General features: G+C 39.5%; 1 protein-coding gene across 1 annotated transcript; it reads left to right on the plus strand.

The window, feature by feature from the left end:
* The first annotated feature begins 41,017 nt into the window (after positions 1–41,017).
* LOC126172899 (another transcription unit protein) lies at positions 41,018–115,014 on the plus strand. Its single transcript, XM_049920915.1, has 10 exons — positions 41,018–41,153; positions 41,320–42,516; positions 52,991–53,102; positions 79,838–80,007; positions 90,049–90,251; positions 104,888–105,090; positions 105,217–105,379; positions 105,665–105,880; positions 108,128–108,326; positions 114,254–115,014. Exons 1-10 carry the CDS (start codon positions 41,108–41,110, stop codon positions 114,481–114,483), a joined length of 2,739 nt encoding a protein of 912 aa, XP_049776872.1. The 5' UTR covers positions 41,018–41,107; the 3' UTR covers positions 114,484–115,014.
* Positions 115,015–121,896: the final 6,882 nt, after the last annotated feature.

A 121,896-nucleotide genomic window follows, 5' to 3' on the forward strand; every position in this document is an offset into this window, starting at 1 on the left:
CGATGGACTTGGCAATTCCACACGTCCAGATTTGCTACAGAGTGGCTCCGGGAATACTCTTCTGTGTTAAAACACTTCCGCTGGCCACCAAATTCCCCAGACATGAACATTATTGAGCATATCTTTGATGCCTTGCCACGTGCTGTTCAGAAGTGATCTCGAAACTCTAGTACTCTTACGGATTTATGGACAGCCCTGCAGGATTCATGGTGTCAATTCCCTCAAGTACTACTCCAGACATCAGTTGAGTCCATGCTACGTCATGTTGCGACACTTCTGTGTGCTCGTGGGGTCCTACACAATATTAGGCACGTGTAACAGTTTCTTTGGCTCTTCAGTGTAGCTTACTTTGGGGTTTAATCAGATTTCACGAAGAATAAAGTTTTTTTCACGACACTGTTCGCATGCGCAAGAGAGGACCAACCAACGGTCAGTATAGTCAGCAGTTGAGTAAAATATCTAAAGATTAGATTAGATTAGAATAGTACTTGTTCCATAGATCATGAATACGACACTTCGTAATGATGTGGAATGTGTCAGGTTAATAAAAGGTGTCTATACAACATATTACATTAGACAAAATATTACATGACACTTAATATTTTTAATTTTTTTTGGGGGGGGTTGGGAAATTACCCACTAACTATATCCAAAAATTCATCTAATGAGTAGAAGGAGTTGCCATTAAGAAATTCTTTTAATTTCCTTTTAAATGCTATATGGCTATCTGTCAGACTTTTAATGGTATTAGGTAAGTGACCAAAGACTTTTGTGGCAACATAATTTACCCTCTTCTGAGCCATAGTTAGATTTAACCTTGAGTAGTGAAGATCAACCTTTCTCCTAGTGCTGTAGTCATGTACACAGCTATTACTTTTGAATTCATTCGGATTGTTAATATCAAATTTCATAAGTGAATATATATATATATATATATATATATATATATATATATATATATATATATATCACTCTTTTACTCAATGATGAGTTACCCTAGAATATGATGCCATATGAAAGCAGAGAATGAAAATAGGCATGGTAAGCTAATTAACTCAGATGTATATTGCCAATATTTGCTATGACCCTAATAGCATAAGTAGCTGAACTCAAACGTTTCAGCAGATCCTCAGTGTGTTTTTTCAGTTCAACTCCTCATCAATGCATACACCTAGAAATTTTGAATACTCTACCTTAGCTACCGATTTCTGATCGAAGTCTATATTTATTAATGGGGTCATTCCATTTACTGTGTTTAACTGTATACACTGTGTTTTGTTAAAGTTTAATGAGAGCCCATTTGTAGACAACCACTTAATGATTTTCTCAAAAACATCGTTAACAATTTCACAACTTAATTCTTGTCTGTCAGGTGTGATAGCTATACTTGTATCATTGGCAAAAAGTACCAGCTTCGCATCTTCCTAAATATAGAAGTCATTAATATACATTAAGATCAGCAGAGGATCCAAGACTGAACCTTGTGGCACCTCATTCTTGATTGTACCCCAGTTTGAGAAATCACCAGTTTTTTGCATATTATGTGAACTGTTTATTTCAACTTTCTGCACTCGTTCAGTTAGGTATGATTTAAACCATTTGAGCACTGTCCCATTCATACCACAGTACTTGAGATTATCTAGAAGTATTCCATGATTTACACAATCAAAAGCCTTTGATAGATCACAAAAAATCCAAACGGGTGACTTCTGGTTACACAGAGCATTTAATATTTCATTAGTGAAAGTATACATAGCATTTTCTGTTGAAAAACCCTTCTGGAAACCACACTGACATTTTGTTAAAACTTTATTTTTACAAAGGTGTGAAGCTACTCTACAATACATTAATTTCTCAAGAATTTTGGATAAGGCAGTCAGAAGAGAGATTGGGCAGTAGTTGTTGACATCAGACGTATCCCCTTTTTTATGCAGTGGTTTAACAATGGCATACTTCAGTCTGTCTGGGAAGATACCCTGCTTCAGATAGCTATTACATATGTGGCTAAGAATCCCACTTATTTCTTGGGAACAAGCTTTTATTATCCTGCTGGAAATGCCATCAATTCCATGTGAGCTTTTATTCTTGAGAGAGTTTATCATCTTCCTAATTTCAGAAGGAGAGGTGGGTGGATCCAATTTTCTCTACAACATTTAAAAAATGATTATTCAAAATGTTTTTGACTTCCAGCTTGTTGTTTATCAAGTTTCCATTTGCTTTGATGGTGATGCCGTCATCCTGTACTCTTGGTTGTCCTGTCTCCCTTGTAATAATATTCCAAATTGTTTTGATTTTGTTATCAGAGGTATTAATCTCAGACATGATGCACATGCTTCTGGACTTTTTAATAACCTTTCTTAATGTAGCACAGTAGTTTTTACAATATTTGGCTGTTTCTGGGTCATTACTCTTTCTTGTTGTTAGATACAGTTCCCTTTTGTGGTTACAAAATATTTTTATTCTTTTAGTAAGCTAAGGTTTTCTGCATGGTTTCTTATAATTAGATTTAACTACTTTCTTGGGGAAACAGTTTTCAAATTCTCTTACAAGTATATCATGAAATAAGTTATATTTTAAATTAGCATCAGGTTCCTTGTACACCTCATCAAAGTCTAACTTATGAAGATTTTCTCTGAAATTTCTAACTGTTGAGTCATTAATTGAACACACAACTTTGGAGGGTAGTTTCGAATTACTGAATTGAGCTACGTCACATACTGTAACTAGCTGAGCATCATGATCAGAAAGCCCATTCTCAACAGGACAAGAATTTATGTTTTTAAACCTATCTTGGTCTATAAAAGTGTTATCTATCAATGTGCTGCTGTCCTTTAAAATCCGAGTAGAGAAATTAATGACAGATGTCAAATTGAAAGAACCGAGCAAGACTTCCAGGTCAGTCTTCCTATTACACTCTTTCAGTAAATCAACATTGAAGTCCCCACAAAGCACATGTTACACAAAGAGAAAGTTTCTGAGCAAAGAATTATCATTATCTCAAATATAGATAAATTACAGAGACAGCCTACAATGTCTCTACCTGTCAATGTCAGAGAACACTCGCTACGAGTGCTGTTTGGCTGCTTATCTTCGGCCAAGGAGAAAGTGAAGCAGAGTCAGCGAGTGCTGAGTTTGGCAACTAGTCTGCCTGTGAACGTGGCAGCATACCCCAGATCATAATTTCCATCTTTGTCTTTAAAAAATCTCTTATCTTTGGTAAAGCAGAAGCATCAATGGCACTTCCTCGTTTAGATGTTTTGACATGGTGTTTCAAATCACAATTTCCTTCACATGTAACAGGAAATTCTCCAGTACATAGTGAGCAATAAACAAGTTCATTGTTACTGTCATTACACAAATTAAAAGGGTCGTGTTACTGTTCCAGCTTAACATTAAACATATAGTTTCCATTGCCCATTGCTTAACGATAGACAGAAAAACGAACAGAGATAAATTGATCAAAAACGTGTAAAAGAGTTACTTAACACATTAATGTAACATAAACCAATCGCTCCCATTGAGTTGGCAAGTGATTAACTGTAAGTGGAAAGTTGTGGCGAAACTGGTAGCCATACTTCCACATCGACATCAGCACTTCCTCCAAGGTTGGCTGACAGAGGCACAGCTATAAGAGACTGTTTAAAACTGCAATGTCGAATGTATTGGTCTAAAATTTTTTGAAAAAGTTCTCATGAGTCATAAAATTCTCAAAAACTGGACATTTTTGCAACCCTCAACGTTACCCAAGAGAGCACTAAAAAAGAAGAGAAAAAACAGGACTCTCTGGACTAATACCACATATCTGGTAATCCTACATAAACTGCTACTGGTAACACAAATATTGTTATTCCATAAGTCTTAAGAAACAGAGGCAACATATCAAACAGATTTAAACAAGTCCCTGTTAAACATACTACTCCTTTAAATGTAAATGTGGAAAACCATAAAGAGAAGACACTGAGGGCAAACGACATAAACTGGAGTATTTGGCAGAAACAATCACCTTGAAGGAAAATTATAAACTGCTACTCGAAAAACAATATGTCACTGCCAATGTCCATGGAGGATCTACAGATTACTATAAACACAGCATATGGAAGAAATCTGTATATGAATGGGGAACACAAGGTATCTACATGCACTGTAAACATTAATCCAGGCTGGTCACACGTTGGTGTAGTTGCCAAAAATGGTGGGTTCATGGGTATTTACTGCATTAGGAGATATGCGACAAAAATCTGTTTATAAACCTCCATTCCCAATTCAGGCTTAAAAAAAGTTGTGAATAAAAAGCAGCATTAAAATCCTGAATGCTCTGAGTTACTGGCAGTCATAGTGCATGCAGTTCCTTTCAGTAAATCTGTTACATCGTTTAAATATTCGATTAATAAAATTCTGTGCTGCAGTGGCATACAGCAATATACATTAGTTTGCCTATTACTTTGGACATGACAGACAAGACATGTAGACATTTTGGCTATGCTGCACAGTTTACGTTTCATTAGAGTACAGTCACAAATTCTATGGCAGAGTTAACAAAAAAATAATGTATAGTTATCTGTGCCCAACTGACATATCAGTTTTTTCTTAAAGTTACATGCCACAGTAGATGGTAGCTCAATTTCTTAAAAGAAAACAAGTCAGCAAGAGTCACTCGCTCACTCGATCTCTTTAAAAAATTTACCCATTACCTGCAGACTATATATCTAATATCACCTGTACTTCATGTGTAACTTACTTATTTTCATTTAAAGAATGTATACTTTATTATAAAATACATAAAATATGAAGAGGAATGAATATCTTTCTTATTATTGTCACTTATTTCAAAAATTATTTTTTTGTAAAAAAGATGAACGTTATAAGAAATTAAAAACGGCAAAACGTTTCCAATCCGACTCTCTCTACTCGTTTCCCAGTTTCAGGCCTCTGACCCAGTCTACACGATACTTCACAAAGACTAAGTGCACAGTTAACTGCGCTGCTTCATTTTTTCAGGTCATCATTAAATACACAACTGAGGCTAGAAAACGCTTTGTCTAATGGCTAGCTCTCCCCAGACTGAACACACTTATGACTTCGTCAGGTCTATGACCATAGTGCTTCAGTCGATGTACATGTGTAGAGTTTGACAGAAAGGAATGGTCGGCAGGTTGCATATATATTTGGTATTTGATCTATTTACTTCACCTGTAAGATAAATTATTTTCTACACAGTTTCACATTTATTTGAAGAGATGAATTGTAAAATACACATAAATGTCAATGACAACAAAAATTATTATCACAAAAGAATAATTTACGTTTGAAGTGATATATGTTCCCATATTAAAGTCAAATGAACTTACATCAGAGCCATCTGTTATTTGGTAAAGAAATGACACATGCAAGGGAGGTATGTTTGTAATCATATGAGAGAGATGGAGAAAACAGAAAACTGTGGTTCGGTAAGGAGCAGACTAATCCAGCCGCGAGCATTGAGTTTTATCTAAGTCAGTCAGCCATGAGCTTTCATGCAGACAGGAGTTACACAACAGCTCTTGCTTGCAGGTGGTTTAAGACATCGATTTTTGTTTATTTTTCCAGCGATTTTAAAAATTCCAAATGTTTTCATAATCTATTAAAAATTCTCAGTTAAAATTCTGTGCTGTGCATTGTATGTCAAATTCTTTTTACCATACGTTTTCATGTGCACAAGTGTGTCATTCGAAACTTTATCATCAAAAGTTGCACAAAGTTTCATGGTTTTCGTCTGACTTGTAACAATATTTTTCTCCAAGTCATGCTAATCACATAGGTAGGACAGCTCGTTATGAAGTTATATGGAGTCATGTCAGTGTCTGCTTTGAGTAATGTAACTGTTTTAAAATCTAGAAACGTATTATAAACTTTTGGAAAATTATTTGGAGGACTAATTTTCCTCATTTCCTCCAGAAAATTTCGTTTCTCCCATTTTTAGGTATATATTATGTAACGTAACATGATGCAGTAATGAAGAGTGAAGTAACTGATTATTTTTACAATTTGTCTGAAATGTAACAAATTCGAATTGTGGCATATCAAATTCTGTAGAGTTTTTGAAATTTGTAGGATCTAACTCAAAAATCTTACTACAACTTAGTCCTGCAATTACTACAGTTTGAAATTCATAAAAAGATGTTGAAACTTCCGAATTATTCAATAAGTTTTGTCGTTGTTGAAGTTCATCATTTGAATTCAATTTAACAACTGTTACACGAATTTCCACAGATTCCACAACAATTTTAACTTCTTTTCAAAGAGCTTCTTTTATTTCAGCTCCAGCTTGGTTGAAAACAACGTACAATAGTGTATCCAGCACTTGATCTCCAAGTAAAAGTTACAGTCAAATTGCTTTCATACATAATTTCCTTGTAATATTTAAGAAATCCACCAAGTATTCCAAGTGCATTTTCTTTCTTACCCTTTATTTTTCCATTATTAAGAACATGATCTTCCATACTTATCTGGTCAGTAGCAAATGAAGTCAAATTCAATAGAACCGTTGAATAAACAAAAGGATGTTCAGTTCTAGATAAAAACAATGTAACTATCGATTAACTTTTTATTGGCTTTTCCATTGTATGTTAGATAATCTGTACCAGCTACTCCAGTAGTACTGAAGGTCATGTATAATTATGCATTGTTAGGATATAGCCATCCATCGCCAACATCTATTGTAATTTCTGTATCCTTATTGGGTACATTTAAATTATTTTTACTTTTCTCATTCACAGGTGATGAGTAAAGCTGATAACTCGATTTTTTATGATATCTTAAGGAAAAAATTTCATTAATCATAAGTAAAAAGCAGAGTTTTGCATCAGCAAAGAGCTGACTTTAATCTGCGACTAAGGATTAAGACATTCCTAAAACAGTTGTTTGAAAAGGCACCATTAAAATCAATCAAATTGTTATTTTCATTTCTTATAGTACTTTCAAAATCTTGAATAGGTTAAAAAATTTGAATATTTATGGGAAAATTTGGTAAGAATTATTGGTTCAATAAATTCAACATTAGGCTCGAATGAATAAATAATGTTAGTTTCTTGATGAAAATGATCACTATATTTCACAAACATTTAATCAGTTTGATTAAAATTTATATTAATTAACACAAATGGAATAATTTTAGGAAATTGTTACCAGTGGTCTTTTTATTGGTTTCAACAGATTGTCCACTAAATCCAAGTATAGTTGTTATACTATACTTTATATCCATGTACAATTTTACATCGCTGTTCTTCATTTAATGTTTATAATAGGCTTTTTCAAATGTATAATTTTTTCTAAGTTTTTTAAACAATAGTGACTGACTGAAATTTCGATTGTTTCTCCATCACAATACAGTATATTATTTTTTGATGTAATATTTGAGGTAACAAAGTGTACAAAAACCAACAAGTGCCACATTATTACAACTTTCTCATTTAGGTTCAGCTAACTATTTTGACAACAGATGATGTATCACTCAATTGAAATAGATGATTCATTTATTAATATTTTTTCAATTTAATGAAATGTAATTGTTTACCAAAAATGAGAATTCCTGAGAAGAAGTCAAAATATAAACAAGGTACACTTTTACCAAATTCTATTCAATGTGCAACCATAGGACCAAGTGGTTGTTGAAAAACGAAGTTAATGATTGATAATTATATTCTAACACCAGGATAGTTAAATTGGGATAAAATTAATCATTTGTACATTTAGTCTAAAAGTTTAGATCATCCAAAAGATCAATAATTTATAAAAAGATGTGAGAAAATTGAAAATAAGCATAAACACAATACGCTACACTTATTGAAAATAAGCATAAAAACGAAGTGCTACACTTATTGAAAATAATGACGAAATTATTGCATTAGATCAATGTCAAAATAATTCTTGAAAATCACGATATAGTTAAAAAAACATTTTATTGGAGGTAGACAAAAAGAAATAAATTGTTTTTACTTAGTTCAAACTAATTCCAAAATAGCAAAACAATTAAGGGGAGCCAGAGGTGGTCAAATCCAAAAAATTATGATTTTTTTTTGCTACCGAAAATTAATTGGAACATTCCTCTTTAATTTAAACTTTGAATTATTGTTCTACTCGCCCTAGAAGTGGAGTTATTACCATTTTTCCCTACGCCTGCAGAGGAAATGGGCGGCCGCTGAATGCATCTAACACCCTCTCGTGACTTCCTGGCGAACTGCTTGGGATTTTCTCGGCCTGTTACGCATACAGAGCCTTATGTTACGCATACAGGGAGTGTGCAAGGGTTGGCTACCTTGTTTTCTGTGACAAATGAAGCGCTAAGAGCGCGGAACATCGTCTCTTTGCTGTTTACGGTTTCGAATTAGATCATTGTTGCGCCTGTTGTTGGTAGTATTATACTTCTTGTGTAAAGTGTTGTTCTGGTCACGATGCCACGTTTTAGTAACCATGTATATAAGAAGAGGAAGAACGTAGGGAAAAGAAAATTAACACTAATACCAAGTTGCGATACTACAATTACTGAAACAATGCGTTCTTCTGCAAAGCAACACATGGCTGGCCATAGCCCTGTGACATATTCTAGCAAGAAGCTGACTGGTGGAAGTGACAGATTTCGTGAATGTGTTATTGACAGTGATGATATTAACGAAGTACTGTATATTAAATTATTATCTTCTGTGCTGAAAGAAAGTGTTCTGTGCAAAATGTGTTCAAGTGTAGGAGTGGGACTAGAGATAACAAAGCACTTCGGTTTAGCTTGTGAGATGAAGATAATCTGTGCATGTTGAAAGTATGAAGTGACTTTCTACAATTCACATGCCAGTCTCTTTGGTGAAAAAGCACGATCTAGAGTGTTTGATGTGAATGTTCGACTTGGAAAAGGGTCTGCTGCTGGTAAACTGTTTTGTGGTATTATGAACTTGCCATCAACTCCAAGCAAATTTGGGTACTACTGTGAACTGGTAGGATCCTCTGTTGAAGAAGTGGCTTTGAAAACCATGAAGGAAGCAGTGGAGGAATCTGTAGAAATGAACGGTGGTTCTAGGGATTTGGTAGTGGCATTAGATGGTTCCTAGCAAAAGAGGTGTCATAAATCCCTGATTGGGGTTGTAACTGCTACTTGTGGTGACAGTGCAAAAGTGATAGATGTTGCAATATTATCAAAACATTGTAGGTGCAAAAATAAAATCAAAGGAGAGCACAGTGGAACCTGTGAGGCAAATTTTAGTGGCTCAAGTGGAGCAATGGAAGTGGTTGGAGTGAAACAAATTTTTGAACATTCAGTTCCCAGATACAAAGTTAGGTACAAATACTACCTTGGGGATGGTGACTCCAAAGGTTTCAAGACTACAGAGGAACTGAAACCATATGGAAATGAATTTGTAGTTGAAAAGTTGGAATGCATTGGGAATTTGCAAAAGCATATGGGTGCACGGCTTCGAAGGCTGCAGACAAGTACAGACGAATTTTCACTGAAGAGTATAACATAGGAGTAGAGTCACCAAAGAATGATACGTGTAAGACTTGTGACATGCTCAAAGAGCAAATTGAGAGCACTGATGCCCTCCAACTGAAAGTAAGTCTGGAGCATCAGTTGGAATTACACCAACGTCGGGCAGAAGCAGGGCAAGCTAACATTGCCATCCAGACCAAACGAGCAGAAGCAGACAGTAATCTACATGTTGTGCCTTTTGACTTGCAGCAGACTCTCCCAGTTCCTAAGTTAAGTTGTGGTCCAGCTTTTTACAAAAGGAAGATTTGGTTGTATAATCTCAATGTTCATAATTGTGTCAAGAAGAAAGGGCACTGCTTTTTGTGGAATGAGACTACTGCTGCCCGTGGATCAAAGGAAATTTTTAGCTCCTAAATTACATACCTCCTGTCCACCATGGATTTTTCCTGTCACTAAAGCCAACAGTTTTGGATGAAATAGACATTAGTAATGAGAATGATGAATGATTTTGCAGTTTCAGTAAAGTGTTGAATACTTACTGTAAAATTTAATATGTAATGTTCTATCACTATGTGTTGTTAATAGTGTATGGTAATGTAATGAATTTTGTATATTTCATTTGTTTTAGTCAGTTCTGGGTTTCATTTATGTCTGTATAGTAGAAGATAGATGTTAGAATCACTACAGAATAAAAGTACTGTTCAAAAAAAATTATTCATATTTGCATATCAATTGAAACTTTCGATTCGCTGTATCTCGAAACAGTGATTCTGGCGGTTACCATTTTGTTACCCCGAGCAGCTCAATTCTTTAAAATTTTCAACAGATAAATTCATCCAAGCATTGTGAATTAAATTATTTTTGTTACAGGTTGATAATTCATCTTCAAGAAAGGGATAGTCATCCAGTATAGTAGCATAATATTTTACTACTTCAAATTTTATTCCTTTTTTCTTAAAAAGTCTTGTAATTTGTTTTTATAGTTATCATTATTATAAGGGGCGAAACCTTCATAAATGAAGTAATCAGTGTCCTTGTTGGTCATTACACTTTCCTCTTCCAATAAAGGAATCAAAACATCTTAAAACCAACTTTCTAGATTTAACTGATACTCCTTTTTCTGAATAAATTGAAAAATATTCATCATCGATTCACATTTATTTGCAATAGTTTCCATTTAAAGAAAATAACTTTATTATTCTTTTATTTTTAAATACTGTAAAATCTTCACATGAATAAATATATTCCCCTGAAAAATCATTTAAAAACACAGAATATGATTTGTTTATAATTTTCGATGGTATTACTCCACACACCTAATTTCGATATTAAATTAATAAAACATAAAATTTCATTTGTAATCAGTTCATCTTTCTCTTCAAACAAAGGAAACGAAATGTCTTTAAACCAAGAACCTAGATTACATTAATAATTGTTCTTCTGAATATATTTAAAAATATTCAATATAGATGATTCTGAATTAGATGTGCTAGCAATAGCTGCCATTTATTGAAACCAATTTCTGTTAGATATTTTATTTTATTTCATTTTTCATGTGTATTTCACTGATAAAAGATGTGATTGGTTGTATATTACAAGCTGTAGGTGATCATGTGTTTTTAGTCTATATTATCATACACTCAACTTCAATCTGGCTTTTTACAGATCATCATTTTTTACAATTCTAATAAGAATTATTTGTAATAAATGGGGCAGCTAAATAGTCTAAAAGTATTGGAATTCAAAATCAGAGCAAAACAATGTGGACTTCCAGGTTATTAGAAACTAAGAAAACAACAACTTGTTGATCTTATTAATAACCATAACACAGCTCTACAAAATAAATTTTTTTTTTTTCGTTGCCAGGGAAGTTTGAACGAAAATGGGATATTGTTATGATACTCATTCCGAGTATATTTGTACTTTTTCCAAATTGGCTCTGGTTTTTGAGATATAGGTTATTTGTGGAAATGAGAGTTTCATGTGGATAATATCGACTGCAGGGTCCATATATGGTGTAATGTATTTGCTACATGTTTTTTAATTAGTGATATTGTACTATCTTTATTAAACAATTGTGCTCAGGGAGTGCATCTGTGTGGTTGAGGATTACATCATGCAAACATCACACTGTCACCATGTGTTCAGTCCTGTTGTGCGGTGCGTGTGTTGAAGATATTGAGGGTTGTGCAGATTTGAATTCGGCGGTACTCAACATTCATTTGTTGGCCGAGGTAATCCCCGCAACAGCCGATAGGTAGCGTTCAGTGTAAACAAGAAAAATGGCGATGATCGAAAGTCACACACATGTGCAGTGCAGCTTCAAGGAGATAGAACCTTTTCATCGTGACGTAGCAAATAAGAGGTGAGTATTCATTTCACACAAAACAATTAATGATGTTTGTTGGATGTGATTGACATGCAAATACAAGAAAGTTCTGCATAATATGTAGTATTTGTGCAATTTTGTTTTAGGAAAACATGAGTTCTTCACGCCGTCTTTGCGTGAACCATCCAGATGAGTTCTGCTACATTTGTGGTGAATACGTTCTTCAAAATAACAGGAAGAATATCACTCCTTTTGTGAAGGAAGCGTATCTGGCATATTTCGGAATTAAACTTGGAGATCAAGACAAGGCGTGGGCACCCCTTAAAGTTTGTAAATGCTGTGTGGAGTGCTTACGGCAGTGGACAAAACGAAAAAGGAAAAGCTTAAACTTCGGAGTGCCTATGGTATGGCGAGAGCAGAAGAACCATACAGATGATTGCTATTTTTGCATTGTTAATGTGAAAGGTTTTAATAGGTTCAAAAAACGAAAGTGGGAATATCCCGATTTGGAGTCAGCAAGAAGACCGGTGGTGCACAGCAACGATGTTCCTGTACCAACCTTCACAACATTACCCACGCTAACATCATCAGATGACGAGGTGCACGGCGAGGAATGTACAAGTAGTGGTTCGGAATACGAAGGACTTGAGACACAACCCTAGCAGTTCGACCAGAAGGAGCTCAGTGACTTGATACGAGAACTCAATCTTTCAAAGCAAGCATCAGAACTCTTAGCATCCAGGCTTAAGGAAAAGAACTGTCTTCATCCAAGTGTTAAAATAACAGCTTACCGGACGAGAGAAGAAAACCTTCTTCCATACTTCAACCAAGAAGAGGTTATAGTGTATTGCAGCAATATACCTGGACTTTTACTTGAATTGGGGCTGCCGGAATATAGACCAGAGGACTGGCGTCTCTTCATAGACAGTTCCACTAGAAGTTTAAAATGTGTTCTCCTACACAATGGCAATCGTTACGCATCTATTCCAATTGCCCACTCAACAAAACTTTGTGAAGCATATGCTAACATCAAGATGGTTCTGCAGAAAATTCAGTATATGCAGCACCAGTGGTTGATTTGTGTTGATTTGAAAATGGTGAACTTCTTGCTTGGACAACAAAGTGGATACACAAAGCACCCATGTTTTATCTGCATGTGGGATAGTAGGGCAAAGCACGAACATTGGAAGCAGAAAACATGGCCTCCAAGGGAACATATGGCTGTTGGTGAAGCAAACATCTTTAATGAACCTCTGGTTAGTAGGGACAAGATTGTTCTTCCACCATTACATATTAAGTTAGGACTAATGAAGCAATTCACCAAAGCTTTAGACAGAAATGGTAATTGCTTCACATACATCTGCAATACGTTCCCTGGACTCAGTAGTGAAAAACTTAAGGCAGGCATATTTGATGGTCCTCAAATTCGCAGGCTCATCAACGATACCAATTTTACAAGTGTCATGACTGTCACTGAAGCATCGGCCTGGAACAGTTTTGTCGCTGTTGTAAAATGTTTTTTGGGCAATCATAAAGCTCCCAATTACGAGGAACTGGTCAAAAACATGCTCACTAACTTTCAAAACTTAGGAGCTAACATGAGCATAAAATTGCACTTCCTTCACAGCCACTTGGATCGATTTCCTCGTAATCTAGGTGATTTCAGTGAGGAACAAGGAGAGCGGTTCCATCAAGATATGAAAGGAATAGAGGAAAGATATAAAGGAAGATGGGACAGGCATATGATGGCAGATTATTGCTGGAATCTGCAACGTGACTGTTCTGAAGAGACCTATAAAAGGAAAGCGTGCAGGAAGTGGTTCGTCATGGACGGAAAATGATATACTTATAGAGAAACTTTTCAATTATGTTTTATACGTGGACAAATGCGTATCAGGTTTTCATAGAAGCTATTTATAAAGATTATTTTCTTTTTTCATTGTAGTTTGTAGCGCTCGAGTTCAGTATTAGCAATTTTTTCTAATTTTTTGAATAAATCATGCATTACCTCAAAAACTAGAGCCAAACTGCATAAATGGTTGCTATATTCGTCCTCAGCACCACTAACCCATCCTAAAGCCACTCAAATATCATTGGCAAGAAAATGAGTGTTGACCAGTGTAATATTATGGAAGAAATGAACAATAACGTAAATCAAGAAGTGAATAATAATATTAACAATGAGGTAATTGAACTAAAAACTAAAGAACAACAGCTTATTCAAATGATTCATCTTTTGTATAATACTTTAGGTTTAAGTCAGTTGTATGATTTATATATTTAACAAGTGGAACATAAGGATAAATAGTTATTGATTATATTGAAAAGAAAAATCAGTTTAGTATATCTGAATGGAAACATTCCATATCAAGATATTACAATATAGCTGAATAATTTATGAGTGAATTTCATGATAAATTAGATAGGGAAAACGTACTAAGAATTGGTGAAATATCTGAAGATTCTGTAAGAGAATTACAAGATAAATTAGAGTGGAATAATATGTAAGGACATCAAAAATTATCCAAAGATTATTTGAGAGAATTTTACAGTAAAGTAAACTGGGATGGTATATCAAATTTTCAAGAATTATCTGGAGATTTATGAAAGAACTTCAAGATAAATTCTCTTGGAAAAATGTATCGAGTTGTGATAGATTATCCAAACATTATATAAAAGAATTGAGAGATAAGTTAAATGGGAAAGATATATCAGTCAGAAAAAAATTATCTGAAGCTTTTATGAGAGAATGTCAAGATAAATTTGTTTGAGAAGAAATAGCACGTGAACAAATAATGTCTACAGAATCTGTGAGAGAATTTCAAAAGAAATTAATCTGGAATTATATATCAGTCTCCCTGAATTAATGAGATAATTTCATTTTAAATTAGATTGGGATGGTATACCAAGTGATCACATAATATCAGAATATTTTATTCTAGAATTTAAACATAAAGTTAATTGGGAATATATTTTAAAATATCAAAAATTATTTAATCATTCAAAAAAATATTTAAACCTCATCAAATACTGACACAATCCAAACGTTGCAAATGTTCAATATGTAATGGAAGTCATCAATTTGTGAAAACAAACTGTAAACATATTTTTCATTAAAAAAAGGTGTTGACTAATGGTTAGTAGATCATTCTTCTTGTCCAATGCGTAGAAAAGTTGTTAAAAGAACATAATGTCATTTTTATGAAGAGAAATTAAATCATTAATTAATTGCTCTTCAGTGTAATCATTTAAAATATTGAAATAGTTATGCCAACAAATAGTTCTTGAAGTTTTTTTCATTCATTGGTATAAATTTACTGACTTTGGATTATAATTTGAAGTCTTAATGTTACATCACAATTAGGGTGTCTTTGAGTCTGTGTAACTGTTTTCATACATTTCTTCATTGTGTTCTGTTGACATAATAATTATATTCACGGTTATGGCTGTGGTTTATTGGTAGATTCCTGAAGTGATTCAGTCCTTCAACAAAGGAAATAGCTTACAGTACTTTAGTTTGTCCAATCTTAGAGTACTGTTCAATGTATGGGACCCTTACCAGTTGGGTCTGATTCAGGAGATTGAGAAGCTCCAAAGAAGAGCGGCAAGATTCGTGACTGGTACATTTAGCCATCGCGAGAGCGTGACAAATCTCATAGAAAGTTTGAAGTGGGACACATTTGCAGTTAGACAGGGAGCTAAGTGGAAAGGACCACTCACTAAATTCTTAAATCAGATCTTCGCCGAGGATGTAGAGCATATATTATTACCACCAACTTTCAAATCGCGCAATGATCACCATTCAACGATAAGGGAAATTAGAGCTCGACTGAGGTGTTCAGACAGTCGTTTTGCCCCCGCACAATCCGCGAGTGGAACAGAGGAAGGGGGGGGGGGAATATGACTTTGGCGCGAATTGTGCCCTCCACCACACATCCCTTGGTGGTTAGAGGAGTATATATGTAGATGTAAATGTAGAGTATTTGAAAAGTAAGATGCAAGGCATCATGTACATATCTAAACACTCTAGCACAGGGATCAAACTAATGGTCCATCATTTAGTGGTCTCCAGACTGATAATACCATGTTCTTTAGCCAAGAAATTCATAGAAGTTTCCCGTTATCGCATGTCTGGACACTTTATAAAATCTGTAAGCTGGTTACCAATAACTTTGCTCACCCCTAGGCTTTGATTTGACACTGCATTTCTTGTATAGGTTTCACTGTACAATTGGAGGTCACCCACATTAAACTGTGAACCCCAATTGACTTAATGTGTCCTATAATCCTAGGTGTCATGTGTGTTACACATAAGAAAGAAAAGAAAGCTGGAAATGTAGGACCTCAAAGTCGTATAGCGGGTCACTACACTTTCAACTACCTATCCAGATACTTTTCAGACCTACCCACATCCCACACGCATAGATCATCATAAATGGGAGACTTTTTAGGATTTTGCCTGAGCAACAAATAAGAAAGCCTAAAATAGTCTCAAACTGTATTAATTCTAGTGTGTATATATACACAAAAAGAAAACAACTCATAATTATTTCTATTTGGTCAAGTTTTAATAACATCCACTCTAATTCTATCTTACAATTTTAATCTACATTAGACTCTTCTACATCTTTCTGCAGCCAGTGAACTGACAGGTAGAAAAAAATACATTCTCGAATTGCAAATACATATCTAACTTTTTCCTGTAAAAAGCTCTTTTTTCCTTCCAACATTTCTTCTAGTCGAGAGCATTTGGGCGATTTAATTTTACCTCTTATTTCTTGCATAACACTGTTGTCATAATACTCCACATCTGCTAGGGGGTACGCTCCAAGCTCTTCTGCACATTCATGTGGAATTTTTGTATAGAACTTTACGTCTACAACTTCTCAAACGAGTGGCCATTTGATATCGCTATTCCGTTGTTTTTAAGCTCTGCAAACGGTTGTTCTCCTGCTATGTTCACAACATCCAGTCCAGCGCATTTAGATAAAATGGAAACAAACTATGTAAGCAGAGCCAGGTGGCAATGGATCTTTATAAACATATTTTCCATGTGTCCTTTAATGTAGTAAACATGTTCCAGTTCATCATTTTCGGCCAGGACCCTAATATATGGCCACTTATCAGTGCTATTAACAGTAACTGTAAATATATTTTATTCCTCAGTCATAGCTAGATTTCGTCACACACTGTGTTTAAAGCAACATCTAAGCCTTGCCAGCACATCTGCAATAGCTTTCTTCTTTTTTGATTCTTTATATTCTTCCGTTTTGGCAATTTCCTTTGCAGTTTTAGTTTTGGGCTACAATGTGTTCCACTTCCAGCTTTGATGTCGTACACACACCACAGTAACTGTACTTAAAGGTGTTTTTTTATGGGGAATGATTTAAGTCTGGTGTTACATTCACTCATGTCCTTAAGATTTGTGGGATAACATTATTTGTGCATACCAGGCCCAATTCAGTGATATCTATGTCTGACGGTATCCTGGAGTACAATGTTTTGAAAGGAATATGTTCCCCCGCTTTAATGTAGCACTTCTATGTAATACAGGTGTGTAATTAATGTATATGTCAACTCACAAGCCCAGGTATGAACAAAATTATCAGTAACCATTTTATAGCTTTTATAACGCGTGCAGACAAGCTACTTTTATGTCCATCTTGTCTAAAGAACTGGAGTCATTTTTAAGAATCACCTCGTAGTTTACAGGTAGATAACTAAAACTGTATGCAGAGAGAACAAAATTTATAAGCTTTTCTCTATTTTACCCCAGTAGACAAACTGCAGAGCATTGCTGTACACCACATAGCAACTGCACTGCAAGTTATCCGTTAATTGACACTACATGGACGAGACTGACACATAATACAGTGGAGCACTGTTTGTTACAGTTCAAAACACGTAATTAAACAGTCTTGCACAGAGTCAAACACACGATCCATTCTGTACTTGTATATTGTAGCCTCCAGCCTGATAATACCTTGTTCTTTAGCCAAAAATAACTTTTTTCATACCTTGGTTTGTGATTTGACATATAAATTTATAATTCATCTTCAGTCTATAATAGGAGAGCATTCCAGGTAGTCAGTAAGTCCCAACTGTTCAGTCCCAACTGTCTTATCATTGTCCACAATCACATTGTTGTTTCTCTGGCAGTCTACTTCCTCACAGAAGTCATGGTCTGATATTAGGTAGCCGCACATTTCCATTTTATCCGAAATTCCGCCAAAATCTTGCATTATGTACAAATCCAAAACGTAATAGTCGTCCACATAACGCTGCTGCAATACTTCAGATACCTCTTTCATTAGAACATCCAATTTAATGTCAGATAATTCCACTTTATATGGTATAGTCACATGATATTTATATTTTCCCAAAATGGTTTCCAGCGCTTCCTGTCCCACTTTTTTCCCATATTTCTTTTGCTATCACGGTGTCGTTACCCTGTAGGAGAAATTGTAGCTTCGTCTTTATACTGTGTGTCATAATGACAAACTTGGAGAATTGACTACGTAAATAATCGTTAAATGACACACACATCTCCTTCTTTAACGTTAAATACCGTCTCTTATCTAACTGCTGCTGACCGTCCACTTGATCCCAGGTTTTAACAACCACAATGTTATCGCAAAACTGTTCTGTAATGGGTGTAAGTACACCTAAATTCTTGCTGCTAAAAAGCATGCAATTTTAGTGTAATTTGTACTAGCAATATCAGTAACAAGATATGTCCAAGTTCTCTAGTAATAACAAAAAAGCGAAGTGTTTGTTGTTTGGTCTCATCATCCTCCTTAATATCTGAGGGATGTTTAGCACATTGGAAGAAGACATGTTGACACTTTTCCACTACCATAGAAGAGCACTCAGTTGTGACTGTCAAGTGTCCTTTTATACTCTAAAGATCAAAGGTGATGGTACTTCTGATCAAGTGATCTTCTGCTGATTCCTTCTAAATTTTTTTGTACTTGCAGTCTAATTGTAAACTCCTAGCTCACCTGCACTATCATGTGTGGGTATGTGTCAATTTCTTGCAGGGCTTTCAGATGTCGGGCATCAGGAATGAGGCATCAGACGTTGAACATCAGGTTTTGGGGGTCAACCATTGGACATCAGGTGTCAGCTTTCAGGCATCAGGCGTCAGCTGTCAGGCATTCGGTATGGGGCGTCAGGTGCCAGGCCTCAGGTGTTTAGCATCAAACAATCAGCACACCCATTCGAATCTATGTTCTGTTAGTGGTAGATAGTAAGATAACAAATCATCCCAGCATGCTGGTACAACACATTATTCCAAATCATGCAGCAACATGGGCATAAGTGAACAGAGAAGCAACTTATCCAATGTCACTCACAGGAAGGCAAGACCACCTAGGGAATTTGATGAACATGTTATCACCATAGTAGAAGATACGTTGCAATTTGGAAGGCTCAAGATACAGACACAGGCATCTACCTGTAGCCATAATATCGATGCAGTCTGTTGTTTTCTCGACAAGTGCTTTGACACTCCTCTCAATGAGCCAGAGGCGTCGCCTGAGGCAGCAGAGGTGGTGAGGTGGTGGCAGCCGCAGTTTCTGACCAAACACAGAAAGATGCAGCTTTCAGATACTACCCCATATCATATGTGGGAGGATCCATACAGAACATTACCCAAGAATTTTTCTGTGTAGATGGATCCACCCTACCATTATCCGAGCCTTTGTGCAAGTGGATCCAACCTGAACAATATCCTCAGATGTAGCACATACTGGACAAACCCAACTGCATAGGTACTGTGGTATAAACATATATTACATGTAGATGCCTGCATCTGTATCTTGAGCCTTACAGGCTGCAATGAATTTGCTACTATATGATCATGTGATTATTAACTTAAGATTATCTCACAAAGCATTGGTTAATTTGAGGAAACTATATACACTAATATCTTAATGGACAGCTACTCTCTATGTCATACTCTACTATGTACTTCATGGCAGTTGGTGCCTGCATCTATACATCAAACCCTACATATGGGAACGCATTTACCACTATGTTGATCGTTTGATGATTAACATGAAATTCCCTAGATGGTTCTGCCTATCTGTGAATGTTAACAGATGCCTTGCTTCTCTGCCCACTTGGTGTGTATGTTGCTTCACCATTAGCTGTAAGGTACTGTATGAGCACATCAGATCAGGATGAGGTGTTGCCTAACTATCTGCCATTAAGAAAACAGAGATTTGAACAGATGTGCTGATTGCCAAAAGCCTAATGCTTGCTGCCTGACACCTGATGCCCCACATCCAATGCCTGATGGTCAGCACCTGACACCTTGCACCTGATGAATGATACCTGACATCTGTACGAAGTGTTTACAATTAGACTGCAACTACAAGCAAATTTAGATGGAATGAGCAGAAAATCACATGAGCAGAGATACCGCCAACTTTGATCTTTAGAGTTTAAGTGGCTGCTTGACAGTCATAAACGAGCACTCTTCTGTGGTAGTGGAAAGTATCAGTATGTCTTGCTCGAATGTGCTAAACATTGCTCAGCTATTAGGGAGGAAGACAGGACCAACCAACGAACGCTTTTGTTTGTGGTTGTTACTGGAGAACCTGGACAGTTTTGTTACGTGTATAGCAGTTTAAATTACACCAAACATGGCAAGCTTCTTAGCAGGAAGAATTTCAATGTGCTTACAACCATTACAGAACCTTTCGCGATAGCATTATGCTTGTTAAAATCTGTGATCAAGCGGGAGCAATTAGATAAGAGCCAGCTGTAGTGTTAAAGAAGGAGATTTGCGGATCATTTAACGATTATCTACATAGTAACTTTTCCAAGTTCGTCACTGTGAGGCGCAGTGCAAAGACGAAGCTACATTTTCTCACACACAGGAACAATAGTCTTACAGCAAAAGGAATACAGGAAAAAATCGGAAAGGAAGCACTGGAAACCGGAAATACAAACATCCTGCGGCTATACCATATAAAGTAGAGTTAGCTGACGTTAAATGGGACGTTCTAATGAAAGAGCTACCTGGAATGTTGTAGCAGTTAGTGTGGACGACTATTATCTTTTGTATTTGGACAAAATGCCGGATTTTGCCCTTTTTTTTATAAAATGGAAATGTGTGGCTACTTCATACGTCGTATACATGCAGACCAAGGAGAGAATGAAAATTTGTACCAAGATCGGGATTAGAATCTGGGTTTCCTGCTCATTAGACAAATATGTACCACCTTGGCACAGCGGGTTCGCCCAATTGCATGACTACCCTAGCACACCTCCCTCCTCAATCCAAATTCCCATTCATGCTTCAGTCCGCTTGATATTCCCCCTAAACTCGAACACCATTGCAGAGGCTCTCCAACTGTACTGGAATAGCATCTCAGCATTGAATGGAAGGGGGGGTCTGTTCACAACTCAGGTATAGGTGCATTGATCAAATGAAACTATACGTTTCCAGCGACCTTTTTAAATCTCAAATATCTGTGATGTATATATGCAGACTGAAGCAAACCGGGGCTCCTCCTCATACACAGATGTGCTAACCACTAAAACACCTTACCACAGTGGCTTTGTACAACTGCATGGAGTAGCATAGCATGCCTCCCTCCTCAATTAAAATTCCCATCACGCCTCAGTCCCCTTGAATTACCCCTAAACTGGAACAGCATTGTTGTATTGGAATAGTGTCACAGCACTGAATGAAACGGGAGATCCTGCATGAAACCCAGTCATAGATGTTCTAACAAAATGAAATTATATGTTTCCACACACCTTTTCAAGTGTCATAGACATTTGAGACTTGGAAATGTCTGGAACCATACTGTTACATCTGATTAAAGCACCATGTCTGGGTTCACACAGGTCCTCCCATTTTACTAGATTCCGAGTTACTATTCCAATACAGTTGCAATGCTGCAATGCTGTTCGACTTTGGGGGGAGGGGTGCCAATTAGGCTGAGGCATAAATGAGAATTTGGATTGAGGAAGGAAATGTGCTAGGTTAATCTGTACATTTGTGCAAAACCACTGTGCCAGGATGGTGTAGTGGTTAGTACATCTGCCAAGTGAGCAGTAGACTCAGCTTCGAAAGCAAGCCTTGGTACCAATTTTAATTAGTTGATTCAGTCTGTATGCACATATCATGGATGTTTGAGACTTGAAAAGGTCTCCGGAACCAAATAATTTGATTTTATTAATGTGCCTAATATCAAACAACGATTTCTGCATGGAAGAAGACTGCCAGGGAAATAGCAATGCGACTGTGATAATGATGAGACAGTGGGTGGCCTTAAATTGTAGAGCAAAAATATATAATAAATTTATTTCTATACATTCAATCACAAGACCAGGTGTAAATGTTGTTATTGGCAACAACCTCACATATTTTGTAAAGAAAACGATATTATCTGGCTGGAATCTACAATATACAACTGCAGAATGGATTGCGTGTTTGACCCTGTGCAAATCTGTTTAAGTGTTTTAAACTCTAAAAAACAGTACGTGTGTTGTAGCTGCTCTGTCAATATATGTGAAGCTTTTTGTGAATGGAAACTCTTGCATATTTTCCCCTTACTTTAGTCAGAAATTTACAACGATTTCTTACTAGACAAACAACAAATACCTGATCCTTCAACCAACTTCAAGACAGATCTCTATGTTATTATACATACAAGTACCTTACAAGTTCGGTTAAATGTTTTATACCAATCTTTTCATTGTATGAGACTGTAGCAGTTTTTGTATTTTGTGCTATATTCTTAAAGTCATATACAGTATCCACCAGCCTGAAAGTAGCCTCAAGCAAGTAGCTTTGGATCTGGAACGCTTATCTCTCACGTTAGACACACTATTTCTGAGGACAATGGCTAAATAAATGTGACATGTAATACACCAAAATATCCATGGTCCTCTTGGGGCTGTTGCCAACGTAACTAGACGGGAATGCTGTTGTGGGAATAACTAACTGGGGAACAAATTGTCATATGCCAAGTTAACCTGTGTTGTTCAGTTACATGTATCTGGATGTATCCAGAGACTGTATAGCTGGCCCAAAGTCTATGTTATATATCTGATTCAGTTTTGTACCTTGCCACCTGTTTTAGCTGGTGGACACAATAAGAATCATTGTTAGAGCTGAAAAAATGTTTGCATGCGTCTGCGTCTGCGTCTTGAGAATTATGCTGTGAAAGGCTACTTATAATATATAAGCTTGTGTGGTGACTGCTATAAATGTATTACATTTAAATAACATGTAAACATAACACTAAATGATGTGGCACATACTCCCATATGGGGCTATGCTTAGATATAAAAGGATGCTGACATCACATATCATACTTCTACTATGGCAGAGATCGATCATACATCAAAAAGAGTAAGAGGTTACTGAACAAGAGCCTTGTCCTCTTACAGTATGTGACCAAAGTGGGTGCAGAGCACTTACTCATGAGAATTTTCCTAGTAGGTAGTATGTCAGGGTGATGGAATATTAATGGTAACAGATAATTCCTGGAAATATGAGAGCTATAAAATTAGATTGTGTTTAAGACTGTCTGCATACAGTGGTTAGGCAGTGGTTCCCTGTGGCAACCTGCTTGCTGGCTCAAACAACGGCTTTTCTGTTCCCACCATGCTAAGTGAGAGTTTAATGTTTGTTTATCCAGGCATCCAGCAGTAGCCCTGGACCACGCACCACGTGGCGTAATGCTGATGCCTGCACTACTAAAATCGTTCCATACTCCATCTTCGACTTAACTAGACACAGCTATGTGGCCAAGGCGTTGTGCCGCAGTTCTGACAACAACGGTGGCATCTGGCACTAACTGGCAAAGCCCTCTGTGCAGGGCAGTTTCAGTGCAATTTGGATGGGAATACACTGTGTGGTCCATGTTTTTAAGCTGTTCATCTCAGTTTACTCTTAAGGGGACACATCCCTGAACAGGCTGTATTTTTAGCATTATCTTCACCTTCATAGTGCAACAGATCTATAAATGAGAGATAGCTCAAAATTCTTTCACACAATTAGGGTCGCTAGTAAAGCATTTCTCAAAAAATTCATTGAGATATTTATTACATTTTGGTACTGACAACAATGTTTATAACATTATAAAAAACGGAACATTACTTTATTGCAGTACAATTTTCTTTGGAATCACTGACTGCACAGCTTGGAAAAACAGTCAGAGTACAGACAACATTCACATAAGTGTTTTATGCCTCCATTTTCCTTCCCTGCTGCTGATCTGTGAAAAAGACAAGTAATTTAATTTACTAAAACTAAAATATTTAAAAATGTAGCTACAAAATCACCAGCATCATCATCATGCTATAAATTTTGAAGGAAATAGCAGGCAAGAGAGGTAGAGGAGGTCATTCTAAATCCCTGTACCAATTTTTGTGAGTTTAACTTCAGTCATTTAGGAGAAAAGTGTACCTGAATGATGAAAATTCAAGTTTGCGGTAAATCACAAAAGAAGATTTTACGGATTTATTAACTTACCACTATGCTCATTTAGAAAATTCCAACTGCAGACTCCAGTTGTCCTCCTGTTTCCTTATCCTCCATACTCTTCCTCTTCATTCTTTTCTTTATCCTTCACTCCTTGGTAGCAGCTTCTGCAGCTGTCTTTGCAATGGTTACCTGCCACTTATCAATAGCAGCTAGGTCTGGATCTATATTCCTTCCCGTCTGGATGTTCAATTGATCCTTGAATTTGCACCATCATTGAACGTTATTATTACATCCATTACACCAACCTTCAGCACTGTCAGTCCAAAACCACCGTTTTGGGTATTCTCTCCCATATACAGTTGTTGAAGCTTTCATTTGCGTTCTGGGAGAGACCATGCATACATTTCCTAGGTAGATTTTAATTTGCCAAATCCCTATATACAGGCCTAATTGCCTCAATTACAGCAAGTGGTAAGGAATGCTTGCGGGTATATCGTATGCCTGTAGCATTGCTCAACCAGTACTTGCACCACAAATCTTCCCCTTTTGGACACAAACCATGCTGTGGGGTTTTGTCTGTTGACACTCTGTGAAACCATGTTGCCCAAACAGCTCGTCTCATGTTCTCCAAATATCTGACATTTCTCCTTGTTGCTAGTCCATGATATTGAGTCAAAGAACCAAATTCACTTTTTGTAAGACGACCGGGACCACCTATTTGTTTTCTGTCTGACAGTTTTTTTCCACTGAAGTCTTTACATAATTTTCTTTGCTGAGCTCCCATTCTTTTTTTGTACATGCCCAACACATTCAAGCTTTTGTATCAGTGTGTCCCCATATGGTCTGTCACTAACAACAGTAGTGTGTCCTTTATGGTCTCTATCCCCAAGCCTACATACCTCAGACCACAACTGACTTCTGATCTTCTAAAAATGTTTAGAACTCCTTTCTTTTCCATGTTTCCCCTTGGGTCATCAAAGTTCTTTACACATACATGGGTACCAATAAATTTACTTGAACAACCCTGGCAGTGCTTTGTTAGAGATTCATAATCTAGTATCTTACCAGTTTCAATAAATGTGGCAGTTAGAAGTAAGACCTCTCTTCTGCCAAGCTCTATCAAATGCTGCTACAATGTCTGTATTATCAGACAAGGCTACTGCTTCTTCTGCTGCTCTTTTCATTGAATGTTCAGTTATACCATGTAAAGCATTATGTATTAATTTATTGTGTCTATCAAACCTCAGTGGAGGTGGAGGCAAATCCATCACTGCACAAAAAGTCTGGGCAGCTCTCCTTCCCTTTCCAATACATCACATTGCATAAGCAAGCTGAATATTTACATTGTAATGTCGACTATCAGTTACTGGCGATGTCATGGTATCACTGTGCGTCTTACATGAGTTACGGCAATCGCTAACCGACTTGAAAGACCCTTCCTTGTTGAAACGGTCTCAGAAACGTAAAAACTATCTTCGCAATTGCTGTACTTACATTTTACAGCACAGTGGTTAGACACTGGACTCGCATTCGGGAGGACGACGGTTCAATCCCGCGTCCGGCCATCCTGATTTAGGTTTTCCGTGATTTCCCGAAATCACTCCAGGCAAATGCCGGGATGGTTCCTCTGAAAGGGCACGGCCGACTTCCTTCCCCATCCTTCCCTAATTCAATGAGACCGATGACCACGCTGTCTGGTCTCCTTCCCCAAACAACCAACCAACCAACCATTTCACAGCATTCTTAAAAAGTCTTGACAGCATATTTAGGTACACAGTAACATTTCCGTCGTTATTGCTGCTCACAATACTACTAGGATTGTTCTTATTACATTCAGAAACCGAAAATTTACGTCTATAAGCATTGCCTGTAGACACAGTTTTTGAGAGCGACTTTTGAAGCAACTGATGTGTAATCTTCCGTTGTGTTCGGAACTTGTTGCGCCAAACTTTCGTTTAAGGCTAAATTTCTTTACTCTTAGCATTTGTAGTACAGGAAACACACACACAGAAACAAAAGAACACACAGTAACTACAAAACCACATTGTATGACATTCTGAAATCATATATTCTCAGATCTTTGTTTACATTCGAACCATAGCCTTCTAGACTTTGGTTCCATGAGTCAGTGCCTTCTAGAATACAACTGTGTTAACGATCTGTAAGTAATGATGGAAAAAATGGGAGAACAAAATAATGCATCACGTATTCTGATGCACTTCCAACTGACAGAGGGGCATGGCATCATTATGTTCAACCTCAATTTTAGAACGAATGGAAAATGTTCATTCCATAAACTATACATTTTTGAAATCAGTATGAAATGCTCTTTTCTATAGACCAAGAATTTTTGTTTTCAAATTTTTGGTTATGCTCATGAGCAAGTCCCTTTAACATCCAACAGTCTACAAACTTTCTACAATCCACCACATGAACCATTGTATCTACTCTATCTCCATGTCCAAATGATACTCTGACCAATAACTGAATACAATAAAACAACAGACAAAAATAATGAATTTGAAAAGTATTGACAAACTTCCCAGTAAAAAACTGAAGAAGCACATCCCTTTTGTACCCAGGAACAGTGTGTATAAGCAGAAAAGGAAATTGTGCAGTTTAGCTTTATAGATAGAATTTCGAAAAGGATAAGCAACCTTTAAAACAGAAAGGGTTTCTCCATATGTTTCTAAGTCCCACTGACATTAGGTAAATGTTCCTTCAGTTCAAGAGAAAAACAATCAGCCATCGAGAAAAGTGGGGTTAACAAAATCGTCTGCCAAGAGCGTTGGTCTGGCTACACTTGACAGACTGGGAGATCAATCTGTACTAGGCTTGGAGAATACGCTGAACAGACTGAGAGATCAATCTGTACAAGGCTCAGATAATACCATAGAAGCTAGAGAGCAAAGAAGTCAGATTCATGCTCTGGCAGACATTAGTTAAATGAAAATGACAAATACTTAATAGATTGAAAAGTGCCATCCTGTTAGAGAAAATTACATACGGAGAAATCGTCCAACTAAGCGATGTAAAAGATGTACACAATTTAAAAAATTACTTGCATACCTAATTGCATCAAGATAGCAAATTGTAATAGTGATGCAAATGTTTACCATTCTTTCACCTTTTCCGAGTGTCATTACATCATGATTAAAAATGAGGTTTATATTTCCATTCCCATCACTTTTGTTCCATAATCGGTGGATTTTCAGGCCAATGTGTTGTGGATGGCTCCTACAATTGTTCAGTGACTTTTGACCACAAAACTGCAACAAAATTCTTACATCATGTAATGTAAAAATTATTATAATTCGACTTCATTTCTGAAAAAGACGTTTTTTTTCTAACGCGAAAATTATTAAGACTGAGCCAACATGAAGCGCAAATCGTTTGGCATTGAACAATGCTATTGCAATCCTGTTGAAGTCAGCCTCCTGCAAAAATATTAATTTACACTTTTGTCTCATTAATAACACGGAAATAAGGTATCTCAAATATTTCTACTAAATAAAGAGCAGTTACATACTTTAAGCCTATAACTATTCCATTAGCAGGCTACAGCTCAGAAACTTACATTATTCAAGCATCCAAAGTAACTATAGACAAGAGAGAGAGAGAGAGAGAGTAAGCCTCTATGAGCCAAGAACAGGATTATAGCATTTTCTTGTTAAAAAATAAGTGAAAAATCGTGTATGCCGCATCTTAGGATACAAACAATCTCTGATCTGTGAAACGTTTTGAGTAGTTTATGGGTAATTTCCAAGAATTATTGCCTATCGAAGTCGCGGGGTCCAAAGATACATATTGATCGTGCGATCGTAAATCGATCATGTGACTCTTTGGTGGGCGTTATGAGGATGTTTACGGTGATCGCTACAGCAACGACAAAAGAAGAGTGTTACAAAAATACTTTTAATTGCAAAGGAGACGACTTACCTTACTCGTCGTCGGTGTTGTCATCATATGGAAGTCCATTACGGTGGTCTGGATGGATAATTTGGCAGAGTCGAACCATGTATTCTTCCTGGCACACGCTCGTTTTCCGCACAGTGTCCGCAATGAAATTGTAAACGGTATTTCAGCATCGAAGCTGTTCTTACGAAGTTTTACACACTTCGCACCACCACAGTCTACATAGTCCCTTCTTTCCTCGTTCGGTGGTACTCCATATTTGCGACAAAAAGTCGAACAATTTTCTACGCTGGATAGACATGGAATTAGATCTTTCCATGTGAGAGAATCCGATAAAGAAACGTCAAGAACACCAGACATCCCACTCACTAACGATTCCCTAGCAACCCACAAATAATTCACAGAGGTATGTAATTTAGAGCAGCTAAGAGAACGACAGAAAACAGATAAAAATGATGACCACAAATAATTGATCACAACTCCCGCCACCAAAGTCGCATGATTTACGATCGCACATTCGATATGTATCGTTTGGATACCGCAACTTCGATAGTCAATCATTCTTGGAAATTACCCTGTATGTATGAGAAGTTCATACCTGTTACTTTTATTTTCTTGAAGTAAAAGATAATATTACAAGATGTCGAAGTCCTATGCATAGAGAGAAACGATGCAAGACTTACTCAGTTAGAAATATTTGAAAATAAAGAGATTTGTGTTTCTCCACATGTACTATTGAATGAGCATGCGCAATTCAGTCACCACCCTTTTAAAACAATGTTACAGCATCTTTATAGAAGAAACTTGTTGTCTACATTCATAAATAGGTAATGACACAAAGTTCCATTACTGTGCATGTAGCTGTAATCCAATGTAGGTTTACTCACAGTTATTGTAAATGCTGTCTAATAAATGCAGATAAACACATAGATAACTGTGTCAAAACTTTCCACCGAGATAACTTTCATAGTATAAGCCAAGAATCTATGGAGTAGATAAGAAGTTGATGTGTTTTCTTTGTTTGGTTTCAAACTTTGGGATCAATTGTGTTACATGAACTAGAATATGTTCTTATAAGCTGAAACTTAGGTTGTGCAGTGATACTTGTATGGCATTGATGGCTGGGAGTCCACACCTAAGGAAGCTTGGTGCCAAGTGACAAGTCTTTTCAGTTAACGCCTCAGTGGGCAACTTCATTGTCAATGATAATGAAACGATGATGAGGACAGCACAAAACCAAATTCCTGAGTGGAGGAAATCTCCTTCCCAATCAGGAATCGCACCAACCCTGCTGTGTTGCCGTCAGACATGAAGACCACGCAGCTAAGGAGGCGGTTAACTCATACAGTAATAATAAAGTTTGTGAAACAAGGCTAAAAAGTGTTTCCATTAGTTAATATATTTTATTATTATTTAGAATATAGCCTTCAAAAGCTTTATATTGCTACAGAAATCAAAATACCAGTCCTTACTGTAAAGGTATTTTGATTTCAGTATAATGATAATAAATTTTTGCTTTGATTCCTGGAGGTAAATGTTACAGTGAAGTGGAAACAGAAAATTTATTTGTGCCTTCCAAGATTTAAATTTAGTTTTGGGCTGGAATGAATTCCAAATCTGACATGATAGCGTTCCTATTGGCATAATAATTGCATGATGACTAGTTTTGCACTAAATCATGTACAATAACAGTTGTTTCATATTTACAGTACCAGTGACCTCTGAGAATACTGACTAAGAACTAAATCAAAGTGGAACTGTTGAGATAGGAGCTGTAGTGTAAATTGCAGCGGTCATTTCTTATAAAAACTTTGAAATTGTGCTTTTAGGAATAAAGCAAGTGTACAAAGTTGCCAGTTAGAGTGTATCCACTTGCTAGTTTTGCTTGTAGCACAACTTGGGTTGGTATTGCAGCTGCCATATCTGCATCTGACTTTTGCTGGAGGAAGGAATACATCTCCAACAAAATTCAAAATTGTTTTTATACATATTAAAATGTTTTCAAATCACCATTTTGTTCCCTGACAAAAAGCTCCTCTATTAGCGTGTTTGACAGTAACAAATGACTCCTATAAGGGCTCTACTCTCGTATACAGTGTCTTTTGATTGGAGGTGATCTGTTTTCTCTTCATTCATCTTTCTGTAAGCTCTTGAAATACAATAAGCACAACTATATTAACCCCTTCCCCCAGTTGATGCCATCTTGAAAACATTGCCAGACACATATGTGGAAACACTTTAGTGGCCTTGGATGAAGATGGTGAGGGAAGGGATGCATGTACAAATTTTCTTTGCCTCCAAAAACATGGCTACTTTAAAGAGGTGTTTTTAATTAAATTTATTGCCTTTTAGCAGCAAACAGTACAGCTATTACAGCTGCTTAGGTTAGTGAGTACAAACGAATTTTAAAAAGACATATATATATATATATATATATATATATATATATATATATATATATATATATATATATATATATATATATGTATATATATATGTATATGTGTGTGTGTGTGTGTGTGTGTGTGTGTGTGTGTGTATGTGTGTGTGTGTGTGTGTGTGTGTGTGTGTGTGTGTGTGTGTGTGTGTGTGTGTGTGTGTGTGCATAATTTCAGATTCAGTTTATTATATTTCAGAATTTTATGTCTGCTTCTTGTAGGTAACACACTATTAAACTGTTAAGGATACAGGATACTTTTCTGGCTCAGTATTATGTAAAAATCAACACCTATTTCTTTCAGACTCTGTTAATAATGTACATGTTGTACAGATTTTTTGTTGATATCAGGTAATGCAGATCATTTTCTAAACAAATTAGAAGTACTTTGAATATTTTTAAACCTGCTTAGAGTTATTAAAAAATCAAAGAAATTGATGCGATTTTTTTCCAAAATGTTTCCTCAAATTGGGGTGCCATTTAATCCAATGTTATATGTTTGAAGGAGACCAGATTTTTACCAGATATTTATGACATGATGGCTGAGATACCAGACCTATTTAATTCCACCTATTACATATATTACAAGGATAAAAAATATAACATCTTACATTTTAATTTTATGATTTTTTCCTAATAAAATTGTTATTTTTTTCCAGAATTTAGTTGATTCTGCAATAAAGCTTAGGTCTTCTACATATGTAAGGACTACTGCAAGCTACAGAAATAAATTAGAGCAATGCTTTATAAACTTTAGGAAATATTTGTACCTGAATTCTGAAAAATACAACTTGTGGGAAATTCTGAATGAAGATATGAGTCCAATTAAAATGTGCCTCAGAACATTCCTGAAGCATAGTCTTCATCCTGCAGCATTTCTTCATCTTCAAGCTTCCTCTTGGCATTCCTTTTAGCACTTTTTGCTTCTTTGGTAACTTGAAGAGCGAATCTTTTAGCTTCATGCACCTGCTGTCTGCCACATGCAAGTAATTTATCTTCCATATTAAAGTCACATTTTATGCCAAATTTTCTCAGGACTTCCAAACTTCCCATCACTCCATCATTGAAACATATCACTGCATCTAGTGCATCAACATTTACTGTATTTAGTCCTACAAAAATATTCTTGGATAATCTTTCCCATATGCAATGGTTGAAGCTATCATTTGTATTATGAAGACATTTACTAAGCAAAACAGGGTGTTCCAGGTCTCTAAAAACTGGTTTTATTTTATTCATAACAGGCTCAGGAAGAGAATGCTTATGATGGTATATTTGACCACTTTCTTTTGATTTTTGGTAACCACACCATAAATATGCTCCTTTAGGACAAAGTCCATGAACTGAGCGGTCATCTGTGGACAACTTATGAAAGCATTTTCTCATTGCTGTAATATCGTTCAGACGTGCAGTTCGTCTAATGACCAGTCCATAATAACTCCGAAGAAGGTCTCTTTTAGTTTCTGTCAATCTGCCTCAGCCAGACAGAGATTTTCCATCAGATAGCAACTTTCCTTTATTTCTCTTCGTAGCTTCCTCAATCTAGCACCCATCTTCTTTTGCACATGTTCAAAGCACTCCAGTTTTGTTACCAAAATATCACCAGAAACATTTAACTCATTAACTTTACTGAAAGCTTTAGAGTCCCCATCACCTAGGTACTTTGTGTATCTAACATTATAAACGGGCACTGATCTCTGAAATATTTTTAGAGCTCTATCACACTCCATACCTACACTGTAACCAACATAATTCTTAGAACACTGATATTCAGGATGTCCTTCAGGGCTATCATGGCAGGTGTGGCAGTACTTAGTTAAGCACACAACATCAACAACTTTTCCATTCTCCAGAGAAGTAGCACTTACAACACCATTCAAGGAATAATGTCCTCGATGTTGTCATGTCCCATCAAGTGCAACAGGAATGTCCCTGGTTCCACTAATATTTACAGTTTCTTCTAAAGCACATTTCATAGATGCTTAGACACAACCATCAAGGCACCTAAAAGTATTTTATGTACTTGCTAAATCTACTGGGAGGAGGAGGAAGGTCCATCAAACCACAAAACGATTGAGCAGCCTTTTTTTCCTTTTCCCATTGCACACATTGCATACACTAACTTCAAATTCACATCATATGAATTATGCACAATGTTCGAAGTCATTTTCGAGGTAGATTTACTGCAGGATCTACATAGAACAATTAATTTTGACACTAAACCCTCCCTGATACTTTGTTGTTGAGTTACTTCCAGACAGCCTACACCATCACATTGTTTACATTTCGCCACTTCTTTTATCAAAGAAGGTAAGATGCCTTCATCAACAACAACAAATCCACTACAAACCTCATCATTGTTAACACAAAAATTTGAATCGCCTGGAGGTCTGTCATATAGGAGTTTCCTCCCTGAAGAACTGTTACATGGGTCACTTTCAACACTTGCTTTGTTTGTTAACTGATTACCACAGAATTTCCTTTTATTGATTTTCTTGATGCGTGGCATAGTTCGTATTTATTGCACACTAAAGGATATGTGCTTCCACAAATATATGTTGCACTTGGGCAACAAACATTCAGTAGCACGTGAACAAACTGCTTCAGTGAAACGAAAGTAAATACTAGCAAAGCTAATCATTTACAGACACTAGAAACCTGTGCTGTTACCAACATATACAATGTATCATACGTATAATCACTGTAAACATGAAGTTTACTGTTCTTTTCGAAATAATTCTGGTTTCTGTAACAGAAATAAAGGGGGTGTGGCGGTGCACATGACAGTAACTCTAAAATTTTGTATATATAGGTCACTTTTCATTTGAAACCCTATAATGTATATATCAATGTAATCAGGAAAGACTATAGAATTTAATAAAGTCATAAAAAATTTCTATTTTTCCACCATTTATAGGTACCCTGTATCCTTAATTCTGAGGTTGTCTTGTTGGAATGGAGACATTCATTTCTACAAGGGTTTCCCACGCCTTATTTTGATGTGGAATGTATTTGGAAGATCCAAATACCATATGATCAAGATGTTTGTTGTCTTCTGAATGTTTGCTACATGTGGGAGAGTCTGTCTTTCCAATCCATTAGGTCTGCAGGAAAACTTGTGTGTAACAACCTTATTTTGATAATACTGATGTTACATATCTCCTTAGGAGATTTTTATGGCTGTACCACAGTTTTGTTGGTACAGTACAATGATCTGAAATTAACAAAAAGCCCTTTTCCTGTTGTGAAATTTACCGCTGTGGTTCCTATTGCTCATAAGCATCTTTTTTTATATGCATAGAAAGCCGTAATATAGAAGCTGTTAAGCAGTGTGTATCCTTCTTTATTTATTTTTTATTTCTTTATTTGTTTAGTAACCCTTTGATTGATATTTAGAAGGAGATATTGGAAACATCACTACACGTTTACAATCACAGCTACAGCGTAAATTGCGATTTTAGAGCATATATTATTATTTTACAGTAGACTTATACAGGTATGTAAAATAAATAATTATTGATTGTTGAATAGTCAGGATATATTTGCAATTCCATCTACAGGTTAAATTACAATTTGAGCACATATATTATAACTTTATGATAGATAGGTAAGCTTCATTTAGTAGAACTATCCCCTATCCTACTGCAGCAGTCTAATATTTATGTTAGACTGTGCTATCTATCATCATAGTCTAGCAAATACAGTCGTAACGCTCACTGGTGTGAAAATTGTTACTCACTGACAGTCAGAACGCTAGTGCCCCTAACAGTGAGAAAGCATCTGTAACATTAACGTTTGTTTTTAATTATTTTTCTACTTACTTAACAAAACAATTATTACTTTTTTCCGTTCCAGGCATTAGCAAATTATCGATAGACATAAATGATCGTGAAATAAATGTAAAAACAGAGGAGTCTCTCTGACTCAGTGCCATGAGCTACAATTTTTTTGTGAAGAAATACATTCGAATATGTTTGTATTTGCGTCACTGAAATCAGGAGAGTGTAAAAGCATATTTCATGAATGAGAAGCTTATATTTCTGTTGTTGGCTGTTCTTATAATAATAGACACTTTCCTTGGCACATAACAATTTTTTATGGAGTCTAATGACTTGCACATGCTTACACTTCATTCGACTTTGCATTTCATGCATATTTTTTGTAAATGTAACTACTTTTGCTTCAAAAGCGAATGTGTTAAAGATATTTGTCATTTGTGGTGTAGATGTAGCAACAGTAGTGGAATTGGTTTCTTTTGAGCTGGTAAAAAGTTTTATTGCATCTGATGTTTTATTATTTTGTCTATTGTTTTCCATTCATCTACATTAGTGGTGTCTTATTTTGTACATGAAATAATGTAAGTATTCAATTCCATAGGTACAAGTTTTCTGTGTTCCACATTCACTGATTAGGTTGAAAGTGTAGAGAGCAGAATTCACGTCCCTGAGTAAGCATTCAACATTTTTCTGCAGAGGTCATGTCTTCTGCTGTTTACTAGCCATTTATTTTATCTTAAAAGAAAACGAAATCCTTCAATAAACGTCTGTAGGTTACAATAGACTCGCAAATAAGCTGTTTTGTGGTGTACCATTTTATACCTCCCTGGATCCTTAGTACACTAAAGAAGACGGGTGTGGTGTCACTTTTTCCCAGCGGGGTCAGGGATTTTCTCTGCCTCGTGATGACTGGGTGTTGTGTGCTGTCCTTAAGTTAGTTAGGTTTAAGTAGTTCTATATTCTAGGAGACTGATGGCCACAGATGTTAAGTCCCATAGTGCTCAGAGCCATTTGAACCTTTTTTGTGGTGTCATTTTTAGTTATTGTCGATTTTTATGTCACTACATACACTCTCTATTCAAAAAAACTATGTTACAGGTCAATATAGACGATAAATTTCGCATTCCTCTGACATAGTATTCAGAAGTATGGCTTGCTGATCGCTTGAACCGCTGTTGCCGCAGATTCTAACAGAAATGACTGGGAGTGTCGTGCCAGTAGTGCCAGTGTCGTCGTAACTGCCGTCTGCTTCACGTCGGCTGTGCAGCAAGCTTCGTTAATTTAAGTATTAACTGTATTTTTCTTACTTGTCACTTCTTCTTCCGTGTGTTTTTGCTTTTAGGAAGCTTTAATTGTCGAGTGCTAGTAATAGTGTTCCACAGATTTTGTGTTTGTTTTGAATAGTCAGAGAGAGTCCCTTTAGTCAACCATAGTGCCAGTAGTGCTAGTGTTTATTTTCAATACAGTCCAGAGACAGGTAGTGCTATCTTCATTATTTTCTATAAGAAGTGTCTAGCAACCACAGTTTAGCCAACAATCAGCCGCCTTTAGTGAATTAGCTGTCTAGTTAAAAGTTGATTAACTCTCTACAGTAAATTGATTTTTTAGGATGGATAGGATGTGTGACTGCTGTGTACGGACACAGGAAGATCTGGCCACTGTTCGCGAACAGCTGAACGTGTTGATGGCCGCGGTCAGCCGTCTTCAGGCTGCTGCCTTGAAGTGTAGCGGCAGTGGGGAATCTGGTGCGTCACATGGTACACCCCAGGTGTTACATGCTTCACCCACTGTCCCTGCTGTCGAGACATCTTCGCGGGTACCGGGCGCGATTGGGCCACCCTCTCCCCAAGGGGAAGGCGGGTTCAGCAGCGTTCTCGGCGCACGAGGCGGAGGGTCAATGTGGAGGCTGGCCATGTGGCAACGCCCACTCTGCTTGTGAGTGGACATGTGGCCACTCCTTCAGCAAGGTCCGAGCAGGCACACGGGGGGGAAGGGGTTTATTAGTTATTGGGAGCTCCAACGTTAGGCGGGTGATGGAGCTCCTTAGGGAAATAGCGGAAAGGTTGGGGAAGAAGGCCATTGTTCACTCTGTCTGCTTGCCAGGGGGCCTCATCCGAGATGTGGAGGAGGCCCTGCTGGCGGCGATAGAGAGCACTGGGTGCACCCGACTGCAAATTTTTGCTCATGTCAGCACCAGTGACTCCTGCCGTCTGGGTTCAGAGGTCATCCTCAGTTCGTACAGGCGGTTGGCGGAATTGGTGAAGGCGGAAAGCCTCGCTCGCGGGGTGGAATCTGAGCTAACTATTTGTAGTATCGTTCCCAGAACCGATCGCGGTCCTCTGGTTTTGAGCCGAGTAGAAGGCTTAAACCAGAGGCTCAGACTATTCTGCGGAGATTTGGGGTGCAAATTTCTCGACCTCCACTATCGGGTGGAGAAATGTATGGTCCCCCTGAATAGGTCAGGCGTGCACTACACGCCGGAAGCGCCTACAAGGCTAGCGGAGTACGTGTGGAGGGCACATGTGGGTTTTTTAGGTTAGAGAATTCCCTTCCTAGGTCCGACAAGATGCCTCCTGAGACGCAGCAAGGTAGGAGTAGGCAAAATGCAACAGGGAATAACAATATTAATGTGCTAATAGTAAACTGCAGGAGCATATATAGAAAGGTCCCAGAACTGTTCTCATTAATAAACGGTCACAATGCCCATATAGTACTAGGGACAGAAAGTTGGCTGAAACCAGACGTAAACAGTAATGAAATCCTAAACCCAGATTGTAATGTATACCACAGAGACAGGCTGGACAGTGAAGGGGAAGGCGTGTTTATAGCGATAAGAAGTGCTATAGTATCGAAGTAAATTGATGGAGATCCAAAATATGAAATAATTTGGCTGAAGGTCACACTTAAAGCAGGTTCAGATGTCTCTATAGGCCCCCTGGCTCGACAGCTGTTGTGGCTGAGCACCTGAAGGGTAATTTGGAAAGTATTTCGAGTAGATTTCCCCACCATGTTAAAGTTCTGGGTGGAGATTTTAATTTGCCAGGTATAGACTGGGAGACTCAAACGTTCATAATGGGTGGCAGGGACAAAGAATCCAGTGAAATTTTTTTAAGTGTTTTATCTGAAAACTACCTTGAGCAGTTAAACAGAGAACTGACTCATGGCGATAACATATTAGACCTTCTGGTGACAAAAAGACCCGAACTATTTGAAACAGTTAACGCAGAACAGGGAATCAGCGATCATAAAGCGGTTACTGCATCAATGATTTCAGCCGTAAATAGAAATATTAAAAAAGGTAGGAAGATTTTTCTGTTTAGCAAAAGTGACAAAAAGCAGATTACATAGTACCTAACGGCTCAACACAAAAGTTTTGTCTCAAGTACAGATAATGTTGAGGATCAGTGGACAAAGTTCAAAACCATCGTACAATATGCGTTAGATGAGTATGTGCCAAGCAAAATCGTAAGAGATGGAAAAGAGCCACCGTGGTACAACAACCGAGTTAGAAAATTGCTGCGGAAGCAAAGGGAACTTCACAGCAAACATAAACATAGCCAAAGCCTTGCAGACAAACAAAAATTACGCAAAGCGAAATGTAGTGTGAGGAGGGCTATGCGAGAGGCATTCAGTGAATTCGAAAGTAAAGTTCTATGTACTGATGTGGCAGAAAATCCTAAGAAATTTTGGTCTTATGTCAAAGCAGTAGGTAGATCAAAACAAAATGTCCAGACACACTGTGGCCAAAATGGTACTGAAACAGAGAATGACAGACTAAAGGCCGAAATACTAAATGTCTTTTTCCAAAGCTGTTTCACAGAGGAAGACTGTAGTGTAGTTCCTTCTCTAGATTGTCGCACAGATGACAAAAGGTAGATATCGAAATAGACGACAGAGGGATAGAAAAATAACTAAAATCACTCAAAAGAGAAAAGTCCGCTGGACCTGATGGGATACCAGTTCGATTTTACACAAAAAGTACGCGAAGGAACTTGCCCCCCTTCTTGCAACGGCGTACCGTAGGTCTCTAGAAGAGCGTTGCATTCCAAAGGATTGGAAAAGGGCACAGATCATCCCCGTTTTCAAGAAGGGACGTCGCACAGATGTGCAGAACTATAGACCTATACCTCTAACGTCGATTAGTTGTAGAATTTTGGAACACGTATTGTGTTCGAGTATAATGACTTTTCTGGAGACTAGAAATCTACTCCGTAGGAATCAGCATGGGTTTCGAAAAAGACGGTCGTGTGAAACCCAGCTCGCGCTATTCGTCCACGAGACTCAGAGGGCCATAGACACGGGTTCCCAGATGCCATGTTTCTTGACTTCCGCAAGGCGTTCGATACAGTTCCTCACAGTCGTTTAATGAACAAAGTAAGAGCATATGGACTATCAGACCAATTGTGTGATTGGATTGAAGAGTTCCTAGATAACAGAATGCAGCATGTCATTCTCAATGGAGAGAAGTCCCCTGCTGTAAGAGTGATTTCAGGTGTGCCGCAGGGGAGTGTCATAGGACCATTGCTATTCACAATATACATAAATTACCTTGTGGATGACATCGGAAGTTGACTGAGGCTTTTTGCAGATGATGCTGTGGTGTATTGGGAGGTTGTAACAATGGAAAATTGTACTGAAATGCAGGAGGATCTGCAGCGAATTGACGCATGGTGCAGGGAATGGCAGTTGAATCTCAATGTAGACAAGTGTAATGTGCTGCGAATACATAGAAAGAAAGATCCCTTATCATTTAGCTACAAAATAGCCTCTTCAGCAACTTGAAGCAGTTAATTCCATAAATTATCTGGGAGTATGCATTAGGAGTGATTTAAAATGGAATGATCATATAAAGCTGATCATTGGTAAAGCAGATGCCAGACTGAGATTCATTGGAAGAATCCTAAGGAAATGCAATCCGAAAACAAAGGAAGTAGGTTACAGTACACTTGTTCGCCCACTGCTTGAATACTGCTCAGTAGTGTGGGATCCGTACCAGATAGGGTGGATAGAAGAGATAGAGAAGATCCAATGGAGAGCAGCGCACTTCGTTACAGGATCATTTAGTAATCGCGAAAGCGTTACGGAGATGATAGATAAACTCCAGTGGAAGACTCTGCAGGAAAGATGCTCAGTAGCTCGGTACCGGCTTTTGTTAAAGTTTCGAGAACATACCTTCAACGAAGAGTAAAGCAGTATATTGCTCCCTCCTACGTATATCTCGTGAAGAGACCATGCGGATAAAATCAGAGAGATTAGAGCCCACACAGAAGCATATCGACAATCCTTCTTTCCGCAAACAATACGAGACTGGAATAGAAGGGAGAACCGATAGAGATACTCAAGGTACCCTCCGCCACACACCGTCAGGTGGCTTGCGGAGTATGGATGTAGATGTAGATTATAACAGTCGCGACACTCACTGCTGTAAAATTTATTGCCGTTTGACAGATGGAGCGACACTAGCACTCCAAGCGGTGGGTAAGGTGAACGTCAGACGCGTCGTAAGCATAATGTATGTTTGCATCTATTTCCAACGTAATTTTCTTGCCTCCAAGGATTTGTGTATTATCAGAAGGCATATATGTTTCTAAACATGATTCTAAAATAAGCGCAAGATGGACAAAAACCATGAATTGAATGGCAAGCTACAACAGAGTCAAGGGCATCTTTTTTTAAATATTGGGATCCTACAGTCTTCAACATTCGTTTGTCCTTGTTCACTTGATCCTTCTGATACAGTTTCTGTCGCTGTCTGTAGGCACTTTCTTGTCCCGTAATAGTTTTGCTCGAAGTCTAGCGATCTGCACATTCTGACACTTCACACGCTTTTGTAAAACACGATTAGCTGCACTTAATCTAACCACTTCATCGTCAAAGCAGGCCTGTGTTGATGGTTCACACGAATCTGTCACTGATACATGGAGAGTTGAACTGGCTGCTTCTGTGTCATAGGACTGTTTCACAGCTTTAGATTGACTGTCGAATCTTTGTGGCAGTTTCCTCTTCATCGTCAGCCGAGGTGGCTTATTTGGAATGTCAAACAGTCTGGGTACCGCATTCCACACGAGTTTGTTATTGTCTGCGTTCATGAACTGGTTTTGTTCGAAACCTAGCGAACAAAACCTAATGTTATTATACAGGTAAACTGGGGCTTTTTTCATAAGGTCTTCTCGTCTGCTATTAATTAGCCATTTGCTGCTCCTAAAACGAAACATTCATCAGTTATATACATATAGTTTGCAAGTGAATCCTGACGATACGGTTTAGTAACATGATGGTATATACCTCTCAGGATCCTTAGGAAACCTAAAAAAGACAGCTGCGGTGTCTTCTTGTTGTTGTTGCTGCAATTTATTGCGCTACAAACGCTCCCAACGGTAAAAACCATTGTATAAATCAAAATATACCACCACTATTCGCTTTCACGATCGCGCCGAACTCACAGTTTAACTTACTGTACGCTTGGGGCGCTGCTTGCGTGGTGGGCAACGAAATCGAGGCGAAGTGAAGCGACTGTCATGTTAGACTGTGGTCGTGACTGTGTATGCGTCAGACAGTGGTACAACTTTTTATGCAGAAGAATTGCGCGCTATCGACTGAATGGAGAAGTAAGCTCTCTGTGTGCTCGAACTCTTTGACATGCATCGTTTGTGAGATGTAGAACTCGCTGTGTAGTAGAGTATATTATTTGATGATAGTCTTTGGTTTGTGTACGACGAGCATGTATCCTTAATCTGTGTGTGCGATGGCAACAGAAACTCCATATGATGACTCGAGTGACGCCGAATCAGGTGCGCAGTGTTGTTGAACACTTTTTGAATAATTTTTGTCATTCTTACTTTTACTATTCCAATTGGAGGCAAGAGTAGATAGTGTATAGATTTCTGTAGAAATATAGTTCAGTAAGAATTTATAAATTGAAGACGTTGCATTTACTTAATTTTCTGCTGTTGACAGCTCGAGATTCTGGTTCGGATTCCGAAAGTGATGGAGGATCGAACCGAAGCAGTAGCAGAAGTGGTAGTCCTGCTAGTCAGCACGGAACAGCACCGACACCCGGCAGAAGTTCAGGTGCAGAAGATAGAAGTGATAGTGAAAGCGAGAAGGGCACTGATGCTGCTTCACCATCCAGGACTGGTACTGCAGGACAGTATTCACCGCGATCTGTGGCTTCGGGAGGTGATGCTTCTCCCCGGTCTGATGAAGGTTCCCAGAGCCCACAATCGAATGCTAGCAGTCGAAGATCTGTAGGTTCTGTAAGCCAACACTCAACACATTCGCAGCGTACACAGCGCTCAGCAGTTAGTAATCAGTCTCCACGCCAGTCCCATGCCAGTAATCAATCTCCACATTCCAATGCTAGTCAGCATTCCCCCTATGCAAGTGACCACAGCCGTTCACAAAGTCCACAGTCTGCTGTGTCTCAAAGTCCACGTTCTCAGAGATCGCAGAGTGCTCATTCACAACGATCACAAAGCCCAGAGTCAAGAAGATCAGTGAGTCCACAGTCCAGAAAGTCACGAAGTCCTCAATCCCACCGTTCTCCAAGCCCTCAGTCCCACCGTTCTCCAAGCCCTCAGTCTCACCGCTCTCCAAGCCCTCAGTCTCACCGATCTCCAAGCCCACAGTCACAACGATCTCAGAGCCCACAATCTCAGCACTCACAAAGCCCTCAATCTCAGCGATCACAAAGTCCAGCTTCCCATAGATCTCACAGCCCTCAATCACAGGGATCACCTGCAGCAAGACGCTCACGAAGTCCACAGTCACAGAGATCCCATAGCCCACAGTCGCAAGGTTCTCGGACTCCTCGGTCACGTAGATCGCAAAGTGCTCAATCTAATCGTTCTGAAAGTCCACAGTCAAGACCGCAAAGTGCACAGTCACAACATACCCAAAGTTCAAGGAGTCGAAGTGGGTCACCTGCTGCATCTCCTCGTTCAAATGTAAGTGGCCATTCACGAAAGTCACAAGCAGAATCTGTTCAAAGTAACAGATCCAGATCTAGAAGCCGTCCAAAGAGTGTAGTGGAAAATGGTGAGAAAAGTGATGATGAGAAAAGCAATTCAGCATCCAACCATTCAGGTGCTGTAGACCACAATGACAAGGAGTCAGTGAGAAGCGGAGCTGTTGCCTCAGATGAAGAAAAGTCTGGTAATTTTTTGTACTACTTTATAGTTAGTGCATGCTGCATATATCATTCCTGTTTCCGTTCTTGTGTAAGAATTGTATGATGTTGCTGCTTCATTTATTGTTTTACTTAAAGTAGGCTTGTAGACTGTGATCCCATCCTTCAGTATTTACTGAAATATCAGAAATTGATGTATTTTATCATTTGTGTGCATCTGCTTGAAGTAGGTGCTGTTCTGGAGGTTTATCAGTTTTAGTCTTCATTTGTTGTGTTTAATTTAAAAATGCGGATTCAGTTAGCGTAGACCTGCATTGAAAACTTGTCAGGAGAATATTCTTCTGCTGTGATATTTTTTTTTTTTTTTTTTTTTTTTTTTTTTTATGTGATATGTAATTGCTTCTCTTTTGACTTTCTTAGAGCTTTCGGCATGTGCAGAAAACCTTTCAGTTGACAGGTTATTTTTATATATTCTGCATAGTAGTACATCCTGACATGAGTGTATAAACCTTGAAGCAATCCCATCTCAGAGAGTCAATATTATGACTCAGTGTTTCACATTATACTGATAATGACGAAGCGTATGATATTTTGAGTATCCTGTGATGACAGCCTAAGTGTTATTATAAACATTATTAAATGCAAAAGTTGTGGGTCTTTGCTACTGAAGGAGTTAACATCGTATCTGCAGCTTTAAATTATTTCCTTGGTTGTTAGATTTTCAAAACAAAGTTTTTTGCTGGTCATCAAATTTGCCCTCAGCTAGGGCCTACAATACCATTAACAAAAATTTTTGTTTTTGCCACTCACACTTCTATGTTCATATATTTGTTTTGTTCATGTAAGGATCATCTCACAATATAATATAATTGTATTCAAAGCACAAAGAAAACATCTGGTTCAGATGTACTTACACGTAGAATAAACATGGGTGCTTTTATGAGAATGGGACAGATGATCAGTTACAGCCTTGCTAAAGGAACCATCACGGCATTTATGTGAAATGATGTAGAAAAATCACTCAGAAATCATACATCAGAATGTGCAGACAAAGCAAACGCCATTCTTTCAAATATGAAGTCAGTGTCTTAACAACTGCACTGCTTCATTTACTTGGTCCCTATTTACAACATTCTTTTGATCACATCCAGTTAGTACAAGACAACTTACAGCATAAAAAATGCTTTTACACTCGTTCTTTGCATCTCTGTATGCTAACACTACACACGCTATGAACACCTGCTGGTGACCCCAGGACCTTTAAAATATTGCTGTGCCTCTTGCACTGTTTTCAGCCTGTTTGGAGAACTAACTGTAGAGCCATAAACATGTTACTATGCTCCATGCACATCTCCACATGCACCCTTCAATGTATCTGGAAAACTGAGCCAGCATCCTCCCACGAAGAATGAGATGTTTAGAGATCAGAAGAATGACATGGCATTAATATCATGCAGTATTAATCATGGCACATGATTTTGTTGTAAAAGCATTTCTGTGTGATCATTGTAATGTGACAGGGTGTTGTGGTTGTTCCTTCTTGTTATTAATCCCTAGCTCTATTAGTTTATTATAAAATTGTATGATCTGAAGTAGAAAATGCTGTTTTAGAGTTGTTGCTTGTTTTTTTGTGATAAATGTAAATCCAAACTTGCTCTTGTTTCACGACTAGGCCTAAGTGTAGGGCTGTTAGTGAAATACTTAATACAAATGTTTTCCTTGATGTACACAATAGATTGGTAGATGTAACCATTTGTTGCAGTGATGATAGCTAGTTAAATAATTCTGTACTGTGAGCCTGATTCCTTGTTTTAGTTAGTATTCTTAAGGATGTTTTCTGCAGTTTACGGGAGAGGTTTGTAGTACTGGTATGTCTGTTCATTTCATTTATGAAGAGAAATATGTATTGCGGTGACTATTGCAGATTTTACTATATAGCCTGTGCATCTACATAACCTTTAAATGGAGAAATTTGTTGGCTGTGAGAAGTTATGTAGAGCCGTAACTGTTTTGTTTGTTTAGTATGTTTAAAATGTTTCTTAACCAACATCATACACAAATAATCATGATGTTCCTGCTAGCTCAAAGCTGAAATAAAACAAAACATCTTGATTGTTATCTCTATCTTCATCTTCAAGAATCAGAAGACAGCAAGGTGCTTCTGATCAGATAGAATATAAAGCAAAGCTTACTTGTTTAGCAATCTTTCTGTTGTGCCTGTCTGCAACACATCTGCACTGTGTGGTGACTAGCAATCTACCATTTACATAATATCATTATTCCTACCTGGATTTTCCATTTTTGTTTGTCAGAAGAGGAGCTTCAGAACAGATTGCAGAACATTGCAGCTAATAGTGGGTCAAGAGGAATGTTAGATACGAGTCAACAGCTTTAGCCAGTGACGTAATGTTAATGAGTGATGCCATGTCACCTTTTGGTGCATATAATCATAGTTTTGTTGTTTGTTGGCAAAGCCAACGAATGTGGAAGCAAAAAGAAAAGAAACTGTTTGTGGTGGCACATTGATCTGGAGCTTAGCCCAAGGTATAGGTTAGGTTGGAAGGTGACAGTTTGATTATGAGTTGGTGAAGCCAACAAACATAGTATTCCATATTGTTTACAGCATTTGTCGCACTTCCTATGTCTCTGGTCAAAGCCAACTACTCTTATTGAACATTCCTCAATATTCCTGATTGTGGTACAAAATGATTTTTGAGACTGACTATGGTGATATTGAAATTCTATAGTGCTTAAGGCATTTCCTTTTGACGAATGGAGTGATATCTCAACAACAGAAAACAAAGGCACTGAGTGACAATTGACACCACAATAATCAAACTGTGGTATCAGTTGTTACTGAGAGCCTTTGTGTAATATGTGAGCATAATTGAAAAAGCCATTGAAATAAAAAATCACCAATAGCACCCCAAGTAGAGATGATGGCCTGCAACTTAGCATGACATGGCATCCAGCAATTGCGCAGTTGAAGCAGGCACATCAAATTCCAAGTCAACGTACACCAATGTTTGGCAATGCCACGAGCACCAGTGATGTCTTAGCCAGCAGCTAGTGTATATTAGGGTCATACCAGCAGCCCACTGGCAGTCATATCATTTGACAATGGCCAAGGAATGCTTGGCCAAAAGTTTGTGTCATTTTATTCCCTTGATGTAGCTGGAAACCTGAGAAATTTGTATTCAGTTTTAACTGATTTTACAAAAGGTGTATTGAAATGTCACAAATATAAATATTAGGGTATGCAACAGATCAATTTCCCACCACAACCTATATTTCACATTCATATTTGTAGGCTTTGCCAACTCTCACCCAAACTGATCTGTTCTGTTTGCAACAGTCAGAATATTGTTTTTTCTTTCAAAGTTATCTTCGGGAGTTAAGACTCCCTTTTGCAGGCCTTTGTAAGATTTTTTTATAACAAAGATGTCAAAAAACAGTGGTATGGAAATAGAGCACACATTTCCAGAACAAGAATTATTTAACGAAAGTCAATTAGTGTACTCACTTTATCTAGCTGAAAATAATTTGCATATGAAACAACATATTCATTTCACTCACTAGTACACATTTTTTTTCTAAACATTACCATGCACTGCAATTGGAATTGTACATTTGTGTTCATTGAAACATTGTACATAAGTTACAGATTTTCGGCACAAATTTTCAAATCATTCCAACATACACATTACATTTCAGGTGTAGAATTTTGACTGGTTTGCGTTTACACGATTTCATGTTATTGCATCTTATTTCATCCCCACCAATTCATTAATTTCATTTCAGTTCTTTTAATTCAAGTCACAAATGTCAAAAAGTATCAGTTTTCTGGGAAGGAGTTGCAACACATACAATTGTGAGATGTGCTGGTGTATTTTGCTACATACCTATCTTTTTCAGTATCATCATGAATTTGTAATTTGCTGTCTGGGAAGCATGATGATGGACATATCTATTGCCCAATGTGATGAATTTCCAGCAAGTCCTCATACTGTGTGTGTATATTGCAGTCTAGCAAGAAAATTTTGAGATTTATTTATTGATAACTGTTTATCTGGCTGTTATAAACGTGAGACTTTCATCCTGCAGTACACTATTTTCGAACCTAGGGCTGAGATCCAATCCAGCTAACACATACTGCTGTCTCAGAAAAATAAGATTAACAAAAAAAATGGGAGAGAAACATCTTGAGATGTAACACCATTATGTGCAGGTATAACACTTGTTCATAATTTCATATTGGAAACATGTAACAAGAGACTGACGATTCAGGAAGCCTATGTTTATTTCAAACCTAGTGATACAGTTTATTAAACATCGGGTAGTTGTCGTGCGCAAAGTCAGTTGACCATTGCCGAACTGATCGAAAAGTTGATGGTTTGCCTGCTGTCTGCTACAGCATCAGTGACACCTATGTGAACAATTTTTGTGCACCTCTCTTAGGGAAATAGCACCACAAGAGGGAAAAGAATCAAACGCATACACAGAATGTATCTCAGGAGCAAGCTTCCTACAATTGTGGGTCGCCACTCTAGGAGCAGTCAAAAGCATGGTTAGTAGACAGTTTCAGATTGTCACTTAATTCAGCAGTAAGAGTATGTGTTGGCTGGGGTCTGACATTATTTTCAGTTTTTGATGTAGATTATAGAAAGTGGGGAGGACATTTAGCTTCACTCACATGTCTCTACATGTCAGTCTGTCAATTTGCAACACCTTTTCTGAAGACTGATTAAAGTCTTCTTATTAACTGGAATGTAGCATCTAAACCTTAGGATTTCTGACTGTGAGTAGTTCAGATGCAGATTTCTCAGGCTGCTATATACCATAGGATGTTACTACAGGATGGGGACTAGTAATGTTGCCAGAGCACTCAACTGTCTGAATACTTGTGAAATACACGAGTCCCCCCCCCCCTCCCCCCAGTTGAAAAGCCACCTCAAAATATATTTATTATGTACTAAAACAGATATGAGATCAACTAAGGAGAGTGAGTTTTCTAGGCAAAGCATTTACACCAGAGATTCAGAACTTAACTTGCTTTATGAAATCAGTCTCCTTCATTTAAAATTAAAAAAAAAAACTAACCAGTGTTATGAACGCAAATTAGATAGTACATAAATTTTCGACAACACATGAAACACATGATCGAAAGACAAGCTGCCCATGAGATGTAGTATTTAGTAAGCAAAAATTAGGTCTAGCATCGTGTAAAATGAATCTGACTGCAAATTTATGTCAACAACATTAAACCACTTAGGTAACTTCAAATACATATGGGATGAATTGGAGTATTTTATTTAAATCTGACAAAGATAGACTACATTGGTCAAAGTTAAATACAACATCAGTCAAACTTATGATAAACAAGCACATACAGTAATAAAAGATTGTGTTAAAGGTAACATTCAGAGAATGCTACAGTTACAGAAATTATTAGTCTCTCTCTGCAAGAGTGTGTATGGGCATGTAGTCATAAATCCTCAGTAAGCACTGTGTGTGGAGCTTGCAACAAATTTCACAGTAAAATCTTGGCAAAAGATTCAAAACATTCAGAAAATCCTATGACGTTCTGCTCCTATGTAAAGTCAATGATCAGATTGAAATCTTCATCCAGTAGATCTGTTTAACATACCTGAGTAAAGCAGACAGTAAGCCAAAACATTAAATTCTCCATTCACACATTATGATCCTCCCACAATATCACTGTATGACCATCACACAAACTCTCAGATGGATAGAATTGAAAGAGTCACTCTCTGTATTGAAAAGAAATTGTAATCACTCAAACCAAGAGCGGATGACTATTGTCACTCAGCAGTTCCCCACCCATGCTCAGCAATTGTCCATCAGTAGGGTTGTAGGCCTGAAGCAGCATCCATGCTCAGCCATTGTCCATGAGTAGGGTTGTAGGCCTGAAGCAGTTGACTATCGCCATTCAGGGATTCCTGCTCCATGCACAACCATTTTCCATCAGTATGGCTGAAGGTGACAGGGGAAGGTATAGTTACAGGGAATGTCAGACCAGTACCCCCTTTCCACTTCTTTTGCAGTATCCTAGGGAATATTGTAAGCTCAAATGCTATGACATTCCTGCTTCTATCAATGGGTCAAAATGGGTTTGGTGAAAACAGTTTGTATGAAACACGGCTCCCTTTTTTCCACATTATCATATAAATATTACATGTAGACAAACAGATAAAAACCATCTACCTGGGCTTCCAAAAGATGTTCTGCACTGGACTACATTGGCAACTGACAAACGAATGTACAATGACACAGTGTGTCTTTGCAGATATACAATTTCATCAAAGATTTTTAATTGGTGGGACCTATATGTTAAAGTAGATGGCAAATGTCGGTTAGAATAGGATGATTGGGGTTGGTTTTGAGGAGCAGAAAGGGTGAAATGAAACAATAATTTGATAGTGCCTAGAGAAACAGCAATCAAACTTACTGCATAGGAAAATCTACTTTGGGGGTGAGACACTCTTGGTGCTACCAGCAATGTGGGTAGAAAGCAGCTGTCATGTAAAACTAATGAAAGTGACCATTCTTATTCTCAGATTTATAGTTTTTGGTGTTCTTTGGCTGTTTGGTGAAAGTTCTCAAGAAAGCTGAAAGGAAATGACTACCTCATGGCAGGAGCTATGGTACTCTTCAGTAGGGTCATAGTCTACCCATAACCCCAAAGTGGATTGGATTCATACATGTGTTAAGAATTTATTTTCACAGAGACATTTATGAGCAATAACTAAAGCAAATCATAAGAGTTAATCATTGTCATAGTGACCAAGTGTCTATACCATGACTACTATGAAGACAATAATTTGTTTTTTACTGCTGTCAGTTACATTATTGATTTCCTTTTCTTTAATTTAGTACACTTCAGTGGTTTTAACTAAAAGACATAATGTGACTGACAGCAGTACAGAGCAAATAATTTAAAATTCACATCTTATGGAGAAAAAAAATTACTTCCCTATTTTTGTTATCTAGTGACATCCATTATGCCTTAATAGCTACATTGTAGCCAAAACATCACAATTAGAACTTGTTGTAGGGGATGACCATTCTTGCATTTAAAAATAAACATGTCCATGATATAAATAATCATATACTTACCACGTTATCTGGTGGAATTTCTGAATATAAGTGCATCAGAACACACCAGGCAGTTCCATTTTTTTAGTAACAACAGAGTTTTGTAGTGAATGACTAACCAGAAGGAAATGCCAGAAGACAATACGGGTTGCCTAAAGTGTGATAAATCCATCCAGAGATTTTCCAGATCAATAAATGTGAACAGGCAAGGTCAGTCTCAGAATAATTGTATGATGCATAGGCAAAGGTTACATAGAGTATAAATGAGAGAATGACTGACAAGCAGCTGGCTGCTGTATTTGTCAGCAGTACTCCATCACTCACTCACTCACTCACTCACTCACTATATTGACGGGCCTGCCTTGGCCCAAGGTGTAGGAGTTTCTGCTTGGTCAGTCATGTACCGCCAGTCCTCGTCAGTGAAGATCGGGTGCTTGTTTCTTAGCTCCAGATCTCCATGCCTGACAAGTTCCCTCCCGTGCAGCTTCTGGTTCAAGGGTTCGCACCCCCAGTGGAATGGTTAAGGTTTATGAGGTAGGGGAGGGATGTTATCTACTGTGAAAAGGTGAGGATGATCATGATGGGGGTAGCTACCGTCGCGCAGGGAATCTGCATTCTTGGTGAGCACCTCCCTCACACAGTTCTTGTTGGGGAGGGGGAGGCACTCGAACTGCTCGTCTTCTTCTTCTCCCTCGGTCTCCATCGGCACTTACCGTGTCGTCTGAGTTTCCGCAGAGACAAGAGTGACGACTGCTTCTGAGGGGGCTGTCTCCTTGTTGTCGGTGGTTTTCCCCGACTGCATGACCACCTCCCTAGCAACCTGCGTTGCCGCATCGGCCAGGGAGGCAGTCGTTTGTGTTGCCGCGTCTACCCACGTACTGGTGGGGGTCGGTGCCACGTCCAGCGTCGTGCGGTACGTGAGGTACAAGGCGACTCTTAGTTGAGTAACCTCCTGACGCGTCTCTTCTAGTTGCGCTCTCAATGCCGCTCTCTTCTCCACCATGGCGGATTTGTGCGCGGTGATTGCGTCCTCGTTGGCTTCCCGCAGCACTTGGCAGAAGGCGTCCATGTCGTCTTGGTGGCGCAGCCCACTTCCCCTACGAAGGTAAGAGGCCGGGGTGTCCACCTTTTCTTCTTGTTGGGCCACTTCTTCGTGTGTGTGGTGGCTGCTTCCACGTCTTCAGATAGCTGCAGCTGCACGCGTTTGCGGCGTGCGAGCCACTGCAAATTACGCACACCGCTGCAGTACCCCTTGGTTTGGTGCAGTTGCGTGTGTTGTGCGATTTCCCACACTTAACACACGCAACCACGCCGTCACATTCCCTGGCTATGTGTCCAAGCTTTTGACAGTTATAGCGCTGTAATTGTGCCACAGGCTTCCACTTCTTCTTCTTGTTGCCGCAACCGTTGCTCCCGACTGCGTTTAACAGCAGCTCAACAGCAGCAGCAATCTTGCCTCTTCCACCATTCCTACTTCTCGGCATGGCGTTGGGCTAGTGGCGTTGGCGTGCGCGAGCGACGGTAATGAAGTGATCCGCAGTGAGTCGAGCAGTGGAGTGCGTGCGGACGTGTGCGTGAGTTCTCCATCAGTGGCCACGTCTAGTTCACTGCGCCCTCGCAGAACTCAGTGGCCACGTCTAGTTCACTGCACCCTCACAGAACTGTGCAGCCTCTCTACGGCTACAAAGCCAAAGGATCTTTGACTGAATGTCTTTATCTACTTGGGCTGGATGGGGAAACGAATCACTATTAGATACAAAAAGTATACACAGTCTGATGTACCTCCTTTTAGCTGTAAGAGTTTGCAGTTTCCAATGTAACTTATGTTCTCGATTACAATCAGTAAATTAGAGGAGCAGTCTGTTGAGTACCGTGGAGTGGATTTAATACTGTTTGTCCAACAGGCAACTGTATGTATCCTGCTCAAAATTGCATTTATTCGAGAATTTACTATTCTTACAGTGAAGGAGAAACTAAAAATATTGGATAGAATCAAGTTTTGTTAAATTGATATTACCATGATTTTATAAAATGTTTTACAGTATTATTCTCTAAAAGAAGGATGTAAGTAAACTGTGTTTATTCATTCATTCATCATGTTAAGTAGAAACCATCAAGAAGGAGATCTTTCACAGATGTGGAACAAGTCAAGGTGCACTTTAACTAAAGACGGGGGATCCTAGAAACTTAATCTTTATACTGTACTAACAAAAAATTATCTCTGTACTGTGTAATGCTGTTCTTGCGTATGCTATCTAAATTTATTTGAGGAAATTAGCAAGAATAGAACATTCATTGTCAGATGACAAGCTATAACAATCATTTCATTGAAACATTGATGACACATCAATGAATACAGTTCTTTGCCTGCATAGTCATATATAAATATATATTATACATTAAAAGAAGGTGTATGCATGCACACATGAGCACATTACAACATAAAGAACACTGTTGCTTTGAATAAAGTTGCTGTCTCTTCTGTTGTAGTATAGAGCTACTATTTATCTGCTATTATTAGCTTGGTGTTTACGTGATTACAGTGATATTTTTCAAAGGAATGATGCAACTACATCTGCAAATACCAAGTCTCATGTACATTAAATCACTACTTTTAAAGCTACTTTACAATAAATGCTACTATTTGTCTTGTAGCCAACAGAACTTTTAAATCCCTGGGTCTAGTCATTCAGCTAGTTTGTAGAAATAGTGGCTAATGTAGTATGTTTTTAATTTTCCTTGAAATTAGTAGGGATTCCCTATTTCTTGAACGTTTTATGTTAGGTGTGAGAGTGTTGAATATCTTTCCACCCAAGTAAATTACTACTTTCTGAACACTAGGCAAGGAGGGTAAGTCTACATGAAATTTATTTTTGTGTCTTATATTGTGGACTATGTAAATCATAATTCAGCTGAAGCTGTTTTTTTATCGTCAGCAACAAAAACCGGTAAGGAGAAAAGTGTTGAAAAATGATTGTAGGAATCCCAAGATCCATGAAAAGTATTTGCAAGAGATACAGTTATTTGTTTTTACACTACAAGCAGATTTCATTCATTTTCCTATTTGATGTAAGATAGACATACAAACAGGTAACTGAGCAACGCTGGGTAATCAACTAGTATTGGTATGAAGTATGCAGTGACATGCCCTATGATGTGGAGATGTATATGTACACTTTAAAAAAAAGTCCAGAAGTATGTGCTGGCAAGTAAAGTCATTTGTCACAGCTAGTTCTTAAAACATCAAATCTGAAATGTGTGCTGGGATGTGTGGATAGTGTAAAGGTACAATAGAGGTATATCAATTTAGTATCAGTATTTTCTAATAATAGGTACATTTTTACTAGAAAGAAAAGGAAATTACTTTTCTTTTATAATTTTCAGTTAAAGACAAAAGTGAAGATGAAGATGCTGCAAGGGCATCAAGAAAAGATGACAGCAGTGATGATGAAAGGAAATCACACAGTGAGAATGAAAGTACTATGGAAAAAGACAGGTAACAACCATCACTGTAATCATTAGCAGCAAAACTTTTAGGAGCCCACACGAAGGCCTTTCAGTTATAAGTAAATGTAGCTCAGAATGTTGTTATTTTCCCATGTGGTTAATATTTTGTATAAAATGTCCGTCTGGTATTTGCTTAAAATACCGAGTTATATTGTTATATTTCCAGTTATTTTTTGTATTGAATTTTTATTCCATGTCTTAGTAAAATAAATTTTGATTCATAGTGTGGTAACACTAACGTTTACGTAGCACTTCACTTAGCATAGACCGGGACTGTGTCCTAGGCATGCCCGATGTTAACTGACTGAGCACGGCCCATGCTGCCTGAGTTGTTGTTGTTGTTGTTGTTGTTGTTGTTACGCCGGCAGAGGCCATGTCTGAATTCTCGCGTGCCCTCTGGTGGGCGGGACTCTACTTGCGGCTACTACCGTCCATGACGCGCCGTGCCGATGTGCGCCTCCCGCGATCTTTCTGGTGGCTACTGCACTCCTCCTCCTTCGGGGGGTGAAGCCACTGCGATGCACTGCGTCAGAAGGTGGAGCGTCGGGCAGGAGCGATGACCTCCACATCCATTGGAAGGCCGGAGTCGAGGAGATCTGCCAACCTTCGAGCCGGAACCTTCGAATACGGTTGGAAGTGACCCGCACGAAGAGGCCCCCGTCGTCCCACCACCGGAACCCGGGACAAAACGGGCGACAAGCTGTCGAACTGTGGATCCTGTTCCACCTCGGGAGGGGCAAGACCCAGTGGCGGGGACGATGGGGAAGGGATGACCACAGGTGAACCAGCCTCCTGAGAAACCGGGCCTGCGAGGGGGTCCGGCTCTCGCTGGGGCATCTCGAACGATGGCAATGCTGGTGCTGGAGCTACTGGAGGCTGCCAAGGCTGAGAACCATCGCAGTGCGGCAGAGTCACAGCGGGGAGAGGCGGTAACATCCCCTGAGAAACCAACACGGGCACCGGCAATGGGGAAGCCGGTGTCCAAGAGGTCAGAGGGTGGGTGCCCGAACGTGGACGTAGCTGTTTTTGGTGACGACATACCACCTAGTCCCCGCCTGCAAGGTATAGAGCCAGCGGCCATTTCAGCGCAGGACCACTGCCGGTATCCAACGTGGATTGCGACCAAACCCACGGGCCCAGACCGACATACCCAGTGGAATGCCAGTTACTCCATTTTGCAAGGACCAGGCTGGAGGAGGTGCAGCAGAGTCCTAGGTTGGCGCCCATGGAGGAGCTCTGCAGGGCTGCGTTCTCCCATTGGTGTGGTCTGGTATGCCGTCAGGAAAAACGTCAATGCTTCCTCCGCAGGAAATTCGTGCACATACTTTTTCATCTGCGTATTAAATGTGCGCACCATGCGCTCAGCTTCCCCATTCGATTGTGGATGGAAGGGGGGGAGAGCAAACGTGCCGAATACCGAAGCGCCTACAAAAATCCTGGAAGGTCTGTGAAATAAACTGCGGTCCATTGTCCGAGACCAGGGTGATTGGCAGACCTTCCACAGAAAAGATTTTTGCTAGTGCCTGGATTGCAACTTCTGAAGTGGTTGAGGAGCAGCGAACCACATATGGGAATCGGGAATAAGCATCAATGACAATGAGCCAAAAGCCATTGAGAAACGGGCCCGCAGAATCGATGTGAACACGTTCCCATGCTTGGGTTGCCGGCGGCCATGAAGAGAACGCTGCCCTGGGAGATAGGACCTCCCTTTGTAAACTTGCAGGAACAACCACACGAGGAGCTGTATCATCGGTAGCCAGAAGGAGAACTCCTTCCAAGAACTAGAGGCGGTCTCGTAGAATAAAATAATTACGAAGAGGGTCCGAGGCCTGGCCTGGAGGGCGGGATGAGCACCCCTGCTGAATGAGGCGAACTACTTGCCGGAGAACCGGGTCAGCTGCCATTTACCTGGCGACTCGAGAACTAGTGATCGGGAAGCCATCAACCACTTGGCGGGACGCCACATCCAAATGAAAACACATAATCTCCTCTCGATCGAACGTAGGATCCGGGCCCACTGGAAGACGGGAAAGAGCGTCGGCGTTGGCAAGCTGTCTGGTAGGGCGAAAATGAACGTCATAATGGTACTTGGAGAGGAACAAGGCCTAGTGCTGTAGTCTGTGGGCCGCCCTATCCGGAATCTGAGAGGCGGGGTCAAATAACGATATTAACTGCTTATGGTCAGTGATTAACTGAAACTTCGTGCCATACAAGAAAGGGTGAAACTTGGTAACAGCGTAACAATGGCCAAAGCCTCTTTTTCCACCTGGGAGTAATGGGCCTGCGCGGGACTAAGAGTTTTGGACGCAAACGCCAGTGGTTGCTCGGAACCATCTGCATTGCGATGTGCCAGGACCACCCCCACCCCATACTGCGAAGCATCTGTAGCCAGGACCAACGGCTTATGGGGGTCAAAAGTAGCCAAGCAAGGCACTGACATCAGGAGGCCCTTCAACGAGGTGAACGCTCGCTTGCATGCAGGCGACCAATCAAAAGGAACACCCTTGTGCAGAAGGCAGTACAGGGGGCGGGCTATGGTGGAAGCCCTGGGAATGAACCGGTAGTAATCGGCTATCTTGCCAAAAAAAAGCTTGTAACTCTTTCAGCGAAGCGGGCCGAGGAAGGTCGACGGTACCCTGGACCAAACTTCCTAGTGGCTGGATGCCGTGCTGAGAGATGGTGTAGCCCACATACTCAATGGACGGTTGGAAGAAGTTTGACTTATGCAGGTTGCAACACAAGCCCACAGACCTGAATTTGAGAAATAGGGTGCGAAGGTTGTGCAAGTGTTCCTTCGTGCTGCGGCCTGTGACAATTATGTCATCCAGGTAATTAATACAATGAGGGATTGTCGACGTGATATGCTCAAGATAATGCTGGAATATCGCTGGGGCATTGGATATTCCGAAGGCCAACCACTGGTATTGGTAAAGGCCAAACGGGGTGTTGACGACTGCCAGCCGTTTGGAGTCCTCATCAAGTGGTATCTGATGATAAGCCTCCAAAAGATCGATTTTCGAAAAATATTGGCCTCCCGCCACGGCGGAGAACAATTCATCAGCACGAGGCAAAGGATAGGTGTCCACCACCAATTGGGAATTAATGGTGGCCTTGAAATCGCCACAAAGACATAATTTTCCCGAGGGCTTCCTTACAATAACGAGGGGCGAAGCCCACTCACTAGAAGAAATGGGAAGAACGACCCCCAGGGCTGTCAGCCGGTCTAGCTCTTCCTGTACCTGAGGGCGCAGAGCCAAGGGGATCTGCCTCGCGCGTAGAAAACACGGGCGAGCCAACGCCTTCAACGTTAAGTGAGCTTCAAAATCTGAAACACGCCCCAAGCCCTCCTCAAAGATATCTGGAAAGTCTGAGATCAAAGATTCCAATGATTGATAGGGAACGTCTTCGGAGACCAACTGTATGGTGTCAGTGATAGAAAAACCGAAAGTTTGAAAGGCATCCATGCCAAAAAGGTTAGCGGAGCTCGCATCACTGACAACAATAAAAGTAATAGGCCGAGTGACTGATTTGTAAGTCACGTCAGTAGTGAATTGACCCAGTAGGGGAATGAACTGTTTACCATAACCGCGTAGACGCCGGTAAACTGGCGTCAATGGGGGCGATCCAAGGTCGGAATAAGTTTGTGCATTCAACAACGAAACTGCCGCGCCCGTATCTTTTTGCAGTTATAACCAGCGCGACCAAACCAACACCTCGATAAAGAGTTTGCGTGCCAATGCGTCGGGAGCCTGGCCTGATGAAACTTCCTGAATGTCAACGTCCACGTCCTCTGTACCTGCTTCCTTCGATTCTTTTGAGGCTGAGCGGCAAACTTTAGCAATGTGACCTTTTTTATTACATTTGCGACAAACGACCCAACGCTGGGGGCACTGTGACCGGTCTTGATGTATATAGCACGACGCACAGGACAACAACTGGGGCCGGCGGCCGGAATTCTGTTTACGCGCCGTGCAGGAGCTGCCGTAATGGCCGGATTGTAACGCTCGCACGTCGTCCACCCCGGGCAAAGTGGACGCAGACGCGCCGCCCTTAACTGCAGCGATGTCGCACCACGCTTCCAGCTGTTGACCTGCGGCATGAGAGACTTCATACGATTGAGCAATGGACAGGACTTCCTCATGGGAAGGGTCTTCTAACTGCAGGGCCCGTTGCCGGACCTCCCTATCAGGGGCCGAACGAACAATGACGTCGCGTACCATAATGTGGGCATACGACTCTCGCGACTGCTCCGTGACAAAATGACACTTGCGACTAAGACCGTGCAGGGTAGCGGCCCATGCCCGGTAAGACTGGCAGGGCTGCTTCTTGCATTGATAGAACTCGACCCTAGCCGCCACAACATGCGTGCAGCAGCGATAATATGAAGACAGCAATCAACACAATGCGTCAAAAGACAAGGACGAGGGTTCCTGTAACGGCGCTAGCTGCCGCAAAACTTGATATAGCGAGGGAGATATCCAAGACAAAAAAAGAGCACGACATACCTCCGCATCGGCAACATGAAACACCTGGAAATGCTGCCGAAGGCGATGTTCATATGCATCCCAATCCTCCGCCGTCTCGTCATACGGGGGAAAGGGAGGAGGGAACGGCGCTGGAGCAGACTGCATGGAGAGCAACGCCGGAAGCACTTGTTTCATGGTGACCAGGAGCTCCGTCTGCTGCTCAACCAAAACCCGCACTAAATCTGCCATGCTGTGGAGAAGCTGCGAAACCGGAACAACGACGCAACATGCGAAAGAACGACCCTACTTGTCGCCAATTGTGTAGTAACACTGTTCACGTTTACGTAGCACTTCACTTAGCATAGACCGGGACTGTGTCCTAGGCATGCCCGATGTTAACTGACTGGGCACGGGCCATGCTGCCTGAGTTGTTGTTGTTGTTGTTGTTGTTGGTACGCCGGCAGAGGTCGCGTCCGAATTCTCGCGTGCCCTCTGGTGGTCGGGACTCTACTTGCGGCAACTACCGGCCGTGACGCACTGTGCCGATGTGCGCCTCCCGCGATCTTTCTGGTGGCTACTGCAGATAGTGATCAGAGAGATTCCGTATGTGGATATTACATAACTTATGTTGAAAATAAGTATGTGATTCCAATTTTAAAAAATACTTAAATGAACAGCTTAAATATTGGGACAGATGAAGTGGACCATTTTCAAGATTATCAGGGTTTAAACAAAAGAGGTGGAACAGTTGATGTGTTGTGTGTGTTCAAAGATCCGGCTTTAAATGATAACTCTAGGAATATGCTGCAACCACATACATATCACTCCCATAGGGATTGTGAGGATGAGGTTAGATTAATTACAGCATGACAGAGGCATTTAAACAGTTATTTTTTTCCTATGCTCCACACTTGAATGGAACTAGAAAAAGTCGTAATAACTAATACAGTGGCACATATCTGCTACTATGCTCTTCACAGTGGTTTGCGGAGCGTAGATGTCGATGAATTAACATTCCATAGTTTTATATACATGTCACATAGGTTTTCAAAAATATCTGCAGGGGATGTATTTGACGTTATTGCGAGGTCTCCAGCATGCAGATCTGAATGAGTTCAGATCATTAATTGGCTGAGGCAACATTATAGATTTGCAAGACATTTTTCAATTGTTTTGCATATCTGGTCAGTAGCTAATACACACTACTCTGCATATGTACAGGGTCTCTCATTTAGCATGATTCCAAAGTAACTTCTCATCCAGAAGCAAAATAAAAAGTTTATCGAACAAATGTTTAACTACGAGTGGGATATTAACCAGCAGAATTGCTTTTTTTTTTTTCTTTTTTTAAATAGCACCCTATTTTTTTTATTCGATAATGTTGTTTGTTAATACCTGTCTGGTAGCTACCGAACTTTTGCTGGCTATGTCTTTTATATTGCTTGTGGACAAAAATTACACTACTGGCCATTAAAATTGGCTACAACAAGAAGAAATGCAGATGATAAACGGGTATTCATTGGACAAATATATTATACTAGAACTGACATGTGATTACATTTTCATGCAATTTGGGTGCATAGATCCTGAGAAATCAGTACCCAGAACAACCACTTCTGGCCTTAATAACGGCCTTGATACGCCTGGGCAACGGCCTTGATACGCCTGGGCATTGAGTCAAACAGAGCTTGGATGGCATGTACAGGTAAGCTGCCCATGCAGCTTCAACACGATACCACAGTTCATCAAGAGTAGTGACTGGCGTATTGAGACATGCCTGTTGCTCAGCCACCACTGACCAGACGTTTTCAATTGTGAGATATCTGGAGAATGTGCTGGCCAGGGCAGCAGTCGAACATTTTCTGTATCCAGAAAGGCCCGTACAGAACCTGCAACATGCGGTCGTGCATTATCCTGCTGAAATGTAGGATTTCGCAGGGATCGAATGAAGGGTAGAGGCACGGGTCGAAACACATCTGAAATGTAACGTCCGATGTTCAAAGTGCCGTCAATGCGAACAAGAGGTGACCGAGACATGTAACCAATGGCACCCCATACCATCACGCCGGGTGATGCGCCAATATGTAGAGGACGAATACACGCTTCCAATGTGCATCCACCGCGATGTCGCCAAACACAGATGCGACCATCATGATACTGTAAATAGAACCTGGATTCATCCAAATAAATGACGTTTTGCTATTCATGCACCCAGGTTCGTCGTTGAGTACACCATCGCAGGCGCTCCTGTCTGTGATGCAGCGTCAAGGGTAACCGCAGCCACGGTCTCCAAGCTGATAGTCCATGCTGATGCAAACGTCGTTGAACCGTTCGTGCAGATGGTTGTTGTCGTACAAACGCCCCCATCTGTAGACGCAGGGATCGAGACGTGGCTGCACGATCCGTTACAGCCATGCAGTGCCTGTCATCTCAACTGCTAGTGATACAAGGCCATTGGGATCCAGCACGGCGTTCCGTATTACCCTCCTGAACCCACCGATTCCATATTCTGCTAACAGTCATTGGATCTCAACCAACACGAGCAGCAATGTCGCGATACGATAAACCGCAATTGCGATAGGCTACAATCCAACCTTTATCAAAGTCGGAAACGTGATGGTACGCATTTCTCCTCCTTACACAAGGCGTCACAACAATGTTTCATCAGGCAACACCGGCCAACTGCTGTTTGTGTATGAGAAATCGGTTGGAAACTTTCCTCATGTGAGCACATTGTAGGTGTCGCCACTGGCGACAACCTTGTGTGAATGCTCTGAAAAGCTAATCATTTGCATATCACAGCATCTTCTTCCTTTCGGTTAAATTTCACGTCTGTAGCACGTCATCTTCATGGTGTAGCAATTTTAATGGCCAGTAGTGTATTTGGCATGGTCAAGAGAAATGTTAAAACCTGTATATTTCACTAACCAACAGTGTTATTGGCTTAATTAAATCTTTTATTTGCTGTGAAGAAGCAACATCCAAAGAAACACTTCCCACAGATGAGAGTATTAAAATCCTAATGGTTAACTGTCGAAGCATTTGTGACAAATTGCCAGAATTTGAAGCTCTCCTGAAAAGTGGTGAAGCTCACATAATGCTAGGTACAGAAAGCTGGTAGAAACCTGAAATTGATAGCAGTGAGATTTTTGGGGAAAATTTAAGTACATATCAAAAGGATAGGCAAATGGGAAATGGAGTTGGTGTGTTTGTCACAGTAGACAAAAATCTCAGATCCACCACGACAGAAATTGAAGCTGTTTGTGAAATTGTTTGGACAAGACAAAGTATCAGGGATGGGCATAAAATGATAATTGGATCCTTCCATCACCCACCAGATTCATCTCCTGATGTAACAGGAAACCTTAGAGAAAACCTCAGTTCACTTGTATATAAGTTCCCCAATCATACTATAATCATCAGTGGGGACTTGAATCATCGAGAAAATTACAGTTTTGTTAGTGGTGGTTGTGATAAGACATCTTGTGAATCATTACTAAATGCCTTTTCTGAAAACTACCGAGAACAGATAATGCAGAACCCTCTCATTATGGAAATATATTGCATCTAATTGCAACAAATAAACCTGACGTCTTTGAGGATGTCCCCATCGAAAATGGTATGCAGTTGCATACTATGTTGCGGTTGTGGTAACATTGATTACCAAAGTACAAAAGATAACTAAAACAAGTAGAAAGATATATAAGTTCAGTAAACTAGATAAAGAATTGGTAGTGTCATATCTCACAGAGGAATTTCAAACTTTTAGCTTAGGGCAAGAGCATGTAGAGGAACTATGACTCAAAATTAAAAGATTAATTACCATGCACTAAATAGATACGTACCCAGTAGAACAGTTTGTTGTGGGAGAGACCCCTCCATGGTATACAGTCACTGTAAACAAATTTCTAAAGAAACAGAGAGTACTGCATAATAGGTATAAAACAAAGTATAGGGCTATAGATAGAGAGATGCTAAAGCAAACACATTTGACTGTCAAGAGAATTATAAGTGTAGCCTTCAGTGAATACGATAGAAGAGCATTGTTGAATTGTATTTCACAAAACCCACAGAAATTCTGTTCATACATAAAGGCTACTTATTTAGTAAATACAGTCATAGTCGCATTGAAGTTTTAGTTATTGCAGTATTTTCCACGCCAGTATGGACAGGCTTGCTCGATGCCAGCAATTCTTTCTGTCCTCAAGGAATGTAGATTTGATGTGATCTCTTTAGAAGAGCAAAACAGGTCATCTAGAAATAAAAATTAGCAACTTAAATGAGACTTCGTCTGTTTTTACTAAATAAGTTATATTAATAGATAGCTGTTTGCCCGGAACAGTGTTCCAAAATATTTTTTTGTGTGTTATGGCTGTTAGTGGCATCAACGTTAGTATCCAGTCCCAAATGAATGAGACAGGAAATGAAACTGAGGGTAGCAAAGCAAAAGCTGAAATGCTTAACTTCATTTCCAGAGATTTATTATTGTTGTTGTTGTTGTTATTATTATTATTATTATTATTATTATTATTATTATTATTATTACTTTTTTTAACAAAGAAAACCCAGGAGAACTGCCCCAATTTAATCCTCGTACCACTGAAAATATGAGCAAGGTAATTATTAGTGTCAGTGGTATTTAGAAACAGCTGAAATCATTTAATCTGTCATAGATCCCTCTAACAAAAAACTGTGCTCAGTTCTTGGAAAAAAGCACAGGTCACACCTGTCCACAGGAACGGTAGGAGAAATGATCCACAAAATTACCATCTAGTATCCTAGACATTGATTTGTTGTAAAATCTTAAAACACCTTCTGAGCTGAATCATCATCAGGCAAGACCCAACTTGCACTTTTCTCGCATGGAGTAGTGAAAGTTTTGAATCAAGGCAGGTGGGTAGATGCAGTATTTCTTGATTTCCGTAAAGCATTTGACTCAGTACCACACCTACAGTTACTTTAAAAAATATGAACATATGGGATATGAAGTGAAATTTGTGACTGGATTGAGGACATTTTGGCAGGGAGGATGCAACATGTTATCTCAGATGGAGAGTTATCATCAGTTGTAAAAGTAACTTTGGGTGTGCAGCAGGGAAATGTATTGGTACACTTGCTGTTCATGATGCATATTAATGATCTTGCAGACAGTATTAATAGTAACCTCAGAATATTTGCAGACGATGGAGTTATATATAATGAAGTACTGTCTGAAAGAAACTGCATAAATATTCAGTCAGATCTTGATAAAATTTTTAAGTGATCCAGAGGCTGGCAGCTTGCTTTTAAATGTTCAAAAATGTTAAACTGTGCTCTTCACAAAACGAAAAAACATAATATCCTATGACAATAATGTCATTGAGTCAGTGTTGGAATCAGCCAACTTGTATAAATACCAGGGTGTAACAGTTTGTAGGGATATGAAATGGAATGATCATGTAAGTTCAGTAGTGGGTAAAGCTTGTGGTAGATTTTGGGTTATTGGCATAATATTGGGGAAGTGCAGTCAGTCTACAAAGGAGATTGCTTACAAATCTCTCATGCAGATGGTTCTAGAATATTGCTCAAGTGTGTGGGACCTATACTGAATAGGACTAAATGGGATATTGAACGTACAGAGAAGTGCAACACGAATGGTCACAGATTTATTTGATCCATGGGAAAGTTTCAAGAACCCCCCACTTGTACTGAACCTTCAGATATGTCTCAGTTTAGCAGTTGAGTCCATAGATGGTGGTGTAAGGCGCATACATTATAACTGGCCATGCTTTCCTACCCGCGTTTTGCGATAATTAAGCCAGTCCGAACTTGAACTCACATAGTGAGCTGCCACATAGAAATATTTTTTACGTGTTATGTGGAGATGCTCTCATAGTTTTATATCCCTGTGCACAGCTGTAGCAATGCCATCAGATTCTGAAAGTGCAATACTACTGTCTGTGTTTTACATAATGAAGCAAGAAAAAGTTTTTTGTGTAAATAATTTTTACACGTGATGCTATTAACGTGTGTTTATTTAAAAAATACCATAAACTGAACTTCTTTGCACAAATTACAAGCTATCTATTAACGGAACAAGAGCGTGGTCTACTGCATGAGTAGACCAAAAGGCATCCTATCAACAACTGCCGACTGTGGCACATAGTCCGTGTCTTGACCATGTTGTTGTTGTTGTTGTTGTTGTTATGGTCTTCAGTCCTGAGACTGGTTTGATGCAACTCTACATGCTAATCTATCCTGTGCAAGCTCCTTCATCTCCCAGTACCTACTACAACCTACATCCTTCTGAATCTGCTTAGTGTATTCATCTCTTGGTCTCCCTCTATGATTTTTACCCTCCACACTGCCCTCCAATGCTAAATTTGTGATCCCTTGATGCCTCAGGACATATCCTACCAATCGATCCCTTCTTCTAGTCAAGTTGTACCACAAACTTCTCTTCTCCCCAATCCTATTCAATACCTCCTCATTAGTTACATGATCTACCCACCTGATCTTCAACATTCTTCTGTAGCACCACATTTCGAAAGCTTCTATTCTCTTCTTGTCCAAACTATTTATTGTCCATGTTTCACTTCCATACATGGCTACACTCCATACAAATACTTTCAGAAACAACTTCCTGACACTTAAATCTCTACTCGATGTTAACAACTTTCTCTTCTTCAGAAACGCTTCCCTTGCCATTGCCAGTCTACATTTTATATCCTCTCTACTTCAACCGTCATTAGTCATTTTGCTCCCCAAATAGCAAAACTCATTTACCACTTTAAGTGTCTCATTTCCTAACCTTATTCCTCAGCATCACCCGATTTAATTCGAATACATTCCATTATCCTCGTTTTGCTTTTGTTGATGTTCATCTTATATCTCCTTTCAAGACACTGTCCATTCCATTCAACTGCTCTTCCAAGTCCTTTTCTGTCTCTGACAGAATTACAATGTCATCGGCGAACCTCAAAGTTTTTATTTCTTCTCCCTGGATTTTAATAACTACTCTGAATTTTTCTTTTGTTTCCTTTACTGCTTGCTCAATGTACAGATTGAATAACATCGGGGAGAGGCTACAACCCTGTCTTACTCCCTTCCCAACCACTGCTTCCCTTTCATGTCCCTCGACTCTCATAACTGCCATCTGTTTTCTGTACAAATTGTAAATAGCTTTTCGCTCCCGGTATTTTACCCCTGCCACCTTTAGAATTTGAAGGAGAGTATTCCAGTCAACATTATCAAAAGCTTTCTACCTTTAGAATTTGAAGGAGAGTATTCCAGTCAACATTATCAAAAGCTTTCTCTAAGTCTACAAATGCTAGAAACGTAGGTTTGCCTTTCCTTAATCTTTCTTCTAAGATAAGTCGTAAGGTCAGTATTGCCTCACGTGTTCCAACATTTCTACGGAATCCAAACTGATCTTCCCTGAGGTCGGCTTCTACCAGTTTTTCCATTCGTCTGTAAATAATTCGCGTTAGTATTTTGCAGCTGTGACTTATTAACTGATAGTTCGGTAATTTTCACATCTGTCAGCACCTGCTTTCTTTGGGATTGGAATTATTATATTCTTCTTGAAGTCTGAGGGTATTTTGCCTGTCTCGTACAGCTTGCTCACCAGATGGTAGAGTTTTTTCAGGACTGGCTCTCCCAAGGCCGCCAGTAGTTCTAATGGAATGTTGTCTACTCCCGGGGCCTTGTTTCGACTCAGGTGTTTCAGTGCTCGACCATACAACCAGTATAATTCATATAAGATCATACATCTCTGGTTATACCAAAGTTATTTTTTAATATCAATGTTTCTTGGCATTGTAAAATTACTGAAAGACAGTATTTATGACCTGTGGACTCCTCTTAATGTCTGAGTGGCAAAAGGCAACTTTTGTTAGCAAATATTTATTAATAACAATTACATGATTCGTGCCAGATAAATGCACTTCCCCTATGTATTTCCTTGCTGACATCACGAGTGATTTTTACATCCTCTACTCATCCCACTGGCTTTGAATGCTCCAGATGGCCAACTACCTCTGCTACCCAACATGGGAACCTACCAGTCGTTGCTTACTCCATACGTACTGCAGTGCTGATACATTCAATTCACGTATGTAAATGATGAAACTAGAAATAAAGCAAAATGCACTCTTACCTGCAAATAAGCAGTACCTTACATATCCTGTTTGGTAACTGCTTTTCAAAACTGTGATTTTTTTTATTGATTTTTTTTCAGATAAAATCAGAATTTTGGAAACATTAGAAACTCGTTATCTCAGTTCTTAGGAGCAGCCCTTACACCATAGGTCATTTTATTTTATGCCTGTTACTTTACATATTCTTGGCCACTTCAAATATGATTTTAGTAGTTTGACAGAAATCTTTACAATGCAAAATCTACTGGTTTATGAAATCTTACTACATTTGCACCTACTGTGAAACAGTTCTCCTAGCTTCTGATTATTAGCATTTGCATAATCTTTGAGTTTTGACTACCATGCTCTCCTAAATTTTAACTACCAAAATCTTTCAAAATATCACATGAATGTATATCAACAAAACATATTATACAAAATACTTCAAGTATGATCACAAAGGCAAATTTATATTAGCTCGACACAGTTATTTGGCGAGAAGCACTATTAGTCATGAGCCAAAATTGTTGCTCCTAGGTGACATGTGTGCATTGCTTGATGATTCCAGCCATAATTTGCCAACAGCGTCTCTGGTTGCTAACTTGTCATCAGACTTGGTTATCAGTGCACTTCATCTATGGAGGTGTGCTCAGAATTCCCTATGTTCTCATCATCAAGACATCAAGTATGAATACATGAGATGAAGGCACAGGGGAGCCAAAATAATAATAATAATAATAATAATAAACCCCGTGGAGGCCTGGGAAAAGAATAGGCCTCCGGTATGTTCTGCCAGTCGTAAAAGGCGACGAAAAGAACAAACCACTAATAGGGCTAACCCCCCTTTTAGTGTGACTACTTGGTTCAGGACAGAACTAAAGAAGCCTCGGACAAGCGCCGTCATGGTCGGGGACGGCGCTTGAACCTTATGCCCACCCACAATGGTAACGACACTGCCAGCCAACTGGAAAATGATTTAAATCCAAATAGAGGTGTTTTGCAGGATATGCTCCCTGCAACCACCCTAGAAGGAAAACAAAGACAGAGGATGAGATGGTCAGATGAAGTTAATCGACACCTCATGTTCTGTTATTACCTAGCAACAAGCCTAGGAACCAACACAACTGGATACAGATCACAAGTATACACAACATTTATTACCAGATACCCGTAATTAAAATTTTTAACAGAACAACAACTGGCTGATCAGATCCGTGTAATAATCAAAAATAACAGGATACCCCAGTCACAATTAGAAAACATCAAACAACAAGTACAACAAATACTGGAACAAAATAATGCGCAATTAGAAGAAGAAGAAGAAGAAAATACAGTAATGGACTCAAACATCCCAGAGAAAACAAACAAAGAACAAAACACGTCAATTAAACAATCAGAGGAAAACGAAATCTTAAGACAGCCACCAGAACAAGCACAAATAGAACATCAAGTGACACACATGTGAGATATAGAAGAAAAATTTCAGTTGACATATATAGAATACAAAGACACAAATACAGACATTAGACCATTCTTGCATAGACCAGCAAATAACCCACAAGTCGAAACAACAATTACAACTATCAACACAATCATACACAACAAAATAAACGAAAACACAACTATGGAAGAGTTACAACTACTGGTTTATGTAGGAGCACTCGCTACACTAAATATACACACTAGGCAGAGATCAGAACCAACCAACACACAGAAGAAACCCACAAAACCAGCATGGCAACACAGGCTACAGATCAGAATAGAAAAACTGAGAAAAGACATCGGACAGCTAACACAATTTATAAGAAATGAAATATCAGACAAAAATCGAAAAAGGTTAGGTAAAATCTCACAACTAGAAGCAATAGAGCAATTAGATGATAAGAAGCAGAAATTACAAGCATTGGCCAAACGACTCGGAAGATACAAAAAAAGTGAAAATAGAAGGAAACAAAACCAAACATTCAACATAAACCAAAAGAAATTTTACCAAACAATAGATAACACACACATTAAAATAGACAATCCACCAAACATAACAGACATGGAACACTTCTGGAGCAACATATGGTCAAACCCGGTACAACATAACAGGCATGCACGGTGGATACAAGCAGAAATAGACTCGTACAAGATGATACCACAAATGCCTGAAGTGATAATTTTGCAACATGAAGTCACCCGAGCAATTAATTCTACGCACAATTGGAAAGCCCCTGGAAATGATAAAATAGCAAATTTCTGGCTAAAGAAGTTCACCTCAACACATTCACATCTAACTATAAATTATTTAACAGTTACATTGCAGACCCATACACATTCCCTGATACACTTACACATGGAATAACCTATCTGAAACCTAAAGATCAAGCAGACACAGCAAACCCAGCTAAATATCGCCCCATAACATGCCTACCAACAATCTACAAAATATTAACTTCAGTCATTACACAGAAATTAATGACACGTACAACACAGAACAAAATTATAAATGACGAACAAAAAGGCAGCTGCAAAGGAGCACGAGGATGTAAAGAGCAACTGATAATCGATACAGAGGTGACATATCAAGCTAAAACTAAACAATGGTCGCTACACTACGCATACATTGATTACCAAAAAGCTTTTGATAGTGTACCCCACTCATGGTTACTACAGATATTGGAAATATACAAAGTAGATCCTAAATTGATACAATTCCTAAACATAGTAATGAAAAACTGGAAAACCACACTTAATATCCAAACAAATTCATATAATATCACATCACAGCCAATACAGATTAAGCGTGGAATATACCAAGGAGTCCTCTCTGGTTCTGTCTTGCTCTGAACCCACTATCCAACATGCTAAATAATACAAATTATGGATATAATATTACTGGAACATACCCACACAAAATCACACATTTGCTATACATGGATGATCTAAAACTACTGGCAGCAACAAATCAACAACTCAACCAGTTACTAAAGATAACAGAAGTATTCAGCAATGATATAAATATGGCTTTTGGAACAGACAAATGTAAGAAAAATAGCATAGTCAAGGGAAAACACACTAAACAAGAAGATTACATATTGAATAACCACAGTGATTCCATAGAAGCGATGGAAAAAACAGATGCCTATGAATACCTAGGATACAGAAAAAAAATGGGAATAGATAATACAAATATTAAAGAAGAACTAAAAGAAAAATATAGACAAAGACTAACAAAAATACTGAAAACAGAATTGACAGCAAGAAACAAGACAAAAGCTATAAATACTTATGCTATACCAATATCGACCTACTCATTTGGAGTAGTGAAATGGAGTAACACAGACCTAGAAGCACTCAATACACTTACACGTTCACAATGCCACAAATATAGAATACATCACATACATTCAGCAACAGAAAGATTCACATTAAGCAGAAAGGAAGGAGGAAGGGGATTCATCGACATAAAAAACCTACATTATGGACAGGTAGACAATTTAAGAAAATTCTTTCTAGAACGAGCAGAAACTAGCAAAATACACAAAGCAATCACTCATATAAATACATCGGCTACACCACTGCAATTTCATAACCACTTCTACAACCCTTTAGATCACATAACATCAACAGATACGAAGAAAGTAAATTGGAAAAAGAAAACACTACATGGCAGGCACCCGTATCATCTAACACAGCCACACATCGATCAAGACGCATCCAACACAGAAGAAGAAAAGGCAATATATACAGTGAGACAGAAGGTTTCACGATTGCAATACAGGATCAAACAATAAACACCAGGTATTACAGCAAGCATATTATTAAAGATCCCAATACCACACCAGATAAATGCAGACTTTGCAAACAACAAATAGAAACAGTAGATCACATCACAAGTGGATGTACAATACTAGCAAATGCAGAATACCCCAGAAGACATGACAATGTAGCAAAAATAATACATCAACAACTTGCCATAAAACATAAACTAATAAAACAACACGTTCCCACATACAAGTATGCACCACAAAATGTACTGGAGAATGATGAATACAAATTATACTGGAACAGAACCATTATAACAGATAAAACACCACCACATAACAAACCTGCCATCATACTCACCAATAAAAAGAAGAAATTAACACAACTAATCGAGATATCCATACCCAATACAACAAATATACAAAAGAAAACAGGAGAAAAAAATTGAAAAATACATCCAACTGACTGTGGAAGTCAAGGACATGTGGCATCAGGATAAAGTTGACATTATACCGATTATACTATCAACTACAGGAGTCATACCACACAATATCCACCAGTACATCAACGCAATACAGCTACATCCAAACGTATATATACAACTACAGAAATCCGTAATTATTGATACGTGTTCAATAACCTGAAAGTTCCTAAATACAATGTAACATATACCATACAGTTAAAAGGAAGTCACGCTTGATGAAGGTCTGCGTCACTTTCCATTTTTAACCAGACCTAAGGTCTGAGAAAAATAGAAATAATAATAATAAATTACATTTCCCAAACACTAGATTGTTTATTCTAACTAACTCTACTGGTTCTGCCCATGTGGCCAAAATTCAAAAATTTAATTTACTACCACCCTTATGAATTGGAGACTACTTTTCAAATAATTATTATGTAATAAACAATTCAAAAGTTATGTGACAGTCCATTAATTTGATTACTTCTTGAAAAATTATCCTCTTTTTAATTACTTTATTGTTTATTGGATTGAATCTTTAATAACAGCTGTTAACTGTTGGTATTAAATTATTTAGGTGTACATTGTTTGTTTATCTATACTTCATAAAGGGTCGGCTCACTACGTTTACCAATGTTGCAGTTGTGACGTATCTCTGTTTACGTCATGTCAGCCACATCACATAATCATCTGGCTTGGCTGTTCCATAATCTGTCTGTGCTCTGCACACATCGTAGCCTCTCTCCACCTATGCGGTCCCTTTAATGTCCTTGCTGACGTCACAGTACACCAACACACCACGTCCTCTCGGGGTTCAGTCAATCCCTGCCTTTTTTATACAGACACATAAACTGAACATACGTTATTTCAGAATACTTAGAACTACTTTCTCTCTCAGCAGTTTAATAGAACTATTATTTACAATGCATTTCATGGTCATGTCTGTGTATTTCACAGTGTATATTCATTGTTATCTTACGAGAGAGATATTCCGTCTTCAGAGTGTGTAGGCTTCTGTTCAGTTATCATAGAATCTCTTAACATCGACTATATTGTATATGCCTCTTATCACATGGTGGGACTCTGGGTGTGCTACTTCCTCTACATTAGGATGTAGCATCCTACAATGGTCCTTCAAACATTTCATAAAATTTCTTTATTTCATCTACTATCCATGAACCAACCTCACTCTGATTCTGATTCGTTTTTCTCAGGGATATACCTTCCTCTTTATCTACTTCCCACCGAAAATACTTGTGCGTTATTTTAAGGTGGTGCTTATCATGCACTTTCTCTTTGGGACTATCCATTTTGTCAAATTTAATTTCCTTCTGAGAACTGTTTACCATTAGGTTCATACTACTATTTTCTAAACCGATAATTGCTTAATAGTCCACCAACAAATCTGTCCCTATTATTGATTCAGTACAAAGATTTGAGACCACCATAGCACTAACCTCCAATAAAATTCCTTGAACATTTATCTCTAATAACACATGATTCTTTATTTTCTGAAATTCTCCTCCTCCTGCACCTATAACTGTAACTCATTGTAACGGCAATACTGGTACCTCACTTCTACCTCCTATTTGGGCATAAAGCCCCTCTGCTACAGCACGTAATTCACTTCCTGTATCAGTAACAGCAATTGCATTAATTCCATTAATTTCCAGATTGCAACTGGTTGGTATTCCTCTTTCTTATGTATTTCATCATCTTCAAAAAGAACTTCTCTGTTACCCCCCAAGACTTTTTCCTTACCGAGCGAGGTGGCACAGTGGTAGCACACTGAACTCGCATTCAGGAGGACGACGGTTCAATCCCATGTCCGGCCATCCTGATTTAGGTTTTCCGCGATTTCCCTAAATCGCTCCAGGCAAATGCTGGGATGGTTCCTTTGAAAGCGCACGGCCGATTTCCTTCCCCATTCTTCCCTAATCCGATGAGACCAATGACCTCGCTGTTTGGTCTATTCCCCCAAACAACCCAACCTCAGCCCCCAACTTTCCCTTATAAACGTCTTCATAGTCAGTGCCATATTACTTATATGAGCTTGTGTTCAGACCTCTCACAAACTGCTCTCTAGTTTTCCCTTTTCTGGGGTCTCCTTTCTTAGTTTCTTTCTGCCCTGTTGTCATTGTGTCTCATTTTTTTCTTGCTATTGCCTGTTACTGTGGTTCGTTCGACCCTCCTCTACCGTGTCTGTTAAAGCCATTGCCATGCTTCTCATTGTCTCTCCCATTATGATTTCTGTTGTGTTCCCTATGCTCATTATGGTTTCTGTTTTTTTTTCCCCTCCAATTACCACTTTCTCTCAATCTCCAATTTACTCCTCCCCAGCCATTACTGGATCTTTTCTCCCCTGAAATTGCATCCAAGTGGTCTAAAGTTTGTAAAATATCTTGTTATCTTTTTTTGATATCCCTATTAATTTTTCCTGAACACTGACTGGTAGTTTGACCAAAACTACAGCAATAAAGTCTTCTCACTAAGTGGGTTATTTAAACACAAGGTCTTCTCGCAGAAGCTTTGAAAATAATCTTTATACCTATCATACCCGATTTCTAAGAAATTTCTCCCCTGGAAGATGCAGTTTCTAACATTGCATACAGTTCTGTTAGCTTAGTATGTGTCTAAGAATTTTTTTAATAAATTCATTATACATTTGACGTGTTTCACCAGCTCTCATTCCCCATAAAAATGCATCTCCTTCCATTCTACTTTTAATACATCCTATTTTCCTCCTCTCATCCCAGTCTTCTGGTTTCTCGAAAGCTTTAGGATGAAGTTTCCCTTCTGGCGAAAAATTATGTAAAGTATGAACTTTTAAGTAGTAGTCTTCATTTGTATTGTTTCCACTATTATTTACAGCAATAATGTCTTTTAATTGTGAATTTAATTTCTCTTCAACCCTTCCAGCAAAGATATCAGTGCCTCTGTTAGTAAAATCACTGACCTCTTTCTGAATACTAGCTACATTTGTGAATATATCTTTAATATGTTTCTACTGAAGATATTTTATTAGATAAAGCTGTTTCTGTTTCATCTACTTTTTTATTTACATTGGAGACTGACACATTTAATTTTTCAAGGTTCTTACCAAAATTATGATATAAAATTTTAACATTATGTTGTAATTCTTTAATAAATTTACTGCGATTTACTACGGCTACTTCCCCAGTGGTGACTCTCTTTTTCGAAATTTTGAGCAACTGCTCACTGTTCCTTCATAATGTTCTCCATTATTTTTTTTTTTTTTCATCTGTCCCTTTGAAATGTTGGTTAGTATTCCTATTATCCAACCTAACAGCTGAGTTCTTGCTAATTTCTTTCATAATTTTTATCAACTGTTCTGTAGTACTCTAGCACTTTCCTGTATATTCTGTTATTAGTAGCTTCAAGTTTTTGGTTATTTTCTTCTAGTTTCTTGTTAGTCACTATAGAAGTTTCTTCTGTTTTGTTGTTAGTCATTTTCAGTTTTGTTATTTAGTTTCCCTTGCACTTTCCTCTAGTTGAAAAACATACCTGAAAACATGGTTTCACTTTCAGTCGTCATTCTTTCCTTGGCCACTGTATGAGTGTCTGAGTTTGCAGCATTTTCTGTGGTATCTTAAGTCTTTAATGGGACTTCCTGCCCCTTGTTACTTACAATATCGTTCATCCTGACTACAGGGCCTTCTTTTGATTTTATAAGTGGAAATACATCACACTTCTCTGACAAGCCAGAGGTCTCCTGTGCCATATTCTCGCTAATATTTGGTTTGCTCATTTTACTTTTAGTTGTCATGCCACTTCTAAGTAACATTAATTATATACACCTCTGTTCTGTCAGTTTAACTTACTTTGAAAATTGTATAATTTACTGGGTGCAGTAATATTCTGCTGCCTCATTGTGCATCAAACTCCATGCCTCAGCTAGAGTGCTTCCAGCACACCACTTCTCTACTGCTGTGCTGAGTTGCTATCCACGCAATGACATTGCATCCCATTGTTTCCTCTGATTACGCAGATTGCCTTGCCATGTCGGACATCACTGTCTTCTTTCTTCTGCTATGATCTCTTCTTGATGATCGTCCACTATTCTTAACGAGCAGAATATTTTTACTCCATTAATGCGAAATGTGTTTATCACTATGCAAAACTTATCACTTTATGTGACACACTTCCTGCGGTGCCAACTTACACAGTTGTAATGTTATACATTCCAATCACTTCTAATGATTATTGTTCACTTAAGGAAAGGCAAACCTATGTGTCTAGCATTTGTAGACTTAGAAAAAGCTTTTGACCATGGTGACTGGCATACTCTATTTCAAATTCTGAAGGTGGCAGGTGTAAAATACAGGGAGCGAAAGGCTATTTACAATTTTTACAGAAACCAGAAGGCAGTTACAAGAGTCAAGGGGCATGAAAGTGAAGCAGTGGTTGAGGAGGGAGTGGAGACAGGTTTGTAGCCTATCCTGATGCTATTCAATCTGTGTATTGAGCAAGCAGTAAAGGGGAAAAAAAGAAAAATTTGGAGTAGAAATTAAAATCCATGGAGAAGAAAAAAAACTTTGTGGTTTTTTCGATGACACTGTAATTCCGTCAGAGACAGCAAAGCAGCTGGAAGGAATGGACAGTGTCTTTAAAGGAGGCTATAAGATGCACATGAACAAGAGTGAAATGAGAATAATGGAATGCAGTCAAATTAAATCAGGTGAAGCTGAGGGAATTAGATTAGGAAATGAGACACAAAGTAGTAGATTAGTTTTGCTATTTGGGGAGCAAAATAACTGAAGATGGTTGAAGTAGAGAGGATATAAAATGTAGACTGGCTATGTCCAAGAAAACATTTCTAAAGAAGAGAAATTTGTAAACATCGAGTATAGATATAAGTGTCAGGAAGTCTCTTCTGAAAGTATTTGTATGAAGTGTAGCCATGTTTGGAAGTGAAAGATGGATGATAAACAGTGTAGACTAGAAGAGAATAGAAGCTTTCGAAATGTGGTGCTACAGAAGAATGCTGAAGATTAGATGGGTAGATCATGTAATTAATAAGTACTGTTGGGGAGAAGAGGAATTTGTGGCACAATATGAGAAGAAGAGAGCTGTTGGTAGACACGTGCTGAGGCATCAAAGGATCACCAGCTTAGTATTGGAGGGAAGCGTGGAGGATAAAAATCGTAGAGGCAGACCAAGAGATGAATACAGTAAGCAGATTCAGAAGATGTAGGTTGCAGTAGTTATTTAGAGATGAAGAGGCTTGCACAGGATAGAGTAGCATGGAGAGCTGCATCAAACCAGTCTATGGACTGGAAACCACAACAACAGATGTAGATGTAGATTGACGTAAATGTTTCTGCTGTACATTAATGTAAAAATTGGCCGTGGCAAGTCAGCCAGTTGATGTGATATGGGGTACGGAGGAGGGGTTGGTTGGCTACTACTCCTCAAGAAATGAAACTTTCCGTGTGAATATAGGTATGTCATTGTTTTAATTTATATGACCACCAGAATGCAAAATAATAAGTTCTCAAAAGCCAAAATTGTAGTAACAGCTATTATGAGTAGTCATTTTTTAAGAGCTCCATTATGAAATGGAATCTGGGGGGGGGGGGGGGGTGAGATTGATTGTCCTTGGAAAACAATGAATTACTGTCTTAATTTGCTACTTAATAGTCACATGTGTTTTCCAGTGGAAACATATCCTCAATGATGGCACATAAAAAAAGGATAAATTAGAAGCCCTTGAAAGTGAAGAGGTTAAGCTGAAAGACACTCTCCTTCCAAATTGTTTCAAAAATTGTAAAAAGAGAGGCAGGATCAAGATGGTCCACAAGATACAGTTTGTTTCCGCATATTGCATCTACACAGACAAATCATAGCAAATATTTGGGAATAGGTCAAATCTGTGCAGGCAGATAATAGCATTTGGACCAGAAATCACCACAAATCTGGCCCTAAAAAAGTGTATGTTAGTTCAATCTAATGTTTATTATCTTTCTATCTACATTTAATTTTAAAAGGCTGATACATGTCTTTGCTCAAGGGAGTTGATCGAATTAATAGAAATACAAGGCATATTCAGAAAGTAAGTGTGCTAGAGTTTTACATTTTTTTAGAAAAAGTATATTTGAAAACAAAATACAGGATATTGTTGATAGGTGTGTTGACTATTTTTCCACATAATCACCGTCCTGTTCAACACATATAGTGGGCTATGGCACAAGCTTCTTTATGCCTTCCTTCGAGAGCTCCTTCCCCAATTCGGAACCTCTTTCTGCATCTGCTTGTCAGTTGAAAATTGAATTAGTCATATGTGCCTCCAGGGAGGTGGAAAGATAATCTGAAGGCACCAAGTCAGGAGAGAATACAGGAGGTGGTTCAAAACATCCCAACCAAATGAGCCCAAGAGCATTATGGTGGCTAAAGGCTGTATGAAGATGAGTGTTGTCTTATAACAGGCACAACCCTCTCATCAGCATTCTCTTCCTTTTGCTTTGGACGCTCCTTAGGAATATTTTTAGTCTCACAATATAGTTAAGCATTGATAGTTCATCCGAGGCAGAAATTCAACCAAATTATGATTTTTGTAACCAAAATTGTGGTTTTGAACTTTTTGGCAGACAGAAAAACGCTGTACACCACTGTGAAGATTCTTTTCTTCTCAGGCATGTAATAAGCCACCAACATTTCATCTCCAGCCACAGTAGAGCTCAGAAAGTCCTCATCTTCCAATTGAAGTCACTCAAGGACGTGCAGGTGCTATTGACCTATTTCTCCCGTGCTGCTCTGTTAGCTGTTTTGGGACGCATCTTGCACTAGCATTCCAGTATTGCTGTGAATGTCTCATATGAGAGAGTTCTGGAGAGTTGTGGAAACATCTTAGAAATTTTCATCCACTGTCAGTCAGCAGTCTTCACTAACAGTTTCCCAGCTTTTTGCACCAGCTCATCAGCAGCTTTCACAGCAGCTTCCTCAATGTTTTGCGCCAACTCATCAGTCAACGAGGGAATTCTTTCACTTCTTTGTTCATTATTAATATTTGTTCTGCTGCCTCTAAACTCCCTACACTACTTAAACACACTTGTTCTGTTCATAACACCTGTGCTGTACCTCATTTTGGTTCATGAAAATATTTCTGTAGGTGTTATTCCTTCTGCAAGTAGGAAGTTGGTCACAGCACATAACTCGCACTTTGCAGGATTTCTTACCAACGTCTTTCACGCATCTGGACGCTGCAACATGAGTTTACACACCATTGTGTTCCTGCGATGCTAGCTCTGGTCAGGGGATTCCCCCTCCTCTACCACTCAGTATTGCCAACTCCCAAAAAATAAAAAAAAACGCGTCCTGTTATGGTCACAGTACACTTATTTTTTAAACATGCTTCATGCTTCATATGAAGGAGTCACACATGTTCATGTATGTAAAGAGCAAGGAATATAGCTGTCAGGATAGAGAAAAATGAGAGCAGTTGACTCTTTAGCAAACAGGCATCAGTAATATAAAAAAATTGTTTTGGACTGTTTGTCACAAAGAGTTAAGCAAAGTAGCTAAATCTGTAACTTTGCAAGTAATCAGTATTTAATTCAGCACTGGCTTTGGAGAAGCTAGATTGGACTGTGTAAAAAATTGGGACCTTGAACGGACGCTCATGACCGCACAGTTGAGCACCCCACAAACCAATCATCATCATCACTGGCTTTGGACAGTGCAGTGGAAAATTCCAAATCCTTACAACTTTTTTCCAGTTGCCATGAATTATAACATCATTGTCAACTTCTCATGAGGTGAGATTGCTTTTCTCATTTTAGTATTACACCATATTATGTGAGGAGTTACAAGCTTTAATTAAGTAATTGTATATTTCCATGTCTTTTCACAAGTAATTTCACCAGTCTTTGAATTCACTGGGTAAATCACAAAGTAAATTAATGCAGGAAAACTTGATTTAAAAAAAGCCACTGTATTGACCATTTGAACCATTCTTCACATGTCTGACTTCCCGCACCCTACCATCTCCCACTCCCACAATGACAGTGTCAAGGTACCAGTGCTGTCCCGAGTTGAGTATAAAATACACTTTGCAAGAGCATAATCATATGCTGCTTAAGTTCTTTCCCATACCATCAGATCGCTAGCCAGCAGTAGATTGAAGCTGTATCATTTGCACGCTCGAGATATGAGATGGTTTATTAAATGTCCAATATCTGTGCAACAAAATCATAGCATGTAGTTGTGGACCATCTTTTAGCCTTTGTAAATTAACACTTGGAAGAAACTGCACGGATGTATCTGAGACTGCTAGTATTTAGTATATTGAGCTTAACACTGCCCATTTTGATGACTCGTTACACAAACTCATTGGTTGAGAATTTTAGCAAGTGAAAGTCACTCTTCAGTAACTAGGGTAACCACTCACTGAAAAAGTATTTTAAAAAATAAATTAAAGTTAATGTAACACAATTACCATCAGTCCTGAATTAGCTGTTTATGTAGTGAAGAATCAGAATGATCTGCAAGAAATGAATACCTGGTATCATAGTTTGCACAAACTACAGATACTGTCCAGAATTGATTTAGATATTTGAAGTGACTAAGTACATCTTGAAGTGTAGTTGGTAGTTTCGAGAATACACCATGTAGCAAAATAGAAGGATACCACTTCAGACTGCTAGATTTGTTCAGGTGTGGTTTGAAAAACGGAGATGAACATTCACAGGTGCCTTATTCCAACCAATTACTTGCCTTGAATATCATGTGGTCTGTGTGCTTGTGTAAGTGCAGCAATACATAACAAATGTTTTAGTATTCTTCGAAGCCATTCATAGGTTGTATCCACTTATGGGGAAAGATACTGTGATAGGGAAGATTGAAAGTAATTTCAAGGAACTGAACCTAAAAAGGTGCTAATCTATGATTGTGATCTCCCCAGAATAAGAAGGAAAGAGAAAGGTGGGAAGCAGAATACTTCAGAATCTTTATGATGAAGAGGAGCTACCCACAGTGCAAGGAGGAGGATGTTGACACAAGGGACACAGATAATCCAGTGATACAGCCAGAATTTTACATTATGTACTAACTGAGAAAAATATGTTTTGTGCTTGGAAATGTAGCAGAAGCTACAGAAACCAAAAGACAATTTTATTTAATGTCCAGTATGTATAAAACAGACACCTAGAAAATTATTTTTATGCATGATAGAAAACCGCACCAGTCTATAAATATAAATTCATAATTAAAATAATATATTGTAATCTCTCTCTCTCTCTCTCTCTCTCTCTCTCTCTATCTATCTATCTATCTCCCTGCCAAAAGCCTCTACACTCTGATAAGTTCTCATCCTCATTGGCTTACCATCTTGGAGCTGATCATTAATTCAGTTTGCATGTTGTGTGTGTGTGTGTGTGTGTGTGTGTGTGTGTGTGTGTGTGTGTGTGTGTGTGTGGGCGCGCGTGCGCGCGTGTGAGAGAGAGAGGCGGGGGGGTTGCATATTTGTTTATGCCATAGGTTTTGTTTTAGAGTTTTTCATTGATGCTTTGCAGAAGAGTTTCATATTTATTAATGAAAACACATGCTCCGGGAGTTCTATTATATAAATAAAAACATCAGAAAATTCACGTGATATTTTTATCCATGAAAGATAGATTTAAACATCTTTGAATGATACAATTGAGAATGCATTTTGAGAAATTACTTACACTTCCATCTGTTTTGTTGAAAACTTAGTTTCTGTATCTTAAAAGAATAAGCTGTAGTCACTTATTTATGTTGGTATTTAGTGCTGTGTTACAACCTAGAAGAATTATATTTAGGAATAAATCTAGACCACCAAATTTATTTGTTGAGTACTCTCGTGGTCTAAAAGAGAATTATCAGACCCAGATGTTAGTAAAACAGTTATTATTTGAACAGTGTGTCTTTTGTTAATCTTCTTTTGTAGGAAACGAAAGCGGGCAGTCATTAGTGATGAAAGTGGCTCTGATGCAGAAATAAAGAAAAAACCAAAAAAGAAAATAGCAACAGTAGCCTCTGGGAGTGATGCAAGTGATGCAGAAGGTGAAAGAAGAAAAGCAGCAAGTGAAGGAGATGATAGTGATGCAGAACCAGGAGGTATAACTGAAGATGACAGAAATAATATATTTGCCATGTTTGTACTTGATTTCTTTTCTTCTTCTTCTTCTTCTTCTTCTTCTTGTTAATGTTGTCAATCAGTATGGTAGTTTGAATGCTGCAAAACCATACTTACAAGACTCAGACGACATTGCATTCAATAGTGTCACAGAAACCTTCCTATATTTTGATGGAGGGGAGGGGGCTGGGTGTTAACTGTTGTGGTGAAACACGGGGTACCAAGTTGCTAGGTGCCAAGCAATAGTCTTAAGCACTGCAGCATGGGAACAGATTGGGAGCATTGATTAATATGCCTAGCATGAAAATATTGTTCTTCTAAGTTTCTTCTTGCTCAGGTGACCTAAAGATCATTTTCAAAAGTTTGAGGTGGAGTGTAGGAGAGTGCTTGAATGGCTGCATGATTAGTTCTATAGTGAGAGAGAGAGAGAGAGAGAGAGAGAGAGAGAGAGAGAGAAGGGATACTGAAGAATGTTGCCAATTTACTACCTATCCCTATTACTCTTTTAAGCCCACAGGACAAGGTTCATCTTTTCTCCCATCATAATATACATATTGGGAATACTCTCCGTGTAGCTAAACCTATGTTTCTGATCCCACCCTGTAAAATTTATGTATATGAAACACTGCTTCTCACATGTTTTTGTAGTACTTAGCATGTTTCCTTTGTGTTACACCAATAGCTTTCACCAAACCTGCACTAATATAAAAATCTTAAGTAAATATTCCAGGTACACTTCAAACTTCTCTTTGCAGATAACCAAGGCTAAATGTTGTGTTGACTAACTTGACACACGGTACTCATCCTCTTAATACTCCATGTCTCACCTGCTCTTCATATGTGTGCTCCACCCTTGTATCTCAGTTCCTGTGTAGATAATACTTTGTAAAATTTTTGAAATTAGCACCTCCTAATGCCCTCATTCATTGTTATGAAATATAGCAGTCAGTATTTAGCAATAAAAATCTAATAAGAGCAACCAAAGTTGGTTGTACCAGTAATATGGCTAGATCACGTAGGAGTGAGGAAACCATCTTTATGGTTAAGAATTGATTTGAGGAAGAGATGCTGTATTTGCCATGCTGACTAATTCCCCAGTGTTGCTTGATGTAATTCTCCTTAAGTTCATAATCTTTCAACTGATTGATGAGTTTGTTCAAAGTTCATTAGTAAATATATGTAGTGACTTTCTCCAGACTTTTGCCTATCCAAATAATTGCCAGTGTTGTGGCAGTTGACATACAATACAAATGAATTATGCCTCATATGTGAACCATGTCATTTCCAGTATCATATACCTTTCATGCACAGGATAAGTTATGGTAGGGAGCTGTAACTAGATTGTAAGCAGAAACAACTTTCATCATGGTTCTGTGCAAAAGGACCATTGAAATAATTTTCACTTGTTACTGCAGGGGAACTAGTGTATCGAACAGGTCTCGTTCCTGGAGGTGATCTCGTAGCCCTTGTAGAGATGATCAGCAAGGCCAAGTACTACTTGTTTGATAGCAGGCTGGAGACTAGAAGTTCATGATCTTCCATTATATTGTGTCCTAGAAGTTAATGAATATTCTATTGTTAGATAAGTATAACCACCCCCATTATAAGATCTGCAAAAGAAAGACAGCCACAGTAGAAAAGTTTAAGTGTACAACCATGTAGGAAACATTACGGGTGAAATTAGGAAAATGTGCCCATATTCTTTGGGCATGTCCAACAAATTAGTCCCGGCAGACTGACAAGAAAAATTGTACAGCATTTTGAAAAATTAAAAGGCAGACCCAACTGTTGAAGTAAAGCTATATGAAATGGAGTAAATGCTTAAATATGGTTTTGGGAACTCGAACAGTCGACTTAAGTTTATTGAGAGAATTTTAGGAAAGTGTAGATCATGTAGAAGGAAGAGTGGTATAGAACACTTGTTTGATCCATTTTTGAGTTCTGCTCAAGTGTTTGGGTCCCCACCAGGTTGGATTAAAGGAAGACATTAAATCAGCTGCTAGATTTGTTACCAGTAGGTTCTGTCAATACGAGACTAGTATGGAGATGCTTCATGAACTCAAATGGGAATACCGGCAAAGAGGATGTTTTTTTTTTTTTTTTTTTTTTTTCTCGTGGAACACTGTTGAGGAAGTTTAGAGAACTTGCTTTTGCAGCTGATTGCAGAGCGATTCTATTGCTAACATACATTTCATGCAAGGAGCACAAAGACTAGATAAGTGGGGCTCATTTAGAGACATATCGATAGTCGTTTTTCCCTCACTCCATTTGGAAGTGGAATAGGGAAGCAAATGACTGATAGTGAACTTGGTGCCATACACCATACAGTGCCTTGCAGAGTATGTATGTATGTAAGTACACGTCAATTACACACACTGTATGATACATCACAAGCTAGCAGGAGACGTTGCGTGGCCATTTTTTATCTATAGGAGGTGAGATTCAGTACTGAGACTTTTAAAGTGAGGGAACCTACAGCTGGCTTTTAGAACTGTTAGTTCCTTCCACAAGCAGGAAAGGACAGAAAGGTTTTGCAAGGTTAGATCACTCAGGCCCCAAGTCGAGAGGGACCAATTCCGGGGGGAGGGGGGGGGGGAGAGAGAGGGGGGGAGAGAGAGAGAGAGAGAGAGAGAGAGAGAGAGAGAGAGTAGAAGGTCAGTGACGGTACTTTCATCAGTACTGTGCCAGCTTTGATCTACATCTGTACTCAGCAAATCACTGTGAAGTGTATGGCAGAAAATACTTTCCATTGTACGACATAGAGCTGCTTCCCATTCTGTTCACAGATGGTGCAATTGTGCTTAAATATCTCATTGTGCACTATTATCAGCCCAGTCTTATAGCTATGGTAGCATTTTAGTGTTGTGAAATATTCCTCGATTCCTCCCTTAAAGCCAGTCTAGAAATGATTGGACAGAATGAGAAATAAATAAGGATTAAAAAGAAGAGAAATGAAAAGTGGAATGAATGGTTCAGTTAAGAACTAAGGGGAAAGTAAACCAATAGACGGAAGGATAAAACCAAAGACGGACGAAGATGGGAGATAGAAAAGAACCAGAGTAAATATTGAAGTACTGGCAGTGAAAAATAAAGTAATGTTAATTAGAATAAAGGGGAAAGGGGGTTGTTATTGTTATTATTATTATTATGATTATTAGACTTCAGATACATGTATTAGCCGAACTGGAATTTTGTTTTCTGAAGGTAAATAATGACCACCCACCCTGTCACTATGTAATTTGACACTTTTCTCTTGTGTATTCTCATTTTGCTACATCAGAAATAATGGTTCAGGAAAACTATAAGGGCCATTCAAAAAGAAACAAGCTGGAGATATCATTACAGAAACCAGTACCTGTGTGTTAGAAGTATTGACCCTGGCTGTTGATACACTTGTCCCACTGTGACACAAGGTGGTGAATGGCTGTCTCATAAAATACCCGTGGATGCAATGTTAACCAGTTCCGCACTTACAGCTGGATGTCGTCATCCGAGGTAAATCGTTTGCCCATCAGAGCCTTTTTGCAGGGACCAAAAATGTCGTAATCATGGGGAGAGAGGTCCAGATTGTGTGGAGGGTGACAGAGAACCTTTTATTTGAGTTTCTGCACGAGTGCCCATGACTGTGTTGGCAGTATGAGGCTATGCATTGTTGTGGAGCGGAACGACCCCACAGGTGAAATTGCGTAGTCATTTTGTTTTGATCGCTTGGCGAAGGGTGGTCAAGTTTTGTGAGTAATGCTGTCCCATGCTGCAGGAAGTGAATCAGAAAGGGGTCACCTTACTCAAAGAAGAACGTCAGCATAATCTTTCATGTACTTGTGTGGACGACGTCATCCAGCTGTGTGTGCGGAACTGGTTAACATCACAGCCCTGAGAATTTTATGAGACAGCCATTCACCGCCTTATGTTACAGTGGGACACAAGGTGGTGTCTTGTCTTCGTTGCCTTTGTGTCTCAACAGCCGGGGTCAATACTTCTAACATACAGCTACTGTTTTCTGTAATTATGCCTCCGGCTCATTTCTTTTTGAATGTCCCTTATACATTGATTAATACAGATGTAGTTTTAAGTGCTTCACTAGCCACACATCTTACGCTAAGGAACTCTCCATATTCACTACATTTTACAGATCTGTTACAAACACAATTTCTTTTTTTACGCATTTGACCCATTTTTTGACAAGAAAAAGATGGAACCTTTGAGCTAAGTACAAATGCCTTAGAACAGTTTCTTCACAATTTCTTTATTAACTTTATTTTCCTATGCTAAATATGTAGGTTGACACAGTATTATTGAAACTCATTTCCATGTGAGATCTGAAAGGAAATGTATATTGCTCGATAGTCTCCCTCTTCTCTAACTGCTTCCAAAAGTCAAATACAGCTACGGCCATGTTGCCTTTAGCAAACTCTTGTGGGCTTTCAAATAGAAAAATATGATGTGGTGATGGCCCTCATCTACGTACCCACAGACTCAGAGATGAAATATTAAAATTTTTAACTGATTTCATTGTCTAGGGGCTAGGATACATAGTTGCCGCATTACAAGCCAAATACTGCTGAGTCTACTGTATACAATATGAATATACACAAGAATCGAATGGCCGAAGGCTCCTATCACTCGGCAATTGTGAATTTTGAATGTAACATAAACATTTATACATGAAAGATTGCAATTAAATAAATTCTTCAGGTACTATTTTAACGACTTTAAATGATGAGTTCGACAGCAGAAGTACCTTTAAGAATGCCCTTTATTGCTGTAAAACATTTATTAGTGTCAATGGTCCAGCAATAAAATAAAATAGAAGTTGAACAACAGGGAAACAATAGATTCCTACTTAACATAATTAGTTATGAACAACAACTACATAGCTCATGAGATATTCACTTCTAAACGCGTACTGTGTCTTCACTGCAGAAGGCACGGAAATCTCACAATTGAACGAGTTGGCACTATGAAATATTTCTAACTTCCGTGACCACACGCAAACTGCTCCTCTCTCCCTACTCTTGCCCGCGACTGTCGTCCAGCACTTTCCGTCCAGCACCTCCCATGTCCTGTGCCGTACTCACGCTATACTGTCCAGGACTTTCTCCGTCCTCTCCCATACTGTTCAGTCCTCCGCCACTTCGGTAGTCGCCTGCTGTAGTAACGACCGCTGTGATCGGCTAGAGCGCTCCTGCCATGTCTTCAAGCCAATGCACACTCACAAACATAATGAAACACATTTTAAATACTGGATTTACATTTAAGTAACTTGAAATTAAATAAATATTCCTATGTCTGGACCATAAACATGCTCTAACACACATAATTAAATAAATAAAAAAAAATCAACTAAACATATATCAAAAGAACAGAAACAAAATGTAGGCCAGTAGCCTAATGTCTCTGTGCTTTCTAAAACACAGTAAATATTTACCCAATTTCTTCATGAATAGGATAAGTCAGATATAAACAAAGACATAGACAAATCAATATATTCATAAGCATGCTGCCACTGTTTTTTTGTGTAACTATGGAGTACTTATGGCCTGACGCGATCGATAGTAATCGGCCACTTTGACCTCCAATAACTCTTGTACTATTCAAGTTACATGCCTGTAATTTATACCAATAGCTTTATAAAGACACTGTTTAGATTTTGGAAATTGATTGCTGGGTGTTACTTGTATAATTTATTGTCACATACTAAACTTTAAAGTAATAAAGACACTGAAAATCTGATTACACCATCAGAATCATCGTGCAAATAATGGTAAGGTACATGTTCTTTTTTGAGGTATTATGATTCATCTGGCTACTATTAATTTCTATACAAACTGTTAAATGGCTGCCATTAGGGTTTCGCTAAGTCCGCCATCTTTGGTATTCCTGGCATGTCTCCTTTATCGACACAGCGTCACCACGGAATTCCCTCCCATGTGGTCCCTGGACACCAGCTAACGTTCGGCACCATGCAGCCGACGACGAGCCGCGGCCCACCGAGAGGCCCCAGTGCGGTCACGCCAACTCCGAACTAAGAATATTTTCAGGTCACCACAACTTGGCCGTTACCTCACTCTCTATATATTGCTCATATGAAGTGTTTACTTCAGCCAACCCAAATAAGACAGATTTTTCTATCAATGCAGTTACTTAATATTAAGTGTGGTTCATATCTGAGTTTATGTTATGAACAAAATGTAGCTTGTAACGTAAGTCTCAGACAGGCCTAACAACTTTTTCAGTGTTGTCTTTGTATCTGTTGGCTGCTCGATGCCTCAACTACATGGTGAGGAGTTTTCTCCTTATCCCTTCTATTCCCCCCCCCCCCCCCCGCCCCCCCCTCATGAACCATGGACCTTGCCGTTGGTGGGGAGGCTTGCGTGCCTCAGCGATACAGATGGCAGTACCGTAGGTGCAACCACAATGGAGGGGTATCTGTTGAGAGGCCAGACAAATGTGTGGTTCCTGAGGAGGGGCAACAGCCTTTTCAGTAGTTGCAGGGGCAACAGTCTGGATGATTGACTGATCTGGCCTTGTAACAATAACCAAAATGGCCTTGCTGTGCTGGTACTGTGAATGGCTGAAAGCAAGGGGAAACTACAGCCGTAATTTTTCCCGAGGGCATGCAGCTTTACTGTATGGTTAAATGATGATGGCATCCCCTTGGGTAAAATATTCCGGAGGTAAAATAGTCCCCCATTTGGATCTCCGGGTGGAGACTACTCAAGAGGACGTTGTTATCAGGAGAAAGAAAACTGGCGTTCTACAGATCAGAGCGTGGAATGTCAGATACCTTCATCGAGCAGGTAGGTTAGAAAATTTAAAAAGGGAAATGGATAGGTTAACATTAGATATAGTGGGAATTAGTGAAATTAGGTGGCAGGAGGAACAACCCTGAATACAGGGTTATAAATACAAAATCAAATAGAGGTAATGCAGGAGTAGGTTTAATAATGAATAAAAAAATAGGCGTGCGGGGAAGCTACTACAAACAGCATAGTGAATGCATTATTGTGGCCAAGATAGACACGAAGCCCATGCCTACTACATTAGTACAAGTTTATATGCCAACTAGCTCTGCAGATGATGAAAAAATTGATGAAATGTATGATGGGATAAAAGAAATTATTCAGGTAGTGAAGGGAGACGAAAATTTAATAGTCATGGGTGACTGGAATTTGAGTGTAGGAAAAGGGAGAGAGGGAAACATAGTAGGTGAATATGGATTGGGGCTAAGAAATGAAAGAGGAAGCCGTCTGGTAGAATTTTGCACAGAGCATAACTTAATCATAGCTAACACTTGGTTCAAGAATCATAAAAGAAGGTTGTATACATGGAAGAATCCCGGAGATACTAAAAGGTATCAGATATATTATATAATGGTAAGACAGAGATTTAGGAACCAGGTTTTAAATTGTAAGACATTTCCAGGGGCAGATGTGGACTCTGACCACAATCTATTGGTTATGAACTGCAGATTAAAATTGAAGAAACTGCAAAAAGGTGGGAATTTAAGGAGATGGGACCTGGATAAACTGAAAGAACCAGAGGTTGTACAGAGTTTCAGGGAGAGCATAAGGGAACAATTGACAGGAATGGGGGGAAGAAACACAGTAGAAGAAGAATGGGTAGCTTTGAGGAATGAAATAGTGAAGGCAGCAGTGGATCAAGTAGGTAAAAAGACGAGGGCTAGTAGAAATCCTAGGGTAACAGAAGAAATATTGAATTTAATTGATGAAAGGAGAAAATATAAAAATGCAGTAAATGAAGCAGGCAAAAAGGAATACAAACGTCTCGAAAATGAGATCGACAGGAAGTGCAAAATGGCTAAGCAGGGATGGCTAGAGGACAAACGTAAGGATGTAGAGGCTGATCTCACTAGGGGTAAGATAGATACTGCCTACAGGAAAATTAAAGAGACCTTTGGAGAAAAGAGAACCACTTGTATGAAACCGAGCGAGGTGGCGCAGTGGTTAGCACACTGGACTCGCATTCGGGAGGACGATGGTTCAATCCCGTCTCCAGCCATCCTGATTTAGGTTTTCCATGATTTCCCTAAATCGTTTCAGGCAAATGCCGGGATGGTTCCTTTGAAAGGGCACGGCCGATTTCCTTCCCCATCCTTCCCTATCCCGAGCTTGCGCTCCGTCTCTAATGACCTTGTTGTCGACGGGACGTTAAAACAACACTAACCTAACTTGTATGAATATCAAGAGCTCAGATGGAAACCCAGTTCTAAGCAAAGAAGGGAAAGCAAAAAGATGGAAGAAGTATATAGAGGGTCTATACAAGGGCAATGTGCTTGAGGACAATATTATAGAAATGGAAGAGAATGTAGATGAAGATGAAATGGGAGGTACGATACTGCGTGAAGAGTTTGTACATAGCACTGAAAGACCTGAGCCGAAATAAGGCCCCGGGAGTAGACAAAATTCCATTAGAACTACTGGCGGCCTTGGGAGAGCCAGTCCTGACAAAACTCTACCATCTGGTGAGCAAGATGTACAAGACAGGCGAAATACCCTCAGACTTCAAGAAGAATATAATAATTCCAATCCCAAAGAAAGCTGGTGCTGACAGATGTGAAAATTGCCGTACTATCAGTTTAATAAGTCACAGCTGCAAAATACTAATGCGAATTATTTACAGACAAATGGAAAAATTGGTCGAAGCCGACATCAGGGAAGATCAATTTGGATTCCGTAGAAATAGTGGAACATGTGAGGCAATACTGACCTTACGACTTATCTTAGAAGAAAGATTAAGGAAAGGCAAACCTACGTTTCTAGCATTTGTAGACTTAGAGAAAGCTTTTGACAATGTCGACTGGAATACTCTCTTTCAAATTCTAAAGGTGGCAGGGGTAAAATACAAGGAGCGAAAGGCTATTTACAATTGGTGCAGAAACCAGATGGCAGTTATAAGAGTCGAGGGGCATGAAAGGGAAGCAGTGGTTGGGAAGGGATTGAGACAGGGTTGTAGCGTCTCCCCGATGTTATTCAATCTGTATATTGAGCAAGCAGTAAAGGAAACAAAAGAAAAATTCAGAGTAGGTATTAAAATCCATGGAAAAGAATCTAAAAACTTTGAGGTTTGCCGATGACATTGTAATTCTGTCAGAGATAGAAAAGGACTTGGAAGAGCAGTTGAATGGAATGGACAGTGTCTTGAAAGGAGGATATGTGATGAACATCAACAAAAGCAAAACGAGGATAATGGAATGTAGTCGCGTTAAGTCGGGTGATGCTGAGGGAATTAGATTAGGAAATGAGACACTTAAAGTAGTAAAGGAGTTTTGCTATTTGGGGAGCAAAATAACTGATGATGGTCGAAGTAGAGATGATATAAAATGTAGACTGGCAATGGCAAGGAAAGCGTTTCTGAAGAAGAGAAATTTGTTAACATTGAGTATAAGTTTAAGTGTCAAGAAGGCGTTTCTGAAAGTATTTGTATGGAGTATAGCCATGTATGGAAGTGAAACATGGACGATAAATAGTTCGGACAGGAGGAGAATAGAAGCTTTCGAAATGTGGTGCTACAGAAGTGTGCTGAAGATTAGATGGGTAGATCACATAACTAATGAGGAGGTATTGAATAGAATTGGGAAGAAGAGGAGTTTGTGGCACAACTTGACGAGAAGAAGGGACTGGTTGGTAGGACATGTTCTGAGGCATCAAGGGATCATAAATTTAGCATTGGAGGGTAGCGTGGAGGGTAAAAATCATAGAGGGAGATCAAGAGATGAATACACTAAGTAGATTCAGAAGGATGTAGGCTGCAGTAGGTACTGGGAGATGAAGAAACTTGCACAGGATAGGGTAGCATGGAGTGCTGCATCAAACCAGTCTCAGGACTGAAGACCACAACAACAACAACATCTCTCTCTCTCTCTCTCTCTCTCTCTCTCTTCTCCCCTGCCCTCTCCCTATCCCTTGTCCACCCCTTCCTCCCTCTACTTCTCCCCCCCCCCTCCAATATATGATGCGAAAAACTTTTAAAATCTAAATTCAAGTCCTATTGTATTTCAGCCACTGCTGAGGCACTATTTGGAGATGCCGATGATATTAGCACAGATGAAGAAGCTGCAGCTGAGAAAGCAAAGAAGTCTGATGAGGACGAAGAGGAGCAGGAAGAAAGACGAAGTCGTGATGCAGGAAGTGACCAGGAACGAAGAGTAGATGATGATAATGAAGCAGCTGCTGAAGAAGGAGGTTTACCTGTCATAGAAGATGTAATTATTTCACATTTTTGTCTAATAACTCAGCAGTTACAGATTAACACATTTGGGGTTGATAAGCATACTATATGTTTGAAGAAATTTTAGGCTTGCAGGCAGTCGTCGTCAACTATACTGCATGATATTTCAACTGGACACCTACTAGTCACCCTTATGTGAGCTATCAAAGATTGACGAAGGTGTCCTCCATTCCGCAATATATAGTACACTGTCAGTAATCCGTACATTCTTCAAGATTATGGTTGCAGACTGACCACACTACCTGGCTGCAGTGACCTCGCTGGTGGAACTGCGGAACTTGATTATCCCCAGTGTCCATGGCCATAAGTGTAGCGTGTTGCCTTCAATTACAGCAAGTCGTGAAAATAACAGGGTTTCAATGCATTGTCCAACTGGTATTCAGTGTCACAATGCATCTGATTTTTTGTGATGTGTATTTCCATGGATTCTTTAATAATGGAGTCCCAAAAAGATGTTACTGTGTCCGAAATTATTGTTTTATCAAATTTCCCTGAATGTTTGGTGGAGATACAATGTTTGGCAACTGTAGACTAACTTGGTTCCAAAATACAATTGTAGCATTGATGCTCGGTGCAGTGTTCTTCCACAGAGCGAGAGGTCTGGCCTATATAAGCCATACAATACTGACAAGGTATTCTGTAAATTTCTGTCTTCTGCAATAACAAATTGTCCTTCATTGATTCTGGTAGATTGGCAGTCTTCAATGGAGATGGAAAACCATTTTCACCTGAAAAATTACGAAGAATTCTTGCTATTCTAAAGGAAATGTTGCCAACAAGTGGAAGAAAAGCTAGAGATTTTGCTAGGTGCTCTACTTTTGATCCACTTCCTGGTTCTTGGTTTTAACTGGTAGTACCCTCTTAATTTGGCAAATAGAAGGTGCAGTTTCTCAGAACCCTGTATTTAGGTGGGTGAGCTCTGTAGGCAAACTATCTACATCTGAGACTGTATGAGCTCTGCATACCTGTCATTTTGGTGTGCTCATAGTTGCAACTAAATGTCCCAGAGAGCTGTTATTCTTCTGTCTAACCAAAACACCCAGGAAAGGTGAACTACCATCTTTCTCTAATTCCATAGTGAAGTGGACATTCTTAAGAATGGATGTGAAAACCCCATTAATGTATCTTCTGCTTGTGACCACACCCACATACCTCCAAAATAGTTGGTTTGAAGGGTCACTGATGCAAGTGCTCTCTCATCAAAATCCTCCGTAAAAACGTTGGCCACCAGGGGAGATAAGAGGGCAACCCATGACAACATCGTCACTCTGCTGAAAAGATTCACGGTGAACAAAATCTACGTTGAGGGAAGATTTTGCCAAAACAAAGCATGATGTCCACCTCAAACAGATTACCAATTAATGCCAAAGAATCTGTGAGAAGACCTGTGTAAAAAGAGACACGATATCAAAGCTAACTAAACGATCCAAACTATTAAACAGATCACCCCCAGAATGTTGACAAAATCAGCCAAGGTTCATAAAAGATGTGAACATTTGCCCACCTATAGTGTCAAAGCAAGACGTTTGGCTAAGTCATATATGGAGTTACTGTTGGTCGTAATGGTAGACCTTCTTTATATTTTTTAGGAAGCCAAAAACTCTTGGTGATATGCAGACGTGTGTTCTTAACCCCTTTATAATCTCTTGAGATAATGAGAATTAATTCAGGAGTGAGGAGTCTCCTGCTGCACACATCCTGTAGGATTTTAATCATCTTCACATAGTCAGAATCAGTTAGTAGACCATACATCTTATAACCATAAAACTATGACACAACAGTGCTGTTGCATTACCTTTATTGACTTCCAATACGAAAATTTCAGAATCCTCTTAGTGATTAATAGCGCAGCCTTTTACACAAAGGTTAAGTTATTGCATTGAGATGTAGCTTTCAAGAGAGCACAACAAGTTGTCCTTCGGGTGTTGCACAAAAAATAAGAAGAAAAACTTGTGCTCTTTCCAAAGTTCTTCCTCAGTGCAATGTTGCACTACAAAATCGCTGAGAGGATCACAACATGGTGGTACTGAGTGTGAATAAAGGTACTGTTGTCTCGTCGTTTGTATGTTGGTAATTGTACGGTCTACTAAGTGACACTGCTTTTGATTGTACAGGACATACGCAACAGGAGACTTCTGAATTCCTGAATTCTTCCTCATTACCTCAAGAGATTAAGACCACGTAGTTGTATACCACCAAGACTCTTTGGCTTTCCCAAAACTCATAAAAGAGGTCTACCTTCATTGCCAATAGTAAGCAAGATTAGGAGCCTGACACATGACATAGGGAAACATCGTACTTCTATGCTGGAGGTGACATCACTGGTTTGTTTTGGTACTCTCCCCTCATACTATTTTATGTTCAGCCATGAATATTTTGAGCAGGCTGATGGCAATGCTGCGGGTCCTTCTTCTCTGGTTGCCGACCTTTGAGGAGAGAGCGCAAGGATCAGTAGCCCTTCAACTAACTGTATTTTGGAGGTATGTGGACGGTACTTTCATAGTGTGACCTCATGTAAAAGATAAATGAATAGAGTTTTTATCATCACCTCAACTCTACTCATAAGAACATCCGGTTCACTATGGAAGTAGAGAAAGATGGTTGTCTGCCTTTCCTGGATGCCTGGATGGTTTGGTTAGATGGAAAAATGATGGCTCTCTGATGCATTCAGCTCATCATAAACCCACTCATACCAGTTTTTATCCACAATACCCACTATCACAAGCAATGAGTGAGGTTGAAACACTTGTACACAGAACTCTTTCAACTTCAGATGCAGAAACTTTGCCTAAAGAGCTTGCTCTTCCTGTCAGATTAACAGGGCACTATCGGTTAAAACCAAGAAACAAGGATTGGATAAAGAGCCGAGTATGCCAGCAAAATCTCTAGCATTCATTCCCTTTGTTCACAATACTTTGTTTAAAATAGCAAGAATCCTCCATAATTTTCAGTCTGACACCATGATCTTGACATGTGTGCAGAATACTCACAATATACAGGGTAAGTCACTGGCCAACGAGCTGGCCAGGACACATCTCCTCCGCATCCAGTCCAACGATTTGGGAATTGCCTTTGCAACTCATTTCTAGCCATCAGCGAAAAATGTTCTGGACACTTATCGTGTTGATACCACATTCTGTTTCTTTCTCCTAAAGGTATTTCTTCCAATAACAGACTTAATGTTTCTTGCAGGAATGTGATGTCCTTCACACCATTAAGATTTCCTTTGATGAAATAGGGGCCTATAATTCTGTCCTCCAGAATCCCACACCATACGTTCACCAACCATGGTTTTTGGCGTGCAACTTGCTGCAGCCAACATGGATTTTCAGTTGCCCAATAATGCATGTTATGCAAATTAACATTGCCATGGTTTGTGAATGTAGCCTCGTTAGTAAATGAAATCAATTTAAAAAACATGTCATCCATCTGAATCTGAAGTTGATCCGATCAGCAGAACTCAATGCTATGCATACAATCCGCACCAGTTAATTCTTGGGGGAGACTTGTATGGTAAGGATGATATTTATGGCAACGCAGAATGCGAACAACACTACTCTGGCTCATGCCAAATTCCCTTGCGATTTGACGCGATCTAGCATAAGGATCTCGAACCACAGTGGGAAAAGCACCAGTTTCCATTTCCTCAGTACTAACTTTCTTTCTCCGGATATGTTTCCAATGCATTAAGGATCCAGTTGTACTCAATTTATCATACACATATTTAAATGTATGACATGTAGGGTGAGTACGCTGAGGATATCTTTCAGCGTATATAAGTCTCTAGCTCTCACTGAATTTCATTGGCATTTTCAGTAAACGAGAAGCATATCAACTTATTCTTGGAAGGAATACATCATTCGACAATACTAGTGTTGTAGTGCAAAACCATTGAATGGTCTTTATACACTCCTGGAAATGGAAAAAAGAACACATTGACACCGGTGTGTCAGACCCACCATACTTGCTCCGGACACTGCGAGAGGGCTGTACAAGCAATGATCACACGCACGGCACAGCGGACACACCAGGAACCGCGGTGTTGGCCGTCGAATGGCGCTAGCTGCGCAGCATTTGTGCACCGCCGCCGTCAGTGTCAGCCAGTTTGCCGTGGCATACGGAGCTCCATCGCAGTCTTTAACACTGGTAGCATGCCGCGACAGCGTGGACGTGAACCGTATGTGCAGTTGACGGACTATGAGCGAGGGCGTATAGTGGGCATGCGGGAGGCCGGGTGGACGTATCGCCGAATTGCTCAACACGTGGGGCGTGAGGTCTCCACAGTACATCGATGTTGTCGCCAGTGGTCGGCGGAAGGTGCACGTGCCTGTCGACCTGGGACCGGACCGCAGCGACGCACAGATGCACGCCAAGACCGTAGGATCCTACGCAGTGCCGTAGGGGACCGCACCGCCACTTCCCAGCAAATTAGGGACACTGTTGTTCCTGGGGTATCGGCGAGGACCATTCGCAACCGTCTCCATGAAGCTGGGCTACGGTCCCGCACACCGTTAGGCCGTCTTCCGCTCACGCCCCAACATCGTGCAGCCCGCCTCCAGTGGTGTCGCGACAGGCGTGAATGGAGGGACGAATGGAGACGTGTCGTCTTCAGCGATGAGAGTCGCTTCTGCCTTGGTGCCAATGATGGTCGTATGCGTGTTTGGCGCCGTGCAGGTGAGCGCCACAATCAGGACTGCATACGACCGAGGCACACAGGGCCAACACCCGGCATCATGGTGTGGGGAGCGATCTCCTACACTGGCCGTACACCACTGGTGATCGTCGAGGGGACACTGAATAGTGCACGGTACATCCAAACCGTCATCGAACCCATCGTTCTACCATTCCTAGACCGGCAAGGGAACTTGCTGTTCCAACAGGACAATGCACGTCCGCATGTATCCCGTGCCACCCAACGTGCTCTAGAAGGTGTAAGTTAACTACCCTGGCCAGCAAGATCTGCGGATCTGTCCCCCATTGAGCATGTTTGGGACTGGATGAAGCGTCGTCTCACGCGGTCTGCACGTCCAGCACGAACGCTGGTCCAACTGAGGCCCCAGGTGGAAATGGCATGGCAAGCCGTTCCACAGGACTACATCCAGCATCTCTACGATCGTCTCCATGGGAGAATAGCAGCCTGCATTGCTGCGAAAGGTGGATATACACTGTACTAGTGCCGACATTGTGCATGCTCTGTTGCCTGTGTCTATGTGCCTGTGGTTCTGTCAGTGTGATCATGTGATGTATCTGACCCCAGGAATGTGTCAATAAAGTTTCCCCTTCCTGGGACAATGAATTCACGGTGTTCTTATTTCAATTTCCAGGAGTGTATATCAGTGACACGTTGGATGGATAAATAATATTCAGTGAATATTTATTATTTGCACGATATACGAGAGAGAATTGTCAGAGAATGTGCTTCGGTAAGTGCCGAAGTGATAAGGAATACCACTCAATCCATGATAAGAATATTGTAGCACTGCATTGTTATCAATGGTAATCACTTCGAACACCTTCTGTAAATGTATGTTCATGCCACCTTTGTGATCTTCGTTGACTTTCAAAGACCTTACTGTTACACAATTGTATTCCTCTTGATAGCCGCTGTCAGAAAGTAAGTACCAAACTATAGCATCCCATTTAAAAAGCAAAGTTGACCTTCATATCTCTGAAGCCACCCCACCTAGCAACAAAAAACCAACGTCATATTATGGCCCCTGTTGTCCCATGCAACATTTGTCCCACAAACTTTTCAGCTACTATCTTACTTTCGGAGTTATTCTATTTGGCAGTAGTTAGTGACTCACCCTATATATTGCGAAACAGAAGATGTCTTCATAAGTTTTCAATGGGTCACCTTAGGGTGAATGGCAAGTGGCCAGTTGAAATATCATGGAGTGTAGTTGACTACAATCCACTGCAAGCCTAGCATTCCTTCAAACATTCAATTTGCCAGGAAAACTTTAAAATTTGCATACTTTTTTCTGTGGTTTAACCTTTATTCTTAAGGATATGTGTTTGTCACTTTCAACTTTTTGTAGATATCTAAATGTATGTTTTATGTTATAAGTTATGAGAGTACTTTCTTGGCTTTTTCTGATTGGGGGGGGGGGGGGGGGGTACAAGTTCTTTATTCCCTCTCTTGCCTTCAAATGAAATTCGTACTGGATTTAAACTACCTCTTGGAATTTTGTTAGGTACTGATTTAATGTTTACTGGAAAAATTTGAAAAAGAACAAAGAAATTCATCTTCCAAAACTGCAAACAGTGTTCAGATTCATTTCTCAGACTTATAGATTGTGCACATATTGGATACAATATAGTTTCAGTTGAACTCAAACTGCTCTTCTCAAAGAATATACTTGAATGCATTAATTTGGTTGCACATGTCCATAATTATCTGATCTTTCCTTACAGTTTTGGGTTTAAATTTCGTAAGTGTTCTGTTAACATCACCCATGCAGAATATAACTTGCAACCAAGTCATGTCAAAAAATTGTTCATGTATCATGGCCTTTAGTTATTAAGAAATTAAATATTTATTGTTTCGTTCTCCAGGGCTATTTAAGAATCATTGTAGCCAATATCTCTCAGTATAATTGAACGAACTGGAATACCACTTAAGCAAGCAGAGAGCTGTTGCTGATGTAAGCCTCAAGATTAATGAAAATAATTGTTTTTGAGAAATTTTCCATGTTTATTTGTTTGGCGCATAGTACTTCTTGGTGTATAGCACAGTGTGTATGAATCCTGGACCCATCGTAAATTTTCTTTCCTTCTTTTACTGTAATGATACAAAGGAGTGCCTTCTGTAAGTATAGAAGTTAACTGTGATAGTGGTTGACTTTTTTTAAGTTCAAAAAGCACAGTTAATTATATCTTGTCCTATGGTAATGTTAGACAATGATAGTAGTTCCAATAATTCCTCAAAAGTATTTCAATCTGTGCTACAAGCAGAAAGAAACACAGCTAATTTACATATCCCCAATTGTACTGACCCCGACACAATTGCCAACCACTTAGCAGAGCATTTTGCTCAGAGTTCCGCTTCTGCGACTTACCCACTGGACTTCCGCTCCATTAAAGAGCGGTTGGAACGTCAGAGCTTTTCATTTCACACACGCCACCCTGAATCCTACAATGTTCCATTCAGTGAGAACGAATTCCAAAGTGCCCTAGCCACTTGCCCTCTTTGTAAGTTGCTCGAACGCGTGGTGAGCCAGCGGTTGAGTTGGGTACTCGAGTCTCGGGGCATTCTGGCTCTGTCTCAGAGTGGGTTCGTGGGTTCTGTAAGGGCCGCTCTGCCGCCGATAATCTGGTGAGCCTGGAGTCTGCCATCCGTACAGCCTTTGCCCGCCGTCAGCACCTCGTCGCTGTCTTTTTTGACATGTGGAAGGCATACGATACAACATGGCGACATCACATCCTCTCTACGCTTCATGGTTGGTGTCTTCGGGGTCCGCTGCCGATTTTTCATATGAAATTTTCTGTCGCATCGTACCTTCCGCGTGCAAGTTGCGGCCTCCCATAGTTCCCCCCGAGTTCAGGAGAACGGGGTACCGCAGGGATCTGTCTTAAGTGTCTGCCTGTTTTTAATTGCAATTAATTGGCTCGCTGCGGCGGTGGGAACATCTGTCTCAACTTCCTTGTATGCTGATGACTTCTGCCTCTACTATAGCTCCATTGGCATTGCAGCTGCTGAACGTCAGCTGCAGGGCGCTATCCACAAGGCGCAGTCTTGGGCTGTAGCGCATGGCTTCCAGTTTTCAGTTGCCAAGACCTGCATTATGCATTTCTGTCGGCGACACATTGTTCATCCTGAGCCACGGTTTTCTCTTGCTGTGGTGGAGACATCGGTTTTTGGGTGTGGTTTTTGATGCCCGGTTGACTTGACTCCCTCATATTCGGCAGCTTAAACAGATGTGTTGGCGGCATTTTAATACTCTGCGATGCTTGAGCCACACCAGATGGGGAGCAGACCGATCCACCCTCTTACGGCTCTACCAGGCATTAATTCAGTCCCGTCTGGATTACGGGAGCCTGGCTTATGGTTCAGCATCCCCTTCTGCGTTGCAGGTGCTGGACCCCATCCTTCACAGTGGGATCAGACTTGCCACTGGAGCTTTCCAGAACAGCCCTGTGAACAGCATACTTGTGGAGGCAGGTGTCCCTCCACTGCGATTATGGTGCCAACGTTTACTGGCTGCTTATGCTACACGCGTTTGTAGCTTGCCCGGGCATCCTAATCGTCATCTCCTGTTCCCTCAGTCGGTCGTCCATCTCCCAGAACGTCAGTCCCGGTTGAGTTGTACGATCGCAGTCCGCGTCAGAGAGCTTCTCTCCGGGCTTGGGGTTTTCCCTCTTCCACCTCCTTTCCGGGCCCCTCTACATACACCCGCGTGGTGTGTGCCCCACCCTTGTCTTCGGCTCGAATTGGCACAGGGCCCGAAGTACTCAGTCCCTCCCGAGGCCTTCCACCGCCGTTTTCTTTCCATCCTTGCCACATATCAGGGCTCTGGCGTTGTGTACACTGACGGTTCGATGGTTGCTGGTCGTGTCGGTTATGCTCTCACTCTAGGGGACCATTACGAACAACACTCATTGCCGGCTGGCTGCAGCGTTTTCACTGCTGAGCTGGTCGCCATCTTTCGGGCCCTAGATTATGTCCGCTCCTGCTCAGGTGAGTCCTTCATTATCTGTAGCGACTCCCTGAGTGGTTTACGAGCAATCGACCAGTGTTTCCCTCGCTCTCATCTGGTGATGGCTATCAAGGAGTCCCTCCATACTCTTGCCCATTGCGGCTGTTCTGTAGTCTTTGTGTGGACCCCAGGCCATGCTGGGATACCGGGCAATGAACATGTTGACCGCCTGGCCAAACAGGCCAACATTAAACCATCTCTGGAGATTGGCCTCCTGGAGACTGATTTGTGAGCTGTCTTACACCGCAAAGTTTTCCAACTTAGGGACACTGAATGGCGCAACCTGTCCACACCAAACAAACTCCGTCCTACCAAGGAGATGACGAATGTATGGTGGTCCTCCATGTGAGCCCCTCGCAGGGACTCAGTTGTTATTTGTCGGCTCTGCATTAGCCACACCCACTTGACACACAGCCATTTATTGCGCCATGAGGACCCATTCTATGTCACTGCGGGTCGGCTTTGACTGTGGTCCACCTTTTGTTGGCCTGTCCCCTTTTAACTGTGCTCAGGCAGACGTTTGCACTCCCTAATACACTCCCTGCCCTTTTAGCAGATGACACTGCTATGGCAGGCTTAGTTTTGCGTTTTATTTGGGCAGGGGGCTTGTATCACTTAATCTAAGTGTTTGTCATTTTTTTTTGTATTGAGTCTGGCTTTTTGCCTACGATTTTAGACTGGGTTTTTTTAGTGTGTTTCTGAGTGGTTGGCTTTTCTTTTTTTGTCTCTCTGGTCGGCCAACCACTGTCACACTCTGTGTGACTCTGTTAATTCCTTTTGTCTGGTCTCTGTCTGAGTCTTTCTTGTCCTGTGTCGTCTCCACTGTGCATTTTTCTTCTGTGTGGGTGTTTAAATTTTTTGGAAAAAGGGACCGATGGCCATAGCAGTCTGGTCCCTTCAATCCCACAAACCAACCAACATATCCCCAAAATGTTCATACTCTTGTCACAGTCACCAGAATAGCTTTGAGATGAAATGAGTTTGCTTCGATTTAAATAGGAAAATTTCTGCGAGATTAGCCATTCTTTTTGCAAGTGTATTTTGAAACACCTGTTGTATATATAAAGCAGTGCATACATGTGTATGTCTGGATCTCCTCTTAAACCGCTCAACTGATATCAGCCAAATTTGACACAGAAACACCAGCCCTGCCAAGTATCAGTACTGTGGAGTTTATAACCTCCTAGCTCCAATAGGAGCAGAGATACAGGCCAAAACATGTTTTCCCAGACCCTGGCACTGCCCTACATGACAGATATGTTGTGTCATTACAGTATCGGCCTGCCAAATCAAACTGCTTTGCAGGACAGTCTACATGTCAGAGGCAAGAAATGGTTTTTCTGGGTCCTGACGTGTAGGCTGCCCTGGATGACAGGTGTGTTGCATTTTGGTAGTAATATCAACATGCTTTACATTGCGACCTGTATGTCAGGGTCGATTAATAATTTTCAAGCCCCCAATATGTAGCCTGGCCTGCATGACATGTGTTGTGGTAGTAGTATCGATGTGCTTTATTGAACTGTATTGTAGGGGCTGCACATGCTCGTAAGCATGGCTGGGGAAGAGTGAGAGAGGGATAGAGAAGGAAATGGAGGGGGGGGGGGGGAGATGCATGAGCCAGGTGGAAGGTGTAGGGGGGTAGTGGGCAGGTGGAAAAGGAAGAAGTGGATGTGGGAAGAGAGATTGGGAGGAGGATATGGTCAGAGAGAGGGGTGGAGGAAATGGGCCGTGAGAGGGATGAGGAAGAGATGTGTTCAATATACGTGGCAAACTTGTACACAGGCAAAGCTGCAGGATGCAGGGAATAGGCTAATAAAGCAATGGAATCTTTAAATGAAAAAAACTATTCCAGTAACTTACCACACACTAACTAACTTAACAAACTATTATGTGTAACAAATTCATTCAGTTTCTCATTGAAAGTGAAATATTTTATGTTAATGCACTTCAGACATATTACTTCAAATAAAGTAATGATGTTTCTTGGCAGCTCGTTACATTATTGCTAGGGTTGCTAGACAGTGAACCTTTTCTTGTTTGTACAAAGCAAAATGTTTCCTATTAAAGTGCATCAAATAAATCAATTTATACAACATACTGTTTTCTGGCAGCTGTTTGCATGTTCATTAGCTGTGCTCGACAATAAACTTGGAAGTGAAAGCTTCGGTATACCTTTTTCTGCTTTGTGTACTGAAGCAGTGATGGAAGATGCTGAAAGTAAGTGTTCGTTAAACCCACTCGTTAATCAACGAATACTGATGGGCCAGTTCTTTAAAGTACATTGAGATCATTGGATGTATACCAACAACAAAATTGTGTAGCAATTCAGTGGCTGGAGCATAAAAATATGTATTGTGGACCATGGGTCTGACACCCATCTTGTAAATGATACTGAAATAGTTACATGTGCTACTGTGAATATATACTGAGGAAAGGAATTGATGATTCTGACAATGTTGTGTTTGTATGAACTTCTTTATTGACATGCTCTTCAGGTTAGCTAAATCAATAGTTTAGACACTGCTGAGCATCTCAAACACATTGATTCCTCCATGCCAGTCAGCAAGGATTCCCTAAACATCAGTCCTGTGAAACCCAACTCATTCTTTTTTCACATGACATCTTGAAATTAATAAATCGAGGCAGTCAGAAGGATGCATTTAGAAAAGCGTTTGACTCTGTGCCGCATTAACATTTACTACCAAAAGTATGATCATATGTATCAAACAAAATTTGTGGCCAGATTGAAGATTTCTTGGTAGAAAAGGTACGGCAGGTTATCTTGGACGGAGAGTCATTCATAGATGTAGACATAACTTCAGAAGTGCCACAGGAAAATGTATTGATATCCTTGCCATTCATGTTGTATTTTCTAGGCCTGACAGACAATATTAATAGTAACCTTAGATTTTTTCTGTGTTATGCAGTTATCTCTAATAAAATACTGTGTGAAAAAATGGACAAATATCCATTCAGATCCAAAACATAACCTAATGTAAATGTGTATTCACTCGGTAGTCCTGTGTGAACAAAATTTCAAATGGCAGTAAGCAGAAGGAAAAGAAGAGCTCTAAAACCAGAACAAGAACACATCTGGAGCAGCATCTGTGAAATATGCCAGTGATTATGCCTATTGGATAATAAAGGCAAAATGTATATTATATGACAAATTAACTTTATTCAGTTGTAATTAGACAAATCCAAAGTGATAATTTTCAGTACAGTGTCCAGTCAGATCTTGATCTTGATAAGATTTCAAAGGCTTGCAACTTTCTTTAAATGTGCAGAAATATAAAATCATGCACTTCCAAGACCCACAAATGTAGTATCCTATGACTTCTTTACAAAAAATTCACTATTGCAATCAGTCAACTCATACAAACATCTAAGTGTAAAAATTTTTTGGGATATGAGATCAGTGCATTGGTAGTACACTGGAGAAATGCAGTATAAAGAAATTTCTGTACAAAACATTCTTTGCCTGTCATAGAAAATTGTTCAACTTTGTGCAACCCACACCAAGTTGAAAAAGAACAAAGAAGGGCAGCACAAATGCTCATGGGTTTGTTTAACTTGCGGGATAACAAAACAGAAATATTAAAAAACTGAAATGGTAAATTTCAAGGACCACTATTAAGCGAGCTGTGCATATCAGTCTTGTGACTCTATACATAGACTGGAAAACTCCGTGCCTTCTTCCAATCCCAAGGCATGCTGCATTGATCCAGCTGTCTTTTGTGGGCAGTATGTTGCTAATTGCTCTTTAGATGTGAGATTCATGTACCAGCTGAAAATTTCGACTTGGCATATCTTTTCACTCCATACCTTCCAACTGTTTGGCTTAATTACTAAGTGGGTAATTGTCAGACTACAGATCCAAAGGTTCGACATTCAATCCTCCATTGATCCTAGAACTTTTTCTAGTTTATCACTACTTTTACTGCTGGCAATAATTGCATGAATCTTTGGGTCAGTTTGTAAAGAGTGCATGGAAAGTGCAATACATAGTGCATTGTCCACCAAAAAAACAGAGACTGATGTTAGAGTGCCGCTCTAGCATGCATTTCTAACTTGTTACTTGTCACATGAGAGGAAAAGAAGAAGAAGAAGACGAAGAAATCATAACAAGATCATAGGATTTTTAATGGTCCCTACTCCTCTTAAAGAATGGTATAGCAGTAGGTGGAAAGAAAGTTAGCACTTTATTTGTGTGTATGGTGTGCAAAACTTGAGGTCGAAAGTAATTTTCACATGATGTGTCATTGCCACATAACATAGCTGCATGAAACATGGTCCATTCATAGAAAAAACTGCTGCAGTCTGAAAGAGATACGTGATGAGATGAACAGAAATGACATTTATTCAAAGACAGTGAATAAAAGGAAGTGACCATGGTGTGTGAAGGTCCTCTGGATATTACAAAAGGGAGGACGTGGTTCTTATAAGGATCACCATGGATGGAATTCATGCTCTGCAGCATATCAGTGCGGTTCACAAATGCTGGAAAGTCATTTGTGCATGTGGACATGTGCAGAATGTCTCCCAACACGTTCCACAAGTGCTCGATATGATTTAATTCTGTGGAACAGGCGGGACTGTCCGTACACCAAACATCTTTTCTTTCCAGTAGCTTCTCCATCTACGCAATTCAATGCGGTCACACATTGTCATCCATAAGAATGAAATTAGGGCCGAATGCACCCCTGGAAAGCTGTACTTGGGGAAAGAGTACAGTGTCACAATAATACTGACCGGTGAGTGTACAGTATTCAGATATTTGGAGGTAGATATGCCCATGCAACATTTTGGCTTCCCACACCATAACACCTGGACTGCCGAAATGATCATGTTTCAATTATGGAACATGATCCTGACTGTATTATGTATTCCCACCTCATATGGGTATGTAATGCACCCAGGAACATTGTCAGACATGGTCATTTCGATTGTACAAGTGGTATGGTGACGGGAGGTGCAACATTGCATGGGCATACCAATCCCCAAATCTCTGAACACAGTACATTAGTCAAGTATGTTATTGTGACACTTCACTCTTTCCACACGTGATTGTGTTCAGGTGTGGATACCAGTTACACATAAGCAACAGTGTTCATATCATTTCCAGTTCTAAAATCCACTGACCACAGTTCATATGTCAAGGTAGCAAATCAGTTATTGCTGTTTAAGTAGGACTTCCTTGAGTAAATTATCACAAGTGATGAAACAACATTTCATTTTAATATAAGGGTTAACAGCCATATTTAGATGTCAGAAAATCTTGGTGACATTTTGCAGTGAGTTTGATACTCCTTCCCTTTTTTTTCCCTAACATCCCAAGGGTGTGTTTATTCTTTACAGAAATAAGTGTGGCTGGAATTGCTTATCTTGATATGCTACCACTGTTATTCTTTTCTCACATGAAAGATGGACCAGGGAACTTAATTTGGCAACTAGTTAGTGCAACTCTTCTCTGGCATAATTTTGTGCACGAGAATCTAAATAATGTTGTTTCCAGTTGCCAGATTGGTCTCAAGAGTCCTGATGACAGGACATTTTTACCTTGCCCTACACATTTATTCAGTTTGATATGCCACATCATTTTCTCCCTTGAGAATATGTAGAGATTTACATGAATGCGCCTAACTATGACCACCTACCTTATTTGAAAAAGAGGATGCAAGTATTTACTGATCAATCATTCCAGAAAAACTGAAGTTTTTCCCCATTGTGTATGTCATTTTCAGTGTAAGTCAAAATTACGATTAGTAACTGAATTACCTCTGAAACTTTAATATTGTTTCTGGAACAAAACTGATACCATACTTTTTTCTCTGCTGAATCCTGCAGTATTATTTCTGTTTTTTGTAAATTTAATGTATGTTTTTTATAACAGCAATTGATATGTTCACAGGATGAAGGTGAAAAAGAAGAAGAACCACCACCAGAAACAAGAATAGATGTTGAAATACCAAAAATTTCATGTGACTTGGGCCGAGAAATTCATTTTGTGAAATTACCCAACTTCTTGTCCGTAGAGACAAGGCCATTTGACAGGGAAACATATGAAGATGAAATTGATGAAGAAGAGACTTTGGATGAAGAAGGGCGAGCAAGGTCAGATATTGATATTGATATTGGCATGTCATGTAATAGCTGAATGCTGTAAAATGACAATATTGTTAGAACATGAGCAATTTTAAACTTTAATACTGATTCTACATGTGTAATTACTGTCACCAGATTAAAACTTAAGGTGGAGAACACCATTCGCTGGAGGCAAACTTTCGATAAAGAAGGTAATCTTACAAAGGAAAGTAATGCAAGATTCATTCGATGGTCTGATGGCAGTATGTCACTACATCTGGGATCTGAGATATTTGATGTATACAAGCAACCATTGCAGGTAATAATAATTTACAAATGCTTATATATCCTTTTAAAAGGCCCTCTTTTAATGAACCACTGTGTTTTGCAAGGAGAAAGTGCTTGTTTTTATTTACTCATACATACATTACCTGGTCAAATAATGTGTCTTTAGATGGGTTCTACAAAGAACAGAAATGGATTGTAATATTAGAAACATACTTGTACATATATTACATTGCTGAGTTGTTAATGTGCAAGTATTTGTTTGATCTTCTTCCATGTGTTCCACTGGTGTTGTAAATTTCTTTGTTGTCATTTTTAGGGTGATCACAATCATCTCTTTATCCGCCAAGGGACAGGTCTTCAGGGCCAGGCGGTATTTAGAACAAAACTGACATTTAGACCTCACTCAACAGAGTCATTCACTCATCGTAAGATGACACTGTCTCTAGCTGATCGCTCACAGAAGACATCAGGAATTAAAGTGTTGTCTCAAGTAGGCTGGGATCCAGAGCAGAACAAAGGACAGCTCATAAAGGTAAAGATACTAGCAAACTTTAGTAAGTTATCACTAAGTGTAAAAGTATATTTTCTTGTTTATAATAGATTTTTTCTGTAGCCAGCTGTAAGTCTACATTCTTATCAATAAATTATACATCTAAACCAAATACAACTACTCTGCTTTAGGTATTCCATGCAGGTTACCAATTCCAATCACTTATGAAATTTAATCTGTCCGATGTAACAAATTTTTTCGGGCTACTGTCAACAGTATTGATATATTTGGAGAAATGCATGGTAAAAACTGTGCTGCCTTAAAATATATTTGTTCACAACTGGGTTTGATCAATGATCATCTTCACAGTGGAAAAATAATGTTATAATTTCATAAGTCATACATGCTATTTAACCGGAAAATATGCCTTAGCTGACTTGCAAAAAACAGAAAAAGGTACTTCATACCATAATACTGGCTTAATCAAACAGAAAACGTTGAAAAATGAAACCATGTGACAGCAGTAAGTGCATAGCACCATTGCTCATAGCAATGGTGCTGCGACTCAGCATCTCTGCTGTATGGCGAGTAGCAACTATCCTTTTTCATAAATCTGATTTCTCTTATTTTATTAAAATGGTCATTTCTCAGTGTGTAGGTGGGAATAAACAAAATATTTTTTTTTCTTTTTTCATTCGGAGGGTAATACTGGCGATTAAAATTTCATGAAAAGATCTCTCCGCAATATTTTATTGATTATCAACCCAGTTTGCTAATCGTTCCTGTGACACTCTCTCCCCCATTTCACAATAACATTAAACACGCTGCCCTTTTTTGAGCTTTTTGATGTCCTCTGTCAGTCGTATATGGTAAGATCCCATATCATTCAGCAGTAATCTAATCAAGGACAGACAAGCTTAATGCATTCAAGCTTTGTTAGTAGGGTTGTTGCACCTTCTAAGTGTTCTTTTGATGAAACACAGTCTTTGATTCGCCTATCCCGCAAGATTTTCTAAGTGATTGCTGCAATGGAAATGAGTGTTTGTCACCATTGGCCGAGAGGCCCCTTACGGGTCAGGTCTGGTTGCCTTGGTGCAGGTCTTATTACGTTCAACGCCACATTGGGCAACCTGCGCGCTGGATGGGGATGAAATGACAAGGAAGACAACACAACACCCAGTCTCTGAGTGGAGAAAATCCCTGACCCAGCTGGGAATCGAACCCAGACCCCTTAGGACGGCAGCCTGTTACGCTGACCATTCAGCTGTCAGGGCGGACATTTCTGCGATTTAAGTTCTTAATTGTAATCCCTATGTGTTTAATTGTGCTGACAACCTTGAAATTTGTGAGGTTACAGGAAATTATTCACAGTTGCAAATATCGGCAAGTGTAGAATGCAATGACGACATTGAAAATTTATGCCAGACCAAGACTCCATAAACTGTATTTAGTAACTCTGCTGTAGTGGCACTGTCATCAGCAACATTTCCATTACTGTCGCACTCATTTTGATTTTCTGCCGTGTTTTGAGACAGTGTCTTAGTGTGGAAACTATTTAAAGCATTTACTATTGAAGTCTGCTCTAAATTTTGAGCTTCTGTAAGACATTGCCGTTCTTTGAGGTTTTGAGTTCTTTTAAATCTGGTGTGCTTTCTTCGTTGCTTATGCAATAGTGTCCTGTGTAGATTTTTGTTATTATGTACTAGCCCACTGATCTGACATGTTAACTATAACACACAGTGTGTGGGGGGTGCTTCTTTAATTTTTGTGTAAAGGAATTGGGAATTATGGAACAGCAAGAGAAATTACTTACAGAAATCAAGGAAAACATGAGTGAACAATAATTTATAATATAAGCTTTCAAAAACAAAAGAGACAAAATCGAGGAAGTTAAAGACAAAATAAACCAACATCAGCAGACAATCAATGGGAAGGGTGAGTCAGACAAAGAAAGTTGAGAACTGAGAGACTGGAGAATGGCTGGCCCAATGGGAAACAGAAAAGACCTTTTTTATGAAGAACATAAAATGTAAATAAATAGTGAGTAAGATAGGGGATAAGTTAACAGCAGTGTTCTGTGTTTGTGTTGGTTCTGTGGGATGTTCATTATTTGTTAAAGGAACAGAAGGGAAAAAGACAATAATAATACCAGCTTTGTGAAAGTAAGCAAATTTCTCATTTTGTGTTACTTATGCCCTATAGGCAATTTTAAATACTGTTGCACCCTGCATCCCACAGTAGTTCTACATTTGTATTAATTACGAATTTTATTATTGTTTTCTCTAACAGAAAGAAGAGGAACGTCTTCGTGCTTCAATGCGAAGAGAGAGTAAGCAGAAGAGGATACGAGAAAGAGGAGCCACTCGAGGCCTAAGCACAAGTTACCTGGAGCCAGATAATCGTGAAGAAGAAGGCTCTGAAGATGAAGGAGCCATTTCTCTTGCTGCCATTAAAAGCAAGTACAAGAAAGGTGGTGCATCAGCAAAAGGTATCTATCCTCAACAATAGTCTTGACTGAATTCTTTGAATGCCTTTGTTTTATACAGAAATTTGTGGAATGCCTAGTGTTTTAAAATTCATTCAGAAGTGCTGCAAAGAACGTTTGTGATATACAGGGTGACAATTGAGTACATGGGTGCAACAAGAGCATTAGTTGAAAAATGCCCTATTGAGGTAAATGGCCTCAAAGTTTTGAAAGTATAGGAATCATTTAATACAACGCCAACACACTGAGAGACAGATTTATTGTCAAGAATATGCAAATGTCTAGTGTTTTGGCAAAACATCCAGTCATATTTAATGATACAGATATAAGTATTGACATTTATAGAAACTCAATTAATGCTGTTATTGCGTAGAATATACAGTGGCGGTCAAAATAATAGAGCCACCTGGCAAAGGTTTGGAATAAAGTGCACATTTATTACTAGACATGTTTGAACTATGATGGATACCATTACAACCGAGTCACATTGTACTATAGTCAGTTATATCGATAAACAACACAAAATAATCAGTAATAATCAATAATATTCAAAAGAATACCAGACCACAGGGTCAAAAAAATAGAGCCAATTGAAACAAATATATTGTACTTGATCTCAGTCTTATGAAACGTACAGGAACAGTCTTTTTTGCATAGGACTGCATTAGTACTTCGTGGGGTAACCCTTATTTTTGAGGATTGCCCTGCACCTCTTACCCATAGAGTCTACTAAACGCCTGCATTCATCACTACTGATCGCATACCAGGCTCTCTGGATTTCTTCCCACAGTTTTTCTGAAGATGTAGCTTTTGAGCGGTCAATTCTCTTGTCTAAGATCTCCCATAAGTTCTCAATGGGTGATGCGTCAGGGGACTGAGGTGGCCACTCTAATACTTCGATATTGTGCTCTTGAACAAACTGCCTTATGATCCTTGCAGTATGCTTTGGATCGTTATCGTGCTGAAATTTCCATTTCAGCGGCATTTCCTCTTCAGCATAAGGCAGCATCACATTTGCCAAGATGTCTTTGTACATTTCTGCGTTCATTATGCCGTTGATACGGTGTATTGGACCAATGCCGTACCACGAAAAACATCCCCGTACCATAACACTTCCGCCACCGTATTTCACAGTTTTTAAAGTGTACTTGGGATTAAATTCATGGTTTGGTGGGCGGCGCACATAGACTTTTCCGTCTGAGGCAAACCTATTAAACTTGGATTCATCGGACCAAAGGATGTTCCTCCACCAAGTATTAGGTTTTTGTTCATTTCTCCGGGCAAAGGCTAACCTTTTCCGAACATTAGCTTGTGAAACATGTGGCTTCTTTCTTGCAATGCGCCCATTCAATTTTGCAGATCTCAGTCGTCTTTGAATCGTTGAGGTTGATGGTTGAACATCATGTTCGTCGCTAAACAAAATGGCTTTCAGTCGTGGTGTTGACAAAAATGGGTCTTTCTTCACTTCCCTAGTGATGAGTCTGTCTACGCGAGGAGTAGTTACACGAGGTCGCCCCCTGTTCTCCACCTGCGGCTTTGTTTGTTTTGACCGTCTCATGGCGTTCTGGACTCGTTTTCGCGAAACGTGCAAGACATTGGCTATTTTATTCATGGACATCCAACTTTTGAACATCCGCAACATTACTATACGCTCATCTTCACTGGTATGCTTTGCTCTGCCCATCTAGACGAATGTAAACAAAACCACACGTCAATTTACATACAAAACAACTGCATAAAAATCAATTTAAAGGCACATGTGTAAAGCGGCTCTATTATTTTGACCCATAAGATTCTTACCTTTATGCCTCTTGTCACACGTCTAGCTCAAACGCTTCCTTTCGGACGACTAAAGATAGCAGCAACGTCTTCCCTGATGTTGTCTACAAGGGACTGACAACACGGCACTCGTGGTGATTTCGCGAACTAATAGATATCCTAGTTCTTAATCTCGTCAATAGAGGTGGCTCTATTATTTCGACCGCCACTGTATATCATTCAGCCTCTTTGTTTTACAGATGTTATAGCTCTAATATTTTTAGGGTTACTGCACAATCTGTAGTCCTCAGATTCTGATACATCATCTTCCATGTTATTTGGGACATCATTAATCACACATTCTGTGTTTAGGACACAAGTAACCCACTCAGCATTTTGTGGTTTCAAAAATTTACGTAATGATAATAAATCTCTTTTTTTAGGAAGATTTGCTCCTGGTTTAGGCTCATTTCTCAAATTAAGCTCAGTGAAACCCGTTGGAGAGTAGTGTAGACGACATTATTTCTGAATGCTACCGTATTTACTCGAATCTAAGCCACACTCGAATCTAAGCCGCACCTGAAAAATGAGACTCGAAATAAAGGAAAAAAACATTTCCCGAATCTAAGCCGCACCTGAAATTTGAGACTCGAAATTCAAGGGGAGAGAAAAGTTTTACGCCGCACATCCAAATCGAAACAAAGTTGGTCCATTGCATGAGACACAATTTAGGTCGAATGAATGACAATACACCTACAGTAGTTTGGTTCGAGTCGTAAGCTTAGCAGTTAAGCTTTACCAGGTAGCCAATGTTATGCGTCAGACGCTCCGTCCGTATTTATACGGGTACCCTTTCTTTTTCATGTGCTTTGCAGCCGCTTCTTTAGTACATCAAATTCTGCACAGAAATTAGAGTCATCTTAGATTTAAAAATCTAGTCAGTTGCCGTGCTTCATTTCTGACTGTATCACTATTAGGCATAAGAATAATACGAATATAAACATGACACGATAAGTATATTCTTCCGCGTTTGCTGTTGTCTCACTCTAGTTTCGTAGTTTATTAGGCAGACAGGATTTAAATGAGGTAGCAGCAAACACGAAAGAATACATGGCAAAATGTTTATATTCGTATTATTTTTATGGTGAAGAGAATGCTGTATGTGATTCACTTTTCATCAGGTTCTTATTAGCAACCATCACTTCTCACAGGTAGGAAAAAATTCAAAATGTAGAGTTGGCCATATTGACAAACATCCCAAACAGTCTTGCCAGTCGGATTTTCGTAGTACATTGTACTTCTGCTACATTCGAAGATGAACAATACGGAATTTATATTTACTTTGTTGGATAATGTATCAGATTGCAGTGGTCGAAACTCGTCTTCCACCCTTTTTTTTTTTTTTAATGTATTTACTGACGCAGAGGTTTTGGTGCCAGTATTTATCTTCGTGCCTACAAAGCATGCATGTGTAGCGCTACATATATTCGACGGCAGAACTTCTGCTTGCTTTGCACTCGAATCTAAGCCGCAGGCGGTTTTTTGGATTACAAAAACCGGAAAAAAAGTGCGGCTTAGATTCGAGTAAATACGGTAAATCTGTACCCATTGGCACGTGGTGTCTTAAAAAACATTGGAGCAAGAGCCTTTGACCAGTCTTTTATCAGGGAAGCAGCATTAATTACATTGAATGGTTTGGGGTACACTCTACACTATTCCATCATTTTCACATATTCAGTAGGAACTTCTATATTTTCAACTCTTTACCAGCATACCATATTTTCCAAAATTCCGTTCGCATTGCTTGTAGGAGTAACTCCTAACAGGGAAGATATGTTCAGTTTCAATCTTAAGATGTTTGGTCAACCATGATGAAAACATAATGTCAGTAATATTCTTGTTCTGTCCACCACATCAATCGGAAAAAAACACAGTTTTCTTCACGTTCACATATATGCCCAACATTTTCTGAATAAAATCATACCAACATGAACACAAAGACTGTGGGTTTTTTCTTTCTTCTATTTCCAAGAAATTGTAGTAATATCATTAATGCAATGAATATTAAAATTATGCAACCAAAGAAGTCATATGTAAAACTGTGATTTACATTTAATTTAGGTATAGGCAAGTTCTGGGCATATTAAAATTCTAGAAAAAAAATCCTATCATCAGAGGCAGATTTAATTTCTTCCATTAAATCTGCCTTCAAAGATTGATACACTTTGGCACATTACTTACATTGGTCATCAGGATTTTTTGCCAAAATCACATCACACTCAGCACAAAAATCACACCATCTGATCTCGGTTGCCTAAAAGAATATTGACTATGTCCCCTCCAATACCTGTGATAAGTGCTGTACTTCATTTTGAGTGGTTTCCCCTCTAACTCATAAAAATGTAGCCTAAAGCACGTATAAAGTTTATGAACAGTTAATTCAGGATTATCAAAATACATCCTTTTGGTTCTGGCACTGCTGTAGTGGGACTCCTTATGAGGGAACTGGTACCAATGTTCTTCAACAAGATGCCAAGCTTTTTTTCTATCTTATTGGGCCAATTATGGTATTTACCCCTTTTGTCTTCAGGAATAGCACCTGGAACGTAACAGAACCACCCCAAATAATTTTTATTGAATCAGATTATTGAAGAAAATATTACAGACCGTAAAACAATATTTATGACATGGATACGTCAGTGTTAATATAACATACCTATCTCTATTGTATTTTGTACTGATCTCGGCCTCATTTCAGAAATCTGCAGCACAGATAGTAAAAATTTCTGGAAAACTATTTTCACAAATCCATTATGTTTTGTGGTATACGTCCAGTAATAGTTCCTTTTTGTGCTTCAGGATTGAGAGATGTAGTTTGTTTTCCTTGTTTTGATATGTATCCCATCAAGATCACATACTGAAGTACTGTGTCACTACTATCCCAGAATGCAACAAACAGTTGCTTCTGTTGATCGATTTGTAAACTTTGACAACACCTAGAATAGGTTGTAACAAACATAGACTATGATATAAAAATAAGCAGAACTTTATAATACTATACTTTGTCCACTTGAAGATATGACAAAGAAAAATGAACAAACACGATTCAACTGGCCTGAAATACTTGGCTGATATTTTCATTCTTGTACGTACAAATATATACATTTTGCCAGAATTTTGAAGCTTCTTAGCAACATTCTGTTTTCACCCTTCCGAATTACGTTGTCGTTTTAACCCTACACAGTTACTGTCATTGTCATCCATTATAATGTGTTCTTCCGAAGTAACATATTCATCACTTGTTGTCCATCTTCGCCATGTGGACGTGCCGCATGCGTGAACAATGAACTAAAGTCTTAGGTCCAACAAGAGCATTTCACATGATCTTTCCAATGAGCGTGAAGGTTTTGGAAGATGATTTCATCTATATTGTCCAAAGTGATCTGATTTCGACAAGATGTGGTTAATGCAAGATGGAGCGCAACCCCATCGAAGCAGGAGAGAGTTTCATGTCCTGGAGGAGCACTGTGGGGACTGCATTCTGACTATAGGGTACCCAGAGGCCACTGGCACGGGCCTCGATTGGCCGCCGTATTCTCCGGATATGAACACATATAACTCTTTTTTGTGGGGTTATTTTAAAGACATGGTTTAAAGCAATAACCCCAAAACCATTGCTAAGCTGAAAGCAGCTATTCAGGAGGTCATCCACAGCATCAATGTTCTGATACTTTAGAAGGTCATACTCAGTTTCACTATTCGGCTGTGCCATATCATCACCAATGATGGCAGGCATATTGGACATGTGATAACCTAAATCCAAATATCTATAGTGATGAAACTTTCTGGCAGATTAAAACTGTGTGCCCGACCGAGACTCGAACTCGGGACCTTTGCCTTTCGCGGGCAAGTGCTCTACCATCTGAGCTACCGAAGCACGACTCACGCCCGGTACTCACAGCTTTACTTCTGCCAGTACCTCGTCTCCTACCTTCCAAACTTTACAGATCTCATTCTGGATCTATAGTGATGTCTACATGTCGAATAAAGTGTGTGCATACCATAGATTGTAACTAACTTACATTTTTTTCGTGTAGTTCAATAGTTGTCACCCTGTATGTACTTGAGTGATATTCTAAAAAAAGATCTAATAACTTAAACTTTTTTCTCAGCCGATAAACCGCCAATATATTCATCTGATGAAGAAGGATCAGATTTTGAAGCCAGGCGAGCAAAGAAGTTGGATAAGGCTAAAGCACTTAAAGATTCAGATGAGGAATCAGAGCAGTCGGCATCAGGATCTGAACAAGCCTCTGGATCTAGTTCCGGATCTGGAGGTGAAGAACAGCAAAACAATAAGGATGAAGACCAGTCTGGTGGAAGTGCCGCTGATGATGATTAACTCTGTAACAGTGAAGCAAATGCAAACTCTTGTTTTTATATAATTTTAAGTGAGGGTGAACTTGAGATGGGCAGCAGATTAGTGCCAAAGGACCATGTGAAATACATTGACTTTAAAAGACACAAATGAGAATTATTGATTGGTACCTTTGTGTGAGGTATATGCTAATAACTGTTTTGACCTTAGTGCTTGTGTTGTTTCACACTGTATTACTGTGATCAGTGTTTAAGTTATATTTGATAAACTTTTGACTGTGGTATTTTAATTTCTAATTTATCTGACTATCTTGTTGAAAGTCCACAAATGACATTATGGTAAAATCTGAATTGCTAAGAATGTGATGCATGTTGTGAACCATATTAATGTGCCCCGTTGACAATTTGCATTGGTTTCTAAATGTCATACCATACTTGATCGTTTTCATTCAGAATATTTTATCCCACAGTAGAGCTTGTGAAAAGATGGTAATTGTACAAATTGTGGTGCAGTGATGGATAAATATCGCAAAATTAACAGAATGTTGGAAGCATACTTCTATTTTGTCATACTACTGAATATTCTTCATTCAGTCAATTTTACTTTATACATGTGACTGTGGGTTTTACAGATTCAGAGCACCATCTGTTCACAATGACACATTCTTGTAGATCCAAACATGTAGGGAATGTCAGATAGAATGTAAATAATAGAGGATTAAAGGACACCACCCACTGAATAGGAGAAGGGTTGTCTTGTTGACAGGGTCACACAAGAGAGAAAGGAATCTCGCTAGCTTTTGGAACAAATCCTTTATTAAGCTAGAGCAGGCTCATCCAAACTGTGTGCCTGGGGCGCTAGCGCCTGCAATTGCCCGAGGCCAGCGCCCCGGGTGAATTCGTGTGTTGTTGCAGTGGCCGAGTCGTGTCGCTTAGCTGACAGTGCGGTCTGCCCGCCATGCCGCTGTAAGCGCACTTCGTATGGAAGACAGACTGCCTCACCAGCAAAGGTCAAAAGCATCGATACAACACAAAGCCATCAGTCAACAGTTGTAAGGCTACAGTGGATCAAGATGGATGGTCAACAGCAGCAGACAAAAAAGAGGAGTGGCATGTTTGTACTATTTAAACCCGAGTGAGAAATTAATTTCTTTTGTACTGCTGTCCAAAATCATGCCAAATGTTTAAAATTTCATCAAAACCTCATGTATTTAAAAAAAAAAGTACTCTATTAAATGGCAATTTGATACCTATCACAACGATCAGTTCGAAAATTTGTCATAAAAGGAACACCAGTCAAGGCTTGAAGAACTGAAAGTAAGTTTCAAGCAGCATTGCAGAGAAGGAAGTTCCTATCGTATATCAGATTGTCAGCAACAAGGGAAACTTCTTTTCGGTTAATTTTTATATTTGGGTTGCATTAAATTGCATCGCGAATTACCAGAAAAGTTTGAAAACAGATTTTTGGAGATAAGTGAGCTTCAAGCAGCCTTAGATATATTTGTTCGCCTGTTTTCCCTTAGGGCAGAAGACGTCTCACAAGGGTTTCAACTAGAGCTGATTGACCTATAGTACAATTCCCGCCTGAAGGACCGCTTTCTTACGTATAAAATTTTGGATGATTTTTTACAGCTGTTTTCCATGAGAGAACTATCCTCTTTTGCACATGCACGCGGCCAAAGTTCTCTCAATGTTTCGTTCCATGTGTATTTGGGAGCACTTTTTCTCCCTTTTAAAGCTTGCTAAAACTAAGAATCATTCACCACTTAGCAATTAAAATTTGACTTATTCTTGGAGGTTAGCAGTCTCCAGGAATATTATACCAAACCTGGACAAAATCGTTTCCTCGGAAAAGAAAAATGTGTAAAATGTTAATTGTCTTCTTTGATGATGTTGACTGTGAGGATTAAAGGTCTTTATAACCTTAATTCTATTTTTTAATAAGTTTTCAAATTTGGTCAGTTAAAATTATTGCGCACAAAACAGCAAACAAACGATGTGATGTCTAAACTCTGAAAAGGGATACAAAAATCTGCAGCGCGAAGTAACCCTGCAACAAACAATATTTACTTGTAACTACTAACAGTAAGAATGAGACTCTATATCCCTCATGCAAAATTATCTCTAAAATAGAATATTTATGACACTAGTTCATTTAAAAAATCGATATATCTTTCAGAAGATGCCTACTGTACATATGACGAGTGTGCATGTGCAGTTCTAATAGAATCAACCTAGTGTTTGCTCCCTTTCGGCCGGTCGTCAATGTTAGAATCAAGACACGTAAGATGCGATCTTTCTTAAAGGATTTAACAGAATGTATTCGGTAAAAAAAAATATCATTTTTGCATTACTTACAGCTTCATATGTCAGATCCACGATGATGTGCCCATCATTTCGTTAATGGTCATAAATATTATTATATTTACGTGGGAGTAACATACTGCATGAAACTCAAAAGTTTGCAGTGAAAAATAGGGGTTGCTATGATTTTGCATGTGGTGCACTTTACATACGATACATTACAATAAATAGTTTGGACAAGAAGAGAATGGAAGCTTTCGAAATGTGGTGCTACAGAAGAATGCTGAAGATTAGATGGGTAAATCACATAACTAATGAGGAGGTCTTGAATAGAATTGGAGAGAAGAGAAATTTGTGGCACAACTTGACTAGAAGAAGGGATCGGTTGGTAGGGCATATTCTGAGGCATCAAAGGATCACCAATTTAGTATTGGAGGACGGCTTGGAGAGTAAAAATCGCAGAGGGAGACCAAGAGATGAATACACTAAACAGATTCAGAAAGAAATAGGTTGCATTAGGTACTGGGAGATGAAGTAGCTCACACAGGATAGAGTAGCATGGAGAGCTGCATCAAACCAAAATACAAGACGACGACAACAACACATTACATGATATGTTGCTGCATATGAACGTTAGCTAACATACCAAATTTGTCTTTAGAGTTGGGTGGAGGTCTTGATCTGTCTCGAGGAAATTGATCTCTCCTCCTCTCATTTCCTATCGCGCCACACCAGCAATAAAATCAGAGTGAAATATCCACAGCATTCCTCATATTTCATAAATGATGTGAAATTGAAAAGATATTTTGGCGAATGGTAGCATGCAAAGAGAAGACTATTTTGTCATATGTTTATTATGCAAAACTCCATTATCTACCATGTTGTTCCACTAACTACAGACTTTTTTAATTGACGGATTTAGTTAGTGAAATGAGAAATGCTGTAGGTTTGGGAACAATATAATTGAAGACTTTACACATTTATTTTGTACTGAGGATGTGCTTTTTCATAAGCCGCTGACTTTACTTTGCCTCAGTTCCTCACGTAATAAGCTTAATAAACCACTATTCCAGAATTCTGTTGCAGTTGTGTCTGCACAGGTCGTTAGTGATGTGACTTTTGCAAACTCCACTGTGTTTTGGCAAAAGAAGCAAATTTTAATATGGCAACTAGAGAAATGTGTATGTTTTACTCAAAATTCGCAGCTCATGACAACTCTGAAAGTTACAAATGATTAATAAGCCAAGGGAGAAGAAATCCCTGTATTTTCAGTGGAATTCTTTTTAGATACTACTCAAAGCAGAAGTGACAGATCATTTTGAATAGTAACCATGTAAATGTAGGTGTGGAGGGGCTCCACTTAATATTTACAAAAAATGTGAGCACAGGGTTCAGTTCGGAATGATACTTCCCCCCAGCTCTCAGCATTTCCCCTACAGTGTCTGCCTGTAACCCCCACCACTACCGCTCTCCCCATGTGCGCTCTACCAGCTGTACTGGTCAGGGTATTCTGCATGGACTCTACCAGAACAGGTGGCATGTAATGAATTATGAAGGTGGTGTGGCGACAGAGATTGGGAGGGTAGACAGGACAGGGGAAGACGGAACTGTTGGTGGAGGGTGTGGGAACAGTGCGTTAACAGAGATTGATGCCAAGAGGGTTGCAGGAGTGAAGAATATGTTGAAATGGTAACTCCTATCTGCGTAGCTCAGCAAAGCTCATGGTGGAGGGAAGGGTTCAGGTAGCCCAGGTTGGGAAGCAGCCACTAAATTAGAGCTTATTATGCTCTGTTGCATGCTGTGCCACTGAGTGATCAACTTTTTTATTGGCTGGCATTCTTTCTGGTTGACAGTTAGTTGGTTGTTATATTGATATAAAAAGTTGTGCAGTGATTGCAGCAAAGTTGGTATATGACATGACAGCTTTCACAGGTGGCCCACATCTGATGGGATAATGGGATAATACAAGCCTGTGACAGGACTGGTAAGTGCTGGATGGGTGTATTGGATAGATCTTGAACTTAGGTCTTCCTCAGGGATATGATGCCTGTGTCAGTCCCACTCCCAACACCAGACCACAGGGTTTATATCCCTCTGGAAGACCCAAATGTAAAACCTGTTCAATCCATCCACCCAGTATTTCCTACCCCAGTCCTGTCATAGGTTTATCCTACACCATCGGAGGCAGGACCTCTGTGAAACAGTCATGTCATATGAGAACGCTGCTGCAATCACTGCGCAGCTTTTTATGTCAGTGTAACAATCGACCAGCTGGCCACCACGAAACTGCGACCAAAAATAAAGGTGACCACTTAGTGGCACAACATGTATCAGAGTACAACACACTTGAGTCCAGTGGCTGCTTCACAAACAGGACCATCTGGATCCTTCCCTCTACCGCCAGCTTTTCTGAGCTCAATATATATGGAGCAATTTATATCATGTTTAAAATTAATTAACATTCTTTGCAAAGTGTTTAACTCGATTCTCTGTATTTAAATACTCTATTGTGACTAATCGGCTGTTTATTAGTTGATTATAGTCCATTTCCATATTCAAGCAAAATCAACTGCCATTTACAGTTGTTGTTTGGGAAAGTCTGACTCTGCACAAACAAATGGTTCACATGGTCCTATGTCGAATCCCATGCCACTTTTCTTGATGTTAATCTCATCCTCACCGAAGGCTAGCTACACACTTCCATCCACATCAAACCTACTAACATACAACAGTACTTACATTGGGGTGGTTGCCAACCGTTGCCTCCCATACAGCCTTGGCATTTGAGGCAAACTTATTTGTTCGGATGCAGAGTCTTTACAGCAATACACCACCACTCTCACTTCAACCTTCACTGGATGTAATTATCCCAACAACCTAGTTCAAAAGCAGATTTCCTGGACCATCACATCCAGTCTTGGTACTGCTGATCCCTCCAAAAAACAACTTCAGAGCTCACCACGTGTCACCCAGTATTATCCTGGTCTTCAATGCATCAATCAGCTAGTTCAACAAGGCCATGACTTACTAAAATCATGCCCTGAAATGAGATTCATTCTGTCTGAGATTTTGCCCACCACATCTCGAATAGCTTTTCACCACTTCCCCAATCTCCACATTATCCTTGTCAGACCCTGTGCTCCTTCTGCACCCATCTCTCTACCCTATGGCTCCTACCCCCGTGACTGTCCCGCTGGAAGACATACCCTGTGCTCCCTCCTTCCACCACCTATTCAAGCCCTGTAACTGGCAAAACATATACTATCAAAGGGAGAGCCACCTGTGAAACAACATATGCCATATACCAGCCGCTACGTAAACACTGTTCAAATTAATAAAATATTCTGGGCTATTGTGTCGTGGTCTGAGGAATGACACTTCAAAACCGGACGTTTCATCCCCATTTGCAGACATTTTCAAGGGGGATTGTAGCTTTGTTGAAGATTCGATTCACTCCCTGGCTCGCTACTGACTACAGGAAAAATCCGCTTCCATGAGATTCCGCGCAGTGGCATAGTGGCATGACATTTCATGTTTTGAATATGTGAGTACAACTGAACATTGTCGACTGCCTCCATCCGCTGTTACTATCATCCCATGGTACACATCATCCTTCAGCACCGGAATCCAAATTTCATTCAGTTTCATGCTCTCCTCCTGCCTATTAAAATTCCTGGCCTTTTTCACCATCTCTATGGCCTCTCTGTATAGCCATTCTTGGTATCCATTTGTGGCTGCCAGTGCTTGAGTCCAGTCAAAATTAATGTGATGGTCTCCTGGCTGTAAAGTATGTTTCGCAACAGCTGAATTGTCAATCTCCCCTCTTCTGTAATTGCCCTTGTGCTCTTTAAGTCTTTTTTTGACAGCTCTTTTGTAATACCCACGTACACCTCCCCACAACTACATGGAATCCTATAAATTCCAGCAGTTGGCAATCGTTCTTGTCTGATTTTAGATGATCTTGTATCTTCCATGTGGGAGTGTAAATTACCACAATGTTCCGCTTTCTCAAGATTTTTTCTATGTGGTCAGTTGCATCCTTAATGAATGGCAGAAAAGCTTTCGATTTCACCAGCGCTTGAGCATCACTGTGATTTCTACAGGTTGGTCTTGATGCTCTTTTCACCTCTGCGAACAAATAACCATTCTTTAGCAATGCAGTGGTGAGATGTGAAGCAGCTCTGGTTAACAGATTTTCCTGCCTCTATCCGCCAACATTTTTATGATGCCTCACTTTTGTTCTGGGTGGTGGTTTGCATCCCAGTGTAGATAATGGTCTGTCTGTGTGTGTGTGTGTGTGTGTGTGTGTGTGTGTGTGTGTGTGTGTGTGTGCGTGTGTGCGCGCACAGGTTTTCGGTAAACTGTGTGGCCCAAGCTACCATCTTCTTTCTTGAAAACTAGTACATCAAGAAAATCTAATCTTCCACTTGCCTCCTCCTCCTCCTCCTCCTCCTCCTCCTCCTCAGTAAGCTGAATCTTCAGATTGATCCCATTGAAATGTTTGTGAAAATGACCCAATTACTCCCTGCCATGCTGCCACAAAACAAACCTGTCATCCACATAACGGAACCAAATATTTGTTTTCTTGTTCGCAGTTTTCAATTCCTGCTCCTCGAATTTTTTCATAAACAAGTTTGCTATAATCGGGCTTACGGTGCGACACCATCCATCTGTTCATAGAACTCTTCGTTCCATTTGAAATATGTGGTTGTGAGGCAATATTTAAACAGTTCCACAGTATCGGGAGGAAAAATCCAATTCAGCTGTTTGCAAAACTTCTTTTGAGTGCAACCGTAGTGAATAGCAACACTACATCAAAACTATCTAATATGTCCTCCAGCTGTACCACTATGCCATTTAATTTACTGATAAAATGTGCCAAATTCTTGATGTATGAATCCAATCGGCCCACATGTGATTGTAATAATGCTGTAAAGAACTTGGCAATCGAATAGGTGAGCGAACCAATAGCACTCACTATCACTCACCATAGGCCCGGATGGAACATGTTCTTTGTGAACCTTTGGCAATCTATATTGTCTTTCTGTGAGTGCAGCTGAGTTGAACAGACATTTCTGAATGCTTTGTTCGACAGAGGACTTCTTTATCACCTGCATAACAGTTGTAAGAACTT

This window comes from Schistocerca cancellata, chromosome 1 (assembly GCF_023864275.1).
Source record: "Schistocerca cancellata isolate TAMUIC-IGC-003103 chromosome 1, iqSchCanc2.1, whole genome shotgun sequence".
In the NCBI taxonomy this organism is placed as follows: Eukaryota; Metazoa; Arthropoda; class Insecta; order Orthoptera; family Acrididae; genus Schistocerca; species Schistocerca cancellata.

What these genes read in the sequence shown, in the direction of transcription:
- LOC126172899 (XM_049920915.1), top strand. Translation starts at nt 41,108, where the DNA reads ATGGCAACAGAAACTCCATATGATGACTCGAGTGACGCCGAATCAG. An exon ending in GATGAAGAAGGGCGAGCAAG is followed by an intron (nt 105,091 to 105,216) that starts GTCAGATATTGA and finishes TACTGTCACCAG; the next exon opens with ATTAAAACTTAAGGTGGAGA. An exon ending in ACAAAGGACAGCTCATAAAG is followed by an intron (nt 105,881 to 108,127) that starts GTAAAGATACTA and finishes TTTCTCTAACAG; the next exon opens with AAAGAAGAGGAACGTCTTCG.